The 144,179-nt window shown below is 38.5% G+C and overlaps 5 protein-coding genes across 8 annotated transcripts in view; 3 read left to right on the forward strand and 2 right to left on the reverse strand.

Annotated features, from left to right (window-relative positions):
• LOC135474019 (dentin sialophosphoprotein-like) overlaps positions 1–9,417 on the forward strand; it is an 11,517-nt gene extending 2,100 nt beyond the window's left edge. Inside the window, exons 1-2 of the mRNA XM_064754000.1 lie at positions 1–1,693; positions 6,729–9,417. The exon at positions 1–1,693 is cut by the window's left edge and continues 2,100 nt beyond it. Of these exons, the coding sequence (XP_064610070.1) occupies positions 1–1,693; positions 6,729–7,741 (2,706 nt within the window). The 3' untranslated portion in view covers positions 7,742–9,417. The remainder of the gene's footprint in view (positions 1,694–6,728) is intronic.
• Positions 9,418–38,794: 29,377 nt separating this feature from the next.
• Positions 38,795–44,381, forward strand: LOC135474020 (uncharacterized). Its single transcript, XM_064754001.1, has 2 exons — positions 38,795–39,532; positions 41,978–44,381. Exons 1-2 carry the CDS (start codon positions 38,836–38,838, stop codon positions 43,027–43,029), a joined length of 1,749 nt encoding a protein of 582 aa, XP_064610071.1. The 5' UTR covers positions 38,795–38,835; the 3' UTR covers positions 43,030–44,381.
• Positions 44,382–52,973: 8,592 nt separating this feature from the next.
• On the forward strand, positions 52,974–87,439 carry LOC135472672 (E3 ubiquitin-protein ligase TRIM33-like). Of its 4 annotated transcripts, none has more exons than XM_064752281.1 (3): positions 52,974–53,142; positions 79,927–80,019; positions 85,478–87,439. In XM_064752281.1, exons 1-3 carry the CDS (start codon positions 53,022–53,024, stop codon positions 86,584–86,586), a joined length of 1,323 nt encoding a protein of 440 aa, XP_064608351.1. In that variant the 5' UTR covers positions 52,974–53,021; the 3' UTR covers positions 86,587–87,439. The 4 variants fall into 4 exon arrangements, with proteins under 4 accessions (XP_064608351.1, XP_064608353.1, XP_064608355.1 ...); XM_064752283.1 differs by lacking the exon at positions 52,974–53,142 and adding an exon at positions 65,810–65,953; XM_064752285.1 differs by lacking the exons at positions 52,974–53,142; positions 79,927–80,019 and adding an exon at positions 84,620–84,801.
• Positions 87,440–96,883: 9,444 nt separating this feature from the next.
• On the reverse strand, positions 96,884–129,265 carry LOC135472477 (RNA polymerase II elongation factor ELL-like). Its single transcript, XM_064751996.1, has 12 exons — positions 129,134–129,265; positions 117,001–117,048; positions 108,880–109,007; positions 107,888–108,016; positions 104,664–105,110; positions 101,978–102,048; positions 101,075–101,237; positions 100,532–100,616; positions 99,685–99,856; positions 99,186–99,234; positions 98,414–98,585; positions 96,884–97,499 (listed from the first exon to the last, which is right to left on the reverse strand). Exons 1-12 carry the CDS (start codon positions 129,263–129,265, stop codon positions 97,347–97,349), a joined length of 1,749 nt encoding a protein of 582 aa, XP_064608066.1. The 3' UTR covers positions 96,884–97,346.
• A 13,483-nt stretch (positions 129,266–142,748) lies between these two features.
• Positions 142,749–144,179, reverse strand: part of LOC135472957 (peptidyl-prolyl cis-trans isomerase B-like) — a 5,799-nt gene continuing 4,368 nt past the window's right edge. Inside the window, exon 5 of the mRNA XM_064752702.1 lies at positions 142,749–144,179. This exon is cut by the window's right edge and continues 403 nt beyond it. The gene's annotated coding sequence lies outside the window, so the exon portion shown is untranslated.

The raw sequence follows: 144,179 nt of genomic DNA on the forward strand, positions 1-144,179 counted from the left end.
CGACGCGGTGTAAGCTCAAGGGACACAGCCGAATTGCCCGCAGGTGTAGACATTACAACCGGCTCGAGCGACCTGACAGGTCAGCCCTACAGCGGTGGAAATGTAAATAGAGAAAATAACACGACCTCTTCCGCCGGGTCTAGTCAGCCAAATATAACAGGCTTCAGTGGTCTAGAGAGAAAATCACAGCACTCTGGAGAGAAGCGGGTCAGCGGAGACGGAACTGACGTTAGGAGTCCCAGTCAAGACACCTCATGTGTAGGTGAAAAAAGCTCGCTTAGTACAAATGAAAGGCTTGACACTGTCTCAACAGCAGAGCGACCCGGGCCAACCACACAACTGCCGAGAAATAGTTCAGGCAGTGACTCACAACACCAGGACGACGGAGCGTTAGACAGCATCGAGAACACAAGAGGTTTTTCTGATCGAGGGAGCATGTCGAACAACCAGATAAGCGAGAGACGAGGTGGAATTTATTACAATGAGAACGTCTCCCGGAGAAATGTCACCGGTCTTCTCGCCTCCGATCAGGAGGATCGCAGGAGGGCTTTGGCCCTTTCGCAAACAGAGACTAGGCGCAGTGGTGAAATGCTTCAAACTAACGACCGATCTGAAGTGAGGCAAACACACGCAGGTCAGACCGCAACGAGGAGAGCGGCCGGAGTAGAAGTGTCTAAGGACGGGGACAGAAGTCGATCGAGAGACGTAACGGACACCATAGACAGGAACCGTATAGACACCGAATACAGAACTGAGACCCCCAGCGGAGATGTCCAGGTATCCAAGGTGAGAGAGGACAGACATACCCACAGCCACCAGGATAGACAATTACAGGCAGAAATAAAAAAGGACGGTAGGGAAGTCAGACAGTCCTCCTCATCCAAATCCGAGTCGGCTCAAGTGTCACGTGTGACAGAGTCTGGCGATTCCAGAGTCTCACAGCGGCAGGAGAGACACTTCAAGAGTTCCAAGGTGACCAGGAGCAGCAGGACTTCCGGTTCCGGTTTCTCCAGAGACGGATCACTGCAAAAGGCCATTGGATTTGGATCTGACGACTCTGACGACGATTGGCCGCGCGGTGGACGAAGTCGTGACTTTGGAGACGGTTCGGCGGTGTCCACCGGTGGGGAAGTTGACCGGTACACCGGACGAGAGTCTGACTCCGATACTGAGCTAAAGGACGACGAACCTTACAGAGAAACCATTGTCCATGAGAACAAAGCGGCCGAAGTGTTGACCAATTCCGTGTCTCGAACCGACAGAGAAGGAACCATAACTCTTGCCGAGGAACGCCAGCGAGGACTGCTGGATCGTGGAGTGACTAGGAATATTTCTGAGAGTGGCAATATTTCCACCCAACGCGTGCTACAGCGCCAACAGGTTCAGTCCGCAAGGAGGACGGCATCGTCCAGCTACTCGCGGTCAAGTGGAAGTGGAGGTGGGGATTCTGGGACTGTGTCTGCCGAAGACGAAGCCGTGATTCTTGCGGCATTGATAGGGAGACTCGAAGAGAAGGAGGTTGCCCCGTTCAGCGCCAGTGATCACCTGTCTCGACAGACCTCCACGATGGGATCGGAGAGTGGGGCCATTGTGCCTATGGTGAGGAATACGGAGGATGTAGAAGGGGAGGAAAATGCCCAGAGTGCGGAGGAGCAGTCCAGAGCAATCGCACGTGCCAAGCTTGAATTCCAAGGTAAGAGGCGACATTTGTTATTAAACATAATACAACGTCAAACCAAAGCTTTCTAAAACGAGATAATACACTGTCAAATTAAAGCGTTCTAAAACGACAAAATACATGCTGTCAAACTGAGGCGTTCTATGAGGACACAGTGTGTCGTGTCTTTCGTGACAAATTCCAACTGGATAGATCTATATAGACAATATTCATTTATTCAGAACAAACTTCATTAGGGCACCACATTATACAGACTTTTAAGAGTTATACATATTTATACACAATGTCTTCGTATTCATGCCTAATATATTCCTGGTGAATATACATGTAGTGATGGGTTGAACAGTTTGTACGAAGACAGATCAATGCTAAAGCATTAGCATTAAACCCCTCTGGAGTTAAGACTACACTTCTTCCCTAGACTGAAATAGGACAATCTTTATTTGAGAACACCATACTTTAATTAAATACATATGATATGTGTAGTATGTCAAAGCACTGACTAATAACAAAAAATAATATATTTCTAAAATTTGTGTAGGGGCATTTAGTATTATAATGATGTTAAAGTGTGTAAAAACGAATTATGCGCTGTAACCAATGCACTGATAGTTGGTATTGTGTCTCACAAATATATCTGAACATATATCCTTATTCTATGTTGTCGCCATAAGATTCATACATTCAGCTCCATTAATTAAAGTTTCAAAAAGCCCATAGTTGTATAAGTAATTAAGTAAATTAAGGTGCAAGCAATGCTAATGTAGGAAATTTATTGTAAGGAAGAAGTGCACTGGTGTTTTTGCGAACAAACTATTCACATTAATGCATGTATCAAACATGGAAACGCCCAAGATCCGATCATTGAGGACATGTTTAGTAATTCCAGCGATAATTTGCCCAGGGGCACACAGCTTGAGTATATTCCACCCTAGGCAACATATGTATACAATAATTATAATTAACAGGACATGAACGACAAGCGGAAATAACTGTCACTATTGGGAGAACAACAAAAAAAACACAGATCACGTTCTGATACAGAAAAATACAGTACTATCTGCTACATGTACGTTCATTATTTTATAAGTGATATATAATTAATGTGAAGTGGGTTTGTCATAAAATCTGGATGGCCGTAGACACTGGTAAAACGATCCTGTATTTTCGCTGGCCTCCATTTATTGGTGTCGGAAATGACATCAATTCGATTTTTCGTGTAGGGGTGCACTTATGGAATAAGAAAAAGAAAATATTATGTTTTTGTAGTTATTAACTGAATTAAAATGCCAGTTATAGATACAGAAGGTATCTTGTGATGAAAAAGTCGAATAATAAAGGATAATCTTTCACTTTTTAAGTAAACAAAAGCCTATAACTGTGTGTTTCAAAGATTGAAAAAGCTGGTCCCAGGATCACGAAGCTGTGTTAGACCTATCAAACCTTGTTCTAACCTCAAAGCGATTTACCTTGCTAAAAATGGGACTTATCTTAGGAAGTTTTATTTTGATACTCAGAGTTGTCTTAGACTTTTATGACGAAATTGAAAATTAATCTTTAAGTTCAAGTATAAGTTCAGGAATAATACCACAAAGTAAGATTAAGACTGACCTACGTGTAAGACAGCTTCTTGACCTTTGCTCAGAAGAAGTTCAAGTAAACTGCTACATCAGAAACAAGATTTTATGTACTTGACAGTATTTTCTCAAAGGCTTATCATTTATTGGGATGGAGGGGACAAAACTGAAACTCGATAAGCGCACAGTCAACAAAGATGTTATCATATCACTTGTCACGACAATTAATTACAGTGGATTGAAATGGTAAATACATAAAACTGAACTCCTGAAAACGACAGTAGAAACAAACAGTTTGCAGTACATGTAATTTGATAGCTCATGAATGCATCTACATAGTGAAGAGTATTTTATTAGCTAATCTGTCCAGCATTATGAAGAATTTTCATGAAGTTGTATCATATCAATATATACCCAAAACACTGTTGATTTTGTTTGTTGTTTTTGCAAAGTTGCTACTTGTGTATTTGAAACACAAGTCTCGAATTATAAACTTGCAATTGATCAGTATAGACGTGGAAAGGAAAGCACGCACACACTGCGTTATAGTTTACTAATATGGAGGAAACAATTTAAGAAATGAAATAAATTTATTTATCACGGTAAAGGCGTAAAACGTGAGTGAAACAACAAAAGACAAACAAATGTAGTACACGTGTCGTCATAACAACCACATGTTGAGGACAAATGTTGACACGTCTGTAGGCTAGAGTTTGATGACAGTATAGTTACATGTACACTTTCGGAGTGAAATGATCGATATCTGTAAATTTCTGTAGTTGTTCTCTAACAAAATGCCACTCTGTGTTATTGTTTTTTTATAAAGTTTTCAGATTACACTTCGACAATATGCAGCGTTAAAGTTGGTTGAGTATCGGCATTCCACAAAATAGTAGGTGCACACAAATAATGCAATAGCGCAATAAAATACACAACACTGATAGGCCAGCAGCATTACTGCACTCAAAAACACTTCACGTGCCCTGATGGGTACATCTATTTGTACGTCTATTTCTTTTACATGAGATATAAGCAAACCCTTTATACTAGAATGGGACTATCAATATGTACTTCCATATCATTGTAAACATTTATAAAATGTTTCATTCTTTTCACGATATAAAAAAAGTATTGAGGAAAAAAGTATTACAGGGTCTCATAAACCACAGACAGTGCGTATTTAGTACACAAATGGCCACGTTAATCACTGCAACAGGGATAAATTAATGTTCAGATTTGCTACAGTGATTTGTAGACGGCCGTTTCCATGACTATGATACCTAGATAATGTCAATCACAATGAGGTTATATTTCCCCTCTGTCTACCCTATTGTTCAGCTTCTAACATATGGAGCATCGATTTTTCTCCCGATTTTAGTATACATTGTCAACGAGATAGATATATTGGGTTCATTAACATTGAAGTGTCACTCAGTACTTGTGGGGGTTTAGCGTCGTGGTGTGGCTGCCAGATCACGTGATACATGGGCGGACTTTTTTTTTGTTGTTGTACGAAATGCTTCCTTGTCTATCTTTATTAAGTAATCCGTGTGGGTATTTTGCGATGATCATCATGTGAAGGCAACGTGAACAGTGTAAGTTATGGCGACTAAATGACGGGGTCAGCCTGACACGACAATTTAACACCCACACACCCTCAACATTACACAATGGAATAGACCATCCCTGTGGTGACAATGCTACATTGGGAAAAGCTGAAGCCAATCCTGAATTATTATACCCTCTCTCTCTCTCTCTCTCTCTCTCTCTCTCTCTCTCTATATATATATATATATATATATATATATATATATATATAATTTCGGGTGATATATGACACATATCGACTGTCAAAAGTCTTAACCACACACTGAGAACGGAAGTGGATCGTCAAATGCATTAGCTAAAGTGCAGAGAGAGGGTCAGAAGGGACAACAGCAACGGGATATACGCAGCTAAAAAGCCTTTTGTTATATAGCTGCATATGTTTACCACGATGTGTAATCATGTATTGTGGGTTGTTTAGCAAACAGTGGTAAATCTGGCGAGCAAGTGCTATATTATCAAGTCACAAGAAGATACAACCTTGTCCATAACCCATTCAAGTTTAGATTAATCACTACCCGCTTGGTTCGTTTCAATTCACACACAATTAGAAGACACTGCGTATAATTTCACGGTTATAAAAATAATAGAATCGTATGCAGAACAACTCTAAATGACAAATAATTCAAAATGCAACCTAAAAAAAAAAGAATACATAATGTAAAGTATTTAGCATTATAATTTGTCAACGTGTGAGTATCCGTGTCCTGTGTTTTGGGATAATTCAACACAGAAAGGTCACAGTTTTGTGTTAAGTAGCAAAGGTTATGTGAAAATATAAAACAAAATTGGCTGTTTCATGTGACAGTAGGACACTGGTACATTGTCTGATGAGGTAACCTGATGCTTGTGTGTCACAGATATAGGATACGCATTTGCAAGGTACACAGCTTCTTTATAATCTTGTGTTGTATTGTTGCCTAAGACGGATGTTTTCCCAGGCGTGAAGGGATTCTTGTCTGTGGACTCTCCACAGAACTCATATCGACTGACAGTTGCAGACTTTTACTGTGCATATCAACTAACACAGAAATGTCTTTGTTGTTCTTTAAAGAGAGCTGGAGAGGAAAGGTTCTACTGAAGTATCGTTTTTTTCACAGCACGAGGCCTTCAGTGCCGGTCTGTTATTTACGTAGATTCAGTTTGGTGCATGCCTGAGATTTTACCTCCAACTGTTATGTGTAACTCGCTGTAACTGGGAGTTATTCAGCCATGAAATAAATAATATAAATGGGTGAAAACTGGTGGTTTTCTTTGAAAACCAACTCTTTTAAGGTGATAGCTGGACCGCTTTACGCAGTAGATACTTATTCAAATCACCGATAGGCAGGAGTTGCTGAAACTCCGCATGTAAAGGTAAAGGTAATACCCGATACGCTGGTATAGGCTGAGATATATAGGTATGTTGCACGTAAGATTGCATAATGATCTTAAATGGGAAGTAAATTATTTTGCATAGGTCTGAATATTGCTTGTGATTAGGCTTCGAGATTTACAGCTAATTAGGTTCTGTTAGAGGGCGTTGTTGTTGTTCTCTTTGCTGAGGATGATCTTCTTGACCGCGGCTGCAGTTTTGAAATGCGCATACGTCGAAGTGTTTTATGCTTCCTTGTACACGCTGGCTTTTCACCTGTCCACAAAATGAGATAGAGAGAGATATGAAAACGCCAACCATGTCCCAATATTTTTGTACACACCAAACAGGACATCGGTTTCATTCTGAAATTGATCCAGCCTTCGTATCGAGGAAACAAACATTCATCAAAGATTGAATCAAAGTTTTGATTAGGTTATTTCGCATTTTATGTCATTGCGACCTTAACATTTGTCTGTTTAACGATTAACGTTGTTTGTTTTGTCTACCTCAGCTCGCCAGGCTAAAGTAAGACGCCCCGTGGCCCGTAAGAGGACGATCATCGTGGACGAAGAAATGATGGAAGAGATGTTCCTGAGATGCATTATCTGCCGAGATCGCTACGATACCGACGAGAAAACGCCCAAGCTTCTACCGTGCCATCACACGTTTTGTCTGGAATGTCTGAAGGAAATGTTCCGTGTGGAATCGGAGCATAGGCAGACGCTGACCACGGCATACCGTGACAATGCCCCCAGCTTCGTTACCATCCACTGCCCTACATGCCGAGCCTCTCACATGATTACAGATAAGGACTTTAAGAGTTACAAATCAGACCACAAGCTTCTGGAACTGCTTGAGATTTCAGCCTGTCCCAGCAAAGGTAGTCTTGGTTACTGTAAAAGTCATAAAACCCAAATCACTGACCATTTCTGTGAGACTTGTCTCCAGGCTGTCTGCAGCGATTGCAAAGTGTTGGACCATCGTGAACAAGATGGTCACGTGGTACACTCACGCGCTGAGGCGTTGAGGATCTACGCCAATCAGGCGTTGATCACGTGCTGTAATGCCGACAGCGAAGACCGGAAGCTGGCAGATATGGAGCGAAATCTGTCAGGCGCCTTAGATGTCATCAACACAAAACTGTCCAACGCTGAGGAAAAGATCAGGCAGACGTTCGACAAGTTCAAGGTGGCCATCAACAACAGGCAAGATCAACTGCTGGAAAAGATCGAGACGGAAATGGGGAACCGGAGAGAGGAATTTTCAAACGATTTGTCTGAGATCACGAAACGCATGGAGACAATTGAGAAGACGCAGACCACCACGAAACAAGCCCAAGAGGACGAAGACGTCGAGCAGATGTTCACAGCTCACCAGAATGCGCGCGAGATGTTCAAGAACACCTTCGAACCAATCAAACATCCTAAATCAAATATTAAATCGTCATTTCATTACGATAAGCGTGACCGCGCAAACATCATGAACACGGTGTCGGACCACGGCATGATTACATTCATGAGCTAATGCGAGCTTGTCATTAATCGATCAAATTGCAAATCGTAAGGAGAGTTCTATTGTTTCATGAGTATAAAAGATACCAAAATTTAATTAGTAAAGTATGCAATTTAAACTACACAATAAATGTCAAACGTGGACTCTAAACAATGTATGTCTGCCACTTTGTTATGCATTTTATGAACACTTTGTTACCATAGCTACAGAGAATGAGGACAGAAAGGTCATGTTCATATTTTGTCGTCGTGTTTTAGTATTTTTTTTATATTTTACTGGAGGATAAATTTCATTCTCAGTGAAGAATATTTTTGAAGTTAACAGTTTCTTAATGCTTTTTCTTGTTTTCATATTAAAATTATGACATTAAGAGAAGGGGAGAAGCGTATTTAGTGCTCTATGTGTGATGTGAAATAATAAAAAATGAGCTAAGAAAGATCTAATTTTTGTTTCCATTTTATGTAAAATAAGGTTTTTCACAGGATAGGGCTCTATGGAGAAAAATCGTGCCATATTTGGGTATGTGACTGAGAGTAACAAAAGTGCCGGAAGGATAAATCCCGTGAGAGTAAACATTCCTTTCTTTTGGCGATGGTGCGGTGCTGGCGATCAACACGGCCATTAAAGGCGTGACTGTCATATCGTTGTCACTACAAATCAACGTTTTTCAATGCGCAGATTTTCAAATAACCTTCATACAATGACAAAAAGTGTTTTCAGTATGACTTTTAGTAATTACTGACCGGCCCATCAGGGTTAAACGCCTCTCCTGTAAACACAGATTCCTAGAATTCCATCAGACGTGTACTAATGTATTTGTATTTACAAGCATCACTCAAAAGTGTATCCAAGTGATCAAAATGTATATTTTGTATTTTGACTGTTCCTTCAACGGCATATCATAAATGTATTCGTCACGTTTCCTCTGTTCAGTATTTTAAATGTGTTTTCTTTCTCTTGTCAGAGAAAACTGTATTTGAATAAAATGTTTTGAGAATTGAATGAATCATGTTTCAGATACCAAAACATCATGACTTTGTATTTTCATTTGCTATTTCAATGAACTTTTTGTACTGTATGAATACAGATTTTTGTTCTTTTCCATACTTATAATTTTGTAAATACATATATCATTCCGGACTAAGATTAACCTCAAAGGAGAGAAACAGGCAATAAGTAAGACCATATCCGTATACGTTTGGAAAGACTAATTTATTAAGTGCGATCTAGCGTAAAACAAGTGATACTCAAAAGTAAACAATTCGCCAGAAAAGTTGCTTTTAAATTTTATATCCAAATTAAGTAAATGTTGTCATACATCCTCTAGAATATAAAAATATGTCTGTCATTTTGAGGTCAGATTTTAACATGTCTGTGACAGTTCACTTGTATAGTCGATAACAATCCTGACATGCAAAGATATGTTTTGTAAAATCTATGTGTTGAAGTTTTGAAATTATGCCATAAAATCAAAGCTATGTGTAACCATTGTGAAGTTGTATATTCTATGTACCTGACAATTTCAGAAAGTCAAAGGACGTTGTTAATTATGTCAAAACATGTTAAGTTCATTGTACAACTGACATCGTTTGAAAAGAGATTTACATTTAGATGTCATTATTGTTTTGTTCATCTCGTATTATTAGGTTTTATGTGTATATGAAAATTATTAATAAAAAAAGTCTTACCACCATGTTGTTCTCCATATCTGACAGAATTACTGGCATGCAGTTGATTGTTGTAGTGACCAGGTAAGTTATAAGTTTGAGCTGTAAACAATCGGTTTATTTACATGATTGTCGTTTAACATCGCTTTCGGTTGTATTTCAGTCGTATGATGATGGTGGAGGGAGTCGTCGCTGAGTGGTCAATGTGCTAGTCTTTCAGTCACTAGTTCACAGGAGCCATTTGAATTGATGCTGACTAGTGTCGTCTTGTCTGAAGTCCGTTGGAATCCACTTACCTTCTCCCAGTATTAATGCATATGTCGGTGGTTTAGTCCAGAACTTCCTGTTTCCTCCGCCATTGCAATTGGCCGCCCTCGTGCAAGTAAAAAATAATGAGTATGGCGTTTAATATCAATGACATAAGTTAAGAAATATCAAGATCTCGTGTCCTCTTGCAGCTGACCGATCGCTATGCTGTCTCACGGAACGACCAGGCATGGCAATTCACTCTATCACAACATACTGAGACCGTCTGTCAGATCGGTATTCCACCTATCCTTTCATGCTGTGTGTCAAATCAGAGAAACATCAAAATTGAAAGTTCGATTTGGAAGTTGGCCCAACTGAAATGACACAGTGGTAATGTCTCAACATCTGAATGACAGCAGTGGTAGTGTCTCAGCATTTGAGTGACATAGTGGTAGTGTCTCAACATCTGAATGACACAGTGGTAGTGTCTCAACATCTGAATGACAGCAGTGGTAGTGTCTCAACATCTGAATGACACAGTGGTAGTGTCTCAACATTTGAATGAAACAGTAGCAGTGTCACAACATTTGAATGACATAGTGGTAGTGTCTTAGCATCTGAATGACACAGTGATAGTGTCTCAACATTTGAATGACATAGTGGTAGTGTCTCAACATCTGAATGAGAGCAGTGGTAGTGTCTCAACATTTGAATGACACCAGTGGTAGTGTCTCAAAATCTGAATGACATAGTGTTAGTGTCTTAGCATCTGAATGACACAGTGATAGTGTCTCAACATTTGAATGACATAGTGGTAGTGTCTCAACATCTCAATGACATCAGTGTTAGTGTCTCAACATTTGAATGACACCAGTGGTAGTGTCTCAACATCTGAATGACACAGTGTTAGTGTCTCATCATCTGAATGGCACAGTGGTAGTATCTGAACATCTGAATGACATAGTGTTAGTGTCTCAACATCTGAATGACAAACTGGTAGTGTCAACAACTGAATGACAAACTGGTTATGTCAGCATCTGAATGACATAGTGTTAGTGTCTCAATATCTGAATGACGTTGTTGTGTCAACAATGGAATAGCAAACCGGGTGTGTCAACAACAGAATGACATAGTCGTAATGTCAACATCTGAATGACGAACTCATAGGTCATTAATTAAATGACACAGTGAGAGCATGTCAACAAATGAATGACATAATGGTGTGTCAACAACTGAATGAAACAACATCTGAATAATACAGTGGTAGTGTTAACAACTGAAAGACATAATGGTAGTGTCAACATCTGAATGACACAATGGTAGTGTCAACAAGTGAATGATAAACTAGTAGTGTCAACATCTGAATGACATAGTGGCAGGGTCAACAACAACTAAATTACATGATGTAGTGTCAAGACTTGAATGGCATAATGGTAGTACCTCAACATCTGAATGACATAGTGGTACTGTCAACAACTGAATGGTAGTTATAGTGTTAACTTCTGAATAACATAGTAGCATTGTCTCACGACCTGAATGACTGAATTTGAATAGTGGTAGTGTCAACAACTGAATAACATATTGGTAATGTCAACACGTGAATGACATAATGCTAGTGTCAACAGTGAATGACAAGGTGATAGTGCCAACAAGTGAATTACGTCAACAACTGTATGACAATTGTAGTGTCAACAACTGAATGATATAGTGGTAGTGTCCACACCTGAATGACAAACTGGTAGTGTCAACAGTTGACTAGCACAGCGGTAGTGTCCACAAGTGAATGACATAGTTGTTGTGTCTCAACATCTAAATGACATAGTTGCATTGTCAACATCTAATTGACATAGTTGCATTGTCAACATCTGAATGACATAGTGGTGTGTCAGCAACTAAATGACATAATGGTGTGTCAACATCTGAATCACATAGTGGCAGTGATTCACAGTGGAAATACACAGGTCTCTATCAACTGACTGACTTCCTGGTATTTTTACTTAATCCTGGTTAATCAATGTATTAAATGATTTAACATTTAACTTAGCTTTTAAATACATTTCCAAAGATATCAAAGCATGCGATTTCAGCAGACTCTGGGTTTCAGTTAACCAGCAAATCATTCAACGACGTAGCACAATCTAGAAGGTTTAATCCAATTGAAAATATTTGATCTGTATGGTCAACATCTTGTAAAGACTGTATGGGCTCAGACAAAATGGTCGATCAAGAAAAACAAAATTCCCAGATCACATTTCCGGCGTAGAGTTTTGCTGACCGAGAGTCTTCATTCACTATGGCTATATGGGTCACCAGTGTTTAAACCATTGGCGTCGGTAAATAATGGTGCGTGTTGTGTCGAACTGTTCCTGAAAGCATTACCGTGGGATAAGTTATTTAAAAACTACCGGGGGTTGCCGTTCTGGTTAAACAGTCACCAGGAGAGGATACTCTGAATGAAACCTTCTAGACGCATCCAGCCTCGAACTGGAATGTATACTATTGATTTATTGAAAGCTACAGGTAGAAGCCACTGTAACAACATATACGGAAGGGTAAACATTTTTCACATTAGACTTTAGTCACAGGCGTGAGCGTCTTCGAACTTTCCCGAGACATTTTTCATCCATGACGAAGGGAATACGACTTTAGTTGTAAACAAACAGTGCTATATCCGGTGTGACTGGACTACTTTTTGGTCAGCCTAAATAATGCACCTGGATGAGGGACGAGGTTTCGAATACGTACACTGCTCACTTGTTTTCCAAACGTTTATTGTGGTGATCGTGTACTCTAAACTTACATCGACTTGCAACGCTGTGAGTTTATACTAAACGTCCAGTTTGTCAGGTATCTAAAACCTGCGGTGAAGGAGGTACCCTTAGATATCATTCTAGGCCATGCATTTATCAAAATTACCATACAGTTCATTAGCGGGAAATGATATCCAAAAGACTACTAAAAGTAAACATCCTGAAAGAAGAAAAAACAATTTTCAATGATGTAAAAACTGGCGTGTAATAAATGTCAAATAAGCCACATTTAGAAACAGCCGCACTTTGCCAGGTGCCAACCCACAGGTGAAGCAGAGCCGCAACTGAATCAAGCAAAGCTGGATATTTACACACGATTTGATAGGTCGACGGCTGACAGAAGCCCTTCCACAAAACCACGTAAATTGAATATTCGTAATTATTCCCGTAAATAGCACCAGGCTTCACTTACATAAAGGTTAAGAAGCTCAATTAGACTCATCAACAATCGACAGGTACAAACCATGGCCAATTACACTATGCAAAAAAAAACTGCAATTAATGACCGATATTTTAGCAAAATTTTGCTCTCACCCAATTCATTTTAGCTGGATAAACAACGATGTTTGTCAAAAATGTATTTTTTTTTGACGATGGCAAACTCTAACTCTTATTTTATCAAGACGACAGAAACTATGTATACCTGAGCATCATATACCTAGTTACAGTTTGGCAGAATCGAAATATTTCCTGTTCAGGATTCCATAAAAGAGAATGTACAGTAGTGTATGAATATATGTCATGTCGAAGACTATTCAGTTATGAATAGTAAACGTGTAATAATTCATACTATAAGAGGATTCCATCAGCATAAACGAATGCTTTCTTTACACTAAAAAGCTTCCCAATACTGAGTATGTTTTCAAAGTGAAAATGTTATGAATATATCCTATATTCATTTCTTCACCTACCGATACTTCTAAAGTAGCTTCAAAGTGTAAGTATAAATAAAAGTGGGTCACACGAGACTGGAGATTTATTTACTAACCACATATGTTCAGCTATATACTGTGAATTTTTGAACTGTGGACATGTTTACCGTCGACCTAGATTTCAACCAAATAAAATTAGGCTGTCTTTATTTTGGTTGTTTCCATAGAAACGGGTTATTAAATATTCAGATAGCCTGTCAGGTGTTGAGGTTAAAGAGGTCATTGTATGTATTTGTGAAAAATATGTTTCGTAAGTCGGTACCTCTGGGAGTACTGGAGGAGAATTCTGGTAATAAACTGTTACCTTATTCTCCGCCATTTTGCGACTAGCGCCGATGATCCAGTTCGTAGAGCGTCCGATTCGGAGGTGGAATATCCAGGTTCAATCCTGGGTCGGGTCACACCTAAGATCTTAGAAATTAGGAAATTGTAGCTTCCACGCTCGACGTTTAGCATTAAGGGGAAGTGCAAGGACTGGTTGACCTGTATCAGTATAATGGCTCGGATGGGGCAGCTTACTTGCCTTCGGTAAGTCGTCTCAATAAAACAGCACTAGATAAAAGGTGGAAATCCGTCCTGCAACAAGGAGTCACATTACATGCACTGTATGGATTCTTTCGTCGTCATATGACTGAAAAATTGTTAAGTACGACGTTAGCAAGCACTCACTCTCAGTATGTGATTTTGCACTATGCGTGCCAAGGTTTCCACTTTCTTTCTCTTAGTGCATGAAGGCATGTGTTCATTGGGAAGACAGGTGCATGACACTCTGGTTTTGCATTCAGATAGCGTCTCAATACCAGCATTATCCCCAATATTTTCTCAAGAATTTGTATGAATAGTATTTGAACGAATAACAGATGTACCATGCGATTGGTTAGGGTTTGTTTTTCACTTTTGCTATCTAGTTATATGGACATGCTGCTGAATATTTTCAAGCTTGTCAATCTAACAAATAAAAACAGTTTTGTGCACCCAGTGTAGGCTCTCTTCTTTGATGTTAACAGTTCCTCCCCCATGACGTTGTGTGTGAGTGATGACGTTATCTCCTAGGAAAAGGTGGTTCGAATTGAGTTTACTCTGGGTTCAAAGCTGTTGCTCTAAGAACAAGTACAATCCAGAAACAAAAACTCTCATGAAGAAACAAGGAATAAGAACAAGGAATGCTTAAGAACGATTAATATCCACTGCCAACAGGATTAGAACCGTTTTAGGCATAAGTCTGTTAAAAATAGCATTACGATAACAGAAAACAGACACACATAAACAACAAACAGTTTACAGTACAACAAGAACAGATTTCATGAAAAACTTGTAATCAGAGACAAGGTATCCAGCTAGCATTAGTGTTACTGAATAATATGTTAATGTTACACGTATTCAATATTATCAAAAAAAAACAACAACAACAACAAATAATTGTGATAAAATAAATGTATATATCCAGCATGTTGGCTTGTCATTGAACAATTCAATACTAATGCGAATGATTCTGTGACTCGGTTTTCTTTTAGCCATGGAACGATTCAGTATTAACGCTCGACTGTCTTTATATTGACTATATAGTAGGCTAGTCTTATTCCCCGACCGGTCACTGCATTATAAAGCTATTCACATGGTAAGACGATGTGACCTGGTCCGTGTCTGATCCAGACTGCAGGCGAGTCAGTCAACCGTGCAAGATTGATTTGGGTATGGATAAAAAAAATTCTGCCAGAATATGAAACGAAACACAATAGCAATTCTAACGTGACCTAATATTCAAGGTTAACCTAACCAAGACACAGATGCTGTTTTGTCCTCCCCATAACAGATACAACAAAGGGCCATTGTATTGATAGCGAAATGAATTTGAATAATCGCTTGTCCTTCAGTTAATTGCATGACGATGAATAACGATCAACAGCAAAATTACACTCTTTATCTAGGAATTAAAACGTTATTAGCTTGTCTTTGTGAAAATATGGTGTGTGTTCATACTTCATGAATTTTGTACCTGTTAATCTTCAAATATGTCCGAACACCTGTTCATCTTTCTGTCTGTTTCCGTGGAAACAGGTCTGTCTGAGTGCCTGTCTGTCTGTGTGTCCGCCTGTTTGTATATCTGTCTCCCTGACTAATATATTGCACTGATTGTGTTTTTTGTGTACACTATTTCCCGTCTTGCGTGCATTTCCGTTTAGACTGCCTGTCTGTCTGCCCTGTTGTATGTTGCAGTGTTTGTTTATCTGAATCCCTGAGATCCACTGAGTAACTTCACGTAGTAAAGTGCCCAGGTCACTCCAAGAAAGACCTTAAAATGCATAGTTGGCAAATATCAATATTTCGACCTTTATTTGGTCATCATCGGGATTATTTACTTGTTTATCTCTTCACTCAATCTTCCCCCCTATAAAGGACAGAAATTAAAGGATCCGTTTGCTGTGTTTCAGAGAGATACTTACCTTTCTACACTAATTTGATACACAATCCAGTGCTTAAAAACCGAAGTGTAAGTTGTGTATGGTTTAAAAGGAGTTTGTCCGTGATTCCTTTGATTGACGTAGACTCACAAACAATCCTTTGAAAAACGAGATAATAGGTGAGAAATGCACAGAAGAGCTGCCAAACCCAGTCTACTTGAAAACAGACTGCACGTTCACACAACTTCAGAAGCACAGACTCAGTGAAGGTTAGGACTTTTTTAGTTTTGCCGCGCTTACTTTGTTCTCCGCTTTGTTAACCCTGCCATTATAAATGCTGGCGGATGTAACAATAGAAGAGATTAGCAATCTTCAGTCTATTTTCAAGGGAAGAAAAAAAAAGTCGACGATAAATGTCAATGTGACGTAACCGTCTGTTAAATGTGGCCGGCATTTTCTGCGTTTTATGCATACACCGGGTTTCAACAACAAAGTAGTATTAAGAACGTGAAGCCCTACAACTCTAATGGGGACCAAAGTAGGGCAAGTTCATCCTCATACGGTATTTCATATTGAAGTACACCAAAACTAATGACGTCAGTGGAACTTTCTACCCTAGCCTTATCAGCAAAAGCATCTGTTCTAAATACAACAGTTACCATTTTACATGCCCCCCCCCCCCCCACAAGAAAAAAGGTGCTACAGCGTCCAACTCGTAATAGAGTGACACAATATGGCTCATCTCAGATTTTAAAATTGTTAATCTTGCTCTTCTGTGTTATAGGATGTATTGGAAATTAATATTGCAATTTAGCATCATGGGTTACGACGGGAATATGGATGTCAAACTTGACACTTAGATTTGCATGACTCTGAACATAAAGAAAAATGTAGGCCGAGCACCAATTGGTCCAGTGTCAGTTCACTGGTACTCTCTGGAAAGCCATGCTTGCTGATTTCCTGCATGGGTTCAATTGAGTGAGTGAGTGAGTGTTTGGGGATTAACGTCATGCTCAACAATATTTCAGTCATATGACGACAAAGGAATCGTTAGAGTGAATGTAATGTACCTTCTTGTTGCAGGACGGATTTCCACCGCTCTTTTATCTAGTGCTGCTTCATTGAGACGACTTACCGAAGGCAAGTAAGCTGCCCCGCCCGAGCCATTATACTGATACGGGTCAACCAGTCGTTGCACTCTTCTAGTCATGCCCATTTTCCTCTTTTAAAGTCTTAGGTGTGACTCGACCCAGGATTGATCTACCGTTCCCGATGCGGACGCTCTACCAACTGTGCTATCCGCGCCGGTCGGTTTCAAGTGAAACATCACGATAGCAAATACACGGGCTTGGGAACGGTTTGATTCAAGGGGATACTTAGTGAAAAAACCTAAACAATAATGTAACAAAAGATTAAATGTAATGAAAAATTTACGGCATGCTGAGAGCGATGTTTAACATCAATCAAACACACAAACAAAAGAGAAAAATCATAAAAAATATGTTAAGTGTTGATCTCAGAAAAACTTAAATATCTTTTCATACAGAATTGTTTCTTTAGAAGTTTTCAAATTTCTCGCTCATGATAATTTTCAGTATGTTACACTGTGGGTACAGTCAGGTGCATCCCAACAATGCTGCACAATTCGGAGAGTAATACCTCGTATCAACAATAAAATGATTGCTTACAGGTACTGTGGCTCTTCACAATTAGCACTTGTCCACTCTTGCAAGGGAGTCATGTTGTGAAGTAATAATTCGTGACTGTGACTGGCAAGCGTCCAAATGTATTGTAGGTTACTCGGTATTTACTTTACACTGTACAAAAGAGACCGAGACATGGAAAACTTGCCCGTCTTATTCTAGACCAGTGACGTCTAATAAACTGGAATTAACATTACTCCATTTCTTTTTACTTCATTCTACTTTAAGCATAAGGCTAAGGGTGTGTAAATTGCTGCTATTTATGCTTTTACATGAATAGTTGGACTAAAACCCCGACTGAGGTAAATTGACAAGAAGCCGTGACTCGCCGGTTATGAGTGACCATTTGCCAGCTATCACACTGTTGTCGCTGCTCTGGTCTTCCTCTCTATGCTGTATGTCTTTAATTATGTTATGTCTAGGTCAGAGTATCCCGAGAGATATTGGTATGATCTTGTATCACATCCAAAACTATCAAAAACGCCAGGACCCAGTTTTACCAACAGTTTGTACATGTAAGATAGTTGCACATAGGACATTGGTACAGTAATACTGACGTACAAAATATCGTACGATAATTATATGATAAAACAATGTCGTACGTCGCTTTGTGAAACCCTACCCTGTTCTGTTGTACCAGGCTTTATTTGGAGAAGCATTCGAAGTATGTCTCCGTCACTTTACAAGATTTTCACGTGACCTTACATGGAAATCCCCTTTCATAGATACATGTATAGTACGTTCTGATTTCTTTCCCATATGAGATCAGATGTTTGAGTCTGAAACTAAGCGCGTTTTTCCAAGTCACATTGTTGACCAAAACACCTGTCGAATGTCCTCGATCATAATCAATATAAGATAAACATGCTAGTATGAAAATGATTAGAATTCCAGTTTGAACCCATTGTCAGTGGTTTCCTACATCTTGGTATAACGCATACGTGTTCTTAATTTCATGTTATAGGCGTGTACATGGATAAACCAACATTCCAATACATCAAAAGAATAACAATCCAAAGCTTAAATTCTTCCGAAAACTTGGTCAATCCGCCCATAAACTACGTTTGATATTCATAATGTCGTATTGGCTTTTTTCAATACGTTCAGTGAAAAATTTTCACAATACAATTAACTAGCGAGGAATGAACTGAGGAAAACCTGCTGCGAATGGAAAACGTTGGCTCTATCAGTAAATGATCGATGGTCGACATTGTGAAGACTCACTAAGGAGTTGAGTTTGGGTGTTTTGTAAAGGGTGCCAGGGATGCGTGTAAGTCCATGAACCGCCTGAATTTACACGCAAAGTATGTTGTTTTCAAAAATGCAATCAAAGTACAGCAGAACTTTTATAACATGCCAGTGATATTCTATTTCATCAACCCCAATTGTTATACAGGTATCAGGAACACTGCGTTTTATAAAGGCAACCAAAGTATTTTGAAGGGAGTGAGTTGAAAGGTTGCTATGGCATTCTGGCTGGGTAAAAAATGTTAAGTGAAATGACTACCAGATCACAAAATGGATTCAAGTTGAGTGGGCACAGATGTAATCAGCAATATTCATCTGCCACGCATTTGATCTCAAAGACTCACATTTGGTTGACGGCCATATGTATAGATTAAGAGGCTTCTGGTCTATATATACAAACGCTCGCGAATTCAAACCATGTCACATTTTAATACAAATGCCATCCGGATAAGCCTACACAACCAAAGAATTTCGTTGACATAAGGCTAAGTAATTCACCGGCACGCTGGGTCTTGCTCGTACCTTTGCTCTAAGCTGTCAGAAAGTCGTCACGTGACTCTTATTTTAGCCCACACCCTCCCTTGGGGTCCGCTTACACCAGACGTGTGGGTGGGTATTGAATTCTACACAGGCGCCTCATGCCAACAGAAATATGACAATTTTTAGCAAATTCGATATCAGGTCTTCCCACTATCCTAAAACGCGCATGTGCGAAACTGCGTTTGTAATGTCCAACGGGCTTTGTATTCATGAAAACTGTTACAAATGAGATGATGATTTGAAGAAACAATACAACTGTTTAATTTCCTTGAGTGCATACTTCATTGTCAATATCACGAGAATAACGATGGGAAGAGAGAATAAATGTCATACACTGTAATTTAGCGTATGTGTGAGAAGTCGGTTATGTGTCAGACAAAGGCCATGGACGGATCACTCGTAATGTGCAACATAATACGAAATGAAATGTCACCGACACCATCACAATTTTATGTAATAATTTTACGTGGTGAATTTTGTACTTGCAGTAAAAAATAACACTCATATCAAGATTTGTATAGATGGTATGTGAGCAAACACATGTTCCCGCACGATTCAGTTATACTGTGACTAGCCTCAGTTCTTAATTACGCATTAATTAACAATATATTTGAGCATTGAAGCGCATAGAAAATATTTTTACCTGTAGCAGGACAGCTAAGCTTACAGGTGTGCGACAGGTGAACTGAATGACGATGGAACGGTTACCAACTACGATATTATTTTCGTCTGAAACAGAAGGAGGGCTATTAGTGCACTTGCCTGCCTCCACCTGTGAATCACCCGTGTTTACAGAGCCCTGTACGTGTTAATTTCGTGTTTGGTGTTTACGACTTGGTTCGTGTATCAAACTTGCCCGGATTTCTATGGAGGTGACTTAAAATCTTTGGTGTCAGAGTTAGAAGGTCGTGGAATAAGCGGGGATAGGTGCATGGGCAGGCCCTCGGTTTATTAACCCTTTTCAGACGATCAACACAAGTCTTACTTCGTTCCGCCAGGCTAGTCGTCAAAGGGGCATGTAGACCTAGAGTATACAATAGTCACCTCTCCAGGACAATGGTGATACACACTATATGTGCTTGACAGAATTTCTACCTCATTACCATACAAAACCGCTAGATAAGGGTGACCAGGGCTAAGGAATACCAGACTAGAGATGCACACATGCAGGCCTGCATGTGTTAAGCTATAGTGTGCAGGAGCACTTTTCCGAGACACCAGCTGTGACTGGCGTGTTTTGACGAGGACCTGGATTTTCGAGATCAGGTGAATTTACTTGTGCCATGGCACAAAGATCAAAGTGATTTTTCCAGCGCAGGGGTATAGGTTTCCTCAGCACCCGTCACGCTTCGTTAGATGACTTAAGATTTCATTTTTACACCTAAAGTCTGACGCCCAACGTGACACAAACCTCTTCGTAGTTCGCCAGGTATAGGCGGACTGACCTATCTAATAAGCGGTTTGTTATAACACAGGCGTTGTACAATTCACAACGAGCAGAACGGATATTGATTCGCCGGTACACGACTGGCAGCGCACCGTTGCTTCCCGAAGAAGCTTTATGCGTCTATGTATCAGGCATGTGAACTCGGTGTCCTGGTCTCTGTGTTATCATAAGTATACGAACGTGTCATAAATATTAACCAGTTCTTCTGTCAGTAGCAGAAAACGGCCGGTGAGAGATTGTATTTACCTGGGTCATAGTCAACACAGTCGACCGGAATTTAAAAAAAACAAAAACAGGGCCGTTCCGGCAGTTGGAGAACGGGAGTGCCGTGTGGCAGGGACATTACATCTGACTGATTCTCCGGGTGAACACAGGTGGTTTACCGTTTCACATATTCCAGATAATTTGCGGCTCATTTTCATCGCATTTCTATGGATACGAGGATCCGAAACAGCATCCCTTGAACTGACAGGCAGAGATAATCCTTACCGGCTTCCTCGGGTTATTTTCCTGGGTACGGTTATTTACAGGTTAGTGTTTTTCTGATCATAATTTACCCCTTTGAGCTTTTATACACTTTATGTTAATGCGACGGATCGATGTAAATGTAACGGATTGATGTAAATGTAACGGATTGATGTAAATGTAACGGATTGATCTAAATGTAACGGATTGATGTAAATGTGACATATTGATTTAAATGTGACAGATTGATGTAAATGTAACGGGCTGATGTAGATGTGGCTGACTAATGTGTGTCGTCCACACACCAGGTGTAACATGTCAACCTCATCACTTACTATTTCCCTGGGATTGAAAACTTGGCGGGCCAACCAATTAAGTGAAGAGTGTCAGCATTGTCTCCACCAAAATACACCGCAACTAAGATCATCTCATTTAAAACTTGTATGTTTTAACAGATTTCAAAGTCGAGTTCATTTGAGTTTTCCTGATCTCGAAATTTTAAATTTTGTGCGTTTGGATATTGCATGATGCCTATTGCAATGCGTGATGATTAAGGTAACACGTCAACGCTGTATACAAACTGATGTGAGCCATCGTTTCAACACCAACAACAACAACACCAAAAAACACTTTTAAAAGTTTAACGGACAATTTAAGTTATTTAAGGACAAAGAATTCATTGCCTACGGGCACATTTTTGAACATGGTTTTGCTTTTAACTCATGTATTCGACGCTATCAATGGTTTTGCAGGTTTAGCATATTATTTTGTCCGTGGTGAGCTTAGTCTATTGAAACCCTCTAAGGCGTATTTTCCGGTATTCGTATTGCATGACAACAAATTATTTCACGGTAATTTGTTTACGGATGAAAAATGAAGTTAAAATCTTGGTTTTATGTTTCTTCTTTCGTGTGTTCAACCGAGGTGCTATATGTAATTCAGTTATGTACTCTTTTTGTGTTGGTATTTGAAAGATTGAATCCAGGCGTGTTAGAAAAGTTTTCCTTTGAAGGCAGAGAAATTAGCCTCGTACCTCTTTACAAGTGAAAGGAAGTGCAATAAAGATCTCAGGCACACTATAGCCCAGGGACCAACAAATATTGGGCAGGCCTCTACTTTATCTTATCACCAATGAATATCTATTAGCTTACTACAAGATTTACAACAGTGTACGTCTCACAGACATATAGGTGTCGACCGGCCAGACGATTTTATTGCCAACAATATTATATCCCTATGCCTTTATGTAGTGTCATTGAAGCAGTTTATTTTGATCCATTCGTCCTGTCAAGATAGTGAACCACATTATAGGGTATAGGAAGGGTTCATTGTTAGGGTTTGCTACTCTATCGACCAGTTTTAATTTTGTCAAGTATTGAATGTCGAAAGTTTTGGAGCTACCTGTCATTATTCACGCTCAGAACGTTCAGTTGGTGACAGTTTTGCTTGACACTTCAATGAATCACGCACCAAACTTCAAACTCACCATCATTTACGGCGAATGTCCATGGTGTATCGAAGTCTCACCCGATCACAAAGAAAGACAAGGACAAAGTCTATAAAGGAATGGAACCTGATCCACCTCCATCGTTTTACTTGTACATAAGAATGGGTTTTCTTGGCAAAGATTTGCGCATCTGTTTGTAGTGAGTGGTTGAAATGTTGTAACGTAAGGCTATGCTGAGAGACTTCATGTAACAGTCACGAATGAAGCGGACAAAACTATTTAGTTTCCCATGGTATCATACAGGCAATTATAAAGACATGAACATCCTGGCTTGCATACTTTCTACAACATGATTCTGTGGTAAGTTTTTAATTCATTTTGCTCTCCTTTGCTATAAACACTTCACGAACACGAAAGGAATATATATAACTATGATGTCTTTTGATTTCTCATAAAGTATGAGTGCCCGTCTAAGTCTATGCTTGTTCGTAATATTAGTAAATTTTATCATTGTCCTCGTATTCAGGCTTCCTTGTTATTTTTCTTACACCATAATCATTTCAGTTACAAACAACGAGAAGTATGCCAGCAACATGGATTTCCGTGGAAAACACCTGTTAATTACGTTATAATCACAACAGTGGCCTAGTAGCCGTGATCATTAAAACTTGTTCTTCACAAGTTCTACCAGCTTTCAAATATCTTTAAAAGAGGGTTCCGTCAATCAGTCACATTCCCATCATAGAATTTCTCTGTATCGAACACATGACATTTATCCCACCTGCACAAATTATCACATGACAGAGTGCAATTATGGCTGCGTCAATTTCCCTTAAAATGAAATGTCCCTAAAGCCATTTCTGATGCATTGAATTACTCAATTAACATCCTAAACACTTTGAAAATAGGTCAGACCAAAGCTTAGGGGTGTTTATGGGTGTCCTTTTGTTTTCGTGTCCAAAAAACACTCTGACTTAATTGGCCAGCACAAGAATACGCCATCTTGCGTTAAACGCCCGATACATTCATGTCCTAGATTTCTTTTTATACCTGAGAAAATGCAGCGATTAGTGTGCTAATGCAGGTAGGAAATAATGTTTCACTGTAGTCTATATACAGGTAAGTACTACCTGGCTGAGGTAAGACCCTGATTGCGCAATCCGCTTATTACAAGCAGATAAATCGGATCCGTTTTAGTGAGGTGTGGCGGGCGTGTCTCGGCAGGTTAGACTACTGTAACTTTAATACACGAATCAAACATCTCCATTCTGAGGTCAAGAAGCGTGGAGGTGGGGGGGGGGGGGGGGGGGTAAAAATTGAACAGAAGTGGATATAACCCATTTTGTCAAGGCATTTGCTCTCATTCGTTGACCTGTCCATATACGATATGTTTCCACAGCTTGTAGAAAATGAATCAAAATTAAAAAAAAGTGTCTTTTTTCATAAACCTAAACCTGCGGACTTCGGTGGAACAGATTATCTCTGTGTTTTTACATACCATATCAGTATTTGTCTATTATTTTCGTCCACAAGTAAAGCCTTTTGAATCTCCAGGGCATAAGCACAAGGTTAAGTATATTGTTATTTAAAGTCATTTAGATAGACTGATATAGACGATGGATTTAACTGTCAAGCTTTGATTACTTTCAGGGATAAATGACCTCGCGATCCATGTACTTAAGCCAGTACTATCTTAACCAAGCGAAACGAAAGACGTACACTTAACCAAACATTATTTTAAACTGCAGACTAAGCAGGGTAATTTACCATTCAGCCATTTTTTCAGCCAGTGCTGAAAAAAAGAACAATTGACAATTGCATTCACCAAAAGTTGTTTTCGTACAAATCAATAACAGTTCAGGTAATCATTCGTAAAGCAGTTGTCATGGAGCTGTGAAGCTGTGGCCTTAATATCTGTATATGCATACAATTCGGCAGTGGTATCGAATGTGGACGAAACAGATGCTCAGTTCACCGTCAGTGAACGTATGCTGCTCGTATGTTCCTCAGCAAAACATACCTATGGCACAAAAAATTAATTTAATTTCGGATTAGATCTTTTTTGACGTCCCAGAGCCGATGACCTATACTAGTGAAAGCTCTCATCTGACACTGAGATATGTCACTAACCTCTGAAGCGTCGAGTCAAGAGCTAATTTAACAAACATAATTCATGCTAATAAACCTTGTTATGAAAATAGAGAGCTGCATCAAACCGGTTACAGGTAGATCTACACTATACATAACGGGACTTTAAGACGTAATGGCATTTAAATTCGTGTATACGGGTTTTTACTCATCCTAACCTGTGGAAGGATAAGCCATTTAGCGGCTTAGCTTGTAGACATTGCTAATGTCCCTGAATGGATCTGTGCATAACAGTTATGAGCTTAGGCGAAGCTTGCGAACCCGCTGTGTCAATATTACACACTACTCAGCCAAAGCTCTTATATAATTTATATACACGTCAGCTCGGTTTATTACCTGGTCCAGCTACAGACATACCCTATATTCACACAAGGCCCATATGCCTTCCAGCTATTCCAGCATATCTGACGCACCTGACAAATGATGTTGTCACGGACGTGTATATATGAGGCCGTTATTTTTATTTTTTCACGATGTGTTTTCAATTCACCAATGACACGTTGATGTACACAATGTAGTTATAAAACTTCGGTCCGTGTTTTGGGACAATCCGTTTTGAAGACAAATCATGTAAGCAATTGATTACGAAAATTAAAGGATTAGCATAATTGCACAACTGAACTTTAACATCTTACATATCTCAGAAGGCATAGGCTGAGTAGTTATCAGTACTTTATATCTTTGGGAGAAATTTACATATGCTCATATTCAGTGCAGCATGGAGACTAGGTTGAGCTTTTTGTATTATTACACATAAAGAATGAACCAAAACATATACCTACATAGGACATTGTCCACACGTATTAATGCTATCTTCCATCTTTTTTTTGAAAGAAATGAAGTTATCTGACACGTGCACAATAAGTTTCAGACATAGGAAATAGCATCACGAAGAACGTGGGGCACTTGAGTTATATTTAATTGGTGTGCTGAACACCGCTACAACAAGCTAGCTCCTTGGTCTGAAGGGGATATGAATGCCTTCTGCCAGGTACATCCAGACCTGCTCGCAGAAACCGTTTACCGTACTTCGTACTCTTCGTAAAGTGATGTATTCTGTAATGGCGATTTGTGTGTGCATTTCTTACGTATGCAGGACACCATGCAGAGAAAGGATATTGGCTCTCTGAAGCATTTACAGATACTGTCGAATCTCCAGAATAATAATGGCTTCCGAAAGATCGTTTATGACAAGAGATGTGCTCATTAACTTTGCATCCCATGACATCATAATATAAGACACGATGAATATTTGAACCGCCACCAGCTTATCTCCTTCTCAAAATCTAGCCTTTGTTTCACAGGAACATTGTTTCGGTCATAATTCTCTTTCAGCCACGAGTTAAGCAACAATATATTGTTATGTGTGAAATATATATTGGAATAGATCCTGCTACAGAGTTTATATTCTGCCTAGTTCAGTTAATTCTTTTTCTGTGATTTTTTTTTTTTTATTTATTTATTTATTTATTTATTTATTTTTTGTATTCTTAGACGTATATTTCACGGTTTAGTTTATCTATTGCTAATATTCCAGTGCATACCCCGTGTGACAATTAAAGCTTTACGACTGGTTTTAAAAGCGGCTGCTATAGAAACAGTTGCTTTAAACCCAGAAAGGGCTGCCCAATGTCTATTTAAAGGATAAGGACACACTGGCAGTAACGCAGAACCTTGGACCCTTTCTTTTGCTATATACGTCTATTCTTTAAAACAGTAATATCAAGTATGGGACATAGCCAGTACCACTGCAGTTTTATCATAACCCACATTTTGAGCCTCATACTATGACCTTTTGGGATCATTACTGGTAACTGTACGTTGCTCCAATAGCAAGGACGTATAACACTATAACGTTGTTAGTATATAGTGAATAGGCGCCTATGAACAAGGTTGATGGGCGATGTCTATTCATGTGTATCAAAAATACACCTGAAAACATGGTGTAATTTAAGCCTTTGAACATGACATGTGACTTTAAACTTAGACGAGCTGTATTTCAGCAGAGGTTATTTTTGCCCCCCTGAAGTTGAGGAACACAGATAGGTACGCTAGATAAACTCTGCTGAGTATCGGTTATCCATAGGAGATGCTCTTGTCACGCGCTGAGTTGTCTTTACCTCCTGAAAATCCTGTTTCAACTTGGGTACTGATGGGGAATATCAAATGTTTTGACGACATAAATCATGTAATTTGGTCCATTAAACTAAAGATCACGGGGAATTTGATACAGTGCAGGCCGAAAGAGTGATACTGATTGACGGCACAATATTTGCCCTGGCATTCTACTGCAAGCGGCTTATACTATTCTTAATCAATACGAGATTTTAATCAACAATATAATCCAACAGTCAGCTACAAATTATATTAAAAGCAGAATTGAAATTTGCATTTTAATGAACTTTAATAAAATCTTGTCTAACCAGCTGTTTCTTTGATTTGGGATGTGTAAAGTTTCAGATAGCTGGACGATTAGTGAGGTGGAAATATAAATTTAGTTCATGTTTCTGGCTCCGAGGAAAGTTTCATTTTGAAATGTTTTATCTGAAATCATTCGGTGTCATGGTATCTTCTGCTTATAAGTTGATTACTAATTAAAAAAGATCATTTACACATTTCTCAGTTATTGTACACTGTTTTTGATGGGATCTTTACTTGAGTAAGTCATTGAAGTTGTATATATGAGGTGGACATGGTTCTATGATTTTTTTTAACAAAATGTCCCATTTTATGAAATAAAAACCGCTCTTGTACACTTTCCACGCATGTAGGAAACGTGTATTCAGTACATGATTTGCGTCAAGCAAGCCTGAAATGCAAAAAAAGACTTACATGAGACACAAAAAGTCACACATTTGTATAAATATCACACAGAGCACTTAAGTGGTTGCTACCTTTGATTCATCAAATCGTGTACCGTAGTTGCTATTAACGTGTTTCTTTGGTCTTTTACATGACTATGAAACTGTATTACCTCTCTCCATGCATGGCTTGTCGCGCGATATGTTACGTGATTATATGTATTATCTGCATATTAAGGCAACTATAAAACATGCATGCAAGGTAGGCATACTACGGCCTTTAAATGAATGTAAATTCAGTCGTTCGACTGTTGCATATATATATAGGTTTACTCTATTAAGAGTTCTGCGTATATTACGGCTAAGAACACTAAGATGAAGAACAGTTTAGCCATTCTTTTGACAGCGTAAGCGTTCTAGATAAAGAAACAGTTACCTCTCCATCCGCATGGATAAAATATATTTCTCAGTTGCTCATCGAGCCTTGCTTGATGTACAGTGAATACAGCTTTTTTGAAAATGCGTCATTAAATATATAAAGGTCTTGGATTTATTTTTGCCGGATTTAAGAAAACAATCGTATACTATATATAAAGATGATTGCAACCACCATGGTACACATGTCTAGCATGACACCAAATATACTGTTCGACTTTAGGTCACATGCTTACGTAAAACAGAGCCCGTAGAGAACCTTTATGATTTATATATTTTTTTTGTTTTCATTACTACATTGAGTAAAACAACATATTCAGTAAAAGAAAAAACGTTGAACCTAAAGATGTCTGTAGCAGATAATAGCTGTCAATCCAAAAATACGTCTCCGTCACTACTAGATGATCTAGGAACATGACGCTGAAGGCTTTTTATATCTTCTTATCAAGATGGGACAGTGATTGCATCTCAGTTATAAGTAAATCTCGTACATTTACAGTGACGAGGAGTTGAGTTGGAAAATGTCGTTAATCAAATGAAGGTGTTCCTTCGGGTGTTTTCAAGGAGAAATGACTTCCTCGACATTCCCAATATATAGTCAGTTTCAGTTCTTCGACGAAGTCAGACATACATTAATGCTTTAGCGTAAAATAACAGTTTAATATAATCATGAGGTAAACATCGCTATATACCTTTTTCTGTAAGCTCCAGGTTTGAATGCTTAGCCCCTATTGTTGAGAGAACACCTAGGGCTAACTTGATAATCACGGAACACTTTTGTTGAAAAGACACACAGTTAGACTTTGCTCTCTAGCTTACTCACTTTGTATATTTAATGAATATTTTGATACATCTGTAAAGTTTCTGGTAACTCGACATTTATTCACGCGGAACTGATTATTACTTCAGCCTACTATTTTCAACCTTCTATGCAACCTTCCAAATGTTTTTGTTCGGTGTTCTTGGTATCTTAAGCTTATTAGGTGACATTTGTGGGATTAGTAATTAAAATAAAGTTATTTTCCTTTACTCGTCTAACACTTATTTTCCTCCAGATTAACCATGATGATGTGAATACATGTGTATACTATTTGCTGAATGGACATTAAAAATACCCTTCCTTTCACACGGGAAATGTTGTTTACTCACAACAACAAGGACATGTATGGTGGGTTAACCCTTCCACTTGCAAATTGATGTTTACTTAAAGAATTCGCATAATACCGTTTGGTAAAAAAAATCCAAGTTCTCTTGCACTTTTTCAGAGAAGCCTCAGACGACAATGGACGGTCACATCACTCTAAAGTCAGGACTTTGACTCGTATGCACAATGAAGACATGTTACACTTTCATGTGAACTTGTCGACACGAAAGTCAGCCTCTGTCAATGGAAATTTAAAATTATAATTTTTTACTTGATTTAAATTTCAAAACCTGTTTTTTGTAATTGTCAGGTATAGAAGGTGAGTTATGAAGGTGGGTTCAGTCAGTGTGAAATAACAAAGGATATTTTCTATCATGTTGATCGTGACCTGTCCAACAAAAGCTGCAAAACTTGCTGTAAACAAGAAGCCGTGAGCTTCTCATATATGATACTTTTTGGGAACTACTCTATGCAAGAATAAAAGAACATTTCGAAAACTTTGTTATGAATTTAGAACACAGATAAACCCATTCGTCTGCTGAAGGAAACAGCCTACCCCAGAAGAAAAAATAAACAAAATGATCGGTTGTTCATAATTTATGTAGGCCGTCTCTATTATTTGCTCTGAAATTTGCCATCTATATTGTCCGATATCTATATTGCGTCTTATAGATTTGACATAGACATATTCTTTGACACTGACCAAATCGATGAACACAAAAACAAAATGACAGAATTTATTCATTTACTTATGTATTTAGTTCGTGTTAAGGCCATGGTCATGATTTTTTAACGCACTCTTTGGGACTCGGGTTTATTAATAAATGAATCCCAATGCCTATAATACACCACAATCGTTAATGTAAGAAATACACTCACTTAAGGCTGCAGTCGAGTCAGTTGGATTCGAACCCACGACCTTTTCGGCCTAGGTTCGATCGTCATCGGAATTAACCAAAGAGAGTGCCACGAGTAATGTGAAGAACCCAGTGGGCTGACACTTTGCATCGTTAAAGAAACAAAATGATTATTTTTATATCGTTCTTCAAACATTCGGATATGATTACATTCTACAAGACCTTTTCAGTAGTATTTTATTCATCAACATAATTTGAATTTTCTTTAAAACACTGATCTTCACGTATATGTAATTCTACTCATTAGAATTAAGAGTCGTAACCTTCGCTATGGCCATCCCATTTTTTGTGTGTATCTTGGACATGATGAAATAGTAATGCAGTGGTTCAGACAGGTAAATAATATTGGATTATTATAATATCCGCATAGCATTGCAGTATAACTCTTCGTTCTAAGCCGACCAGCTCTAGTTTAGGACAAGAAGCATACTAAATGGGAAAATTGGTCATATTTTAGTTTGCAGATTTCAAAATACAAGCGTTTCCAGACGTCACATACGCCTATGCATTAGAGCATGCGCAAGGACAGGTTGTTAGGGCTGTCAAAATGGAGGCATACTAACATGTCTAAATGTTGTAACCATTTCTCCACGGCGTCCAGAAGGTAGCTAATGTAGGTGAAAATGTAACATCAAAATTACCGTGGAATCAATAACTCCTACAGCTGCAGGCATGCAAGGCGTGTTTCATATGCTGCTCTAATTTATATAACCCTGCTAAGTAGATCTGTCTCTCATTTTCATTTCGTGCCATGCTTCGTTTCAAGGTTAAACATGCTGTGGTTGAGAGGAACATTGATTAGTTCAGCGCTCTCCTGCAACAGGAGGTAAATATTGTAGATCACGCTTGGTGTCAACAAGACAGAATATCGATCAGAACTTTGCTGTACCTGTGCACTGTACCTTTCAACAGCTTTGTCCATGTTGCTCTTACCTGGTAGGATGCGTGTAAATTTGCTACACAGACCTGCGGAGCTATAACAGGCCTAAGTGAGTGCATATGTTACCCACATTGGTCCTGAACTGCGACAAGCACGGTGTTATGTTATGAATAATGCATTGTGTTTGCCCCCAGGGTTTGCAACAGCGGCTGTGTTTATTGCAAGAGGAAACCGGTTATCAGTGTGCCCAAAATACCACGGCCCTAGAACAGTGTTGAAATTACTGCTTAATATGTTCACGCGTCACAACAACAACGACGTCACCTCATACGGTTGGCTCATATGTTACCTTATAAAATCATTTTGCTTCATAAATATAGGATATGGAATAAAAGAAGACCTGACCGAATGATTTAAGTGAAGTACATGTATTAGATGAGTTAATGGCTGAAATGGCATCGCACTGGAGCCTGCAAGCCTAGGGAATAAAAAATTGATGCTTATCTTAATAACGTGACTCAAAACGCCGCCATTTTGTTTTCATGTCTGTCGTACTTGGCATGGAAATCACTGAATATTTAGTGCTCTACACAGCCAGCCAGGGAAGACTTATATCAATGATTTGATACCACTGAATAGGCCTACATGTTCCAAGTCTGATGTAACGAATTCAAAGTAGGCTAAGGCAAGTTTATTGAGCATAATGCCCTTTGCACTGTGGACACAGTGATAACTGTTGACCATACATGTATATTAAAGAAACGAGATATATGCCAGTGTGTAAATTTGAAAAATTTTGGTTTGACATACGGCAGCAATGATTCTGCTGACTAAATTTTGCTTTAGGACTGCACAGTTATGGCGTCCCAAATTGCCCAGTCAACAGTAATGGGAGATAACTCTGCATACAGTTTTTTATCCAAGCGTACTGAGTACCGGTACGTGTGAGGGGTGTGACGAGTTTCACAACTCACAGTGTAAATACACGAACTTTACGAGCTACACGTGGTCTACATTTAGCCCAACCCACGAGTACGCCAATATATAGCCTGAGCTTTCTGTCGTTACAGACATCCTGTGGTTAACAAGAGACCTATTGTTGTGCTAAAAACAAACCACAGCGCACGGGTACACATATATGTGTGATATTCAAGGTTAACATATTGTGTAGATTTGAAACAAACCCCCTTGACGAACCAATCGTAAACCTTGTAGATATTTGTGAAACACAGTTATATTAGCTCTAATGAACATAAACTTATATTTAGTGACTAGATTCGCACTTTAGAGGACGAGACCTCTAAACAATGAAAGCAGGCATCACTAAGTAGACCACTTAAAACTATGCATAGATATACTTTCATTTATTTTTTTAGATTTTTTTGGAAAGAATTAAAGACGCTAAAAGATTTGACTTCTAATGTGGGCTTTATGGACTATACTATCAGCGTTTAGGAGCTCTGACGTCACATGAAGTTTATCCAAATCTAATCATCACACTGAATGTTGGAATAACTCGATTTACTCATGAGTGAAAGATTACTGAAATAATGTTCCCAAAAATTCCTTCCTTCTGGTAAACATCAGGAAAAAAGGTGATGTGACGTCAGAGTTCCTGGATACTGCCACTACGGCTAATGAAGCCCACCATAGTTTTCAAATATTTGAATGCCTTTCAACACTCTCAAAACATCTGAAAAAATAAATGAAAGTATTTTTACGCATAGTTTTCAGTTGGTTTGATGATAAACCTCACTTCCCTCGTGTTAAACCTGCGCAGCCTATGTAAGAAGTATTCTTGTATATACGAGAAATCAAGTTTATTTTAAGGCATAGAACATAGGCATGTAGGGGTATTTGTCGTGATATACTTATATGTCTAACGATGGTATCATATGCAATATTGTAATAATTTACAGTTATGCGTTTAATATTAGACATCAGGTACGATCTAGGAGCCTTGTATTCGGAAAGAGCATACAGGAGGACACCCAGTTCCACCCCAGGTGGTAATGAGAGTGCTGAATAGTACAACTGAAACATTGGCACGAACTGGTAGAAGAAAACCCTGAATACGGCACCAAATACAACTCAATTGCCCTCTGCTTTGGTCTGTGTGTATTGTTTTAATCACTTTGGTGAGAGGCAAACTCGTTTAGTTGTTGCAGTATACAATGTATTTAATTCCACGTCCATCTAGTCTATTTCGAGTTGAGAAACCATTGTATTTGCACGGACATGTTGGACAGCAGTATTCTTTCGGACGTTTTCTGGCCTTCCAATATGTTCTCACGGAAGCCGACTAACCGTTGACCAGTCAGACCCTGGGTTCAAATCCAGCTCTCGTTCTTTTAGTTGAAGCCTTTTCGCTCAAAATGTAAGGAGGTATTGTATTCTTTTCTTTACTCTCCTAAGTTTCCTTTACCCATAAACTTCACCGCCATCTTGAACATGAAATATTCAAGACGTCGGTGTGAAACACACAAATAAATCGCATTCTTTGCGATTAGATGTACATGTAATTTGTTATTTTGCCGCTCCAAATGATATTTTTTATTTATACCATTAGCAGGGTATGTAATAAACAGATATCATGGGCTTTTACGATCTATAGAAACTTTTTGTCTGTCGGATTGTGGCTTTGACGTTTTTCTTGTGTGGTACAGCTACTCTCTGGAAAATACAAAGAAGGGTAATCGTGTTGTCTTTCATGCTGAGAATTAAAGGCGACGCGTAGGAATTCTGGGTTGGGTTTTCTCTTACCTATCACGTTTACCTGTCACACTTTCTCGTCCCTCACCTATCCCCTCACGTGACCCACTCACTTCTGACACACCGAAAACGACAACTGATATATAACCATTGTCCGTCGTCACAAAAGTCTATTGAGGACTGAAAGCCCTAAACAAATATCTGTCCAGTATCTCCGGTACAAGTGCAAGAAATCACTCGAGTGTTCAATTTTCACATGGAAATTCATGTCCGTATGAAACATTAATGTGGGCTGATCCCATATGAATATAACCGTATAGGTCACGGCGACTACACTTTGCTCGCTGAACCTTAGTATGGTAGATTGTTAACCAATAAATCTTCAAATGCGTCGGACACCACGATACAAATTTCTTTTTTATTATTACGTTCCGCCTAAAAATATACCGCTTAGGGCTTTATATCGCTTTGAGATTTATATTAGGTTTTTATTCAGTAATAGTCTATCTGTGTCATCACTGGCCATTTTCACAAATTTTGTGTTTTGACATTGCATTAATTGTGATGTAGCCTTCTTTATTGTTTGAAGCTGCTGTTTGCTATTAATATTTCAGTCGCATAAAATTAATAGTTTTCACAGAAGTGTTTCCGATTTAACCATGGAATATCTGGTATCCATAGAAACATCAACAATGTCTTTACAGTGCAAAAGCTTCAACGAGCAGATTAAGTTAAAGGTGTGTGCTTAACATTTATACAGGCATAATTAGCTACTATCAACAGATGTATGCTTACCACCCAAGTATGATTATTTGGTAGTCTTGGCGTGAAAACGTGAGGGTACAGAATATGAATATGAACACGACGGTCTGAACATAACGGATTTGTGTATAAACATGACGCTCCTGATGTCTGAACATGGACTGTTTGGTGTATAAACACCACGATCTGACGCCTGAACAGAACGGTTTGATGTATGAACACGACGGTCTTACGTCCGAACATGACGGTTTGGTGTATGAACACGACGTCTGAACATAACGGTTTGTTATGTATGAACACGAAGGTCTGACATCTGAACATGACGGTTTGGTGTATAAACATGAAGGTTTGGCGTCTAAACATGAGGTTTGGTGTATGAACACGACGGTCTGAACATAATCGTTTTGTGTATGAACACGACGGTCTGACGTCTGAGCATGGCGGTTTGGTGTATGGACACGAGGGTCTGAACATAACGGTTTTGTATACGAACACGACGATGTGACGTCTGAACCTGACGGCTTGGTATGAACACGACGATGTGACGTCTGAACCTGACGGCTTGGTGTATGAACACGACGGTCTGACGTCAGAACATGACGGTTTGGTGCATGAACAGGTAGTCTGACATCTGAACATGACGGTTTGATGTATGAATGCTTACCACCCAAGTATGATTATTTGGTAGTCTCGGCGTGAAAACGTGAGGGTACAGTATATGAATATGAACACGACGGTCAGAACATGACGGTTTGGTGTATTAACACGGACGGTCTGACGTCTGAACATGACCGTTTGGGTGTATAAACACGACGATCTGACGCCTGAACAGGACGGTTTGGTGTATGAACACGACGATCTAAACATGACGGTTTGGTGTATTAACACGACGGTTTGACGTCCGAACATGACGGTTTGGTGTATGAACACGACGGTCTGAACATAAAGGGTTTAAGTATGAACACGGACGGCCTGACATCTGAACATAATGGTTTTATGTATAAACATGACGGTCTGACGTCTGAACATGACGTTTGGTGTTTGAACACGACGGTCTGAACATAATCGTTTTGTGTATGAACAAGACGGTCTGACGTCTTGAACATGACGGTTGGTGTATGACACGAGGGTCTGAACATAACCGTTTTGTGTATGAACACGAACGGTCTGACGGCTTGGTGTATGAAACACGACGGTTCTGACATCAGAACAGGACGGTTTAGTACATGAACAGGGTAGTCTGAGATCTGAACAAGACGGCTTGGTGTATGAACACGACGGTCTGACATCTGAACACGAAGGTCTGAGGTCTGAACATGACGGCTTTGTGTTTGAACACGACGGTCTGAACATGACGGTCTGACGTCAGAACATGACAGTTTGGTGCATGAACACGACGGTCTGAACATGACGGTCTGACGTCTGAACATGACGGTTTGGTGTATGAACACGACGGTCCTGACGTCTGAACATGACGGTTTAGTGCATGAACACGACAGTCTGACGTCTGAACGTGACCTGTCTTACGTACTTCCATAACAACGTGGCATCTTAAGTTTAAAGCTCGTATCCCATTACTAAAATAAAGCAAATATTATGAACGAGAAAGAATGAAACTTACGTAGCAAAGTTTTTATGTATCTCTCATTTAATTCAACATCGTTTCATTAAATCTCCCCGCAAACAAAGTAGAGGTATAAATATATACACGTGAGGCAGACACTGAGCATATGTGAGGTGAATATCCGTTCAGCAGTCTCTTCCACGCAATATTCCCTGACTGGAAATAGTGCAGATCAAACTGAATATATCACTATCATGTGACAGTAATTTGACATCCGGATGTCATGGTCACTTATAAGCGCAGACGTGTTCTCTATTGCATACAGAAGCTGTGATACGTTCAACCTTGTGCAAGGCAAATACTGTACAACTGTGCAGTGCAATTCAATGAGTAAGCCCAATATTATCATATATGCATTAAGATATGTTTTAACGTGTTGGCAATTAATGTAAATGAACAAAAAACAATGTTTATGCGCCTATCGATATGGAATACGTTAACCTGTTAAAAGGACGGACCCGCCATATTAATGTCCATTGTTACAACCCCTGTAGTGTTGACTTGCTCGTCTCAAATGTTCCGTGCTCCTCACACACATCATGACCTTTCCCTATCCTTACCTCATTACCCCATATCCGCTCGACAACTGAATGGGAAACGCGTAGGCAGGTGTAGCTCTAGTCGATTATTTGTTTAAACTCACTCATCTAGTGTGGTACTTTTATACAATTGTTAAGTACGACGTTAAACCCCAGGCACTCACCAACTTTATACAAAATCCTTTAGCACAAGGGTCTAATTTAACATAAATTGGTTGAAGTGAGGAAAAAAAATATGTACTGAAATTTTCTTTCAGGGGCTTCACTTTGCTAACTTTTAAAATTTTACATTTATATTCAATGAAGGCAGTTAATTATTTAACACTTCATTATATTAATAGTGAAATGTGTGATTTTGTTTACTGCTACATTATCAGCACAATGCTGGTCGAGGTCATATAAGTAAAATATTCTTGAGTGCGGCTTAAAACAACAATTAAATAAATAAATAAAACCGGGTTAGTCACATCAGTGTGATTATTACTTTTCATTGCAAAAACAGACTGAAATTTTCATTTATCAAGTTTTTATGCATATTTATTGTTGGTCACCTCAGAAGAATATTTTCATATATACTACCGCCATAAGGTTTATGTGGGAGATAACCGAATTATTATAAACAGAAATAGATAGGAATAGCCTGTTTTATACTCATTACTCTAATATGACGTTAATAGCTTTGACACAGACTGAGTGCGAGAATGTGGGTGCATTACATTACAAATGTATCAAGCGTGTTAATCAGGTGCCTATATCTTGTATAATGTATTCGTCTTAGTCATCATACAATATTGCATAACATATTAAATAAAAACTTTAATTAAATTTTACTTTTCTTTTATTTTATCAGTTCTCTGTGACAAAAGAAAATCCTACTGCCTAGATGATATAAACAGCGACAAATTATTCAAAATGTCTACTCAGATTGAAACGTTTCGCATGCTGCAAGATGTTCAAGACGTACATAACTGGCTGTTTGACAGAAACAGGAGTCTAGGTGCTTGGAAATGATGACACCGGCAGAGTTAAGTCCATTATTGGCGGCGTTTTTCGCGGAAGCCAAGAAATCCGACGGCTCGGACTACGATGTGTGTGGAGCATTTAGTGCTTTTGCGAAACAGCATAGATACTTATCTCCAGAGGCGGCACTACAGCACTACACTTTCGGATCCTGCGTTTGAAGGCACACAGGCGGCACTTGAAGCACGTGGCGGCGGAAAGAGACCTGAAATAGATTTGAAACGACTTTCTGTTGAGGACGAAGAAGCGATGTGGGCGAAGAAGTATTTTGGTAATCATGACGGCGAGGCTCTGAACTGTACCCTGCTGTATTATTTTACAAAATTCTTTGATTTAAAAACTAAAAACGAGCACAAAGAGTTATGTTTTTGGAGATGTAGTTTTGCGGTCCGGAGAAGGCAACATCCGGTTTCTAGAATTTGATCCTCGCCTAAACACGTGGGACGAATGAGGAAGGTTCAAACCAGCGAGCTTCTGCGCTGACGCTCAAACTACAAGACACATTGAACCTAAACTGGTTTTTTCCAAGGTGGCCCGCCAGAAAGGGATCCCGTCCTACTTTCGAGTCCCTCATTCAACACAGACCTTTCCGAACGCGCCCGGCCGCACTCGCCTATGTACTTACAACCTGTGCTGATTCAGTCTAGCTCAGCGCGGGAGTGGTTCGAGGAGAAACAGCTCAATACAAAATCCCTCAACCGTATTGTCAGGTGTATATCTCGAGGCGGTAAAGTCAGTCACAAGCGAACGGAAGACTGTCAAAGTTCAGTGACAGAGGCCGAGCCGCCATTGGCAGACGAGGACGAGAACGAGGCTGCGCGAGAGCCTGAAATAGTTACGGTTGAGGACGGAGGACAGGTTTCGGCTCACGAAGAACACGTTCACTCGGATGAGGTTAACGGTACTGAAAACGATTTTGGATACGACGACGAAGTAAATTCAATCATGAATTCGAACACCGGGACCCTCGTTCCCGCTGATGGGAGAAGTACGGACCTACAAAACCTATCACCAGGCAGTAGACTGGAGTTTACAGGTAACTTCGGGCAGGACTCGCGGGACTACGGCAGAGGTAGAGACTACAGCTCGGCCAGAGCTCCGGCTCCGATCTACCCTTCAGCCTGCTGGATGTATTACGTGACGATCTGACCACGCTTCGCGCCCCAAGTGATTCAGGTAGAACCTTGTCACCTCTCCTTCATACACCCCACCCAATGGACACGGGACTCGGTACCCTGGGGCCGGGAATAGCCCCCAGATCCTACGGCCAGGAGCCCTTTAACTCTCGTCTCAGCGGTCGATCGCGGTTACAGGGGCGACTTCAGGCTATCCGGAACGGCCCCCCGGAGCCTCGGTCAGCCCGAGACAGCTGGCGGTACCGCGGAGGGGCTGAGGACATTAGGACCTCTCGCGCCATGATGGCGTATCAGCCCCGCTCTGTACGCTGGTCCTCACAGGAGGACCTCTACAGCGACCCGTACGAGGGACGAATGAGTCCCCGACCCGCCTTAGGGTACGGGCGGGATGGACCGGATCGTTACTCCCCAGACTCAGTGAGCAGGAGGGATGATTACGTACACAATACCCAGAGGCGAATAGATGAGGCGATTGCCCGACGGGAGCGACCAAGTCGTCTCAGGCCGGATCGCATTGGTGGCAGACGCTACCAAACACAACCTATAGACTTTAACTACTCTTCTTACACGAGCCAGGATCGTTACGGGACGAACTCTGACATTTCCGCTCCGTCCACGATGTCTTATGCCAGACAGGCTCGCCAGAGGGCTGAAGAGAGAGAGGCAGTTGCCCTACAGCCGACCAAAAGTGTGTCCCCACCCCCAAACCGCCCGACCACATCTAACAACGAAGAGGGAGGAGAGACAGAGAATATGGAAACAGAGCAGCAGAAAGGTGAGTGGATTTAACGTGTAACACTATGAAATTGTCAATGACCTTTTCATTTGAACTGAAAATATGTCAATTTGTAAGCAAATAACGATGACAAAAATATTAGATAATATCTAGTAATACATATAACTTGAGATTAAGATGGTCCGTCTATATCTTAATCCCAGATGTATCTAGATTTGGCTATTATGAGGGTACTCCAAGTACCGAAGGTTAAAATGCTTTTTCCAACCAGAATTTTATGATATAAACACTGTGTGCTTTGTCTAAGAATTGGCAATTTAAACGTAGGTTGTTGTGTGCCAACATTTCATAACGTGACATTAACATGCAGTGTAATAAGAGCATACTGTGACAGTGTTTTTAGCAATATATGAATTACAATCATTGTGCCCCAGGATATGACAATTGCCCAAGGGTTGACTTAGAAACCCTAACATTGTATGTCATAAAACTCTGTCACTTTTGATATTAATATCAAGCGCTACATATGATACTACTGCAATATTTACACGAAAGGACGTGTTGTTACATTTTGGTCTCTTCAACCCTTCTCTGCCCCTCCCCTTAGATTAAGATAGTAATACTTGAACGCTATAAACATATATCTGCCATGCCTGAATTCTAAAGCAACATTGTGTGTGTTAAAGTTGAATATCCAGTTTACTCTCTGTGATAATGAACAAGGCCGTCTGTAATTTTAACAGTTATCTATTTTGTATGATTATAATTTCACTAGAACCGCGTGACGTGCGTTTGGGATCTTTCACCTCTGGTCACCCCAGCAATACCCTTAACATTCCGGCCCAATGTGAGACCAATTTCAAATTATCAGCACCGTGACCTAAATTGATCAAGTTTGATTATCGACTCGAATCAAAAATAGAATCTTCCGGAGATCTGAACTGTCGATGCTGCATTACTAATACAACAGGTTTAGTCACATCGGTTTGACATCCATGTGAAAATATGGTCACAAAGGCAGCTGTTGCTAATATAGCTGTTAAGGGACTTTCGTTTCGCTTGAGTAGTTCAGTTTATTTTTTGAAACCAACAACTGAGACGTGTGTGTACAGCTGATCGAGCAAGATTTAGCTTGTCCTTGACTGGATTCATTAGGTGGAAATAGACCTGGGCCAAGAAAGTTTTACTTGTATCTAGCCACTAAGTGCTTCTTGCACACTTTTTCATAGTTCAGTGACTCGATGGCATGAACGATTACAGCCAAGTACATAAGTGGCCGGAAGAAAAAACTATATGATGGCTATTAGCATACTAGTCTATAAGTCAAACAATGGCTAAATCAAATATTCAACAGGTCATGTTGAGTGTCATTTGTGCACTTTCAGACGTGTGGATGTTTCGCTTTCCAAGAAATACTAAAATTACAAGGAAACCAGACCGACGTGCATATCTGGAAAACAATAAAAGAGCGTATTTGGTTTGGCCGCATGAAACAGTGTTCATCAAGTCATAATTTAGTTCAAAATAAAGTTGTTCTGAAGTTAGTGTTGTATTTGAAGCGTGTAAGCTTGAAACTTAAAAGATCTTGTATATGATATTGGCCTGTTGTATATAATGGTATATGCATACCCATGTTTGTAAGTCAACAGCATATAATTCCCTGGGCTAGGTTTTAAATATCACCCCTGTTCACTTGACTCCTGGGTACCCAGGCTACGTAAGTTACCTAGACGCTTATGAAATACACGCAGGACAGGTGAAAGCCAGTTTGAAACTTTTTTCAAGTGTATACTTGTGATGTTGCTTTGACGATTGTATGACTCATGCACTGGTCTCAGCCTGCAGTTATTCAAACCTTACAAAAACTCACGCATTTTTGCCTTATTTTCCGCATTTACGGCCTTAAACTGAGACGACTTCTGGGGCTAAGACTCTATATTAGGCTTTCTCGTCTCCTGCTCTATGTGCGTGTTACCAATGTTAACCTTTCACGTAGAGAGCCGAGACAAACCACTGCTAATTTAAACAAGCCCAGAACTGCAATGCATCCTCTCAAAATGTCAGAAGGGAGAGAATCCCGTAGGAGTGTCGTAGGTTTGTTTGACCTCCTGCTCAAGGGCTCTTTGTCACATCGCCACAGTTTTATTTGTTAATGACGGTCGAGAGCAAACTTCATCACTAGTGTACAACTTTTACAAGAATATGTGTTTTCCAGCCATAAAACGATCTGAAACAGTAAAGTACAGACAAGATGATATTATTTGCAGTATACCTTGTTGGTATTGGTGTTCGGCGAGAGTAGATGTTTGTTTCATGTAAATTTAGATGTGAAAACGCAAATAATGAAGTGCATGTCAAAAAGCAAGAACTGTAAACATCATACAGTAGAGTAATTCAACCCATGTGGAATTCCAAAGACGCCATTGGTTTATTAAGGTGTTGTTATAATTCATTACATTTACCACTTCCTTGTTTCCCTTTCAGAACAGAGAAAAGCAATCCGAGCCAAGATGATGGCGGGGCAGGTACCCCAGGCACCCAAGAGTCCCGCTGCCAAGAAGAAACTTATCCTGGACGAAACAAAACTGGAAGAAATGTTCTTGAAGTGTCTGATCTGTGGAGATATTTTCAACAATACAGACCGATCACCAAAGTTACTACCATGCCATCACACGTTTTGTCTGGCTTGTCTTCTGGAAATGTTTCGGGTGGAGATTGAGCAGCGACAAGCCATGGTAAGCGTCTACCACAACCGCCTGCCCTCCGCCGTCAGAATTGGATGTCCAACGTGCCGAGATTCCAGAATAATTTCCCAAGAAGAACTAAAGAAAATGCCGAACGATCGCACTGTCCTGTCTTTATTAGACCTTGTCTTTCATTCGGAATCTTGTGTGGTGAATTATTGCTCCAGGCATCAAACACAGCCACTGAACTTCTTCTGTGAGACGTGCATTCAGCCCGTGTGCTGCGATTGTACCGTTCTGGATCACATGCAATCTGACAACCACGTGGTCATGAATATAGAGGGCGCTCTACAAAAATACAAGCCACTGATCGAAGAGTGCTTATCGAAATTAGCAAGTCACGCTTCAGAATTAATGGAGTCGAAAACAATCTTGGAAGGTGCTATCCATACTTTGGATACCAACCGTACAGAAGTTATTAATAAACTAAAGGAGACATTCCAGCAATTCCGCACAGCTGCTGATGATCGCGAAGAAGAACTCGCAGAAATATCACTTCGAGAAATTGGGCGAAAAAAGGATGACCTGACTAAGTGTCTGGAATTGGTGCAGAAGCGACGAGAGCAGATTAAAACGACGAAAGATGTTCTTAAAAATGCACAAGATGACGAAAACGTGGAACAGGTATACACTACCCATAAAAAGCTGAAAGAAATCCTTGCAGACCAAGTGACAATCCCTGACAAGCTCCAAGGAGAGTTTTCAGCAACTCTTGACTTCGATGATACTGAACAGACAAATGTGATATTCAAGTTGTCTGAATTTGGAGAAGTTTTATTCGAACACTCGTAGGAATAACTGTATGGTGGCCTTTGAGGGAATCATTAAAAAATTTCATATTTGTATATGTGTGTGTGTAACCGAGGCTATGTCTGCAAATAGTAATCTAAGGCGAACTGTCCCTAGAAGCAAATTATGTCTTATATTCTAAGTTTCCAGCACTCGCAATATAGATACATCCATTTCATGTAATAACAGTGTATTCCCGTTGCCAAACCAACATAACTGGTAATATTTATTCCATCCATACAACTAGAAATCATAGTAACTTCTCATCGTTCCAAGAATTTACACCATATCTGTGATTCATATTATTTTTGGCCTACCTTGATATTTTCACGTCCTTGTCCGGAAAGCGAGAATCACAGGGTTCAACTGGAGAACACGTTTATCCCACAAAATCCCATGGATCCAGTAATTACATGTATTTAGCTTTCCATTTCGATAATGTCGCCAAAAGTGTGCGGTCTTGTATAACTCGTGTGTAAAACAGAAACTGCTTCTACCTGCTTGTTATAGTTATGTTGGAGAGGATATTTCATTCCCATGAAACTTTCCGTTACTACCCTTCCTGGACAGTGTGGTTGGAAAGGCTTAGACGCCTACACATTCTCAGTGCCAGAAGTCTGGCACGGATGTTTGTGAACCACTTAGAGATGTCTTTTCGTGGACTAACACGATTGTTCCTACCCAGGGCGGGAAACGACAAGTTTTCGATCCGGTCATTCTTAAAAATTACCATTTTCAAGAAATGTTTGATCTTACAAAAGCTTGAGAAAGTGAAAGTAAGTGACATCTGGCGCTTGCTGTATTCAATATTAGTTTTGCTTCTCCTCCCAACCTAATAGCGACCCGCGCTTTTTTATAACTGCCATCTTTACATCATTAATTATAGGACCTTTAAATATATATCAGAATTTGAGACTTTCGTTCGAAGACAAATTAGTTATGATATTAATAAATGCTGCAATGGTTAAACATCAGTAGTTGACGTATAGTTTTAGAGAAGCTGAATGTTTGAAGACGACTTAGACATGTTGTTAATGAGATATTTTAAACATTTTGAAGATCGAAGTATCGTTTTAGGTCTGTTCGCAGAACATCTTCATGTTAGCTTGACTAGTGCAAGGAAATGGTAATATCATAGTGTTGTTCAAAGATCAAGACAATGATCCGAATTGTTAGTCTCACCAAATGGCATATGTAACGTCTTCATCCAGTGTTAACCTCCTTATACAGTGTTAATTGTTTACTACAAACCATGTTTCTCCAAAGAGTGCTGTACTTTTTATGGACGAAAATGCCGATAGAATAAGAGCAACTTGTTTTTTTTTAATAATAAAAATAATTTATCTTTCCTGAAACTCGTCTTATATACTGCTTTGTTAATCCAATAAATTAATTAAGGTTACATGCTGTTTCAATGATGATGGTTTTATCTAACAACGCCACTGTTTGTTTCTTGACAGCTCAACAACTGTGTGGCTTAACAGTGCTATAAGTACAAGTACTGTGCGACTTAATGATATGAATGCAAAGATAGTGTGGCATAACAATGGTGTAAATGCAAAGATAGTGTGGCTTAACAATGGTGCAAATGCAAAGATAATGTAGCTGGTTCAAGGTTGGTGGTTTATCTTAAAAAATCCACTGTTTCACGAAAGGTCAACGACTGTGTGGCTTAAGCATGATATATATATGCAAAGATGGTGAACAATGATATAAGTGCAAAGATGGTGTGGCTTAACAATGGTATAAGTGCAAAGATGGTGTGGCTTAACAATGATATAAGTGCAAAGATGGTGTGGCTTAACAATGATTCCATTGCAAAGATGGTGAACAATGATATAAGTGCAAAGATGGTGAACAATGATATAGATGGTGATGCTTAACAATGGTAATAGTGCAAAGATGGTGTGGCTTAACAATGATAATAGTGCAAAGATGGCTTTATGGCATAACTAGGGTGCGTGTGTTTCTTGCATGAATAGTTAGAATAAAATATGTGTCAAATGACAAGAGGCCGGGTTTCACCGGTGACGTGTGACCATTTGCCAGCTATCACACTGTTGTCGTTCCTCTGGTCTTACTATCTATGCAGTACGTCTTTAATTATATTTATAACAATGAAGTAGGGGGAACGATAGAGTGGCTTAACAGTAATCAGTGATATGAGTCCATTTATCGTGTGACTAAACACTGATCAGTAAAAGTGTAAGGTTAGTCTGGCTTGCTATATTGATAATTGGCTAAATAATAAAACTAATAAAAGGATTGGGTGGCTACTGTCTGAAATGAGTCAGAGAGTAACCTCGAAAGACAACGATCTGTAAGTCTGTAAGTGGAAAATTGATTATAACACCAGAGAACAGATTAAATCATCGCAATGGAATTCAGTTAGATCTCATTAACTGGTTATCTCTGTCGAAGTCTTCGCTATCACTGCCTTCGTCACATACGTGGACGTTTTTCTGTACGAGTTGCACACATGTACAGCTTTAATTGTGAACATGTGTTTTAATCACTGCAAAGCAAACTATTCCAAGTGTCAATTTATTCACTCTCATCTAGGTACATATGACACGATGAATTTTGGTTTTCTCTGCAAATTAATGACACCAAGAATTTTGCTTTCCTCATCAAATGTTCTGTCCTGAAGCAGAAGAGCCCGTTTTCGAACCTGTGTATCTGGAACACTGGAAGTTTCCTCCTCTCCAGTGTATATTGGATCAACTTTACATTGAGTCTAAACGTCGAATTCTCTCTTCTGATAGTCACCTCTCAGACGGTTAGTTCCCATTTTCAAATGTTGTTCGCTATAACTTGTAAGCCACATCTTCGCATCCAGTGATCTTTAACCGCAGTTAAATTGGATTCCAGTCATTTAGGTGTAAGACTTTATGTAAGGAAAGTAGTAATCTACAATGAAAGGTACTTTGGTTCGTCTCGATTTATTCAAGCGCCTCACACTCGTAAAGATTACCACCATGTTTATGTATACAAACTCTCCTAAACATGTTTAGAATACATTAAAGATATAAAAAGATAAGAATATTTTGACTTACACTTTCTGAAGTTAGATAATAATCACCAGTTGAGTCGCATCTTTTTGGTATTAAAATCTATTCGAGGGTTTATAAGTGAACGATTGTGTAATGTATGAAAACATAGGTCACAAATCAACCAACCCCTGGTAAAAAGAGGTTTACATTAATTTACATATGAACGAAGGTTTTGTATCGTTTATACTAAGTGACCTTTTGACTGTGCTTTGCTATCGTACCCATGTTTTGTACTTAGCAATAACCATTAGTCACTTATAAAGATTTCATTAATAACTCATAAAGTTCTTTCTTTGGTTGTCACGTAGAGTCAGCTGTGGTTGACAAATGACTGAAAGAAGACTCACCTGTGAACATTCAAGAAGGTTCTAATGAGGTGTAGTATGGTGCAAATCGTCTATTAGTAAACAACTCTGTTAAAGATCACAACAACTTTTAAGACATACCAGTAAAGATTTATAAGGAAGCAAACCCTTTTGGCTGATTGAATCAGCGCATGTGGGCGAATTTTAAGGTATAATTGCCCGGAAGAGCAAAGTACCTTCGCGAACAATCTTCATGATTACCTGGTGACCAGATGAATGAAAAATACTGTAGGCTCATGATAATAGGATCAAAATGAGAGATTAAAACTGACTAGCTGAATTCTCTTTATTAAATAATTCATAAGTTTGAGTGATAATTATTAACAAATAAAGAAGAGAATAATTTTTCGTTATTGTTTGTCTTGCTGGTTTGGGGAAATATCTCTAGCCTTCCGGATAATTCTTTAAACCACAGAGTGAACTAAAACATCTGACGGTTTATCTACCCTACGTGTAGACCTACATTCCCATGTGGATGTAACACGTAATCAGTTACTTGTCACGTAAGGTGTCTCTTTCTAGAAACACTTCATGGCGTTGCATTGTGACAATTTGCCATACCCAATAATTTCTCGATGGAAATCGGATATTTGGTTGATTGATTAATTGACTGATTCACTGAACGATAGAACAATAGAACTGTTGACTGACAAATGGTTGCAGAAATGATAGGAAGGTTCATCAAACAGTTGAATGATAGAATTACACATTGATCAAATGAAAGACAAATTACATGGTATATGATCATCTGATTCTTGCTTCTTTAAATTGAAAAATTAGTTTTAGTTTAGTTTGAAGGAACGAACGATTGATTGACATGTTGACTGGCTGAACGGAACATTGATTGAATGGGTGATTAAATGATCGAATGAAATATTGATTGAATGCTTCGTCGGTTAAATGATTGACTAAATGGTCAATCGATTGGATAGTTGATTGAATGATTAAACCCTCGGCCTGTTGAATGGTTGATTGATTTGAACAGTAAATTTTTAAACCCTTGGATGATTGAATGGTTGATCGACCAGTTGGTAGGCTCATTGAAAGGTACATTGCTCGAATGATTGATTGCTGTAATGGAAGATTGATTGTGTATCCTTGATCATCTGACTTGATTAAATTAATTGTAGATTGCTTGAAATATTTAACAGGTCCAGTTTTTGACTGACTGGTTGATTGGCTGACTAATCCTGATTGCACTCTCGGTACCAGCCGGTTTACTTTACGAGAACATTTGGCTGATATTTTCAAGCACTGAAATATATATATTCAGGCGACCCGGAAGGGTCTGGATAAAAAGGGTCCAAACTAGTAACGTCTAATTAACTGCATTTTTGTTTTACCTTGTTTTGCTTAAGCCACGGTGCTAGAAGGCATGCAAGTTGATATTTTCATAAGCATTTGCATGAACAGTTACAATAAAACCGTACCTGAGGTAAACGCGTGTGAACATTTGCCAACTGTACTACACTGTCGTCAATGCTCTAAAATGCTGTCTTATGCTAAAGTATGCCACAGATGCTTTATAGACAGCTCGACACAAACGATTCCGTATAGAAAACTGGGGAGCGGTAAGTTGCATCCACAATTTAATATTGCACAAAATTTAATTAGAAAATCAAAATATAACAAATCAGAATAATGAGACAGCAATAGAAATATGGGAACTCACGGAATACGGAAAGATGTAGTGAATTAATACGATGATGTAGTAATAATGATGCGTATTGTTTTAAAGGAGTTATTCTGCGATGCCATGTGCCGAAGGAAAGGAATACCATGTAGGTATTGTAACAAATACCATGTAGGTGTCGTAAAAAATACCATGTACGTGTGGTAACAAATACCATGTAGGTGTCGTAACAAACACCAAGTACGTGTCGTAACAAATACCATTACGTGGGAAGGTCTGCCAGCAACCTGCGGATGGTCGTGGGTTTCCGCCGGGCTCTGCCCGGTTTCCACCCACCATAATGCTGGCCGCCGTCGTATAAGTGAAATATTCTTGAGTACGGCGTAAAACACCAATCAAAAAAAAAAAAATAACAAATACCAAGTACGTGTCGTAACAAATACCATCTACGTGTCGTAACAAATACTGTTATACCAATCGTCATTCATCCAAAATTATGAAACTCACTGTCGCTTTAATGGAACAGTCCATACATCAAAAGGAGCAATTTCTTTCAACACTTATACACCCCTTACAATGTACCTTTACCTTTGGTTAAGCAGATTATAAACTTATAAGTCAGAGCGCCAGAGATGATGGATACTACGTCCACTCGTAAGAGAAAAAAACGACGAATACATTAATGTTTCTGGATACCAAATTGGATCAATTAATGCACTAAATGTTATATTACTATCATTTCTGGTACAAGTGAACAATGTTCATTCGAATTTCAGGAAGGATGTAAATTGTCTTTTCTCTGTGTAAGCGTCTAATGATAACGATATCATTAAAACAGATCATATATTTTTATCTTAACCTATAAGCCATTAACACTGATTCATTTGTTCCTGTTCCAAATTTGTACATTATACCTCTAAGTATACATAAGGCTCAACCCGCGATTAAGCCGTAAATATTTCAGAGCTGGTTGCGTATATCTCTTTCTAAGGTGTAGAGAGTGGTCCCCCTTGATTTCCATCTCATTAACTTTTGCTACAACGATGGTATTTATAGCAAGAGAAAAAAATAATGATGATGACACCTTGAAGATAAAAATAACACAATACCATAGATGTTACAGGTGTAACTTGTCATTCAACCATGTCAAGGTTTTGGCAAAAACTACATGTGTATAATAAACAGCCAGTGTTGTAGCATATACATATTTCCAAATACTCTCACTCGTTCAATCTTTCTATAGAGCATGGCACAATAGGCCTGCATCAGATAATTATCATTACAACAGAGACACCCGCCATAGCAAAACAAATCACAAATTGCGGAACAATCACAAAACATGTACAATAAATTACTATATATCTGGTCGTTTTAAACCAATACAAAAGTTCCAACATAGACAGTAAATCACGGTAACGACGACGGAAAGTTGGCGAAGGGTCTCAGGTAACCGGTTAAATACGGCCCTTGGTCAGTTTTACCTCAGGTAGGGTTTAATTCGAACTGTTCACATAAATGCTTAAATCATTTCTGACGCCCCTAGCATGATTGCTTAAGCAGAATTAGGGACAAAGGATGACCTGCTGATGCAGGCATCTCCGCGGCCTGGTACCTTTCTAGTAATTCTAGACCAGCGACATCTAATCTATTGCTTTCGACACTACTGCATATTTTTGTACATAAGTCGGCTTAAGCCACGGTGCTAGTGGTTGTGTAAGCTGCTACTGTTTAAACATTTACTTAAACAGAATAAAACCGGAACTGGTCGTGGGTTCCCCCGGGCTCTCCCCGGTTTCCACCCACCATAATGCTGGCCACCGTCGCATAAGTGAAATATTCTTGAGTACGGCGTAAAACACCAATCAAATAAATAAATAAATAAATAAACCGGAAGTTAGCTAAACTGACAAGAGACCGTCTTTCGCCGATTACGTGTGACCATTTGCCAACTATCAGTGTTCTCCATTCAAGATAGTTTTTTCTTCTGTATTAGTTTAGTTTTGTTTTCTTCCTTTTAAAATAATCCAAACAACAATGCGAGGGATCAGGCGTCAGGGGTGTTTTGTACAGCAGCAGATGCATATATAAACATGTAGAGCGATTTCTGCAACGTGCACATAACAACACGCATCCAATATTACAGCAGGTATACATGTTCAAGTATATTATTGAAACAAAACATGAAAAATCAACATTCATCATATTTCAGCGTATTTCACCGGTTACGCGTGACCATTTGCCAGCTATCACACTGTCCTGGCTGCTCTGGTTTTACTCTCTATGCTGTACGTTCTTAATTGTACTATATTAAACACATTTTTCAAATATGTATGGTTTTAAAAATGTAGCCTATCGTTTAGTCAAGCACTAAGTATGATCGAGGCTGCAAAGGTACATCAGAATGCCTAATAAATGGTTCTGATCGTTATTGTTTAGAAGGTCTAATAAAATTGCAGTTTAGTATGTGAACATTAGCACGTCCCATTCAAAGACATAAATATGCAAGAAAGATGTGATCACAACAGATAGGGTGAAGAAAATTATGCTTTGTACGCCAGTGTGTCACCTAATGATGTCGAAAGATCATCAAGAAATAGCAGTATAATTAAAGCCGTACAGTATAGAGGGTAAAACCCGAGCAGCGACGATTGTGCGATAGCTGGCAAATGGTCACAAGTAACTGGTGAAATACGGCCTCTTCTTAATTTACTCCAGATAGAGTTTCATTCCGACTGTTCATCTAAATGCTTAAAAAGAAGCAAATTACACACCCCTATCACCATGGTTTAAGTAGAATTAGGTAAAAAATATGTCCAATGATGTTAATTGCAATATATTAGACGTCACTGGTCTAGAATTACTCAAAATGCCGTATTGTCATCACATTTAACACGTAATCACATTAAAACAATGTATAGGGCTCATACCTCCGGGATGCTCAGTCCACCAGCAGAATCCTGGTTTATGCAGGAATACAATGCAACTAAAGACATACGGCATAGAGAGTAAAACCAGAGCAGCGACGATAGTGTGACAGATGGCAAATTTTTACACTTGACCGGTGAAATATGACCTCTTGTCAGTTTATCCCAGTGAGGGTTTTATTCTAGCTGTTCATGTAAATGTTTAAAATGACCGATGTAGCAACGTTCTCCATTTGGGATATGTCAGTGTTTACAATGATGATCATCTCCAAAAGCTTGAAGGTAAAGCTGATATATAAAAATGAAGTAAGCTTCAGTAGAAAGATTGCTGGAAATTGCGTGCAAAAATACGCATGCTTATTTTATTATTTATTCTTTATATTTATTTATTTATTACTCATAATATTTTCTGTTGGGTTTTATGGGCCACGTTCATAATGCATGTCTCCTGAACATAAAAAAATTTTTAAAATGTTGTGTGACGTCACTAACGACATACGGTGCAATATGGTGCATAAAGCCCAATTTACAAACCACAGATTTGAGTGTATTTCATTCAGAGAAAAAAATTCTAAAAAATGTAAATGTATTGTCAGATACAGCTCTATGAATCTATTGAACGATGCTTTCTCCATTTTTAATTTTTTCTCTAGCTTTAAAATAGTTCTCGGTTTTAACTATTAACTATTAAAGATAATTTTCTTGTCGTTTGTGGAAACGCAATTCTAAAATATCTGATTATAAGAAATTGGGACATACGAGATAACTCTATAGAGGCTGGACACAGACATAAAAGATATCCAAACTCCAAAATGGTTCAGGACTTCCTGTCGGAAAAATATCTGGGATGGGACAAGATTTCTTCAAATAAGTGCTCCACTGGTACATTCAGGAACAGCGAAATATACCTATACGTTCAAGTGAGGCACGCAAGTTCATCTCGCAAAATTTGATGAATGAACGATTATAGTTACACACTATGATGCTTTTACCTATCTCTTCTCTGGTTAATAACTGTGATGATTACAATCGCTTTTTGGTCTTTTCAGTGTCTAAAATAATACTGCAGATGTGATACAGAATTGAAGAAAAAGATAACAGCTGAAGGTGTGGTTTTGATTGCACCTACCTTTCATCCGTGAATTCCCAGTAAATGGTGCTGTGCGTCGTCTCTAGGGGCGATAAAAAATCAAAAATACAGTTCCAGAAGCATTGGGATTTTTTTGTTTTGAGATGTGAGCTATTATAACTGTATTGGCCGAGTACTGGTAGCATAAATAATCTTATACAAAAGGAAAGAACAGAACATCAAAAACAAAAAAAAAAAGAAACGTTACTGTAGATAATTACATTCATTTTATCCGATGTATACATGCAATTGTGGATCTTGATAAGATATAATGCGTGCTCGAGTCGTTTTTACAAGCTTGGGAACATATCAGAACAACGTGGAAACTACAACGTGATAAAAGACTCGCCGCGCTTATATCTCGAATCAGATAGAAAGCAGAAAAGTGGATCCTCGACATAATACAAAATGGCACACGAAGAAAGATGGCAAAAGTACTGTCAGAGATCTCACCCTGTTACTTTGGCAGACAAAAAATTGATTATTGTTGAAGTTGAGGATTTCGTGAACAACCCAAGTAGCCAACGCTCTCGAGTCAGGAACTTTAAGGTTGTTCAAGTTTCAACAGAGGGTTCTGATAGAAGCCAATCGAATAAGAATGGAAAAGGCAAGAAAGGATCGGATATTGAAAGTGGAATGTTTTCTGACAATGTCCGTTGCCTGATTTCACAAATCCGTGACCAGGTTCGCTACATCCAGAGTCAGGGAGCAACAGCGAATTCGTCCCTTGATTGCCATGGTGACACCGTCACCAGGAACGCGTTTCTGGTTGGTCGCGCTTGTAAGGAGGATGTCGATGAAAACGAGGCTCCCGCTTACACGACAAGAAGTAGTTTACACTCATCATCTCCATACAATAAGCCGTCACCTGTCTGCCCTGGGCCAGGTGAGATGGCTGCGAATAACTCTGACAGCCCATTTTTTAGGTTCTCCCCGAGAAGCAGCAGTTTTAACTGTGGTCGGGACATCTTCGGGAGGCCGAGCAGAACCACAAGTTCGAGGCACGCTGAAGGTAAGGGTTGTTCACCTGGTTAGCTCTTCATTTACTTTCATGTGTACGTTACACCCAGGTGCACATAAGATAACAGATAACCTATTACTTAACAACTCATATATACAAACTGAGTAGCACCGTTACTGTGTGTTTTATAGAATGCACTGTAGTGGGCACTACAATCTCATTAACATACGGGTATCGGCACTTAACTCAGAAGTTAGTTGTATCGCAAAGAACAAAGGTACAGTATCTTTCGTTAGATCTGGCAATCCAGACCTATAAACAATGGGCATCTCACAAGTACAGGAAAAGGGATGTGTGAAAGCCAAGACATCTTCCCAAAAGCACCTTCAACCCAGAATTAGTCCTATTCATTTAGCTGGTTAAGAAGTTACATAAGGTCAAATGAGACGTACAATTTATACATCTCACCGTCGTTTTTCTATATTTAATGTGCAGATCTAAGCTTCTTTGTCACCACGACTGTGTATTCAGTTGTGGGTTTACAAACGCATTCCTTTATAACATGACAACCAAATAATTTTTTTTCTTCAGAGCAAACAAAGACAGCACACATTGACAGCTAGATTTAGATTGCACTAATTTTACGTTTGAAAAAATCTGATGTAATGTGATTTTGAAAAAATGTGCTGTGTACCTCATCAAAGTTAAGTTATTATCTTTTCAGCTTTAATATAAAGGCTTTGTCATTTACGGCGATGTCTGTATGAATACATTGCTAACGTCGACACTCCATTGGACATCTTGATTATCGTGCATGATAATTCGAATTAATGGATGTAGACCTTTGTTTAAGCTATTCGAGAACACACCTGTCCCATCTAGTTTCTTTAGTATACAGCAGGGCCGTGTTAACACGGCTATATGGTACTACTATACTGTGAATTATATTCATCACGTGGCTAAGAGCCCTAAGATAACCACCACCTGATAAGATTATAACATTATCTGGCATACTTATAACACGTGTCACCAAATAGTGCCTGTTCCGTCATATTAAAATATAACATAAAAAAACTGACATAGAGGTGTTTTTTATGGCCACATTCCTTTCATTGGCGCTGTCCTTCAAGGTTTTATTCTAGGTGACAGCTATCAAATCTTACTAAGATAGATATGCTTTGAAAATACGTTTTGTAATTGACTATAATTAGTGCTTGTCTTAAATATGTTGATACGTATTTTATGTGCAGTGGTGTCGATCACACTTTGCTTACACTGATGCCGCAGTCTCACAACAAAGACTTTCTTCTATCATATATACTGGTGGTCTTTCACGAACAACTTCCTTTTAACAGCTATGTAAATGGCTCTTCAACAAGGAACACGTACATATCCGCCTCGTGTACATGTACAACTTTTTACTGAATGAGCTAAAGTTAGATAAAGAAAGGGAGTATATATTTGAACAACCAGGTGCTACGCTTCAGGGAGTGACAAGCAGTTGCTTTTCGAAATAGGAGAAATACAGGTTTCTCCAATATGCTTGACAGTTGCTATACGTCTCTTATGACGACTAGTAGCACGTGGGTTGCATTGGTGGAACAGGGTATTAGAAGGTTTACCAAATACAAGGTAAAAAGACTACAGCGTGGAAAGCATAACCAGAGCAACAACGACAATGTGAGAGCTGAAGTGAATTGTCACACGTAACTGGTGAAATACGGCTTCTCGTCAATGTACCTCAGTTGGGGTTTATTTCTAACCGTTCACCTAAATGCGTTTATGGTAGCAACTTAAACTGCCCCGAGCACCGTGGCTAAAAGCAAAATTGGGCAACTCATGCTTAACGGGCTTTGCTTCAATTGCTGTAAACACATGACCTCATGAAGGACATCACGCCGAAATTGTTGGTTTATGTTGGAGTATACCGTAAACACACATACATGTATAAACAGTAATACTCATTTAGTGTAAACAAAGGATCTATTAAGCAGCATTATTTATGGATCAAGTTAATACCAAGGGTTCTCATGCATACTAAATTATTAGGTCAATGTACTATGGTAGTCAGCGAAAACTATGGTAACTAGCCTACATGTACCAGATAGACATCAAGTAGGCTCAGTAAGCTCGAAAACAGAACTCTTTCACCTGTTTGATGAAAAGGACTCTTGGTTGCATTATCTAAATTACAGGAAACCTTAATTTTGAAAGACGGCTGTCGTTATGTCCCTTCTAAGGTAACACTAAGTACAGGGCCCAGTTTCACAGAGATGTCGCACATGTACGATAATCGCACATTTAGGCCAATGGTACTGTAACACAGGCGTACAAAATACCGTACGACAAATGTACGATAAAAAAAAAATGTCCTACGCGGCTTTGAGAAACTGGGTTCAGGTGGACGAAAAATGATACAGTGAAGTTACCACCAGCCCTTTCAAAGTACAAGTATTTTGCAATACGGTGCACAAAACTACAACACCGCTGACTTCCTGAGGCCGTTGTATGGATCTATAGGTGTGTCATATACCTCTCACGCAGTCGAATACGTAACTTTCCAGCTCACCCACAGGTGCGCCGTCATAGAGCTTAGGTGTTACAAAGGTTTCAGTATCGTTACGGACAGCTGATTCGCAATGCAAACATGTTTACAAATTTCACGCTCCTGTAACTGTCACATTTAAATTTTAACCAATACAAATTCGTTGTTCATCTATAATGCTGTATAGTCAATGTGACACGGTAAATAATACAAGCAGGTTGATGTTAAAATACCTGCATGTAACGGGTATCAGCATAATAAAGACATTAAAAGAACGGTTATCACTTAATTGTCAAATTATACAAAACCGTAGATGAATAATCAGGCTCTGTTTGTATATAGCGTTGTATTATGTTACGTTCTGCCAGGATGTGTTGCCATGTGTTACAGAACATTCTCATTCTGGTGATGCTAATGTTGCAAATTTTTTTCTATGTTCTCACACTATGCTTCTTTTTGTTACAAAGTGTTCTTTTTCGTTGCATCTTGTTCTATATTTTTGCATTCGCTGCTCTGTGCTTCTGTCTGATGCATTATGTTTTTAATTTTGAAGTAACCCACCCCTTAACGAAAAGGGTACCAGGTTCGAATCCAGCTGTCAGAACCGTTTCGAAGGGCAGTGGTTTTACCGGTTTCTGTTGCTGATTTATATGTAATTTGTGATTGTTACTTAGCACCCAGGCGAAGTTTTATTGTCTGGGTTGGTTTTCGGATAGAATTACGCTTACTGACAGAACTCCTTAAAACTCCCAGTAGGTGTATGACATGAGTAAATTGTGTTGTGATTTCACAGAGCAGACACCAGGTTTATCAAGTGCAGATATCTTGCCTAATCAGTGATCGTGTCTGTCAATACGTCTCTATAATTTTATTCAAGGGCTGCATAGGTGTTCTGAACCTGTCTATAAGACAGAGAATAGATCTATTGTTGGAGAATAAGTTCGTTCAGCACATTAATAAGCTGTAGATGACACGGAGCTATTCATGTGTACAGATGTATAAGTATCTGGTTCTACCAGAGTTAATTTTGCGCTCCTCTTATCATCTGCCAAACTTCTCAACTCTTACAATATAATAAAAGATTTACAGCATAGAGAGTAAAGCCAGAGCGGTTCAAAAGTCTTATAGCATAGAGAGTAAAACTAGAGCACTACAAAAGACATACAGCATAGAGAGTAAAACCAGAGAAGTATAATAGACTTACAGCACATAGAGTAAAACCAGAGCAGCATAAAAGACTTACAGCATAGAGAGCAAAACCAGTGCAGGAACGACAGTGTCACTGGCAAATGGTTACATGAAACAGGTGAAATCCGGTCTCCATTTGCAACTGGCCTCAGTTAGGTTTTTATTTATGTAAATGTCTAAACAGTAGCAAGTTACACACCCCATCTTTTCTTTTTAATTCATTACATTAATAACCGGTAAGATGAGATAGAGCAAAACTGCTATGGCCTATTTCCATATTTCCATCATATTTCTATCAATCATGACAAAGATTATATCCAATTTTGAAGCACTGTGCAGGAAAGCTGAACCATTTTTATAACTATTTTGATTGTAGGTCAATGTATAAAATGTCTGCTCTTTGAACAATCGAAAACAGTGCTTGACTTGTTTCTCAAGTACACGGAAAGCTTTCTCCCCACGGCACTTTACAGTTACAACATGTAGTAAACCAAGCAGTACTGTCCAAGACCGTTGAGTACCGTGAGATAACGGCATTGCAAATTTCAGTTTTCCAGGCGCGATTTGCCTTGTCTTTACCCTGTTTGCTCAATGGGAAACACGTAAAACTACTTCCTATCTTTAATTTAACAAAGATATGTATATCTAGTCTTTTGTTTTGGTGTGTGTTTGCCCATAGCAGTAGGGTAGTATTAGATTAGATAGATTAGGTAGATTAAGATAGACCTAGTATTAAGATAGACGTCTATCACAGCCCCACCACAAGCACTGCATTGTAACAGCAATGAAGACTCCCATTAGCTCATCAAGCTGACCACTTTCCCATAGGTGAGGAATATTCATGCGTTTGACATAAAACCTCACGCTATTCTTCAGTAACCATCAGCACTCTCCTGAAACCTTTAGTGCTCTTCTGTAATCTTCAGTAATGTTCAGCACTCTTCTGTAATCATCAGCAATATTCAGTACTCTTCAGTAATGTTCAGCACTCTTCTGTAACCTTTAGTATTCTTCTGTAATCTTCAGTAATGTTCGGCACTCTTCTGTAACCTTTAGTACTCTTCTGTAATCTTCAGTAATGTTCAGCACTCTCCTGTAACCTTTAGTACTCTTCTGTAATCTTCAGTAATGTTCAGCACTCTCCTGTAACCTTTAGTACTCTCCTGTAACCTTTAGTACTCTTCTGTAATCTTCAGTAATGTTCAGTACTCTTCAGTAATCATCAGCAATATTCAGTACTCTTCAGTAATGTTCAGCACTCTTCTGTAACCTTTAGTACTCTTCTGTAATCTTCAGTAATGTTCAGCACTCTCCTGTAACCTTTAGTGCTCTTCTGCAATCTTCAGCAATGTTCAGCACTCTCCTGTAACCTTTAGTACTCTCCTGTAACCTTTAGTACTCTTCTGTAATCTTCAGTAATGTTCAGTACTCTTCAGTAATCATCAGCAATATTCAGTACTCTTCAGTAATGTTCAGCACTCTTCTGTAACTTTTAGTACTCTTCTGTAATCTTCAGTAATGTTTGGCACTCTTCTGTAACCTTTAGTACTCTTCTGTAATCTTCAGTAATGTTCAGCACTCTCCTGTAGCCTTTAGTGCTCTTCTGTAATCTTCAGTAATGTTCAGCACTCTCCTGTAACCTTTAGTACTCTCCTGTAACCTTTAGTACTCTTCTGTAATCTTCAGTAATGTTCAGTACTCTTCAGTAATCATCAGCAATATTCAGTGCTCTTCAGTAATCATCATCGAACGATGCCTCCACCCCTCAACCCCCCCACCCCCACCCCCACATCCTTCTTGTCTTGTTTTCCACTGGTGTCCCATGTTGTTTGCTTGTGAGTTAATGTTAGAGTTAGGTTTTGTTTGGAACCACGACATTTGGACGAGGTAAAAGCAAGCGATAAAGTCCAGAGGGAATTTGAGATCAGTGTAATGCGATCTTTAAGTAAATGCCTGCTTTATTTTACGGTAAGCGCTAATTCAACAAACTGTTGCATGGATGAGCCATACACGAATGTCGGATTCGAACCAATGGTTGCAACAAACTACACCACATATGAGATCAAACACAATGACACAAATGTTTTGCTTATCAATATCTGTGTTATGTTATTGATAGAACAAGCGGAATTTTACGGTTGAAACGTCTATGTTGTCACGTTTGACAGTCCAACAAAAACAAAGGGTGAACGAAGCAAAACCTTGTTCTGTTTGTAGAAAAATGGCAATAGGTCAAACAAAACCGTTGCATTATGCTAATGTCATATTTGTGTTGCTAAACACAGTTTTATAAATAAAATCCAGGACGGGTTCAAAAAATGCAACAGAAATGTCTTTCACACTTATCTTCGTGTGTATGGCTTGAGTGGAATGACTCAGTGAGGAAGAGAAAAATGTTTGCATCAAATGAACCTTGTCGTTTCTTAGACTATAGCATCGTAACTAAGGTACGCAGATACGCTGACAAGAATTAAGAACGGTGGTATGTGCGCATGTGCAAAGATACACCGTCCGCCCAGAAAGGACACTCACCGAAAATCACCTGCATTTGCAGGAGGGAAATGTGTCCTGTGTATGGTATTAATGAAGGTATAACAAGTTTGCTTTTCCTTGTTTTTATGATATGCCTCGATGTGAACGCTACAGGCTATAACCTATTTCAAACTGCTAAACCCTCCCAGCTCTGGTTGAGAGCTTTATTTCACACGAATGTGCAAATAATTAATCTTTTCACGGCACAATTCGCTTCCTTTAAAATGTGAGCATGTAATTCTTAATTACATTTTAGTTTCAAGGTGATGAAATAAAATTTGCATTTACTTAAACTGAACATTATTTAACCCCAGTCATGGAGCCATGATAAATTCTGATAGATGACGAAAATAAATTATTTTGTCTGGGCGATGATATCCGTTTATTGCTGCAATTATATTCCTCAATTACCGAGCCCCAAAGAAAAATAAAACACTTTATTTTTCGATTCAATTATTTTATATTGAGCTCACCAAGCTCCAGGCGTTCAGCTTCCTATCTACTGAATCATATGGGTGTTTTGTGAACATAAACATACTTTTACAAAACTGGAAACATTATGGAATGTTTAGAGAGAAAAAGGGCTGTGTAATTATGAGTCAATTTTTAGACCTTAATTAACTGCTGGTTGTGAATCAATGATCATGCATATCTTTTTGGTGCAACCGACATTTATTTATTCTTTTAGTTTGTCTTGAAACCACGCTTCGCTGGGCACATTTTCTGTCTGTGATACCATTTTGAGAAAGTGTTTCATTCCACACCGTGCCTCTCTACAACTAAAGCACAGGTAAATAAAATTCCTACATTTACATTTGGGCTACGTCTGGGATTGTTTCGTCAATGCGGAAAGGAGTTGAATGTTGATATCTTAAAACAGTAATGTTATTAAGTTACAACGTTTAGTGTGAATGTTTCTCGACATGGTATATCTACGCATTTAAAGACATATACAAAGATACGGAGTGCAACAGGCCGTCACGTATTAAGCTGTCAGAGCTATCATTACGGCTTTGTGTCCAGACCTTTGAAACAGGCAAACAAGGGACGCTACTCTGGACGGCCAATTCAAACCAAGGTCAACAACTTTTTTCCTGTGTTTGCGCAGATGCGAGAAATCTATTTTTCATCGTGCAAAGGCACTTTATCCTAAAGCATTTCTCATATTCCAGACCTTTTGTTTTAAGGTTTTATAGCCTTAATCGTCATAGAAGTGCAATCAAGCGCTCAATTGTGTAAAATTAACTCGTATATTATAAACAGTTTGAAAGACAGACATCTCGTGTTCTCGCTTTAACCGTTTTGCTTTGAATGTGATTTTTTTTTCTGATATGAAGCAAATCAGCCTCAAGGTTCATTAAACTGTAAACAGGCTTTGTTGTAAAGCTGAAGGTTATTGATACCAAGGCTACAGCCCAAATTGTTCATTAGGCCTAGTTTTAATTGTAAGTTCTTTTTTTCTTCTTATTATGGGTTTTTATGCCGTTTGCACAAAGAGTGTTTTACACAGATATTTATATAGCATGCTATCTGGACTTTATCTTCAGAAAAGCTCTACACATAGTGGTAAATGTGCAAGGTACCTGTGGCACGTATTTATATTATGTTACATCTACACGATGCACATATGAACATTAGCAATCAAAACGCAACTGAGATACGTATTTTATTATCGGCTTATATACTGTATGGTACACGATTTGAATACTGATCTCACCCATTCGCCTAGAACTTTCCTTGAGTTTTTTCAATATCATTGAAAACTGTTTCTCCCTGCATTATTCCGTCCCATTTTCGTAACTTTCTTAATTCTTTTGTAGTTTGTGTTAAACGACGTTTTGCGGAACATTAGGCACCAACTTACCTGATCTGTCATTTATACGGAGATGTTAGACTTGCTAAATGATAAAAAAAAATACCAGCTTGTTATGCCAGCTTCTTCAGGAAGACATTTGCATGCCTTGATTTCAAGACATTTCTTATTTGTTTCGAGATTTGCGTTACTGGTGTAATAGGACATAGCCCGGTATTGACTTTAGGCCAGAATGAAGTGTCATTTGCTTTGTTTTAGGATGGGACTGGTATTATTCTTAAACCTAGCTTAACCTTAGTACACTTTTAACTGGCCCCTGCAGTTTTGACTTTTGATTGAGAATGCACATTTTTAGATTGAATGCAAATATTGAATTCAATACCTAGATTGTATTCCGTCTTTGAGGCGGACGCTCTAACCATTAGGCCACCGAACTGATACCGTATTATTGGAGGTTTGCTATATCGCACTCAATTCCTGATTTTCGAAGAATATTAGTATTACATGGTCACAGATTGCAACCAGATGTAAAGTAAATATCTCATGAATTACTGTCAGTGAATATGCCCTACGCATGATGCCGTTGGTCTCTAACATTTTCGTGGAAACGGATGCACCAGCTGCTTCTGGTGTGAACACAAGCCATGGAGTAGGCCTACATGTGATTGTAAGCTATACACAACATGTTATTAGAAGAATTCAACAAACAATAAGAACATAAAGCAAATGAAACGAAAAATATTTTGACACTGATTCCATTTGAAGTCCATCCCATTTGTAAAATTATCATGTTCCACGGAATATTTACTCTGCGTACTTGATGAATCTGTTGTAACAGTAAATACGGAAAACAAAAGTGAAACCCCACAAGCTGAAACACATACGCAATCGCTCGGCAGTTACAAAGCAGTACGAAATGTTTATCTGTTATATATTCAGAGTGCGAATTACTAAATGTACAAAAACATCTTTTTGTTCTATGTATATGCGTTTCAAAGTCATTATTTAAGTCCATGCCAATTTCAAGTTCAAACAATACTGCTGTATGTTTCCTATATGACAGTAGAGACCTTACACTTTGTGCAATATCAATAGGCTTATACATGACAGCTAACCACTAATATAACCACTGTGGTCTATAGTAGGTATATCATTGTGGTCTGTAGTAGGTATATCACTGTGGTTTGTTGTAGGTATATCACTGTGGTCTATAGTAGGTATATCACTGTGGTCTATAGCAGGTATATCACTATGGTCTGTAGTAGGTATATCACTGGGGTCTATAGTAGGTATATCACTGTGGTCTGTAGTAGGTATAACACTATGGTCTGTAGTAGGTATATCACTGTGGTCTGTACTAGGTATATCACTGTGGTCTCTAGTAGGTATATCACTGGGGTCTGTAGTAGGTATATCACTGTGGTCTATAGTAGGTATATCACTGTGTGGTCTGTAGTAGGTATATCACTGGGGTCTGTAGTAGGTATATCACTGTGGTCTGTTGTAGGTATATCACATCCCCCTGAGCGCTGAGTAGCTTGCCCAAGGGGGATGTTTCACAACATACTTATATTAGCAAACAGTTTTGTGGCATTAATGTTTAGATGTATGATGTTTTCCATCTACCTTAAAAGCCTTATAAAGCTAGGATAGTTGACCGCGTTTCTGACTATCCGTGAATGACTTACTATTGTGAACTAAATATACCAGGCTACTAAAACAGATTCGTTATTGTGTGTAGTGGTTGGATGTTCCCCATAAATGTCCGAAAGTGGGTCAGGTATGGCTACAGTTGAACTGGCCTGAACTGACCATTCGCTAAAGCATGCGTTAAACACACAAAATGAACGGTTTTTTTTGGAGAGTATAGTGTGACAGTAATGACCGAAAAGAAATCGGTCACAAGATTTTTTTGTAATAAACTTAACTTGTAGAAAATAGAGTTTAAAAAAATCGTGGTCAGATTGTGCACCCTACAATTAAGTAGGAATAACAATTCCCAAAAAGTAGGTTGTACTTACTGTAATGCTGCAAAGCCTTATACCCTACATAAAATCACAAGTTTTCGTGGATCTGGGATCAAACTCCAATCTAGTCGATAGAAAAAGGCTTTTTCTTGCTGCTACCCCGCTAGGTGCTCAGCACTGGGAAGTTACACCGAAGAAACAGGAGTGGTTGGCGCCGTTTCAGTATGATGTGACTGGCTGGAGTGTCACGTCTGGTGTCTTCGGCATTATACTTCGGTGGCGGCAGCACTTTGGCGGTATGGACTCGCTGTACAACAAGAGTACACAGTACATACATGTGCACGCATCTAATGACACTACGTCGTCCTGTGACTGAAAAATTATAAAGTATGATGTAAAAATCTGATCATACATACAGACAGCCATTCTAAACAGTAAATCTGACTCATTTCCGCTCTAGAGGTCAGTATCTGCATCGAGTTTACTAAAATGGCCTCGTTGAATACGTGAACAGTTGCAGTCAAAGTGCAACAGAGGTGCATACTTTTATAAGCTATCCTAGAACATACATCTCATCTTTCATCTTTCGAAATTGGTACTAATGGACTTGGAACATCCATTATACCCTATGAATCATGTACAAAATGTCTGTCACGTCACCTTGATTTTCGCTTTGAAATGTAGCGTGGATTTTCGGCTTGAAATATCGACCGTGTTCCCTATGATATGAGATATTACCATCAAGAACCACTACCCTGCAATCCAAATGGAATGGCCTTTTTAAAGAAAATGTAATCATATATGCATGGCGTTTTGGGGTTTATCCTATTTCCACCAATATAGTCATGCTTTTTATCAGAAGTTCTGCATGACGATACTTGAAGATCGCCTTCACTTACCAGGTTAATTGATGTCCAGGTAATAATGAAGGATGGTTAAGAAAAAACTGCATGGCCCTGAGGTTTTAATTCACTTCCGGTGAGAAGTGTACACAAATAGAAATTTTTTTTAAAATGCATAGATTTCTTTAGAAGAATCACATAATACCGGAAATGCTGCTATACCTAGATGTAGATCATTCATATTAATGAAGCTTTGGCACATTGTGGGTGTTTCAAATTACACGTCATAATCTTGCGCTTTTGTAGTTGCAACAGCTTTCAAGCAACAGCCGTCAAGCAAAAGCTGATTTTGTTGCCAGTCACGTCCACATGTGTGATCTAGTGAAGGTGTTTTGAGACGGTTGTTTGAACTGCGCTACATGTACACCGTTTGAGGAAGCTTTCGTGTAGCACGTTTTAAGAAGTCTACGTGAAAAACATTGAAACCGACAATGTTTTAGGATTAATTTTGGGCTGTACATTATTATCCTAGCAATATCAATGGTTATAAGGATCAAAAGTACGCTGATGCTCTCGCGTTTAGTCTGGTATAGCTTTTCTATTTTATTATACGTAGCTTATTATACGGAGTAATACCCTAATTGTTCCACACAGCTTGAAAAATTATTTGTCTGTTTATTAGAGACTGAAATCCCAGTATAAATAAAGATGTGGACTGACATATTCAATACACAGTCTAGAAGAGCAAAGACATTTTGTTATTAGCATCAGTTCGTGTTTTTCTTTAGGTTCTACATAAGCGCATCCATGCATGCTAAACATCATCAGGGCAGCTAACCACAAAGGTACGACGAATAAATTAAATCGTCGGAATTTCATTTCTTCTAAAATAAAACTTGTATTTAATATGAAAAACCCAACTATATAGACATAACCACAACGCTTATTCATTACACTGTCCTGACGTCATCCACTTTACTGATAAGATCTTAACCAAGAGCGAAAATAGAGATTCTTGTCACCTATTTGCTTCCGCAGTCATTTAAGGAAGAACAAAGGAAAAGAAAACATGTTTATTAATAAACTCTCACTCAGGTGTTCTGGGCGTCAGAAAACAAAATGGCGTCGACTAACATTCTCAAAGAACACATGCTTCAGAGAGAATCTTTGAATGAGGGATCTCTCAGAAATTCTCCAAGCCTTTTTTGCGCTAGTGAATGTACAAAAGGCAGAAATGTTAAAGTTGATGGTCTTTTCTTTGCCAATTTTTGTGGCAAAACGGGTATCGCCAACCTGCTTTGTCACCCACTCCATCATCAGCGTGATAGACTGAGTAGTTCCAGGCCTGATACAGTTATTAAAAACTTACAGACACCTTTTTATTCCCAACCAGCAGTGTATTTTCAGCGATGAACTTAGGGATGTGCTTTCATTTCAATTTACCTTAGGTAAAGTCAAGTCAACAAAAACTACCCACTACATAATAAAATTAAATCTAGCTCATGTTTACTGAAAACTCTTCTCTCTTCTGCCTCCTTTGTTACTTTATCTCAATAGCTTAAACCTTGTACGTTTCAAAATGCTAATAAAAGCTGTAAGGTGAGCGCCAGCGCGGCGAGATGACACGGCTACTCATAAAACCATCATCATGAACCAGGTCACATCACGGAGGCTTTGTCCTCAGCCCTTGTAACGGTTGGCGGTCGATCATTTAAATGCACATCACGCATGCGCGTTGCAGCCCATCGATGACAGAGTGACTGCAGGTACTGTACAGCCACAATAAGTATAACGCTATTGGGCCAGAGGTAGTTCCGGTTGCCTTCATTTGTGTGTATCCGTCAACTGTCCGTGTGCTAACTGCACTACATGCCCCTGCAGGCGATAGTGCTAGACGTCTGAGTGCTCCTTACGATTGTTGATGAAGACATACCTTGGATCTCGAATTGTATCGGCCCTCGTGCAGTGGTTATAGGTAAGTGTGTAGTGTCGAGTGTAAAACAGTTGTACCAGTACCACATGGGTTTTTTTAATTGAGGTGGTGTACGTATGGCGTTCTTAACTGTATGTCTATATATTCCTGTCCTCGTAATAAGTTGACAAATTGACGTAAGATATGCCATAGGCAGTCTCACTGGCTCAGCTAGTTTTATACTGCATATTGTGGGTCTTCGGATCTATACTTAATGCCAGCTCAAGGTACATGTATACTCATGTGTATACATAACATGTTGTTGATAAGGATCTATAAGGTCTGTAAGCGTGTATGTATCTTTGTGTCGGGTGTGTTGACATGCTATACACCAGTGTGTTCATGGTCTTCATGACTTGCTTGACATTTCCAGCCGTCGAACTCTGTCGTGGAGGTTGATTCTACAACGTAATCTTACCGTGTTATTTGTAACATGTGGGAAGGTATATACACATTGATGTATTAAACACACATGTTTCCTGTCCAGGCTGTATACACACCCCATTTCCAACATTCAGTGCTGCAGCCAAGCACTCGTCTTGAAGATTAGCTTTAGTCATTTTGTAGTTCGTGAGTTCGCATCCAACTAAGTCATGCTCTTTTGTCTTAGTTATCATCCAGAAATCTTCGATGTAAAATTGGTAATACCCTAATTCTTCTAAAATTTGGGACAGATATTAGTAATGTTGAAAGTAGAATATTACATTTCTATTACGATCACATATTTACTGGCTAAAATGAGTTGACCAGGTGTCCAAAAATAGAAGAAAAGGTTAAACAGCAGTTTTCCTGACCACCTCATATAGTTTAAAATATATTTAGCTAATCAGGATAGCTGCATTTATGTCAAACTTAGAAGATTTAACCTGAGCGGTTAGTGCAATGTGACTTGCTAGGGTGTCGTCTTTTCCAGAACCCGCAAGTCTTCTTGGACAAGTATCGTTTGTTGGTTATGAATGTCCTTCCTAAAAAGAACGCAATAGCTGCATTTTATTTTTTAGAATTTATATAAAGCTCTTTAATTAAATGTAAACTAATTAAACCTATTAAACTGTAAACTGCAGTTATGTAATGGCATTGTAGATGAGGGAATACCAGAAAGGCGGTGCTCACTGGAAAAACGGTGGTAACACTGGGCCTGAAGTCAATTTATTACGAAAATTATCATTATAAATTTAAATATTATCCGGCACCGAGCAGTGTCAATAAAAAGTCGTGTAAAAGCCTTTACAAATTAAGTTGTTATTAAGTCATCAGGGCATGCAATACATATATCGTATCAACGGAAGTCAGATAGGCTTTGTTTTAATTTACATCTTCCTCAGACATCGTCTGAATTTTGTTTGCTTTCATGCATCATTATAAATCGCATTGTGTATCAGGCACACAAACCTGAACAGAATATTATTTAAGACGCTTTCATTTTTATTTTGCATGAAACCATTTAATATGGAGAATGTATGAACAAGTAAACCACAAGTATCTGGGATGTATTAGTCATTCTACATTGAAAGCATTTTATGCTTACTTGGCATGCGTGACTTAATGACTCGTGTAGAATAAAGGATTGAAAATGTACATCTCAACTTCTCAAGAGTCAACTCATTATTCCTCAAAATGCAGAACTGAGTCTGGAAATAGCCTGTGTATTATCGGATTTGAGTGATAGCTTGAACTGGTTTCATTACAAAGAAACGTGTATATTTGACATTGGAACTGCTCCAGGCTACAGCTTCAGATATAGTCAAATTATGCACCCCTGTCAGCGGAAATGGCTTCTTTATATACATTTGAATTAATCTAAACGTCAAACCACTCATCATCACAAAACACGGACAATCCACATTTAATGAGAAACTGCAAGAAATGTAATCACTGAACGACCATGGTTTGGAGAGGGAAAGGAAACCATCTGCACCAGCAGTCCAGTTAGAATAAACGTTTACAAGCAAACTATGACCTGTGACAGACAGTAGAAAGTGTATGTGGTAAATATAAGATAACGACCTCCACAATTCAACAGTATTATTCTACAATATCTGTTTATTGTGCTACATCAAAAACACAATCTAAAATAAATGTGGGACACCGGAACATCGCCCATCTTGCGCCTGTTGAGGCAGGGACTACAAGGACTAATCGTTCGCTAACTTTGGAAGTTTTTGTTTCCCTGAATGCCAGAGAGGTGGTCCATGGATCTGTCTGATACAGAATGACATGTTAATCATATAATATGTAGTAGATGTCGCAAGAAGATACATGTAGATCATTTTCACGTATTTTCTGAGTGAATAGAGTGAAAATGTTATGTACCAGTATCAAAAGGACAACATTGACTAAGAAAGCACTGTAGAATTGAAAAGGAAACACCAAATATTTGTGTTGAGACCAGGAAGTTGAAAGACACAAAATTGCAGCTGCAGAAGGGTTTTCTTTCATGTATAAACATACGCGTTCGCTGGCGACTCCGGAAAAACGTGTGACAAAGGGCATATATATATACACATCACATGTCTTGGTTGCTAGAAAGTGGATGTACCCTTTTTTGCAGGTGGCTAGGTTTAGCGTGTATCTCATACAGACGATTTGTTCTTCAGTCCTTTCTGCTGTTAACTTTATTCTCATGTTTTTTTTCGGAGAAAAAGAGATGCCATTTATGACACTGTTGATGTTCGCATTGGAGTTGGCAACCGGGTGGTCGTTTGTACCATTTTGTCCAGTTAAAAATCTCAAACCTAATTATGGCATCTAGTCTATCGATTATTGACTTGAAGCATGGTTGATGATTAGTGTTCAAATGTATGTTATGGCGCCTAGATTCAGATGCACATGGGATTTGTTTTCATACTGATACATTTACATTTCACTATACCACGTCCAAAATCCGTTTTGAGTCTTAATTCAACATGCTTTTGCATTATTTCGCTATTCACTCCAAACCTTTACAGTAGATTTTTCAGCTTGAAAGATTGGCTGGTATTGTTTTGGCCGCTGCTCCACTCGTTTTGGATTCACAAGGGCTAAGAGTTGTGTGTGATATACTTTCAGCTTCTAACAGTTGATCATAAAGTAACTACGTACATGAGTGGAAGACTAGTAACACCATGTGCTAGTGCATAAGCTATGATGTAGCTGCAGCGGCCGTTTTGATGTGTGATGCATTTTGATATAAACAATTGAAATACGTCATTGTCAGTAGGCTTGACAGTGTACACTGATATGACTGTCTCACATACTTTGACACGCTGGCACATCCCCAAGCAATTGTACTAACACCTTGATTTTGTTCTGTTTCTCTCCATCTTTAATAAGTTGCTAAATAACGAGTTGATAAGACTAGGTGAGGTGCATTTAAAACGTTCGATCTGTCTAGCCTAAGGTAGCCTGACGAGAAGTCTATTAGTCATTCATGTCTTTGCTATGATGTTTGTGGGCAAACTGTTAACATAACACTCATACACTGGAAGAGAACATTGGTCAGTTTAGCTTTAACCTGAGTTGCGAGTGTGCGGGGAAAGATACCTAATTACTGATACCCTCACTGGGGAAAACTGACTTGAAGGACGTTCACCAGCAGCATGATGCATGCAGGGGAATCAACTGAGAAGCATTTCTTGTCAGCTAAAAGCGATACCTAACAACACTATTCATTTCAGCATTAGCAGTGGTGATAAACGAAATACAGCTAATGTTAAATTTCTATCGATTTCTTTTTACAACCTTATATAAGGCGTTTGTTCCATTTCAGAATTATACAACACTTCTACTGAATTGATGTTATATGCCTATTAGCCTATATTGCTATTCAAGCGTTCTATTTCAAGTGTACACCCATTATTGAAATGTCGGCAGGGACATACGGTAGCGTTCGCAAACATAAAGGGCTTGCTATGTGATGGACCAACTTCTAAGTGTTATAAAGATCAAAAAAGACGACATGCCATATTAGCTGTCATACAGACGATAGTGAAGTGGGCGTGTCAGCCTAGGGGCTGCGTCCTCACCTTTTACGCCTGTGTATTTTGAATTGATTCTTGCAAAATATTCGACGTAGAACACTGAAGAGTTCCACACGAGCTGATATACGGAAGGTACCTCAAGTGATTATTTCATTACAAATAGTTTGAAAAAATATTTGACGGAGGTGAGTTGTATAGAGCAGGAGACTATTTCGCCCTTTCGTGCTCTTGTTAGAAGGATCGACGGCCACAATTGTCTACACGCCCGGCTCCTGACATGAACACTCTTGAATTATAATGGAAAACGTGGGTGCTGTGTTTGTTTAAGAAACGCCACAGCCTAAGAACCCCGGTTACTTTAGATCCGCCTTAGAAAGCTATAGTCTATATACACCTGAACACGGGAAAACTTTCACCGCTTAATTTCCATGCTCATCCCATTTTGGCCTCGGCTCGTATCAACACGTGGAAGAAAATGTGGCTAAACCTGTCTAGTGTGGGGCTCATGTGTGCAAATTAAAACCGCGCGAATTCCTGGTTTATTGTCTACGATATTACCTGGTTACGTACGAACTGTCTGGTAGAAACTGCAGTATACAGTAGCTCGTGCAGACAGTACGAAAGTGTTGCACAGGGAAAAATAGCGCGCAAAGAAAAGTGTTGCACAAAGAAAGTGGCGCGCATTGGAAATGGCCGCAATCTTTGGTGATAAAGGTATGAAATACCCACAGGGGTAGAAAGTCTGAAAAAACAACGGACTTTTTTTTATCAGAGACGTCTGATAAATCTCAAGTAATATCATTGCATTTTGTGTAATTAAAGAATTTACTTGAAGCCAGAATAAAACCGTATAACTGAGGTGGGGCAGGGAGCCTACCACCAATGCGGTCGCCGTGAGTTCAAGTCAAGTACATGCAGTTTCCTCTCACCACATTGCTTGGCGAGGTCGTATAATTGAAATATTCTTGAGTACTACATAAAACACAAATAAAATAAATAAATATAACTGGTATTAATTGACAAGAGGCCATATTTCACTGGCTACATGCGATCGTTTGCCACTATCACACTGTCGTTGCTGCTCTGCTCTTACTCTCTTTTACTATGCTGTAAGTCTTTTATATTTTGTAGTTAACTAGACTCATCATGTCCGATTTTTTTGTAAATGTTGTGCATTCGTATCAACATGAGATACATAGGTTTAACGACAATATCAAAGATATAATATTAAGAATATGTCACTTATGCTGCATTTTGTTCAGTTTCCAGGTTCGAGCAGAGAATGTTCGAAATTATCCCGTCCTCACTATCTCATGGACATACACAATTTGAGCTTTAAATATGAGAAAAAAGTTGTCAGTTTCTCGTCAAAGGCTGATCCGAGCACTCGGGTTTCTTCCAAAAATAAAATTGACAGCCGCCACAGAAGCGAAGTAGTCTTGAGCACGATGCAATAAAATAAATCAAAGGCACTCCGTGAAAGTAAAGCATAGCCAGAGCCAACTGTACATATCCGCACACTACATTCCTACCTCCCCAGATCGCATGATGAGCACAAAGGGTCAATACTCTGCGAGGCTAAAGAAAATATGTATTTGTGTCCTATCTCGCTATGGCGAAGAATCGTTAAACCAAGCTCCTTGATCCGGAACGAGATCCAGATAACAACAAAAATGTAATGGACAGATTGGTGGACAAAATATTGCCCTAACGGTGCATGTAGCTTTTCCAGAAAGTTGACAATCGGGCAAACAGGCAAATAAACAACATCGAACACATATAGACCTCCGTCCTTGTTGAACGTAATAATTCCCCCTGCAACGTTCAGGATTGTTGATGGACTGCTGCAGACAGAGCTTGGAAAGTACCATGGCTCTCGTCGTCAAGGTGTATGATGTCATTTCTTCATCTCGTAAATGTGGGGTAGCATTATTACTAATGTGTGTCATCGACTCGATATGACCCAACATTCCATTCCACAGTCATGAAGCATGTCGGTTAACAAATTGCGATCTTATTGTTGTTTGTATTTAAAGTAATACATTGTATAAGGTTCAGCCGTGGCGAGGAGAGTATACGGAACCATTACACTACTATCAAGGCCATCATTAAAGATATGTTTGTTGGATAAATGGGATTTTCATACAAACGGTTTATTTTTATTCAAATTTCTTTAAACTTTCTGTTCTTTTCATGTGTTAAACAAAGGATTATTGACTGAACTACTCTTGAGTTTTTGATAGAATCGCGTTACGTTTAACAAAGATTTCTTTAAGGATGACCTAATGACTGTGTGAGATGGGCTAGCCTATGTCACCAAAACTTCATTTCGTTTCCAAGCAGCTCGTTCTTCAGATCATGATAATGTCCCGAAACACGCCCAAATGGTTACGAAAGTAAAACATTTCTTCTTTGTGTACAACTCTGTCATTTCACACGAATGTTTTTCCTCATTATGGTAAGTAAAATGCACGAATCCTGAGAAAAAGGTACAAACACAAATCCGCTGAATGGAATTTGACTTTTCGCTGACATTGTCTGAATTATTCCGCATAGAATTATGTGACGTGGTTTATAAACGTCGGCATAGGTTCGAAATTCATTAGACACAAGTGACGTGTTCATTTATCACTACAAAGAATCTGAACTTTATATTAGAAGACCCGAGGACATCATAAAACATTTTGGCAGCCCAGTCTGTTTCCATTAGTGACATAAGAAAGCAAACACCGACTCAACTGGCTCGTGAGAAAACTCCATACGTGTAGTTACCCTCTAAGCTTCTCGGGAGGGCAATGATCTCAGAGCCAATAACACAGGTATCATCTCCGTCTATAAAATGTAGTCTTGTTTGCCGCTTTCCTTTGTTCGTCATTTTCTTTGTTGACTTCTATAATTATTTTTGGTTTTATTGGTGCAGCGATACCGAGTCACGCCTTTTCTCGTAGGATTAGCTTTTGTAGCCGTGAAAACACCGTATGTGTTAAGTTTGCAAAAACATGGCTTTATGCCCCCTTTGTTTATTTATTTCTTATTTGACCATTTATTTATTTATTTATTTATTTATTGACATTCACAACATTGCAAACAAGATTTATGCAGGTATAGTACGGCGGCCATATAACCGCAGTGAGAACAGCGCTTTATTCAAATAAGCCAGTGAAGGCCCCCTGCCACCTTTCTAGGCGGCTCACAGATATTACAACGTGTTTAGCAAATGTTATCTACTGAATATAAAATCTGCAGAAGGGCCTTGTGTTTTCTCTACCCTCTATACTCAATGCCCAGGTATTAGTTTTCAAGTCTCCCAGTCAACAGCTGTTTAAGTACGAGTCAGCTAGTTAATCGTTGCAAGTCGATATGGTGTCATATTTACATGTGTACATAGACGGAATTGCCAGCTCTGAGGCAATATCACGCATCACGTGATGTAGCATTCGTTACCGCCCTGCCATCTGCGACAGCCTATATTTAGTCTTTGGAATGTTCATCCTACGGGAACAGTCTGTGATATGAATACCAACCATTTTGCCTGATTTGAAATGACCGCTGTGCGCCTGTACAACTGTGGTATTGTGATATGCTCTTCAAAATGGCTTCTATGTGTGCTTACAGGGGGCTATGTTTCAGGACCTTGCGCTAGAACGGTCTCTCAGTTCGAATTATCAGGACGGGTTGCATGTTGGCATTTCAAGCTAACTGCAACATGTGTTGTCACGCCTATGCCTGAAGGGAATTATGAACCCAGGGTATCAGAGAAAGGCAAAAGTTCTCACTGCGATCGGTTGCATATGCATCGGCCTATGTAAATGTTAACGCATTAAGTCATGCAAACTGCATCGTGGCCGAAATAATAGGTGCGATAACAAACTGAAAGATTGCAAGTATGAAGATATTTATAAATTTCACTCAGCACCTAATATTACGACAAAAGGTGAACGTTTGACCAATAGCAATGCATGCATGATACCAAATTGTATTTGCCTACATTTTATATGTATCGACACATTTGATCAATAATTTTTTAAATTTTGAACTTTCTGTCATTATTTGTTACCATACAATCAATACGATAAATATAGGTAATCAAGTAACACTGAAGATCGATACATGTAAGTCATCACACCGTGGGGCCTCCGTGGCTCAGGTGGTTAGCGCGCTAGCGCAGCGTAAAATGAGCCAGGAGTCTCTCACCAATGCGGCCGCTGTGAGTTCAAGTCCAGCTCATGCTGGCTTCCTCTCCGGCCATACATGGGAAGAGCTATCAGCAACATGCGGATGGTAATGGGTTTCCCCCGGGCTGTGCCCGGTTTCCACCCACAATAATGCTGGCCGCCGTCGTATAAGTGAAATATTCTTGAGTTCTTTATCAAATAAATAAATAATAAATAAATGTACATGCATACGTAGGTCTATATCATTTAGCTTAGTTTACTGACTTCATATCCCGTATACCAATTTCAAACATTCCTCAAATAAAGCCAACAAAAATCCACAAGACTGACAGTTGTGCAAAAACAAGTCAATCCCTCGTATAGACCATTTCTGTATTGAAGTATTTTTGTATATACTACCTATTGTTCTGCAGAGGAGATGATTGACGTAAACCGGCTGGGAATAGCTGGAACATCAGGCTGTTGTTTAGAGAGTTGTCAGCGCAACAGATGGCAACATTTCCACATTTCACGGGACTTTCTGTCATGTTAATATTCTTTGTGTCTCTGAAATCAGAAAACATTGGAGGCAAATAGACTCGGGTTTAGTTTAGGATAATACTGCGTAGTTCTGACACACAAAATACAGAGTAAAACCAACAAAATGAGGGACAAATGCTTCACTGTAAACATGCCCTTATGTATTTATGTATTCTCCAGCCATTAAGACACAATATACAGAAAAGAGTAATGCCATTCTTTCCTCACATCTGTAGTTTAACGGTTACAATGTATTTATTGAGGGAATTGAATTAGTAAGTTTTCTAGAACCCAATGCCATTGTGTATAACGCAATAACATATGTTACTACTATGACGATGGTAGTGCTCGTAGTGCAGTACGTGCAGATAACTAACATGAAGATGACATTCCTTCTCTAGCCGTTGTTTTAAGCTGTAGTTATATCATCCAGACAAATTAGTGCAATGTTGAAGTCCGGTAGCATTAAGCACTACTAAGTGAATTTGTGACATATTTATGGCCATCAGCTTCTAGGTTCGCATGAACGGCAGACAAATTGTTGTCAGTAGACCTATTTATTTACGTCTTCATATCACGTGGCATGAAACCTACAAAAGTGGTTTGAGAATGAATAGGAGCCAGGAAGACTGACCGAAATAGATTTTAAACACCATGGACAGCTTTCGGTCCATTCATAAAAGTTAGTCATTTGTCAGATATGACGAACGAAATACTTTTCTTGTCTAGTATTATTTTCCATTTTATCGTCTGAGTTGCCTTGCTGGTAATTTTTGTTCCTGGCATTTTCATGTCTGAATACAGGACTTTAGCCGTTTTCCTCTTCTTTTAACTAAGAAGTAATTCTTTTTGTCTTGGATTGCCGTATAAATTGGTCAGGCGGGGGTGTTCCCGTGGCAGTAAATTCGCACTGCGGTAAAAACCACTGAATTAAATCATTTGGGTAGACACATTTATCATTCTGTCATTGTTTCTGGGGACAGCTCCGGTGTGGTGACACTAACAGCTTTGTGCTCTATGACAATCCTTAACATTTCTAATTTTCAGATGAACATTTATCTCAGCATTCCTCAAACTTAATGGCTCATTTCTCTACATGAGTTCAGTGCTACACTTCTTCAACCAAGCTTGAGTCTTTCGGGTTTGAGGCCACTAATGAAGGACCAAAACCGTAAATAAACTTAAATTAGAACTGATCTTGATCTGTCTCACACCTTAGAGCCTTGGCCAATGAGGTCGCATGTTCGAGTCCAGCTCTCGCAGTTTCGGCTGCAGCCTTAATTCGAGAGGTTTGTCAGGTAGAGGGCGAAATTTGGTGGTTTCCTCCGCTGTCATGTAAATGAAAAATTCTTGAGCACAACTAAAATACACACATATAGTAGAGTGTCTGTGCTGGTCCTCTTTCGAGACCGACTTCTCCCAAGGCTACTTTTATGTGCCAAACGTCACTGTAGACAGGCGCCAGAAAGGCGGAATTATACAGGATTTAAAGATTACCAGGTTACAGAAAGACTTGCTGGATGTCAATTACATAAGAAATGAAATTATATGTATCACTTGCTGAAATGTAAACGAATGCTTTTCACATCAATAGCACAGTTGCAGGTTTACAGTTGTATATGTACTACAAATTTTTCATAGACTTTCACAGAATTATACCAAGATGAACATATGCGCACCTCTGGTAGACATAGTTTTGTTACCAAGGCGCCTCTCTATGGAGAATTATTCCGCGGGTAACGCTGAAGGTTCCGATGAACGGATATTTATCGTAGTTGGGTAGCAATATCCGAAGGGTCCTGCACAGCTGGATCATACATGTTGTGTGATGATTTCAACCAGCGTCACACGTTATTACTGCAAAAAATCGGCGTGTCAAGGTTATTGTATCAAACGCCTTCACTGTTTCTAAAGTACACTGAATTTTATTCTTTTGTAAGTAAATATGGACAGAGCGTCCAAAATCTCATACACAAGTCTCATATCATATACAGACATTTTATATCATATCTGAGATATATGTGGGCATGAAAAAATTGGCCGTACTTTGACACTCAATATCTCCGAAACCCTCTTACGTCAGCTTCTAAAGATTTACACACTCAAAGGCCATTATGTCCTAAGTATACAGACCAAATTTTCATCCTTTAAGATTTCTGTTCATGGGACCAAAATCAAAAGTCTAAACTTTTTAGACTTTTCTAGAGTCTAAAACGCATGTTCCGGACATTTCAAAATGATGTTCTACCTTGTTTTACTTTTAAAGGCGATCAATTGGTCCTCCATTTTCTCGGTAGACGGCGCGCAAACGTTTCTTCCATGAACTGATTGAGTCCCCAAGTATTTTTTTTTAAGTAAGAGTATTTTTTCCAGCAGTCCTTGATGCGTGCTTTAGTTCATCCTCAGTAAAAGTTTCCGTGCGACCCTCATGGGTCCCTGACAGGTGATGCAATGTGGGTCACCGGAACGTGCGTTTTTGAGGCTATGTTTTCATTTTAACCCTGTGTACAAGCTATGACCTTGAAAATTGGTCAGTGTATTGACAAAATCATGCCATTTAAATGTTTAAAGTTTGAAAGGGTTTGGACAAAGGATAATGGAGTAATGCAGCATCAAAGTACGGCCCATTTTTATGCCCACCCGACATTTGAATGGCTAAAGTTTGAAAGGGTTTGGACAAAGGATAATGGAGCAATGCAGCATCAAATTACGGCTCATTTTTTTTATGCCCACCCGATATTTCACAACTTATGAACTAGCATGTTACGTGATTTAGATATTGATTTCATTCATTCGTCTGGAATATTCCTTACGTCTATCCAACATAAATGAAAACTATTGACTGCTCCTCTTTGCATGATTCCGTCCAAATTTCGTACTTTATATACATTCTTAGTTCCTTGCTGGTTCATGTTGAGCGTTGTTTTGGAAATTGGCCTTGTGATTATTGACTTGGAACGTCCCTTTTGGTTGAAGACTGGTATATGAATGTCTATTTCAACTAATAGATCTAGAGTATGCGAATCTCTCCAAATCACCTGCACCATTACAGTGAGAGTATGATTTGTACTTGTTCGTTGTATATATTTATATATATATATATTCATTATTCTTTAGAAACACTGAGGTTAACAACCTGGTGAATGCATTTTGTCCGTTTCTCACTCAGTTTCTTATTCATTTACTACTCAGATATCAATGGGATGGGGATATCTGGTACAATGCGAGGAGACCGTGGGAGCATATACTGATATCTGGCTGTTATTGTTTGTGTTCATCGTTTACTGGGCAAACTGTGTAATCTTCCCCCTGTTCATGCTTGAGCCCATAATGTTGTTAGCTTACATCGTCATTCGCTCGAACCACACACAAGCACACAAACCGGTTCTCAGCGCCCTTGTAAGTCATTATAGATATATGCCTACAGGTTGACATAACAAGGTTACGTGCACACAAAAGCTGAGCTTGTAGTTTGTCATTGTGAACTTCATCTATTCATTGCTAGCATTTTCGCCCCACCGCGGTAAGTTCTTCCGGAGAAAAGCTCAGCCGAATATGGTGAGATATTTTTTGTGTTTAATTTCTTATAGATTATGTTGTCGGTCTCATTTATGAATAGTCTGATTATGTTGAAAATGGCAAAAGTTCAGTGCATATGAACTGGAAAGATGGCGTAGGAGGTTGTTAAACCTTTGAGTAAGATAGGCGTCTGTCTTAATGGAAGGTGAGAGTGAAAATCCGCGCTCATCGCATACCCATTCTACAACACATGCAATGATCTTTCAGTGAAGTAAAATTGCTCTGGTAGAGATCGTAACAACGATGTTAAATTAACTGACGAATTTATTTACTTGCTTCGTGTATACGCCTTGCCACTTCTCCAGAATATTTCGCTGGTATGGATTTTTCGCTCGGAAAAAAAATGGTCTCATCACATAGGACAAGAATCTGGCGGATAAAACTCTTCACTTGCACAGCATTCAAACCAGTGGTATAGTTTTGGACCACGCGACCACTTTGGTCAAGGGCTAGTCGTCTCAACTGATGCCTGGTCTCTAGTGATGGGGAACTTTTCCCGCCTAATGTGACCTGGGCCTAAGCTTTGTGTTCATTCGTGCATTTCCGGAGAGTCCGCCCAGTCGCCATTGCGCGGGAAAAGATGTACCCTTATGTATAGCTTTTCCAGGAAAATACCAGTTTGGTCAGACTTTCAGTTAAAACTGATCACGTAGTAAATGGTGTCTAAGCCTGAGAATGTGACCTATGACTTCTAGGTTTATATTGCTATAGTAACAGATTAAGCATTGCCTGTTAAGAAGAATTTGAATGTTGTTTCACGCCGTGGTTAAGAATATTTATTTTATACAAAAACAGAAATTACCGCCCTGACGTAAAGCCACGGTATAGCATTTTTTGTATATAATATGTATATATGCTTTTAAAAACAATAAGATGTTTAAGCCCCCAAAAAATAGATAGATTTCATTAATGTCGGCAAGGAACGACTGTAAAACGAACACACATGTCTAATTAAAACCCCGCGTGATTCACCAGTCGCACAGGTTAAAGATGAATGGAAAGTGGTGAAAAGAAAGGATATGTTTTTGTTTATGTTTCTCGATAACCTAGTGTTGGGAAGTTTGAAACGCCTGTCTGGTCGTAGCTATATTTATCCAGGCACACGTTCTGAATACATACAAGTACTCCTGAACAGAATGATAAATGTGACGCAATAACTACCTATCCTCAAAGAAGAGAAACAAAGACAAGCTAACCACATCACATACCACAGATAAAAACGCATGTACATCATATAGATTTGCCTCCCTAGGAGCACCTGTTTATTTATGTAACTGGCTAAATTTGTTTTGATGTATTTTGTACCCTTAGTGCACGAATAAATAAAAATTTTAGCAGGTTTTAAAATGTCGATAAGGCAATAGTTAAGATAAGGTTAAATAAATTTGATCTAAGTTTGTTCAAACTAGCTGAAAGCTTTTCCCTAACACCATACTTTTTCTGAGTGACAAATCATTCGAAAACAAAGGAGGAGGAATAAAGGTAAACTTTATTTCAACTCATTTTTTTCCTTTTTGAGGAAATCCACGTGGCTGAATTCCAAAGATAATTTCCGAGGAAAAAAATCTATTAGTAAAGAAACATTTTTCTCCACTGTCAACAGTTGTAGTTATGTAGGTGATGCTAATGATAAATATATGAGCAGGCTTGCTCTACTGAGTTAGTGTGTCAGTGTGACAATCAGGCCTTTGTCGTGTGTGTCTGACAACCCGAATCACTGTCTGTCTTTTCTCCTCATATTCAGGAAGGCTTAGCGACGTTCATCAACGCAGAAGGGACAACATGCATTCCGTGTGCTTCGCCGACGATACTCCCACCCCACGGAGCTCAACAGACGGTAAGCCCCTCTACCCCATGAGATTACATTCAAGTGAAACTATTTAAATTTATGTTAAATTTGAAGTTGCAAAATCTGTTTTTGTCATGACCGTTGTATGCTTGTTCAGGAAGTTCTACAAAACACCAACTCTTATTATCAATTCATCGATTTACAATTTTCTTAGTATATATAGTAGAAACTGGGCATAGGATAAAATTCTGCTCCCGAAATTTCTGTTATCGTTATTTGTATTTTGCATGTTTTATTTGGGTTTGTGCTCTGTGCCATATCTCAAGATAATATGCGTTGTAATTTACCATTGTCAACTTCTCGCCGAGAACTTTATTAATGTAAATGGAGTCAGCGATAGCTAGACTGGAACTCGTGACAGCACTGGACAAGTGCTAGTGGTGACCAGTGGTGTCGTTGGCTAATGTTATTGTTATGTAGAGTTATCATACAAAAAGATGCTGTAGCCTTATAAGGAATGGTGCATTAAAGGACTGATTGTATGAGTGCCCGAGTGATATTAATGAGATGGTCGATTTACTAATAGTGACCCAGAAGCTGAAATATATGTGTATGAAGCAAAATGCCTATGGTGTGACCTACCACTCTGGAATACATCTTCCGTGATATTAAAATGAAAAGTGACAACGTTGGGATGACCACTTTCCACGTCTGCTGATGGACAAAGCTGCAATCATGAACGAATCTTAGTCTTTCAGACCGAGGCTCTGTACCAATGACCTCGTGTTCCACAATGGAAGATTTTCTGCACCGTTCTTATTATTTCGCACTTGAAATGCTTGTTTCCCATCCGGCTTAATCTGGGTACAACATCCAAAAATATCTTAGATGTTCCTTCCACATCAATGACCATGTTGCTTGGTTAAGAATTGTCACCATGTAACCACTCTCTTGTCTCTGTGTGTAATTCAGTTGAGTTTCTATTTCCAGAATTATATTTGAAACAGGAGTTAATTTGACTCTTGATGTAATTATTATAATCTTGCGCCTAAAGCTATACGGACCAAAGCTGGATTGTCCATTGCTCATTGCTATCGCATCTGTGATGTTTTGTGATTCAGATTCCGATCATTGTATCACATGGTAGGTTTAAGATTGGTATGCATAGAATACAAGGCGTCATTTTAAATATACATGCATATATGCACCTAACCTCGAAACTAAGATAACCACATTGCGTCATGCACACAAGAACGCTTTATGTAATGGCTATTTATCTATTTATTCATTTGATTGGTGTTTCACGCCGTATTCAAGAATATTTCATTCCAACATTATGGTGGAAGGAAACCGCGCAGCCCGGGGGAAACCTACGACCATCCGCAGGTTGCTGCTTGACCTTCCCACGTACGGCCGGAGAGAAGGCTAGCATGAGCTGGACTTGAACTCACAGCGACCGCATTGGTGAAAGGCTTCTGGGTTATGTAATACTTTTCCGCGCTTCTAGCTGGATGGCACATCAGTGGTTTCCATACCCAAATATCACAGTATATGTACATTTTATTCAATGTAACGAAATATATTACGTGTACCTTTTAAATTGTCACTGTGTGATTGTTATGTACCGGTATTGGCTAAACCAGTACTTCTGAGCACTTCTGAGTTAAAAGAGACCAAGGACCTGTCCGGATTTGACCCCGAATCAACATGGTGCTAGTGATTGTGTTATTGATATGAAGAAAAGAAAATACAAACATAGAAAATAAGCCACGAGTCTTAGAACTTTTAGCTGCATTTCATCAGTATGTAAACAAAGTTCATCCAAAGTTCATTAATTTGCTCTGGCGAACAAGACACCACACCGCTTGTCAGAATGTTTTAATAGACGAGTCTATAAGAAAGGTTAGATGGAGGTAACATCTGATATGCAGGCCTGGTCCGCACATCTTAGTTCTTCCCTTTCATGCTATTTATGGATGACACAATCTAGAAATTTCTAAATTCGAGGTGTTGTCCAAGAATTGAACTTTTTGTGGGCGTGTGACTTTTTGAGAATACCTGTATTTCCACTTACGTACTGTGAACAAAACTCAAAATACTTCCATTGTGTATTCAAACAAACTTGCTTTTTGTACACTAGAACGTACATCGAATTGCGCTTCCAAGGTGAGAAAAGAGTACTCATTTTTTTTTCAAACTTGTTCCCAGACTGAGAAGTTGAATTAATATATTGAATGTTGGACTTGTTTCTGTTATTCCATGAAGTGAAACATTGATATCATTTCAACATCATGATGGTCTAATGGGGACTTGTAAAGTTCAACACATACACCAACAAGGTGTTGCAAAACTGGAATTCATGGATCAGAATCGATTGGGTCACATTAAATACCTCACAACTTTTGTCCCAGCTTCGGTTGTCATGGGAACTCTTCGCGCACTGCTGACCTAGTGACCGCCGCATTCAGTATGTCTATTCCTATATAAAAGTGTACTTTTGCGCTGAGTTTGGACGAGATTTAATGACTTCATATATTCAGACAAAGGCTTCTATTGTGATTTGGCCAAAAAAGCGCAGTCTTAAACGGTTAATGGGTGAAAGTTGTAATGAATATTGGCGCATTAATGTTCCAACTGGCGCAAATTACGAGATTTTTGACAAGAAAAATGTAGACAAACCACCGGAGAAAGTCAGACAATTTATTATGGTAGCGCCGGTGATAAATCTGGTGGACCCGACACTTGGGGCAGATCCATGATAGCCCGAATCAATTACACGGAGAAGAAGTATATCACGCCTTTTAGGTCGTAAATCTTGTGTACAAGTTTAAACGTTACACATGTTTCATCGCGAAGGACTTTGGGCTTATTTAAAAGAAAAGACAACAGATGATTGATAAAATATACACAAAGAAATAGTCTGACTTTTCCTAAGCTTGACCGAGTCGTTTAAGTTCATGATAAACAACAAATGCACACCAGATTCAGAGAGTGGCATGACGTGTGACTTATTATTATTAGCCCATCAGGACGCCTTGCAGTAAGCAGTACTCCGAGCAGGAAGTACGTGGAATGGCTGCCTCTCCCTCATACTGTGATAACACCATGAATGCATGCCACTGAACTCTTGCCATATATTCATTTACAAAATGAAGACTCGTCTTATCATGCATGTACGTCGTAGGAAGATATAATTTTCAATTATGAATATGAATATCAATTTTTTTTCCTCTCTGATACGTATCAGTACAATGGCTCGGGCGGGCGACTTACTTGCCTTCGGTAAGTCGTTTCAGTGAAGCAGCACTAAATAAAAGAGCGGTAGAAATCCGTCCTGCAACAAGGAGGCACATTACACGTACATGCACCCTAAAGATTCCTTCGTCGTCATATGACTGAAAAATTGTTGAGTACGACGTTAAACCCCAAGCACTCACTCCTCTCTGATATTAGATTATATGGGTCTTATATACTAATTGTCATTCTCCACAGTAATTTTCTATTTTTCCTTTCTGTAACGAAAGGGTTCTTACATGTAGAGACTGCTCTCCAGAAATATGCACGTCAAGCCCCTAACTAATGAAGTAGCGTTTGTTCAAATCCATCCTTCTCTTGTGCTCGGTTTTATATCTGCCGATATATAGTTTCTCCCCACCTCTGGCCGGTTTTGTCAATCCACCTTTAAACCTGTTCTTAAAACTCAAGTGAAAAGTGCCCGACTGAATGCGACATAAAAAAACACAGCCAAATGAACAAATGAATACTTAAAGGCATAAGTTTGGTAAACGTTATAATTCAACATTTTCATGTGACAGTCACGCCAAAACTTATAGCCAATCACATCAAGAATACAATCTGTTCAGGACGGCTCATGAAATAATGTAAACCATAAAACTGACACATGTTCTATTTTGGTATACCCCATGCATCAGTTACCCTTTATTAACTTAAAAGAAGATCTCCGTATTTTATATTCCGCCTCTCATCTTTGATCTTGAATGGTAAAAGACATCCCTTCGAAGTTTTTTCAGTACGGCCTTTGCAAAGTAACTTGTTGAAAAATATAGAGGTATACAACTCAAATGGGCAGAAATCAAATGGGTTGACAATAGTTTATAAGATTAAATTGGGCGAATCAGCATTAGATTTCACCGCAGCACCAAATTCTGGACTCCGAAATTAGCAAGGAACACTTTGGCCAAGTGAAGTATTATTCTAAGATATATATGGAAAATATTAGAAGAGCCTTGTGCTTTCTCCTTGATCTTACACATATTAGACGGGCATGATTATGTAAAAATGTTGGTCTTTCTTCTAACGAAGAAAAGTTTCAACAATCCTGTTGTATAGAATAAAATACAAAGCCTGCTTGTGTATGTTTTGATCGACCGGATCGAGTTTATTCCGCAGATGGTAACCCATATGAGCGTGTAAGCCCGTTTCATTCTTATACACTTATACACACACATACATATATACATATATGTCAGAGCTGGTTGATATGTGTCATCAAATTACAGTTTACACATTCGCTTTAGTAAATGTTCACGCATTGCCATTTAACCACAACTGGCTGAAATGTCAAACTCTAGACAGCTCTAATGTTCCACACTGTAGCTTTGTTCGGCCTCTCCAGCTTCCAGAAATTACCGCCTGGAGGATTTGTCCTCGGATGCCATGTGGTACCAACTGTAGATACCGTGGTCAGGTTTGCCTACACCAAGACGGTGTATGCACAGATTGTGCTCAGTGTTTGTCAAATTCATCTGTTCATAGATACAAACACAGTCCCAACCTACAATGGCTATGTCTGCTTACAGAGAAGGCACTGTGAATAGTTTCTTCTTGAAGGTTTCATGCATGAGGACAGCACTCAAAACATAGGGATGGTTTCACCATTGCGAGGGAATATCCGCTGAAACTTGAAGATGACTCTCCTGTCATGAGACGGATTTACATGCATGCAAACGTGAAACTTTGTTCAAAGGTCTATTCGAATCGAGTTTTATTGTTTTGTGGAGGCCCATAATTTGTAGCTGGTTGATCAATGGTTTATTGCTCTGTTACTTCAAAGGAGTATACCTTAGTACATAGTTTTATCGCTCGGATGAGCTATCCGTGTATACAGCTGGTATCTAAGTGTGTTATCTTAGTGGAGTTGAATTTGAAACATTATAATTTGGAAGTTGCTGTTATTTATTTGCCTCCTTTATTGGATTGGAGTTCTACGCCGTACTCAAAAATATTTCACTTCAACGACGTCGGTCTGCATTATAGTGGGAGGGAACCGGTCAAAATCCGGGGAAATCGCGACCATTCAAGGATTGCTGGAGTTATTTTTGTTACGTACAAGTCTTTGCAATTTAGCTAAGACACATTGTAGAAAGTGTTTTTGCTAAATGGAGCATGTCTTTTGTGTATGGTCAATCTATGAGCCTATATACAGAATTTTCTTCGTTATGTTCGACAAAGGTGCTTAAATTATTTCATGTTTTTTTCTTTGCAGATGATATGGCTATGAAGAGGAAGGAGGCTCCATCTCCTCCCCCAACTCTCAGGCACAGCTCTTTACACTCTAGCAGACATAGCCTTGTTCTTGACGAGGAAACCTTCGAAGAAGCATTTCTCAGATGTGCCATATGCCGGGATAGGTACGAAAGCGCTGAAAAAGTTCCCAAACTGCTGCCTTGCCATCATACCTTCTGCTTGCCCTGTCTCACGCAAATGGTGCGCACGGAAGGCGAACACCGACAGAGTTACTCCCCCTTGTTTCGACAGCTCCAGAACCCCGTCACCATCCACTGCCCGTCTTGCCGATCAGGGTTCCTGGCCACGGAAGAGAACCTGAAGCAGTTGGCGACGGACTACCGCGTGGTGCAGCTTATGGACTTCTTGAAGCGAACCAACCGCTTCAAGGTGAACCTCTGTTCCAAGCACCACCTTCAGGCCCTGAACTTCTTTTGCGAGACGTGCATCGTCCCTGTGTGCCGAGACTGCACCGTCATTGACCACAAGGAGTACAAAGGGCACATCGTCATGGACATGGAAGAAGCCCTGAAGAAGTACGTCCCGACCATCGACACGACCATCGACGCTTTGGAACACGAGGTCGCCACGATGCAGGATCGACGGCTCATCCTGGAGAACGCCACGAAGGAGCTGGAAGAGTCGCGCCATACTCTCTTCCTCAACGTCGAACAGAGTTTCGCCACTCTTCGCACGTGCATGGAGGAACGCGAAAAGGAAATCCTGGAACTTTGCGATCTCGTAGTGGACAAGGAAAAAGAGAAGATCGCAGACAAGCTCAACTTGATATCGGAGAGAGAAGACAAACTCCTAGCCAAGGGCAAACATCTCCGCGAAAGCAAAGGCGCCGACGACGTGGAGCAAATGTTCCGGGGGCAACAAGACGTCAGGAAGTTCCTTAGTACCCCAACGGTCGGTCTGTCGTCGCGTGACCCAGCTGAAGAAGGTCTTCAGACGACATTCAAGTTCCACAATCTGGAATTGAACAATATTATACTTCGTCTCAATAATTTCGGGGACATTACAGCCAAAACAGAAGTGAACAGTAGACGAGGCGGGACCAGAGGTGAACGTTTTAAAAGCGTTTAACGTATGGGGCTCTGTACATCAAAGGCGGGTATATCACTACACATTAATTATAAACTATGTATACGAAATAGCTACGTGAATTCATGAAGTCAACTTACAGATTTAATGAACAACAACTACAGTTGCGCAGAAGTATATACGACAGCAGTTTTGAATTTCGACCTCAGTAACGTGCTAAATATCTCTTTTAATCCGCCAAGAGACGAGATAACGGTTTTCAGTGTTGCTCCACATATACACTTTGGAGGTTTCATGGATGCCAGGTTCCACACTTTACTTTCGGAAACAACTGAGAATTGTCCATGATACCCTTGAGTCACCCACCAAAGTTCATTGTTGAAGGAGCAGAACCTTGATAGACATTTTTGGTAAATTTGTAAAGTGCTTCAATCCTTGCGGTGCTCAACACATAACCGTGAACACAAGGCCAAAAGTGTTTGGCCGGGGCACTGTTTCAGAATCCAGAACTTGATTATGGAAGATGTGAATTGTTTGCGGGGTTTTCTCTTTCTCGAACCAGAAAAACACTGTATAGAAACCTCCGAGGAAGAAAAAGGTTGTTTCGTCTTCCCAACGATGCTGATAACAGTTTTAATGTATTTATTTGGCTATCACAGTAACATGATGATGAACAATTATGCATTTATAACCACTTTGTTGTCAAGAAGGCCTGATCTATGCACATACTTATTGTGAATTTGTGTGTTATTTAATGTAAATTTCAAACAAGGTAGTATAGTGGATATAAATATATTTCAGTTTATGTATATAGGTTGATTTTTCTTTGTTGGTGGACATGGTCTTTGCAACGTGTGCGTGAGCAATTTTTCTGAAATATATCCAGAACTACGAATATTAAGCTTATGTACATTAAATTCTTGTTTGCATGCAGTACGAATCGGTTTGCTGCATTCGGCCAGTCGAATGGAAAAAAAGGAAAACTATTTAATATGATTTGTACCCTAAAAATAACCAATGACTGCTTTCTAATTTTGCATTTTAAATTCTACAAGTACTAGAAGTCGCTAGATCAATTAAGGGGAGATAATTCTTTCTCTCATGTCAAACTAACCGTCCGCTTAGTTAAGTGTTGTATTCATCACTTCGGCAAAGCTTAGCTTTATCTTTATATTGTGGATCTCCTTATTTATTGTTTTCAATGGCGCAATAAGCTAAACTACACAATTTAAATTACCACAGGTAAATGTTGGTGGCTTGAAGGGTGATTTACGGTACATGTTCGTGATCTAAGATCCTGTATAACGTGTTAACGAGTATAATATTATTTAGGTTTGTTTGATGATACTGGTTCCAGTATGATTGAACTTTACATACACGCCAAATTTGCAACAGAAATGAGGAGTATATGCGTGCCATGGAAGCCAGGTGCAAAGGGGGACGTGTCGCTCATTTAATAGCTGTCAGTCTGAGCCTGGAGAGAGATTTTCTGAATTAAATGTTTTGCCATTTTGCTTTACCCGTGTTGGTATACAAATCAAGCATTTGTTTTCTTCAGTTTAACTATAAAACGGGGAACGAAAGCAGAAGAAAAACATTTGGTAAGCTTGTGCATTCTGATAACGCCAAACTGTTCATACATCTTTTATACCTTTTGTAGCACTTTTCCTTCTGCTGAAACCATTCCATTTTCTTTAAATTTCATACTTGCCCTTGATTTTTTATTTACACATTTTCAAATGTGGTAAGAATAAAGTGAGATCGATCCCCTTATGAGGGTCAAGTACTGACAAGACGACCATGCAAGACAAGAGCCTAAATTATGACATTCTCGTCATCAGGTCAATTCAAGCCCATCAAATTTACAACGATTCAATTCTTCTGTGATAATAATCAGTATTTTTAACCCTTTCGGCCACACCGGTTGCATTTCATCAGTCATAAATCTGTTTGTTTTCACTACTACTTGTATATACGGCATGTTTCCAAGAATTCTTATCCTAATCTCTACTCACAGGAAAAGACACCGGCTGCACATGGGACTAGTATATAAATGTGTGACCGTCACTAGAGCAAAGCCAGATTCGCTGAGCATTTTTTGGTTTGACTTCTAAACCACTTCGACGGTCCACTGTTGACACTTGAGGGTAACTATCGTCACTTCATTTATGCAAAAATTACCCTATTTGTGGTGAAAAATATATGTTGTGAACTTCTCATTTCTCTCTTCTTGTTTTTTTTCTGGCTCAGATAGTTAAAGCCTTGGCTCGGTACGACTACCATCCTCTCGACCACCTGGATCGAGTCACATTTAAGACGTTAAAAGAGGAAGTTGTAACTCCCTCGCTTGGCGTTCAGCATGAAGGGAATGGTGCAACGACTGATTGACCCTTATCAGTATAATGGCTAGGGCGTGGCGGCTTATTTGCCTTCGGTAAGGCGTCTCAGTGAAGCAGCACTATATAAAAGAGCGGTGGAAATCCGTCCTGCAAGAAGAAGGCACATTACATGCACTCTAAGGGTTCCTTCATCGTTATATGACTGAAAAATTGTTGAGCACGACGTTAAACCCCTAGCACTCACTCACTCCTCTCTTCCAAAGGGGCCGCGTGTTCGAATCCAGCTTTCGGTGTTTCGGCCACGGTTTTAAGTCAGGAAATTTGTTAAGTACGGTCTGTGGTGTGCTATGTACAAGAGATACACGTGAATATGATCAATTATCTCTTTATAATATCTTATTATTTGATTGTTGTTTACACTATATTAATTCTGCACCGTATACAAGTGATATAAGATTTTACCTACATAATGCAAAGATTTCATGTACGGGATGGTGGCCTGTTAAACTTGGCGAGGAAACCGGGGTGCCTAGAGTAAGTTTGAATTTAAAGCCCATTTGCCTCTATCTAGATTTGGATTAAAGTATTTTTTAAGAAGTCTTAGTTTAGTCGCAGGTCTAAAAGTTACATTTCTTGGTACATCTATCTTGTTCTAGAAATCCACGAGGACATGGAAAGTCGTACCCTTGCGTAGCAACGTGTTAGTTATGATAATTCGGAACTGTGTCATGTCTATTCGTGGTGATCGTGCATGACGGAGTCTTGCAGAGCTGTCTGTTGTTAAATCGTAATCATTCGTCGCAGAAGTATATTTAAATGTTACGACTTCCTACGACTGGACATATCAGGACATAAAGAAGATTTGTGCAGACATGTAGCTTATTACATTTCAATCAGGAGCAATTCTGAATGACCAATGTTCCACAGGTGTAACAACCACACTGGCCAGAAGCCATTACATCAGAGACATAAAGTCAGTAGGACAGGTCTAACAAATGATCAGACAGCCGCCAAGGATTGTCTAAATACGATCAAGACTCTGTCAAGCCTACAAAGTTACAGGACACTCGAAAGAATTGCTAAGACATGTGTCACGAATAACGCTGATGTGTCACATGTCCGAATATCGCAAGAATTGATACAATATGAGCCGACGTGGCAACGACACAGACAAGAGGTCGCCACAACTGTTACAGTATTGCTGACGTCATCCGTGCCACGTGGCTTGTTGTCCGCTGTATCCGACGCGTCGTTATAATTGACTCTTTCTGCTTTCAATATATCTATATATCTATATAAAGATACCATCACACCCCTAGCCCCATCCGAGCAACTGTCATTGTAATCAAACATTTAGTCAGCATCCAAAGAGCCAGAAGTACAGAGGAATGATCGTAATTGGTTTCCCCCTGCCTCTGCCCGTTTCCTCCCACCATAATGCTGTCCGCCGTCGTGTAAGTGAAACATTCTTGAATGCGGCGTATAAGACCAATCAAATAAATAAATATGACCAATCCGAAAAACAATACCGCGGGCTCTTGTAAGAATCTCCTGTTGCCAGGCATCTGAGGGTATGCAGGCCCAATGCAGGGCCTCCAATGTATTGTACTTCCCTAGAAGGTGCTCTTCCAATGTCTTTGGATCAACACATAGGATATTTGTATACGACCTATGCGTCCAAACAAGACATTCGTCAACCAATATGGACGTTCCAGGTCAATAATCGCAAAGGCCAATTCCCTAAACGACATATAACAGAAACTGCAAAGGACCAAGAAAGTATGTAAAGTACGGAAATAGGACGCAGTCGTGCAAAGAGAAGCAGTCAGCAATTTTCAGTCATGCTGGAAAGGCGGAATGTGTGTGTTCTAGGTGATGACCTATCTCCTTCCAACAAGTCGGCCAACAACCCTTCATGCTGACCGTAAACAGGCCTTTCCAAGAGCAACTCATACTGACCTTGGCCTTGACGGGCTCTTAAGACGTGACAACAGTGCAGCTGCACCCAATAGCATTTTCTAGCAACGGTATCTCTTGGAGGATGGCCATCAAGTATTTACAGATGTCAGCCAACCTGTATTTATACTCAAACTTCACGTCAAGAAAACTAGGGGTCACGTCGTGACCATGTTAAGAGGTGGGTTAGCTTTATCGTAGATACGTCGTCCAACGGAATCCAGCAAAACTCAGTGATGCTAGTCTATGCACTAACAATATTAAAGATTGTAGCATGGAGGCTAGGTGGGTTGATGGGTAGAGGAAACAAGCTTTGGATAAACCACCACTTTAAACTCTCCCGTAAATAGGTTCCTACTGTGAATGACAAGCAAACGCATGGGCAGTTAAATTGCATGATCGGATTTATTCATTACACTGTAACAATGAACAAGGCATGGAGTTCAGCCGAATCTTATCAGCCAGTTATAATCAATAAGGTTAAGATCTGACGACAAACCGTGTCACATTATCATAGTATTTTCTACCATTTATCAGCATGGAATTATCATAGGAAGTAGAAAATAAAATAGGCACATCGTAGTGGAAGAAAAAACGTCATACAATTAACAGCATTGCATATGTATACAAGGGGAGAGATATATGACCGAGATCCTTGAAAAAAAAATCACGATACGTTCCTAGGATCTTAATTTACCTCTTCGTCTATATACAGATATCAGATCCAGCTATACGATTAGTTTTCTGTTTTGAGATCAAAAACTAACTGGTATTGTGATTATGTACTCTTAATACCAACAATGTGTCTGCTTATATAGGCGATCCAAACACCACCACTGGCCATATTTTTAACACTGGCAATTCTATGGGATCTTTGCCAGCAGTCATAACACGAGTTTAAATTACATCAAGGAAACAACTGTATCGAAGAATATAGATGTTTAGGGAAATGAAAGAAGTTGTGCTTCGTCAGTTGTGTGAAGGCAGACATACATATGAATATGGTCTGTATGAAAATTTTGATTTTACAATCGGTGAAATTAAAAATATCGTTTGTTACATTTCACGCTGAGCTTCAAAAGGTAATTCCACCGGATATTGGAGTTTCCCAATACAATTATGCTCCCCATTCAGTCCAAGGATAACAAAAGTTTGCCTCCAAGTCCGTGGACCAACACAAGCAACTGCTCCCATCCAGCAAGCGCCAATGTATCACATTTCTGTTGCATGCGTCAGTTTAAACAGTTCAAGAAAATAGACACCAATATTGTACTATTATATTGTAAGAAACTAATTTCTTACATAGGGTGTCCAGGTATCCTTTCGGGAGATGCATACAAAAATAACATTCGTATTTTCTCTGAAGCAGCAGAGACAAAAACATCCATACAATATTCCTCGGTATCTTCTAGTCTTGTACCGCTTGGGAACATTATTGGTAAATACACTCAAGACTAATGATGCGCGAGGGAGAAGGATAGCGGAAAAGGGGGAGGAGGCAAAAAGTAGCCTTGCATAAAGGATATCACACAAACACTTGAAAGCCGTAGGCAAGTCTGCAAGCTATAGCTAGTGCCCTCCACCATACTTATTGCAATAGATTCCCTAAAACACCAATGGCTCTCGGGACACGTACAATAAAGATCTACATGTAACAGTGTCTGTTATACAAATGTTGAGCTTTTGGTAGACATTCTTGTCAATAGTGTTCTCTTACTACAGGTACCATCTTGCAACTCGTCCACAGCAGTTTTTGTATCAGACCGTGTACTATGTAAACATAAAAAGTAACTTCATTCATGAATCTGAAGTACATGCTTTCGTCCTCACCTGGAGAATTCGGTTTGCGTGTTCCCAAGTCTTTAAGCACCAACCCACGCAAACATTAGGTGCTCCAAATTACCACTATACACCGCACGCTTTTAGCACCAAGGTTTTTTCGTTCCAAAATGGTACCCAAATTGCACTGTGACACAGTTGTTATTATCCTTATACTTGACACGGTGAAAAAATACTGTTTGATATTGTCCCGTAAGTCATGGTCATGAGTATTAGTACAAGCACCTGTACTCGGACAGCAGGTAAATTACCAAGTAATACTCAATTTCTATCACCACGTGACTAGGGCCAAGACTCGCAACCCACAAATAATGACATGCTATTAAAAATAGTTCATAGTGGTCAACATTTCCTAAGCAATGAGCACTGTGGGTAGAATAAATATGGAAGCAGGGGTGCAGAGATTTTTACAACTGATCACATGTAAAATGAAAAACCAAAGGATATGCATACATATAGAGACGCATAGCTTCAGAAAAAAAGCACCAGATACGAGTTCTAAAAAGGGAGAGAACCCCAACTGACTGACACGACTTTGCCAGTCTCTATACATAGTAAACAGATACACAGACATATGTACAAACATATGTACAGTCCTACCGCCAGCATTGATGGAAAAGTGTGGCACTTGTGAAAATTATGTACAATAAAATTAACAAATTAGACTTGTAACAAACCAAAGTCAAAAGGTACCTCATTTGTACAGAGAAATGGAAGCAGAAAGAAATTCACATAAATCAGGTATCATTGCAAAAAAACATATGCAAAATAGAACCTTCTGCAAAATATTTCAGTATGGAACTGTCTCACATGTATTTAAATCAAGTCAACACTGTGGAAGGAAAAAGCTTATCACATCTGGCCTGAGGAAGTTTGCTGTTTCCAAACTAAACCTTTCCATATGATAAACACCCAACAAAACAACAGGCCCATGTTTTTTTTCTTTCTCACCTGTAATGTGCAAATGTTTTCTAACCATTGAAACAGATAAAACATCAGAGAAGGTTTAATAATTGGCATAATAAATGGTAATATAACAACCGCAGATCTTCATTCACAATGCTAAAACCCTATAAAGAGAAACAAAACCAGAGGAAAGCCTCCAATCAGATCAAGCCACTCTGCCACATGACCCTGTGATTGACCAACCAGAAATAATACACGGTAGGTAAAAAAAGGTTTTGATTTCAAACAATGATAACAAAAATTCTGGAACCAATTGGTGAAACTGATTTGATTACCGAGTTGCAAGCTTCGCATAAACATCCGGTGAGGAGATAAATTTTGTAAAAAATATGCACACTGTATTATTACCAACAATCTAGACTCCCCTGTGATAATGTCAGATGAAATCGGATGTAACTGAAGAATTATTTAATATTCTTCTAAACATTTACAAGATGACCTTTACTTGAAAAATGAGTATTGTTAGGATAAGTGTTGATTTCACTCAGTTTGTGACAAACAATTTAAGTACATTAACTACCAGCAAGATTCATGAGCCATGTATTCAAATTTTTTGCCCAAATGATTAAGAGTTTATTTTTTTCATACTCCATTTTCTAAAAACTCTTGCAAACCAAACTTATAAAATAAGACTTTCCAAATGAATTCTTGATAATGTTCTTTACATCACTGTAGAGCCAACAGTGGCTTGAACAAGTAAACTAATGGAACGTAACTTTCTAGTTTCAGATTTCACACGGAAAAAGAAAAACATCCGAAAGTTAAGTACATATGTAATACCTTAAGTATAGCCTGAAGTAGAATTCAGTAATTCCTAGCTTCAGAGCAAGGATTCCTTGCATTTTACCACAACATGAACATACATTCACATTGATTATTACAATTTTTAGAGTAAATCAAACAGGCTAAATGGATTTAAATCAAAGGCTTTGATTCGATTATGTAAGTTTTATGTAATTCCATTTCTGGAAAGGCAAAGAAAGACAAAAATTCAAAACAATGATTTTTTGATATCATTTCAAGGGAGACAACTTCACCATCTTTGTGATGGAAGACTCAAAACTGAAATCGTGTAGATGGGTACAGCATAAGGCACATCAAGTCATTTTTAAATTAACAGAAATGAAAACGTCCCTACCAGTGACTTTACCAGTAGAAGTTATTCTCTGACTGGGACGTAATTTCTGAAGGTGAAATTGCTTGTACATGAATATTTGCATTGTTATGAAAAGGAGAGTCATCTTACAGACAACATATGTATTAGGTATATTTGGATATTTCTTTCACAGTGTTGAAATGCTTCTCAACCACTAAAACCTGTCAGAAATTCAGTACATGCATGATTAAACTGTCTTTACTTTGACACTTTCTAAAGCTCAACATCCTTTACTCTGCCTGGGGTGAATTTCTAACCAAACTTAATAAATCGATTTCTCATAAATACCCATGCCCGCGTCAAAATGCCAAATAGCAGCTGAATACCCAAAAAAAACAACAAACAAACAGAGAGTAACTTATGAAACCGATATCTGAACTTTCAGCATACAAGAAATTAGTGGAATATACGTACATAGGAAAAGATAGGAAAAAAGCATGACTCGAAAAAATGGCAAAAGCTGGGTGAAAAATACATGTTACATTATTTCAAAAGTCGTCGTCGTTTGGACATTGTACATTAGCTAAAACATCAGCTGTGGTCACTCTGTGCCAAGTCTAATTACATATCATTCCCCTCTGCTGATAAATGTCTGTAATTTTTAGAAAAATGCCTGCTTAGACATCTTCATTTACATTTAGTTTACATCTGTCGATAAAAACAAAACTTTCCAGAAAAATTATTAGCATTTGTGACTTAAGACTTGCATGAAAAATCAATTTTGGGGTTGATATTCACATTTGTTGTACTGTCTTCATCACCCTGCCTAAAATCAAGAGTTTATTAATGAAAGGAAGCCAAATGTATGCATAGTTACAAAATTGTAAATTATTTTCATACCACTTCTTTCATAAACACTGCCAGCAAATTTTTCTTAAAAGTATCACACTAACCTGGACTCATTTTATGCTATAGAGTGTAAATTAAAAGATAAAATAGTTTGTAGCTTTTGAAACGATAGACGTAAAAAGAGAAAGAGAAAAAAAAGACAGAAAAGTGTAAAGAAGCACCTGGTTAACTTAGGCCAACTACTGATTGTATGTGTGCCCTCAATGAACCAAAAAATAAAAGAGGACAGGAATGAGATTACCTAAGGTATTATAGGAAACAAACATTATTCAAATTAGTACTTAAGTAATGCCTATCACCATTCTTTAAAAAGACCACAATCTACATTTACCTTTAACAGTCTTTTTGAATAGATAATTACCTACAACAACATATAACATGAATTACTTGTTTCACAGTTGCATAAATCCTTAATAATTATCCTTTTTATTGATTTTTTTTTTAATGTCAAACTTTTGCTATTTTTTTCATTTTCTAGTGTAACTTTTGTATATGAACAGACAGGAGTTTGTTTCGCAAGACAGGCTTAGTTCTGTTTTTAAATACAGACATCAACAATTTGTTACTTGTGACAAAGCATGTTTAAAGCCAATTCACAAAAAAATTCAAAGTAGGCTGCTTACACCATTGCAAAGCCTCTTCCAGCAGCACTACCATGTGTACAAAGTATGGCAAAAAGGAATGAGAATATCATATTCACAAGGTTGGCATTTAATGCAGGGTTTTGCCCATTCAAGCAATGCATAAAATTTCTCTTGAAGAAGAACATCAAATACAACACATTCAAAACAGCTTTGAAATACACATATTTCCTGATAAAAACCATCATACTTATACATTACCAAAAAAAAAAAAAATTAAATAAAAAAGGTAAGGTTTAAAAAAAATCAACAATGACCTGATAAATGCATTGACATTTCACATGACATACATGCAGAATTTCTTATCTCCACCCTAACTACTTGCACATGGATGATGATAATAACAGCTTGCAGAATCCCCACGAGATAAACTGCATGTTAGGAGACAGGAAAATTGGAATAGCGGATTTTGGCAACAGCCCACCAAGGTATCACAAGTTCTGATTCGACACAGCATGACATTCTCATAAATTATGACTTTATCAACAACATTTCCAAATAATTTAACAGAACCATATATATAAATGTATCTATATGTAAATATATATGGCATAATGCATTTCCCACCCCCCCCACCCCCCCCAAGAGGTTTTCACTGATGTAAGGCATGGAATGACATGTGACTACAGATCATATGTGGAGGGGAGAGGATGTTCACAAACCAATCCTAGCCATCATGTAAATTCAGACTTGTTTTGTAACCTATATGACTTATAATAAATAATCCTATCACATAAGTCTGGACTTCCATTATGAAATACGTAAATGTTCATGTAGTCTTACAGGGCGTAATACAGAATCTATTTTGTACATTACCATAAACCAGCTAGTGAATTTGGTCCTTGGAGTTTTTCCAGAGAAAAATGGATTCAATTTTATCACACTCCTCACACAGTTTACAATATCAGCAGCTGGAAATTGGATCTCTCACAACGGCGAGCAGAACCAGCATGGCGCATGCAACATGACCACATAAAAAGCACATGATTTCAACTTGATGACACCATCGTAAATACTTCTGGAAAAGAGAGTAAGAGGCAGGGTGATTTACGGCTGTTATGCAGCCAGCTGTGCCTGATCATATTCTACAATAAGCTGTTTTATATGGCCCAGTTTCTTGTGCAGGTAGTCAAATCTCTTCTTCTGTTCCACATACTTCTGATCACTCTTACGACTCCTGTACTCTTTTAATATCATGTTCTTAAGATTCTGGAAATCAAGGAAGATTCATTTCTGTGATTATTTACAGTCTTTAAAGAGTTAACAGCACCATGCTACACAGAAAATAACAGCTACTTTCACAATTCAAATTACTCAAAGTTTTTCTTTTTTTTTTTTTTAAATGACAATGTTATCCCTGTAGCTCTATAAGACACCACAATTTACAACAAAGTTAGGAAAAAGTGTGTCAGGGTCTTTAGTCACTTTTCTAATGTTATCAGAATTCCATGAAAACCTGGAAAAAAACTTTGAGTTTACTGATCAGTTAAACATTAATATCACCCTGACACCAGAAAGCAGTTGAGAGGGTCCAGTTACACACTGCCTGTAAAACCCTGCTAACCCTCCGAGCCACATGTCCCAATGCAGATGTTGATCCCATATATTTAAATACGCCAATTAACTGTACTTTACTACCTTTCAAAAAATTTTGAAACAATACTGTGGCCAAGAACATGAGTTTCTCAGAAACAAGCTGAAGTTTGGATTATAGGGGCCGCTTTCAAAAAAACTTTGTAAGTCACATTTCTTAGAAATTTTTTTTCATAAAAGACGTTATATGGCCACATCATAAATGAAAAAAGTTACTACAAACTGATTTGCGAAGTTTTCTGAAAGTTGCCCTATATTAACATTTACCACACGCAGATATGTGACATACGGCCTTTTGACACTACTGACTGTTCTTACAGAAAATCAAAAGTGACTCGACACAGAGAAAAAATTTCAAGAACATCTGAAGCCATGCCTCAACACTTTGTGAGGAAGGTCAAAAGTTGAAAAAAAGCCAAACAGCCATGCTTCTAAAACAAATCTAATGACTTATTCAAGATTTCAGATCAAAAGTTTGCCACCATTGTCTCTTCCCACAGAGAAATTTGATATTCTGTGGCTCTGCTTACCTCATGCTCATCTGTGCCCTGCTCAGTCCTTTTCATCTTCTCTTCCAAAGATGCAAAGGTCTTCGTCACCTTGTCAATATTGCTGTGTAACACCATATACTCCTCGTACTCCCTGTTAAAATCTTGCTTGTATTTCTGCCGTTGGTCTTTGTCAGATATTCTCTTGTACTTGCTGCTCAGAACAAAAAAACAGGAAAAGAAAGTGCAAAAATTAGTTCAAAAAGTTACATGATGTTAAACATCTTCTCTACAGAGTGGATACACAACTGTTCATCATTAAGATTTCCCATTTGAGAAAGAAATGCTCAAGGTGCCATTTAATTACCAGATTTACCATTCCTTCAATAGTGTGATCAACAAGATGAGCTGCCTCAACCTGTCCAGTAATAAAGTGGTTAGTTAAATGATATCATACAGTTTAAACTGTATGTATACAGGTAAAACAAGACAGTAAATGATTGAATTACAAATCAGAGACAAAAACACTTCCTTTATTTCATTTATGTTTATGCTATACTCAAGAATATTTCATACATAGGACAGCTGCCAGCATCAAGGTGGGAGGAAAGGAAAGTGATGACCATCCTCAACTTGCTGGCAGACCTCCCCAATTACCACAGGGGAGGAAGCCAGAATGAGCTGGACTTGAACTCACGGCAATGACATTAATAAGAGGCTCTGGGTCACTGTCCTGTGCTAGCAAGCTAACCCTTGACCACAGAGGCCCGTTCCTAAAAACTTTTAACCAAACAATCCCACATGAATTGCTTACATTTGATACTCTGGAGTTTCTGACGTAGAATGGGCCACAACATTGCACTCTGCAATCAAACAGAAAAACAGGGGAACATTACATAACAGAGTTGAGGCAAATCCATTCATGATACTGTGAGGCAAACAAAGCAAATTCACATTTTAATCAACACTCATCCTACACCCACTGAGTAGTGTTTGTTTGTTTGTTTGATTGCTTTCAACACTATTTCAGTCACAACATGTTTCTCTCCATGTAAATAGACTAAAATAACGTCTCACTGGATTGCAATGCATGCTGAAGACACCAGACACACTTCACTTACAATAAAATGACAACAGACTGACCTCTTCCTCTTATTCTGTAGTACAAATAGTACTAATAAATAATACTAGCAATGCAGCCATGATGCAAACATTTAAGTATCCAGTCTTTCAATGCAACATGTAAATATTTCAAAGTGTGAAAGGGAGGTAATGTGGGAGGACTTCTGCTCCTGCAGAGTTATTGCCCTTACCTTCAGCCCTGGATTTGATAGAGAGACTAGATTCAGGCGAAGTGGTGGATGTTGGGGACTGTTTTTCTGGCTGATGGCTCCTGTAGATATCTTTATTCTCCTTCCTCACATAATGTGAGATCCTCTGTTTCTTGGAGGGCTGAGGATTGGAGTAATTCTCACTTGGCCGTTTCTACAGGAGGAAAGCAAAGAATATTCACATGACTGTTAAGCATTCAAAAGATTAGCACCCAGATGTTGTGTTGACAAAGTCTAGTTTTTCTTGTTTTTTTTTTGTTTTTCTTGAAATGAAATGAAGAGAATGCTTCAAAATGCTTCAGAAGTCCTGTGGAAGCTAGGATCCCTCCGAAAATATAGTTTGCAGTTTGCACACTTTACAGATTTCAAATATGCAGGCTTTCTCCAGTTCCAAAATTTATACTTTACAGACTTCTTTAAATAAACATTTCAAAACACTTAAAGACATGTAAATGACTTTAATACTTGAACTTCCACATACTCACAGCAGTAAATCACCCAATTTCAAACAAAAAAATTTCTCAAGAGAATCTCAGCTATGGTACAGTAGCACAGGTTGGCTCTGCAGTCTGTTTATAGATAAGCACACATTGTGCATACCAAATTGGTTCTTAACTTCAAGGCTTTTCTAGGCCTGGCAAAGTTCCTTTTGATTTTCACGGTTTTCAAAACCCTTCCCAACACTGGAAAAAGAATCAACACTACTGCCTTTCTTGAGATGGCGACCCTAGTAAGTCCGGTGATTTAATCGGTGTCAAAAAGGCTGAATATCCTCGGGAACTGGACTCATAGCACCTCACGACCCAGAGCTACTTAGCAATGTGTGTACCTGAGAATTGGAGGGACTCTCAGGGTTGCTGTTGGCAGGCGAGGAGGCCGGTGATACGGACGCATTCCGCACGTCGGCCACTTTTCTGTGGAGAAACAAATGCAAATCTTTCTGATTTCTATTTTCATCCAGCATTTTGTCTTCGGTATTTACAAACAAGTTTGAAGAACTAGTAATAAACAAAGCTTATGGAAATAGCAATGATTGAGGAAGTTTGTAATGAACACAAATAGAAAGAATAGTTATGGCTTAACACCACAAAGCTACATGTATGCTCAACAGAGGATCTGTGTCCACATAGTTGCTGATTTTTCAATTACCAAGGAGCACAACTACATCCAAATGCCTTTAAAGCAAGATTAAAGAATTACAGTATATTTTGAGGGTTTAAAATGACCTTGTAAACAAATTAAATGTTTCTAAGAATTTATAATTTTCATGCTGACGTCAAAATAAAAATCACAATTTTGATGTATTCCCTGATAATGACGGCTGTAGTCAAAATTCATTACGTGAGCTGCTCACTGCTGTTGCTGTAATTACCTTTTGACTAGCATCCGATCAGCTTCGGAATAAAAAGGCCAGTCGACCTTGACTTCTGAAAAAGCATGTCTGGAGAGGGTAAACCTGTTGTCCTTGGCACTAAACGTGGCTACTTGTTGTAATATTGTACTCAGGGACTTCTTGTCTTTCTCCTTAACACCATCTGAAGAAAAAGCCAATGGGGTGGTCAACGTCTAGTCTATAAATGTTATACTTGTAAATGTACATGTATATCCTTAGCAATAAATTACCCTAAATGGCCTAAAATTTCGCCCACATAAGGGCATTTAAAGATTTTTTTTTTTTTTTTTTTTTGATTGGTGTTTTACGCCGTACTCAAGAATATTTCACTTATACGACGGCGGCCAGCATTATGGTGGGTGGAAACCGGGCAGAGCCCGGCGGAAACCCACGACCATCCGCAGGTTGCTGGCAGACCTTCCCACGTACGGCCGTAGAGGCATTTAAAGAGGCAAATAAATGTCACGAAATATTATGTGTGGTGCTGAAACTTTTCAAATTTCCAGTAGAATATCATCCCATGTTCCGAGCAAACTTCAAAACACCTTTCCAAACTGAACAGAACTCTCAAAATCAGGAAAAATGGGCAAGTTAGTTATGGGCAAAATTTATGGTCGTTTAGGGTAACTACATGTGTACACACCATTGCCTCATTGCAATGGGCTAATACTGCTAGATATGAAAGGTTTAGTTAGTTGTATCCTGGACACATCTATTCATATCAACATGCAGGATTAAATTTTTTCCTTCTTTTTGGTGCCACAATAGTTCTGCTAGCCTTCAGCATTCACCCTATTGATATCCTTATCTCATGCTAATTCTTTGATTTAATTTTATAAATATTTTTTCAGTTGGTAGTTTTACACCTTGCTTTCTACTCACCTTTGCTTAACCTAAGTAATAACTCTGGCTTCTTGTAAGGGCGAACAGCTAATAAATGAATAATTCTATCTCTGAAAAATAAAAACAAAAAAAAAATGAAAAATGCATCTCCACAGAGACAAAATGTTCATGTATTGTAACAGTTCAAATTCAGTTCAAGACGAGATACACGTACATTAATTACCCACAAGGATGTATGTTATGGGAGTCAAATGAATATGAAACTATTAACTACAAATACATGTATGTGCCTAATCAAACATACAATTGTACCAGCATAGGCTACCATTCTTTATTTACTTGATTAGTGTTTTGTGCCACACTAAAGAATATTTCACTTGTATGACGACAACCAACATTACAGTTGTGAGTAGGCTACTACTAAGCTGGGCACTGTATGCATAAAACCTGAACCTTTAAGAAAAATTAGGGTCAGGCAGTGGGAATTCATTTTCTTTCTTATTCTATCCAAAACAGCTCAATTATTAGGAATTGCATGAAACAAACTCTCTGAAGTCAAAAGGCGTCTATTTAAACAATAAAAATATCAGCAGACATCTGGGTGGTATAACTAAATAAGGCTATGGTGTAAACACATTAACAAATGTGGGACAAGTACATCTTTTTTAAGACATATTAATGAGCTGTTGTTAACCTCTGCCTTTGGCATCATCTGTTATTTGACATAATAATTTATCCTAGATATCATCCTGGATGAAAAACATAAACACTGGGCTTTTTTTCATGACATATATAACAAAAAGGCAATGGCATGAGTCTTTACTCCATAGATTTCCCATTACTTTGCTTTTACAACCACCTCAACACTGCTGCATGCATTATGCATTAAAAAAATGGCAAGTTAATAAACATAAATCCACCAACACTGCGTTGCTTTTACGTACACATTTGCATGTATCGATCTTCTTACCCATTAAATTATATATGACAGTCTGAGAAAATGCTTAGCACCTTTAAATACACAAAATCTGGTTCTTGGCTAATAAAAATTACTGTATGAGTCTTAGATAAAAAAGTACATTTTATGTGTTTATGCTTGCACATAACCCCCCAATACAACAAAAAGGGTAATTTGCAACCTGAGCCTGTCTTCATACAGAGATCTTAACTAAAGCTTATCTGAACTATGACTTGAGCAACCATAGTAAAAAACATTACCAGTGCATCATGTAGTTAAATAAACACCTCATAAAACATGTCATTCCATTTAAACATAAACTATCTAGACATTAAATTATCTCCATGTTTACACCTCCAAGAGCCAGGGCAGTTCTAGTTTAGCTTTCCAATCTACAAGACCTTGGGGTTAGTGGACATCTTAGTACTGCTTTCTTAAAATCAAAGAACTCTACCAAAATAAATGAACAAAGCCTGTTTTGCTACTATGCTATGTGCAGGTGCATTTGTATGCAACAGTCTTTTGGCCCTTCATGGGATCAGCACCCCCTACCCACACCCCCACCCACTTTCAAGGACCTTGATGTTCAATGCACTGTAGGATATAAAAAGCCATCAAAAATATCATGGGAAATGTCTACTTGGAGTTGCATCTTAAGTATCAAAATTGACCTTTCTTAGTTATTTACTTTGATGTACCTGTGTCTGCAATTGAAAGGCGAGGAAAAAATCTTACATGTATGACACAAGCCATTGACACCATTCAGCCAAGTGTTGCTAGTTCCCAATCACATGCTCTCAGTGTCTTGTTGATTGTGTCAAACAAATTTGCCACAGCAACTTTTTCATATAGACCTTCATTTCATTTTCATGCTTGACACAAGTTACAGGTATTGTAAAACGGTTCTGGGACTTCGTCATCATATGGCACATTCAGCCAAGTGTTGCTTGTTCCCAATCACATGCTCTCAGTGTCTTGTTGACAAATTAAATTCAATACCAGAAAAGTGGTTGCAAGGTACCAAGACGCTCTCTTGCTTGAGGTTCGCTTTACTCAGCTGTTGTAACACTGTGTCAAACAAATTTGCCATAGCGACTCTTTAATATAGACCTTCATTTCATTTTCACGCTTGACGCAAGTTACAGGTATTGTAAAACGGTTCTGGGACTTTGTCATCATATGACACATTCAGCCAAGTATTGCTAGTTCCCAATCACATGCTCTCAGTGTCTTGTTGACAAATTAAATTCAATACCAGAAAAGTGGTTGCCAGGTACCAAGACGCTCTCTTGCTTGAGGTTCGCTTTACTCAGCTGTTGTAACACTGTGTCAAACAAATTTGCCATAGCGACTTTTTAATATAGACCTTCATTTCATTTTCATGCTTGACACAAGTTACAGGTATTGTAAAACGGTTCTGGGACTTCGTCATCATTCGGCACATAGAGCTACCTTCACGTCCCCATCTGCACACAAGTAACAGCGTTGTAAAAACAGTCATCATTTTACTGCATATGGCTAAATATATGAACCTATCTAAAATTTTGGTGTATTTGCACTTAACATGGAACATAACTCAGACAATTAATGTTGTTTTGAAGCCTTAACACAATGATGTATCTTTGCCAATGTTAAATGTAATAAACTGATACCACAATGCTGCAAGTAAGTTGTTTAACCCAATATGTCCTACAAACAGATAAGGAAGTCACTCTTAAATCTACATCAAGGAAAGGTGCTATCCTAGCTTAGGTCAACAGCACCCACCTATATGGGTAGTTCATCACAGGTGAGGGCGATTGGGCAGGGCGTTGCCCCAGAGGACTGGAGGAATGGTTGTGTGACCTTGGCATTGAAGACCCCATGAGTGTGCCGGCATTTCCCGATGAGGGTGGCACACTGGAATGCGAGTTTGACGATGATGACATGGAAGAGGGCAGGCCTTGGTTGGAAGAATGAGAGTTGACCAGTGGGCGGCTGGCATGGTTTGACGTACTGTTGCTGATGTTCTGATTGGACGAGAGGGGTTTCACACTCCTGTTTATTGCACTAAAATGGCTTCCACTGCTGTGGCTGTATTTATGGCCAACACTGCTATGCTGTCCACTGCTCGCAGACTTTGAGCCATGAGTAGGCACGTGTAAAGAGCCATCCCGTATCACCTTTTTGCTTCTGTGACTGATTTTTTGCCCACTAATTTTGATCACCTTGGTACTGAAGCAGAATAAAACATTAGACAGGTTAAAAGGGTAACATTGCACTTAGTTTGTTCTTCAGTCTCGGATCTAAAACTACAAAACCATGTTACACGTCGTGGGTAATGCAAACTTAAGCCATCATGCATGCATATGTGATTTCTAAATTCTTAGTGTACCAGAATGTGCAAGAATGGTATATGTAAATGTTTCATAAACAGTGCCGTAACGGACACAGGCTACTGCTCTTCACCTACCAAAAAAACATTTTGGACACCAAAAAACGTGTGGGACTAGGATAAAAGAGTTGGTGGGAGAAGAAACATTTGTGTATTTATTTGAATGGCATTTTACAAAGCATTTAAGAGTATTTCACTTACCCTAAATGAACTAAAATTTCACCCACAATAATGCAATTTTAGAGGTAGATTAACATCCTAAATTTATTTTTGGTGCTAAAACTTAAATTTTCCCAGTAGGATATCATGCTAACAAATCTGAAAGCATTTTTCTATAATCAATTGAACTCTTATAATCAGTAAAAATGAGCACATTAGTAAAGGACAAAATTTCCTGTCATTTATAGGATGTAAGTTGTTAAGTTTATGGATGATAAGAACCAGGCAAAGCTCAAAGTAAACAACAATCCTTTGAAATTTGATTTAAATGCTTACATGTATTTTTGGACTAAACAACTGACATCACCTCAAGATAAATCAATGTTTTTACACTTTGAACCACTTGGTCACTTATTTCAAACATTTGACTTAATTTAAAAAATGCTTTGTTGAATGGACCCGAGGTCAAACATCTAACAGTAATGCCATATACACAGGATCCATATCCAATGGGACAAGTAGTCCACCCTTCAACTTTCTTCTCTCTGTTTACAGACTGCACCTGACAGGATTTCCGAAAAAACTGAATTTGCCAGAAATTATCCAATTACCTGATACACTTTATATTAAATTTAACAGACAAGGTAGCTTGAAATATTTCCTTATAGGTAGCAGAAGCAGACAGGTACTATGATATGACTACATGTATATTAATCACGTAAACAGAATTACACTTGGGGGCAAAGGAAAGGACATTAATATCTAGATACCTACTGTAATAAAAGTATTACTGTGTTCCAGGTAGAAATGCTTTGATGTTGTCAGTTAATACTTGTGTTGTTTGCTCTCAGGTATAATGTATGTCCTAACATAGTTTTCACAATGACAAGATAATTTTTTGCAGTATTCTCCCTTAACTCAAATACAAACACCAATACTGTAATTCTTCAACCTTTTCACACATTTGCAAGGTGCTTATTCAAGCATATTCCGAAGACATTATTCTGTGTAGATTGACAAAATTATACTTTTTGGTAAGCCCTGAAAATGGCCAACCCAACCTATGTAGTTTTGTCTCCACAATCAACTTTAAAATGTGTACAATCTGGACTTAAAGTTGCTCTTTCATAAGCAAAAAGGTTCAAGAATTAAGGTACATGTGTACAGTGTCACATGTACATGTAAGCACTGACAATGTTCGTTTCACTAATTTTTTCAGAGGTAAATCATTCCAAGGACAGTTCATTATTCAACGTGTTTTTAATAGGTACTTGGCCAATAGATGCTTCTTTTGGATATTTTGTCATATGTTTACTGTTTTGCAAAATCTATGTCTCGCTAACAGCGATGTCAGCGCATCTGATCCATGGGTAGTCAGTACAACAAAAATAAGAGACATGTGTATATCTGCATATTCATCTGTCAAATGTATGCATGACATTTTATCTGGAAACCTACAAATATGTCAAAATGCAATTTCAAGGATGAGTGATTTTAACAAGTGTCACTAGACAGGTATACCCTCAAATTTAATTTACAAATTTAATGTGGTAAATTTGGGCGAGTACAAAGCTCATCTTAAAATCTTCATTAAGGTATTAACATATATATCTGCAAGTACATTAAAGGGATAAGGGATTAAAGGATAATGAATATTTACTATGTTAAATCTGAATTTTGCACCAAATGATGTCAAGAAAATTAACTGTAAGATATGTGCATACGGTATAGTTATTAAATTGCTTCACAGCACATAGACATATAAATGTGTCAATATAGCCCTTCAGGCCTGATGCAAAGGGAAGAGTCTACTCTGTGTGTGTGTGGTGGGGGTGGGTGGGTGGGAGAACAGAGGTCATGGAAGAGGCGGGGTGGGGTGGAGTAGTGTAGGGGGGATATAACACTTGTTACTTTAAGTTTAGCACAATGTCACAGATACACTTGAGTATATTAACAAATTGAGGATTTGCCGATTTCATAACTTACAATGCATAATGATATAGATGATTCATTAGCATAAATCTGATAATTTTATGTCCACTTATAGGACAATCCTCACCATGACCTCTATCTCAGATCCATTCGAATATGCAAATAGAGAGCATTTACTACTTATTTAGTCACACCTTCATAAAAAAATTCACATTACTTCTTCAGAAAACGTCATAAAGTTTGCCGCTCGCCAGCTATAGGAAAACTAATTGATTAGAACGGCAGCCCAATAATCTGAGCTCTATAGCATATTTCATGTTACTTGTACAAGGTCATTCTGTTCACCTCAAGTCCCAGGAAAAATAACAGAAGTATCTGACAAAATGATACTAAGACAGTGTTAGTAGATAAAAGTTGTAAGCTTACAAATCATTTATTGTTCTAACATGTGTACCACATAAAAGTGATTATGTAAAGCATGTTGAGAAGGTGTCTTCAGTTCAGGTAACACCTAGCCTTTACATACCAGACTTTCTTACTCTCCTCTTCAGCTTGGGTCATGCGCTGGCGAGTGGTTTTGTAGACATCGTCTGTGGCATGTACCACAACCTTGTGAGACATGCTGCCAAGCAGATCCATGGTGGCTCGGCCAAACCTGGGCCAAGAGGAAAAAAACACACGGAAAATGCTACAGTGAGGGTGGGCTGTGATGTAGAAGCAATCAGTGTAAAACGTGATGAAGACTTTGAGATAAAAGCTTTACAAACCCATCTTAAATCAGAGTAGAGGTGTAAAGCAGGGAAGGAATACGTGTGTCACAACACATACAGGCCTGCAAGTGTTATGAAGTACTCTATATCAAATCATTACACAAACTCCCAGCATGACAAACTTCTGTACTGTCTAACACTGTACATCTGTGTCTACTGAATATAGTATTACACAGAACAAACTGTAAGCAAATAACAGGGTTCAAACAGTTTAATGATTTCCATTTTTCCGGATTTTCCAGGCCACAATTCACGTTCTCCAGGATAACTGATATAAATATTCTTCAGCTATATGGGCTTAAATCAATGGATGATGATCTTATTACTGAAAACCACTGCTTTTGTCAGGCTTTTCAACGTTCCCAATGCCCTGTATGACCCCTGAATGCAGAGTATTCAACACAAAACAGGGGTAAATTCTAGCAAACTTTTTCATCAAATGTACAAATTCACGCAGCCAGTGAACTACATGTACTTGGTTCTGAAGCATGTCTCAACACCAGAGTTGGCCCCTATTTGAATCAGGACTTTCAAATTTTTATCACTTTCCACTGTCTCTCCTACATGTACATCACTTTCATTGGAGCAGAGTGCCTTAAATACATGTGGACACCTCCGATTATAAACCGGTGTTCATCACTACACCTTATCCTAAACTGAAAGCTTCTCCTGAGCAGTAACTGATCTTTACATGCAACAAAGTACATTTCCTGGTCACACCTATGGATCTAAGATTTGTCAGGTTTACCTGGAATTGTTCTGTTGCACACATTCCAGGCTGCCATTGAGATCCCCCTGGAAAGCTGAGAGTGTGAAGTGGAATGATCGCATCCCTTCAGGATCATCAGAGGACTTCTTGGCCGGAATTTTGATATGCTGAGGAAAAAGAATGACATTTCTCACTGAATGGGCTTATTTAAATAATGACTTGGATCAAGTATACTCACTACATGTAGCATGGACACTTATGGCCACTGAAAAACACAAAGCATTCACTAAACATGCAATACATATGCATGAATGTACAGTATGCATACAGATGGTGATTTCTACTCTGTTTTCTTCAAAAGAGTAAATTTTCTGCATCCTGCACCCATACAGGTATCATACAATAACATGATAGTGCTGCATCATCTCAGCACCCAGAACAAAAACAGAATTCACTGAAGCATATATGATTATGTATGTTATCACATTTAAGCTGCAATTAACCTGGCAATTTATACCCAGATCAGAGTAAAACAAGACACATTTTCATTTATTTATTTATTTGATTGGTGTTTTACGCCGTACCCAAGAATATTTTACTTATACGACGGCAGCCAGCATTATGGTGGGTGGAAACCGGGCACAGCCCGGGGGAAGCCCACGACCATCCACAGGTTGCTGGCAGACCTACCTACATACGGCCAGAGACGAAGCCAGCATGAGCTGGACTTGAACTTACAGCGACCGCATTGGTGAGAGGCTCCTGGGTCATAACACTGCACTAGCATGCTAACCAACTGACACATTTTTAACATGAATTTAGTGCCAATATATCCATCACTAAAATTCCATCTGGTTCCATCTTCATAGGGGTTTTCAGTGATAAGTCACTCTGTCCATCTGTTCATTTGTCTGTTTGATGGTCAGTCTGATGAATCCTATGTTTTAACACTAGCCATTCCCTTAAAACAGGTCCTGAGTGCAACATGACACGAAATCTTGCTTGTTCAACTTTTCACAAAGCGCTACTTATTTGACCTTTAAATTAACTTGCTAATCCATTTGTCTGCTTCTGACACAATCAGTCCAAAGTTAACAGAATTACATCATGCTAAACTGTGGTACTGCTCAGGGTCATCATATGTTTCATACACCTTCAATGCTCTATTTCACTTTTGAGTTATGAACCACCTCACATGCAACTATGGAACATCAAGATCTCAGCACCCAGTTTCATTGGTATAGCAGGGGGAAATGACAGATTATCTCTGCTGGATTTTAAACAAGATCAATATCCAGAACTATGAATGAATGAATGGTGAGAGACAAGGCTTTGGGCCAGCAAAGAGGCCTTGTTGACAAACATGTCTGGGAATGTGGGGTTAGTGGATGTTGACATGTCACATATTGACACTTTGTTGAGAAGCCTTAGACTGGACTTCACCCTTCACTCTCAGCACTGGCCCGAGCCAGAGCCAAAACAACTTGCTCAACCATCATGATCAACACACAATTCTTCAACCAGATATTCCAATGGCACATGTAGTTTCAAACCATTTTTTTTTTTTCAAACTCATGGCTTCAACTTTAATACTATCATACACCAATAGTTATTAGTGTAAATAACAATACGTGTATGTACATGTATGCTTGGGGTTTTACGTGGTACTTCACAATTTTTCAGTCATATGACGACGAGGACTCATTAGGTGTGTGTGCCTATACTGTCTCTTCTTGTAGCAGGACGAGTCCATGCTTCGAAAGAGCTGCAGCCACTGAAGCATCATGCCAAATACACCAGAAATGACATCCCCAGCTGTCACATTATACTCTTGGGTCTCCCGACTTCGAGGCTGGCTAATATCTGTACAAGTATGCATGTCTAATAATATAAGATATATGTACATGTACATATGACAAAAATTAGCATATACATGTACATGTATAAGTTGCTGATGAAGTGCAAAGGATAATAATAATAAGAGAAACTTCCAGTCCTCTTTATGAGACAAAACCAGATTGGTTGGGTTGACCAACTTTGGGACTTCACAAAAAGTATAATTTTAATATGGGTCTATGCAGAATAATATTCTCAGAATATGCTTGAGAAAACACCTTGAAAACATGCAAAAAAGGTTGGAGAATTACAGTACACATAGAACTACCACAGAACCTTTTTCAGTGCAATATTTTTCGATGTCACTAAAGACGCAAACTTCATGAAATTGTCTGTGTAAACTACTTCTGTTTAAGTGTTTAAAAATATTGGTTGCAGATGTAGTTGAAAAATTTTAAGAACTAAGGTAGTAAAATATCATAATGACAATCTACACGTATTTACTGAATGATGTTTCAAATTAATTTGTTTCTGAACTAAAATTCAGTTGTTAAAGACACCTGTCTTTAGATAAATCTGAGATAAATTATTGTTTGAGTGCAAGCAAAATGATCACATCTCATTATTGTAAATTCCATAGATCTTGTCAAGAGCCACAACTGGATCTGACAGGTTTGACATCTGCCCACCCAATCAGTCAGATATATATATACATGTACATGTCAGGTAACATCCCATAAACAATGCAATGAGTTTTGCCCTGAGTGCAGGTAAACAAGCCTGGATGACCAACCCTTGGATCTTAACCTTCAGCTAACCCCTCACCTTCCCTGACCCATTTCTTTTACCCTAGGACAACCGAGTACAAAATCTTTCTAGCGGTAAACATTGCCTGGAGTAGTAGAGATGTCAGGTAGCAATGAATTCCTGGCTAAGATGTTTTGTCACTAGCTGGGCTGAGATCCTGGTATATCGTGTACGTCAACACAAACCTGACTAATCACAGGTTACGGAGGAAGTGTTGTAAATGTGGGGGTTAGATCTACACGTAGATATATTTATGTGCATGTACACATGTAGGCAAACCTATCCTTTGTAAACAATGTATCTCTGCTACATGTGATCTGAAAGCAACGTACACTCGGGACACGTACTAGTTATGTTATGACTTAATACTTTCCTTCTAATGAATGAAAACAGAGGGAACTAGTTTTTCTATATCCTGGACATAATTCCTAGCCATGAAAATCAAAACTGTTTATCTATTTACTGACCCAGATGAAAATATTCTGCAAGTGTATAAAACAATATCTGAACTTATCTATAATACATTTTTAACACCATACCCCACTTTAAGAACAATGCATGTTGACTGTTCGGTGGTCTACATGTGCTTTTAAAGATCTGGTAAATGAACTAATATTTTGCTCAAAAAAGTGAATTTTCACAGGCAAATAAATGTAATAAAACATAACTTTTGGTGCTAAAAGTCACATTTTTCCTTCCAAACAAAACCCTGATACATGTTTCTAAGATCACTAGAATCCTCAGAAGCCGGCTAAATGTGCAGCTTAGTCATGGGCCAAACTGTAAGCCACTTACTGTAATACAGGTGTTTTTATATGCCACATCACCCTCAAATCAATCCAGCAGGATTTTCTGAAGGTTCAGTAATACGCCACTGATGTGACAAATATTGTAATAAGACGTATTAAAAAACGGATATTTCACAAAACACCGCAGACGGATGGGCTTGGTACATGTGACTAGTTACTCAACTATTCCATCTGCTACTGTGCATCCAAATAATGTGATATTTAGTCTATTTACACAAAGAACACAAGTGCATGTAGCACTCCAACTGCTTCCTGATGGGAATCTTGTGGGGGTGAAGTTCTAACATTGCCATGGAAGCTTTCTTGTGAGCTTCACTGAGTTCTTTGTTGCTTTTAAGTGTGGCAGGGCATACATGTACCACCTTCTTAATGGACAATCTTTTCAGCTAAAACCGTTTACATTCGCACCACAAAAGCTTCCGTTCTTACCTCACCTATGTTTACCTGTAGTGGATTACCTATGTACACGCAGAATGTATATATGTGGATAGATATCATCAGTGTGTATTTACACCTGAGACATCCACTTCCCTCTGAATACAAAGCTGTCAAATTTTCTGTTCTCTACAGATCAAACTTCTTCCCAGTCTACAAAATTGCCTAGCAGTAATGGACAAGAAACTGATTTCTTGTTTAATGGACACCTGTGAATCATCACATCTGCACCACATACTTGTAAGCCTTTAACCTCAATCTGTCAACCATTAGATTTCAGTTTCACTTTTCCTATAAGTTTGTTCTATTACTGGTACATGTAGTAAATGTATTTTTGAGAGTTCTGTCTTATCTGTAAACTTCATTTAAACAGCTAAATGTACATGAACCTGACAATTATTATCACCATCGAGGTAACCTTTACTGCTTTACAGGGTATACTCAAGTCAATGCTTGAAAGGGAATGGTTGGGGTGGGGGTGGGTGGGGTATCTTAGTCTAATTCCCGTGTCTTTTTAATAAGGGCCAAATTTCTTCAAACAGAACTGTTCTGAGCACTCAGTAGATATTGTGATAGTTTGTTTATTTGTGTAAATTATGCAATATCTACTCCATCCAAAATCAAAAAAGGTGATTTAATACCTGGCAGTTCAGTTTGGGTCTTGTTTACCAGAGATAAGTGGGTATATTTTAGCCTGTAGGCAACCTTATAACAGTTAGATGCCAACACACTTTTCCCTCTGACAAACACACCCAGTAGCTTCAGGTATTTCACAGAATTATGACAACAAGGGCAGCACGCACCTAACAATCACACATCCACATATACCTGAAACACGCTCCCTATAAAAACAAATACTTACAAATGTATGGATAATGCCATGCCACAGTAGGCTTGCTTTCAATGTACTGTACTGTATATCACTATAATAATAATAATGGTTGTGACACTGTACAGTATAGGCATTCGTGGATGAATCAAGCCTGCAGCCTTCCATGAGGTCTGCCATCCCACTCCCCCACATTCAAACACCTGAAATGAATTTACGCTTGCTACTCTACATGTACATGTAATTGTATGCCTGGCATGGCGATTGAGCGAGTGCTTGGGGTGACCACGACGACGAAGGAATCCTTAGAGTACATGTAATGTGCCTCCTTGTTGCAGGACAGATTTCCACCACTCTTTTATCTAGTGTTGCTTCACTGACACACCTTATCGAAGGCAGGTAAGGCGCCCCGCCCGACCCTGATACAGGTCTCGATCCAGGATTGACCCTGGATCTACCGCTCCTGAAGCGGATGTTCTACCACCGGTGCTATCGGGGACGGTACCTGGCATGGGTCAACTCCAGTTGAATGCAAGATAAAACAAGCTGTATCCAATAAATGCATTCATTCTTGAAACTCTTTTAACTGCATTTAGAGATGTAGTGAAAACACAAGCAACACAAGACATTGTGAAAATATTTCGCCCTGCAGTGACCGACATTATAAATAATACATGTCTCATCACCAGTAAAACAAAACAAAGTAACCATATAACATACATACACGCAGACAACACTATCAGAGGTAAGGACATCCTTCTTATGTTCAAATTGCCTACAGCTACAGACCTATAACACTGTATAGATAGATGTACATGAAGTATACCTGAACCATACACAGGCAAAGAGAGCTCCTTGTCAGTTGTTAATATGATATGTGTGCTATATAAATACGCACTCTCAAAAGCACACAGAAGCCTAAAAAAACGATACCTTTGATGTCAACACTTTAAACGCTATTCTCATAAGAAATTAATCAAACTTCACAAAGAAAAATAACTCAAGACAAGTGAAACTAAACTAAGGTTGACAAATTAATCAGAATCGAGCATGGAAAAATGCTAAATTTTGGGGGGAAATGTAGTGTTACATTTCTGTATATATAGGAGTGATGTTACTATGCACCAACACACTCATCACATTCTGTACGATTAATAGGACATGATTTAAGTGAGACAGGCTAGAAATATCATCGGTACAGTTAATATTGTGCTGCAAATGATAGGTACCCTAGGTAAGAGCTCAGTGATATCACCAGATGGCAAATGGAAGGTGCGGGCGATCATTTGATTAACTATATGTACAGCCACATGTATATGTAAGTCCAAATCTAAAACTGTATACCAGAGAAATGTCACAATAAGTATCAACAGATTTTTTCACATTACATATTATCTTACGTGCAAGTGCGTGCGTGTGTTCATAAATTTTTTTGGGAAATCTCATCACCAGAAATAACTGGATTTAGATGTGTAGACCTGAACCTGTTGGTGAATCTGTGCCTTCTACCACACCTTCAATGAACCACTCTCGGACCAACTGTGTTGTCTCATACAAACATTTAAGTCAATTGAGACAGGACGACGTAGCATCATAAGAATTGTTCAAGATGGATCACCTGTGTAATTTTATTAGATGCACTTCATTACAATCCCAATATAGTACAATACACCACATTCATTTTTTAAAAAATACATGTACCTGTACAAGAATATATAAAATTACCCATACAAACAAATAAACCACTCATCTGTCTACGTTCTCTATGAGGTATGTACATGTATCTTCTAACAGACTCTAAATTAAAGACTTCAAAATCATGTAAACCAATAGATATATATATATATATATATATATATATATATATATATATAAGTTGTATTCTCTCGTTTCCTGGGCATTTACATTTTTTGAATTGCTACCTGATCAAAATCTGAGTTATTTCCTCAAACTAAATGTATTTTTTCTCTCATTAAGCATGAATGCCTAAATCATATACACATGTAGATATTTCAGCTCCATCTATTCAACGATCACATAAAATGAAACCGGTGTGTAAAACATCTGTGTACATGTAAAAATTGTATCTACTTCAGTTTTAGCTGATTTGTGTTTTATGTTGAACTTAAGGCTTTCAGTGTATGTACATGAACTTAAATTTAGATGACAGTTGTCTAGTTTGTTGGTGAGAAAAAAAAATCTAAGCAGTAGAAAACCGCAAAAACTGTCCTTGTCATGCAACTGTCAAACTTCCCGACAAGGCTGCAGCTGACCAGTAAGAGCTGGATATGATCTCAAGGATTATTGGTAAAACTTAGGACGTGGGAGCCACTGGGCTCAGCAGACATACATGTACAATGTACACGTAGATTTGTGGATTATAGATTTATATGTACATACATGTACATGTATGTACATTCTATGCAGTTTTAGTACATGGAAAACGATGAATGAATAGAAATGTCCCATGTGCATGTACGTGCTGGTTCTGGAGTTACAAACATCGTTCCTTCCAGGCAATTCTAGTCAAAGTAACAACGGGGAATTTAAAAAAGTAAAAAAATGAAATTTTCTCTCTCTATACAGATATACATGTAGATAAAATACATGTATAGTCAGAAGTTTATTTCCTCATTAAGGATATTAATCAGGGTGTCAATATGATATACTCCACATCCTGTACACCAGTGAGTGTCATTCTAATCAGTTTAGAGCAAAGTAGGACACATTAAATGAAGGGCCACCCTAATAAGTAAATGCACATGTACATGTATGTGCACTACTGGTATACCCATGAAGTGTACCACAACAACTACATGTAGTTCTGCATGAGTTATTCTCATCTCCTTCAAAACCAACATTGACAGCCTCAAGGTAAGTTGTGTATAGGTGTAAATAAACTGAACAATTCTGCATTCTCTATTAAATTACAGCGACCACAATGTATGTATATGTACATATGCTTTGAGTTTAACCTCGTACTTAATTTTTCAGTGATGTGACGACATTAGGTGTGTGAACATATACTGTGTCCTCTTGCGGCAGGGGCAGTCCATGCCGCCAAAGTGCTGACACCCCACCAGGTCACATTATACTCACACAGGGCCAACTACATGAAATCATGTTTCCTTTCTCTAACCCCTCAGTGCCGAACGAAGCAGCAGCAAGGACCATTTTTAAAGTCTTTGGCATGGCTTGACCTAAATTTGATGGCAGATGCCCTAACCATTTATTAGGCCACCGAATGAAATTATGTACATGTACATGTGTGCATAGATTTAGCCGGAATTTGAAATCAGGACATCTCATTTCCTCTGGCTAACTCCACGTGTGCATGTGACTTATTAAAACAGCTACTTGTAGTCATGAACGTGTACTTTGTTGTAATTTAAAGAATCTTTGAAGTGCACATAATATAACTGTAAAACAAGACAAATGACATACCCCTTGACTTCCCTGGAACTGTATGGTTGGTCTTCGACTGGTTCCATCCTGTTTAAAATAAAAGAACAGAAATTTGTTGTGAAAAGTACACAAATGTAACCATATCAATTACAATTGATCAATTTGTTAAAGTGATATTACAGCTTTCTTTATACAGTAATATTACAGCTTTCTTTACACAGTGATATTGCAGTTTTCTTCATAAAGTGATGTTACAGTTTTCTTTATAAAGTGATATTACAGCTCGCTTTACAAAACGATATTACAGCCTTCTTTATACAGTGATATTACAGTTTTCTTTATGAAGTGATATTACAGTTTCCTCATAACCTGATAACATACTTTCTTCATAAAGTGATATTACAGCTTTCTTTATAAAGTGATTTTACAGCTTTCTTTATAAAGTGACATTGCTGCATTTTTCACCAATGACAAAATAAAAATAATTTGATGTATTCAGGCTTGAACCCAGAGTGTTACATTTTTAGAAGTTTTTAAAGATCGCATTTGTGAGAGGCAGCTGGGTCAATGTGCTACAGAGGCCACTAATTAATTAACATATTCATGTGTAAATGGTGTACTTGTATGGGTACATGAGATAGATTTACTGTCTGACTAGAAATAAAAACCAGTGTGCTGTAAACTGAAAGTTCTGCATAATTTTTCTGATGTGAACAAAATAAAGAAAACAAAGAGTATATATATATATTTGTTCCATAAAACAGTTTGAAAAAATATACAGAACACATGTACTCAATCCTTAACGTTTCAGGGTGCTCCTGTCAAATCAGCAATTATATTTTGTTTTGACATTTTGAGAACATGACACACATGATCATTACAAGTATCACTTATCTTTGTTAAACAGAACAAAAATTAGGTAAAAATAGGACTACCACCTCAAGCACTTCTGATTTAAAAAATAAAAACAAAAAAAAGACAATTTTTATAAGCTAGAAGCCTCCCCTAGCTTCTAGATAACCAAGAATGCTATCTGCCTGAATCATACAAGCATGACGAGTTGGCAATAGCAAAAAGGCCAAAAGAGGCAGGACAGGTCCATGTACGGTACAAAGGTACAAAAACATGTTTTTGTATGTCATTAATATCTTATTTGTCAAGCCACATATACTAAACTACATCCAGAAATACCAAAACTTCAAATGAAGTCAAGAACAAAGACAGCTAGAGTTTGAAGCTCTTCTCATTTGCATGTTCCAGCACATGCCTCCACTCTCAGCCACTGTCTAGACTGCAAGATTACAGACAGATTCTAACCATACCATTACATTTACATGTATATTCATAACAATTACACAAACAGACAAAACAGAAATGCCTCCGCAGGTACATGTTACACTGTAAGTTCATACAATAGTTCAATGAACTGTTCACCACTGTACATGAAAGCTGCATGTGATAAAAAGGATATGTAAATCCATGCAGGAGTAAAATGTTTGCTAATTCACAAGTTTTAAAGAGCTCACACTAATGATGACTTCAAACAGATGACATTCACAAGATTCTTAATTTAAGACACACATTCAAGGATTCATAGATGCCAGAAACTCAAAACTGAGTTTTTTTCTGGTCCAAATTGAGTATATTTATATGTTAAACACCGTATCTATAACCCGGTATTGAGTTTAATTCTGCTTTAGTGACCAGTAATTTGGTGAGCATGAAAGTATATATGATATACCGATATATTTCAAATTTACAAATTTCATTTGAGGTTCATATCTGAACATTTTATTGTTGATACATACATATACTTTTACAAGTATATTGTCCTGATCAGAGATATACATTGTAAAATAAAACTGTATAATAAAACAGTTATAAACCATAGTGGAGCATGTTCAGTAGTTGGTCGTTATATTAAAGGAAAGAAAGGAACTAACAAACATTATATCAAAAGTAAACATGTGCAAAAAAAAAGGAAAAGGGGTCTAAAAAATGACCTAAATTTTGCTCGCATCTGTGCATTTTTAGAGGCAAATAAATGTGACAAAACATTATTTGTGGTGCTGAAACTTACAATTTTCCAGTAGGATATCACCACATGTTCCAAGAAAACCTTAAAACACCTTTCTAGAATCAATAGAACTCTTAGAATCAGGAAAAATGAGCAAGTTAGTATTGTAGGAAATTTATGATCATTTCAGTCAACTTTACGTGTTATTACTTATTTGATAGTTGTCTAACATCATACATGTATTTTGAAGTAATCACTTAACCAATGGCAGCCATTTTCAAATGTTGAGAAAACTATCGGAGACCAACAGTTCCAATGAACTTCATGTAAGGCCGCACAATTGAGCACTGGGATTAAACCAATATCTTGGCCGTACCATTTAAGCAACTGTAAGGCAAGAACCACAAATCACTTCTATTTCTGACATGGAAAATCAGTGCAGTATTCATATATAATTTCTCTTGATATATTAGACACACTGTACATGATCAGTACATGTATGACAGTTTCTCTCTACAAACAAAATAAGTCCATAAAACATCTAACTTAGAAATCCCACAGATCAATATACAGAGGCACAAATAAATGTAACTGTCATTTATTAGGCACAACAAACATGTACTTGTACCTGTACCTGTAACAGTTTGAATAGTACATATATTTGAGTCATCGATCACAAATGTACAATTATCTGATCTAGACTAAATAAAAGGCAGTTGGTAACTAATTGTCTATACATGTACATGTACCTGCAGCTAGATGCATTAGCCTGGTTAAATATATACAATGTACATGTACACCTAACAGACAACCCAATCAGCCAGGTCTTAACAATCAAAGCTGATATATAAGATATATATACCTACCTACGTATATTTTAGGTGTGTCAACAGGAGATGACCAGTTTTGGCTAGTCCACTCATCAGGTCAAACTGACATACACAGTTTTATGTATCGGTATGATATGTAAAAACCAGTGGTATTCAAGCACTCTTTATTATATAAATCAGTGTAGGAATTACGATCTAAGCCAGCTACAGAAGACTCATTTATTAGGAAAAGTGAATAATCTTCTTAATGACAACATGTACATGTATTAATACATCTTGAAACGTACAGTCTTTCAGATCCTCAATGTCAAACAAATTCTTATGAGCTTGCAAGTGTTGTATGAAACACAGACAAAATAACAGAAATGGGACATATTTACAAGTACCACCATAGTACATTGGTTGTGGTGATAAACTTCAGGGATTCAAAGACTATTAAGTACTATATGTATTTAAACCACGCTACTGAGATGAATTCTCCATAAATATGATGACGCATGAACCTTGTCGAGCCAACGTGAGGAAAGGTTTAAAATATTGACAACTGGGAAATTATTAATTATGCTGTATCTACATCTACTGGGCTATCGTACATGTATATCATATATTCCTCCTTAGATTTTCTAAAAAATTACTCAACTAAAATCAGGAACTTTTGTCACATTAATATACTCAATCAAAATACATTTTGTAAATTCTTCATAAAAATTAAAAAATTACCATCAAAATGCAATTAACTTTTTCTCATGGCATTTCTAAATATTTCTAAATATGAATAACAGGTGCTCCAAATTTTCAGAAATTGACAAAGCCCTGATATACAATATCATTAATTAATTTGGGTTATCTATTGTTGCTGAGTGCTCTGTTAGTGTAGATGCATGTTAGAATTAAGACATTTTTCCAGCCTCTATAAAAAAAAAAAATAATAATAATGCAGAGAATACAAATGACAGCCATTTACTGCAACTTTCAAGAAGACACGCTGCAGGATATGAATAAATGTTTCCCCCTTTGTAAAACAGGAGCCTTTTCTCTTTTATAAAAGAGGTTGATATTACATTGTAAACACATCCATTAAAAACATACAACAATCATGTATATATATTTCTGTATCCATTTTAAATAAAAGTTTAAAAATAAATGTAAAAGTTTTAGAAATTAAGATTCAGGTTTGATAGTAAGATAAATTTATAGCTGTTTTTCTGTGAGCTGGCTTACTCACATGTTTTACTCTTTTTCTTCATTCCATCCTACTTGCTTTTTCACAGAAACATACCTGTTTGTCTCCTTGGATTTTTTTCACAATACTTATGCACGTGTATGACTTGCATCTAAAACGTGACATTCATACAGAAATCGAAACTCCCTAGTTTCATAAACCTACATCAAGATCACAACAAACTGAAACTTAAAATTCAAATTAAATAAGAAATCCGGATACTCACTAAACTTCAAGTATTTACAAACAAAAAGATTCTAAAACTGACCTATTTAACTACAGATTACAAAGTAATAGTATGACAATAGTAAACATGAGCTTGGAATTTTTTTTACATTTTTTTTTGGCCCTGTTACAGAATATCATAGTATTCTATCTGTATATTTTGATACCACTGTGACATAATCAATTTGCTACATACACCTTCTACACTTTAGGTTTAATAAAGCACTGAGTGAGTGGTCAGACTGAAATCTGGCTGCATATCTATTACAGATTACACCATACCAACCTACATGCTCCCAAATTCCTCAAGCATTGTGCATGTTAATACACGTTTTTCATTTGGATTTCGAAACAAAAGTACATACATGTAGATTGGACTGGGCAATTTTAGGGCCTCACAAAAAGTATAATTTTATCTGTCTACAACAGAATAATACCTTGAGAATATGCTTGAATAAACACCTTGCTAACATGAAAAGATTGATGAATTACAATACATGGATTACAGCTTAATATTTCAGTTTAAACAGCTTTACATTCATAAAAGTTAAACAAACCAGGTCTAAATTTTTGGATTGTCTCCTTAAATATATTTCTGTTGTACATGTACATTTCACTATAAACCCAAAACAAAGTAGAAAAAAAAGACATTCTGTATTGTTATATGTAGGTATATATGTGTTGGTAAACTTCAAAGAGCCAACACCTTACCTGTTGTTTGTCAATCAATGCACAAAGTAACTAAGAAATAGAATGATGCAGCAAGTTTTAAAATGACACATTGAGAGGTGAATTGGGGCTTCGACACACAGCACATGTGCGCATGTATTCCCAATCACAAGATCAAGGCAACTGGTAGTAGGATTAAAACATCTACAGTAGAAGGTAAATGGCTTAATTGTGAACTGAGGAGGAGGGCAATGGGAGGGGGGATGTCTTAACATAATAACAAATCCAACTGTAGGATTAATCAAAATTACCAGCACTTAAATTAACTTTACCTGTATTAACTTATTATCTGTACTGGTTAATCTAAGTGTTATAAATCCCATTTGTTGCACAGCATGACTGTTACATAGGTAAGCCACTGGACTAACATTCTAATAACACTCGTACATGTATGTCCCTCAATCAAAACTTCTCATGCAATGGACCCTACATCTTGTCCGTGGCTATGTTATTCATTTTGCTTAATTCTAAGAGGTTTATTTATCTAAAAAAAAAAAAAAAGGTGTTTTGAGGTTTATTTGGAAGGTATGATGATATCCTACGCACAAATATAAGTTTCTTATTTCATTTATGCTTTAAGCCATATTCAAGAATATTTCACCTAAAGAATAACGAGGTTGCTGTCAGACTTTCCCATGTGCGACCAGAGAGACAGCCATCAAGAGCTGGATTTGCACTCACTGCGACCACACGTTAGGCTCCAATATAAGTTTCAGCACAAAAAAAAATTGTGTGTACATGTATAACTTGTATTTGTCTCTAGCACACACAAATTTTTTTCTTAAATACAGCACATGTAAATAATGTCAATAGCTACATCTACCCTGCCACAACATTTCAGAGCATGTCCCAACATCTACATACTAAACATGTCCGAGTACTTGCACATTTACATCACTACATTTAAAGTATTACACACTATCTGCAGTGATGTTTTATCTCAATGATACTAACTGAAAGCATTTTTCAGTGGCATTTAGAGTTTTGCTTCCTGAAAATTCAACAAATTTCTGATGAAAAAACAGCATTATAATTTTTTGTTTGGTTTTGTTGATTTCTTGTAGAATTGCCCCACTGCAATGCAGTAACAACTCAGATCACTGAACAATCTGATGTGTTGTATGTTATGCATAATACATTACTACATTATGTAAAATTTCAAATCTTTCAGAAAATCTGCAGTCCACATGTAATAAATTCATATCAGAGATACTACGACTACAAGTTCACGAACGGCAACAAAGTGGCTTATCAGTTTTGGAGAAGATGAAGGGCGTGATTCTGCATTCTTCCCCATTATCATCAAGCAATTAATTCTGTCCCAGCAGATAAGTGTATTAAGTCCAATGTCAGTGATCGAGGTTATTATGTAGCGAGAGGGATTGGGGGAGCCCATCAGGATTGGGGGGAGGGGTATTTTCAGGCCTAATTCTGTGTGAGCGGCCAGGTAACAGTCTCACCTGATCAATAATAATTAACAGCTGTCAGCAGACTGTCAACAAGGTTAACTCCATTAATCATATGTAGCTGCATATCTTAGCAGACACGTGTTTACACCTGTAGTCTATTTTATCTAAACAAAGCACAGGTCTGCATGTACATGTATTTTTGAATCTATACTCCATATAGTGAAAACCTTCACAGTTTTGATAATGATCTGAACAGAAACATACCGACAGCATGTGCATGTCTAATAAGGTACAGGTATTTTAACAGCCTTGGTGCTAAGCCAGTCTGAACTCCTGGCATCTAAACAACCGTTGGCACACACTTCATCTGTGCCTTCCTTTGTTAGGCCAGAAAAAGCTCTCCATACTTTTCATGTACAAAAACTTTGAAGATGTACTGTAATTCTTCAACCTTTTCGAATCTTTGCAAGGTGATTATTCAAGCACATTCAGAAAGCATTATTCTCTGTAGAATGCTTAAATTATATGTTTTGAGAAGCGGTGAAACTGGCCAACCCAGCCCATGTTGTTCTGTCTCCAGCATCAAATTGAAAAAGAGCATAACTCACACTCAAAGTTGCTCTTTCATATGCGAAAAGGTTCTGGAATTCATAGGGTTCAACGTATTGTATATGCATAGCATTTGTTACACAATGTACACTGACTCTACATACATAATATACATTTAGATTTTGTAACTGTTGCATAATAAATGTGCATGTACCTATATTTATTAATCTATTTATTTGATTGGTGTTTTATACCGTACTCAAGAGTATTTCACTTATACCATGGTGACCAGCATTATGATGGGAAGAGCCCAGGGGAAACCCACGACCATCTGCAGGTTGCTGACAGGGCAAGCCAGCAAGAGCTGGACTTGAACTCACAGCGACTGCATTTGTGAGAGGCTCCTGGGTAATTGCTCTGTGCTGGCGTGCTCCCTCTCGGCCTCGAAGGCCCTGCATGTACCTATACTCTACATCTAAATGTACGTATTAGAGGTACAGCTTTAGTATTACTGAGCATCGGCTAAAATAACCTTCTGTGAACAGGTCAATCTGGTGTAGTCATGTTCCTATTAAACTGATGTTAACTTCAAAGTTCACAGCTTAAAAATAAATACCTGTAACTCACTGATGTCAAATTATTTGTGTGTGTTACTGTAGACATCTACTTGTGTAGACACAAATACATCCCTTGCAATATCTTCCTGTGATATTATGACACCCTTAGCTCAGAAGACTGACACAGAAATCCTAATACAGTACCTTACACCATAAGCTTCCCCTACTGTCGCTTACTGCCATCTGCATCCTTTTCTAGATAAAACTTTTAAAAACCATTCATATCCCCTTTGTTTTTTTATTCTCACAGCAATGGCCACCAGTGATTCTAAATGCATTACACGTACATACTTAATACGGTAATGCAACTGAAACTATTCTGGGGTCAAATATGCACTTTCACAAGGACATAAAGGCCTTAATATGACACTTTTGATGATAACATTTTATGCTTTTCTAATGAGACATTAATAGAATGTCAGAAAAAAAACGTCATTTGGTCCTACATGTACATGTATATTGTGGATCAATCAATTAATCAGAATCATTCAAAATGTTCCCCACTACAAAACTCTAAAGTAAACTGAAATGAAATGCAGCAATTTTCAATAAACCTAATCAAATTTGAGTGTACAAGACAAAGAAGGTTGTAACAGGTTACTTTTTTTTAACTTTAGGCAGTTGTATTTGAGCATCCATGTATATGTAACTGTCATGACTATGTAGATGATGAACATACCTGGCTGACCGGAGTCAAAATTTCTCTACACAGCCCACAGGTTTTTATTTCCTAAGGATGATTATTGCAGTCTCAATCAAGACTTCCAATGAATTCTTACATGTACATGTTGGAAAATAAATCAAACATGCATCTATAAATTTAAACGTAAGTTTTGTACAATATCAAGTGTTGATACAATAAAAGCGGGAAAGGGGAGTGATAAATGCAAATGAGTGGCGCTAGGGGTAAACTGGTAGTTCCATACCCAGATTCAGTGTTCAACAGTAGCTTGTAACCCTATCCTCTGATTGACAAGCCTGAGGGAAAACTAAGTAACATTAAATAATTCATGGACAAAGGGGTGCATCAGAGGGTAAAGACTAATTTACATGTGTTTAGCATTGAAGCATCTGCTAACAATGGGTATGTGAGTTTTCAGCCTCCTCCGTTATTTCCTTCTAGATGGTAATGACCGGCAACTATTTAGGGAGTTCAGCTCTGCCATGAATACAATTACATGTAGATGTGCACACACACACATACACTACATGTGATTAACTAGCACAAATGAACCCACGGCTACACGTCGATGTATGATTTAATAGTTCCGACTTAGATGGAATAAAATAATTGTCCAGTTAACACACAGCCAGCTAATTCTTCTAATTAATTTACCAGAGACAATCCTTATTCTAGCTACATGAATACTGTGCATGTATAGCTCATTAATGTCGTTGGCATATCATCAGCTCATGTTGCCAAAATACTTCATCGTTGCTCAGTAATTCTGCTTCAGGTACAACGGTACTGTCATACATGTGCATGTGGCTCCTCATGTGACAAAACTTGCACAAAACTTGAATGTGATGTGTAATGTTTGGAATCTAAGTTTCACTGTACATTTGCCACATTCTAAAATCTTTGGACAGGAAGAAAATCTTCAATAAATGCATCACAAAACAGCTGTATAAAAACTGCTTACCACTTAATGCAACACTGATAGTATTTCCGCCATAGTATTATGGCGAGCAGCATGAAAAAAATAAAACACACAAAAAACTACAGAACTCAGACTACTGACCAAGGTCAGCTTTTCATTGTTTTTTTTTCTTTGTTTCAACAGTGAAAGGATCCCCCAAGAAGTAGAAGAAACGTATCAATCCCAATTTCTGTTAAACACTTAAGTTTGCGAATACTCATGTATAAAGACATATGATGACATATAATCCATGAAAAAAAATCACAGATACTGTAATATACATACAAGTGATCCAGCACATGAATGTAAATATGCAACATAAGAGTTAAGAGAAAATTTTCAAAATTCCACAGAAAGATACATGGCAAGATGGAAGCAAACCTGAAAAGGTGTAACTGTTATTTACAACTCCTGTTGAATCTCTGGAAAAGATCTATGAAATCTAAAGAATTCTCATCTGGCAGGTTCAAGAGCCCAGATGAATTACATGTAGGGAGATGACAAATGTTGCTGTGTTTCGCCCATGAATAACTTGGCAAAGAACAAGAACATTCCAATCTGACATTTCTCTCATGATTCGTACAGGTTCTCTCAACCTCACCACAGACAATCTCACAGGTTAGGCAAGCGAGGAGAAGGGGAAAAAAAAAAAGAGCAAAGAGAAACCTGAAAATCTATTGCACCCTGCTGCTGAATTTTTGCAACAAGTGGCAATGTCAGGATTATGGATACAGTGATCAAGTCCATGTGTTGGCTAGGAGCAGGTCATGAGAAAGGCCGAACTGCAGATGCCTTGGCCTAATCCCCTGAGTAAAGCCTCACAGCAAAAACTGCAGTCTACAACAATCCTCACCAAACTATGTTACGTAACACATACTGACTGGGAGCCTACAGCCATGGTTTTATTACTACCACAGTTTCTCTTAAGACAGGAGTCAGCCACTTGTGTCACTTACATGCAGTTTACATTTCAAATACACATGTAATACATGTAAATAAAGGCCATCTGCAGTACAGTTAAACAGCCATCCACATAAAATGTGGCAGCCCTTCACAGTAGCTCTGTGCCAATCAGCCATGACCAGTGCTCTCAACACACCACAGGGTCCTGTATTATACAAACTGACCAGCTTAAAACAGCATGAAGCAGCTGCAGTTGTACTGTTTGTCCCAATGATCAAGGCCAGAATGCTGTCTCTTCACAAAACACTCAGACTAGACACTGTGGATAATGTACATGTATATGCATGGGCTAAGTAAAGCTCCATTTACAGACTTGATAATACAACATACCTAGTTGGCTGCCCTACTTTTGGCTGCTGGCCAACCTGTATTTATAGTATCGGGACTGCTCCTTGAGAGAAAAATAAGTACTAGTCACTTCTGACATCAGCTGGACACTTACCACTAATATTAATAATTATCTTCACATACATGTGCACGTACATACCCATAAAATCTAATACACACATGATGTACAAATTATTTCCATGAAATTAGCTGTAATGATCTAAGGCTGGTGGTTCAAAAGTATATTGAAAGTCCTGGCTTTCAGAGTGTTAATAATAACAATCTCACCTTTAATGTACATAGTCTGAACTATGACTAATTTTAGGCTTATAACCTCAAACAATGTTGAATAGCTTGCTGAAGAATTTTCTGCCATAATATTAATGTATTACAGAATACCAGCTCTACACCAGATCGTGATGACAATCACATAGCATGTGTATTATAACCCTAATGCTTAGATCATTAATCATGTACCGGCATCTTAACATAACTGGGTTAAAGAACTTGTTCTATTTAATCTGTACACAAAACATGTCCGCCACAGTTAAAAAAAAACCCTTGCATTTATCACCACTTGCAAAACCATTTAAATCAAGTAAAGTGAACTGAAAACAATGCCAGGTCACCTCAAAGTAAGAAAACAGCTTCATTTTAATTTTTGTCACCCGGTATCACACCCAGTCCATCTGCTTAAGTTGTGTCTCAGGCCAAACTATTTCAATACTCTGTAAACACCTTATTAATTATCTGACTACTTTCACTCAGTCATAAATGAAGTGAAAAACAAGCTTGTGATTAGAATGTCACAACATATGGACACCCAAACTCAACCAACAATAATATCAACGAACAAATATCGATCATCAAAGGCCCAATTCACTTAGAAGACAACAAATGTTAACAATTTGTCATACGAATTGTGAATCAAAAATGTAGAAATTCTACAGTCCTGGAAGAAGACGTGTCATACCACCAGACAAGTAAAGTGTACAGATGTTTGGTATCTTAGGATGTGAACAGTGAGTTTATATCGAGCTGTAGGCCTAATTTATATACATTATAAACTGGTGGAAGATATGTATAATATGATCACTACTGATGCTTCACATCGCACAAGACTCATGTTTAATGTGATCCCTAAATGATGTATCCACCCTTCCAAAAATCACAACAAAATTAAAACATATTCTTAAAAGGAATATAGTACCAAAAACAGCATATCCTTCACAGATGGAAATATATTCACAGCGAAGAATTAATAGCAAGGTTTTCATTGATGTTAGAAAAGACTTTAGCTAAACTACGTTGTTCGGATTGAGTTGACGTGTTTTAAGTCTTGTGCTTGGCTATACCTGCCATCGAGGGAAAACATATGGTGGGCATTTGAAGTGGAAATATCAATGTTTGAGAAAAAAAATAACACATAACTAACGCTCAACGTCCAAGTCCGATGTCACTATAGCCAGTTTGTTCTGGAAAGGATTTTTAGGATAGTACAAACCCCCGAAAAGTCATCTTAAAGGGCCAGAAATGTACACACTTGTTACGTTCAAACTGCGAAGCTTGCATTTTTTGCCCGACTTCTGACCTGTTTTCAAGCTCGAATTAACGCTGACTTTTCAACAAATATGAGTAGCTTACCTTAATTTTACCAAATTCTTCAAAAGCTTTTAACGAAGAATCTGTTAGCTTTAACTGGATGACACTTTTCGAGCCAGAAGCGGCGTTTCGTGAAGAGAGCCCATAATTCTGGCCTTCTACCAGAGCCGCCATGTTGGGTCTGGCGAACGGTCGCCGTTCAACCTTAGGCCAAGGTGAACTTCCTGTGCATGTTGAGCTGAGCCAATGACAGCGTTATGATCCTATGTATATCGGTGTCTATGGTTATCGGGAATGGGGTTTGACAGGTCGTGAGTGCGCCGGACCGGATCGGCGGTTACCGAAAGCGGCAAACGCATAATAAAGAAAATCACTGACTGTCTGAAAGTGAAAAGTCCTAAGTAATAAACACAACTGAAGGCATACATGTATATAGGGGACTAACATATATTTTGCATGTACGTGTATATATCTATGTATATTTTCTATGTTATGACGCTCACTTTTTACAGTCAAGCTTATCATCCAGTTCGGACCCTTTCTTTGACTCAGTCGGTGTGACTGGTATAAGAACTAGGTCGCGAGTTCGAATCCAGATCATTCCGGTTTGGCTGTGTCCCTAAACCAAGAGGTTTTCCAGGAAGGTATGGGCGAAACACTTAAAAGTGAATCAAGTTCATTACTACGGAGTTTAACAGGCACCAAATATACATATATAGCCACCTATATACATTGGCCTGAATTTCACAGTCGGAGAAAGTTTGAATATAGTACATTAATTAAAACCTTTGTTAAAGCCCGTGTAATAATGTTGGTTTTGTAACATCCATATCCTTATGCATCACGTGATATAGATCATTGTAAGCGTACAAAATTTTGAGGAAAAAAGCAATAATGCTAATAATAGAAAAGGGCTCATATAGAGGCCCTTACATATATACATGTACTTTATATTTTGGCCTGATTATATATGATGTTAAAATGAGACGAAAAATAAGTAAAGAAATGCTATGCGGGTTACACACATAGCATATGAATAGTAGATTAATTATCTCTGTTGTCATTTAATTATGTGTATGGGCTCCACGTCCACGGTGTCTAACTGAACCCAACATATGAGGGATACATGTATGGTAGACTTATAATTATTCCTCATGAAATTATATTTATAAAACAAGCGATTGCCAATGAAGCGTGACTTTCTGGACAACTAGCTTTGTTATCCTCTCTCCACGATACGGTCTGCTTAGTTCGGAAAACAGCTTAACCACCACTATGATCGGTATAAGCTAGTCTGGTCTATTTAGGTGACTGAGAGGTTACAGGCTTAAATGTCGCGACCTCGGACAGAGTATAGCTCTACACAGATTAATTGTGAATAACAGTGCATGACTATACACATATATAGGCAAATGCATTCAAGACGGCCTTTTTGTAGTGAAAGCATTTTTGACAAGTGTCGTACGTATAGGCCAACAGTTCGTATATGCAGGGCTAATTTATTACGTCCACGCAGCGTTTGCAAATAAGCCACGACAGTCGCCATCTTCGCACCACGTGTTTGTTTCATTGATCCTGCATTCTGCCTATTTAGTACGACTTGGGAAAGCTTCTCAAATCAGGTGTTTATTCCGATATATCTCAGTGCAAACTTAAGTTATAATAATGTTTGGGGTTTACTACTAAAAACTATTTACTTCAATGAGCTTAATTCGTATGCAACATTTATAGATAACTGTGGCAATTTTTTTTCCCAGTATTATGTTTATTTTAATATTTTTAACAAAAAAGGAAGAAGTATTTTTGGCATCATATATGAATAAATAAATAAATAAATAAATATCGTCTGTCCATGTGAGTACATAAACAGATCCTCCAAACGAGAAAACTGAATGGTCTCTTACGTGCAAGTTCTTTTGCTCTTTTAAATCTGATATGATATATACAGCTTTAACAATGTTAAATACAACATTTTGGTAATGGTGAAGGATGGAAATAATTTTCTGAACCGACACAATTTTCTAAGCGTTAGCAATGTATGATGTCCTTTACAGCAAGCTTAAACATTTTATAATCTGAGACTGTCCAATGTCACATTAACGCATCTGGGTAATTTGCAATAAATGTTAAAAATCTTGTGATCTAAAATTATGTTGAACAACTTAATTTTGCTGAAGATCACAACGCGGTGTAACATTTTAAAATGTTGGCACTCACATCTTGCAACATGTAACACGCTGCGTCAGTTGAACACATTGGAAATGCTAACAATTCAGCCTTTGTGGCTTTAGAGATTGTCTTCAGAAATTATTATCTCTGCATGCGGGCCTATAAGGTGTAATCTGATTTTAATGTTTTTGCAACACGTATGAATAATTTTTCACTTATACAACCACGGGTATAGGTAAAGTTATGCATGACTGTATAGTGCCCGAAGTACCTAAACCATCGCCCTCGAAAAAAACGGACAAGGTTATATAAAGAGCCTTGATATTCAAGTTTAAAAGAACATGAGTACGACTTCACACGTAGATAATTAAAAAGAAAAGATAAAAGCTGATCCAGATTCAAGAATGTATACATAGACCTAGGTATGTAGGCTATATGGTCAACAGAATCGCACATACAAAACGGAAAGACGACCTGCCAGAGATGCACGTGAATGGGATGATGCACCCATCGTATATAGCTTATATCTGTAACTGGTCCATATACACATGTCAGTAATTCGACTTCGTTTAAGAGCTTTTTTTGAATATGCACAAGAAGTGTAATGCCATAGGATTCAGGCGAATACATATCTATGATATATAGCTAGCACTAAATACCAATCAACACTAATTGGCCTTTTTTTTTTCAAGACAACCGTCTCTTCTTGAAATCTTCACCTTGCAGTAAATATAGGTGTGAGCACCATCTTTCAAGTTTACCGTAAGCTTTATACGTTGCTGCTAAGTTATTACAGATGAATAAGTTATTCTAGCTAGATGTGTAAACATGTAATTTAATGTGTTGATTTGCCTATTATATTTCCAGCAGAAAGTCGTTCTCAGTTTGACAGGACTACTGCTAAAGGGGTGTAACCCTGGCGTCTTTTTACGTTTATCTGTTAACAGGGTTGTCGTTCTTTAAACGCATTGCCCATGAAGCCTCATGGTGTCCTCTGCTATGTAATAAAATATTTATCATGGTTTATACCATTGCAAGAAAAACTAATGATGTGTAACTGCTATAAATGCTATACCTTATACTTTGAATGATTGATCAGACAGTCCTATAGTTTCAGAAAGTTCCAAAAATGTTTTGTAAAGCTAGGGTGCCCCGTATAGGGAGACAATTAAAGGCTTGTTTTATGCCCTTAGTTTGGACTGGACAAATATAACAGTGTCGGGTTTGGATCTCCAGATGAACAGATGAATGGAATGTTCAAGGTCCATTATCAGTAGCTTAAAGATAATGGGACCGGCTTAAAACAGGACATGCATAATTAGGTTCAAACCCTGCCTTGGACAGGGATTTTGCTTATTTTTCCGCTTTTGTTTGACATGGTGCCTTGGTAAAGTTTAACTTGTTTTCCAGCAATTTCGTCTCATACACGACTCATTATTGGAGTGAAAACTGACGTCTATTAACTCCTCCGGAAGGCATCTTATCCTCCAGCTCCCAGCAAATCTCAGTGCAGTATTTGCCCTATTTAATGGCATATTTTCAGCAAGGCGATAATACTAAACAAACGATGCTAATGTTCCCAAAGGACGTAGAATATAAATATCGAGTTTACCTAGGTTTTTATCAATGCTGGATAGGAATTCCCCTTGCGATTTTTGTGATGTTACAGCTTCCCGTTCAGATTGCATCTACATTTTAGCAAAGAAATTTTCAATATTTTCAAGTTAAGGGCTCCGTAAATCTGTTTGTATCTACTTTAATTGGTCGTAAAAGGCTTTTAGAAAATCGGGGCTTCCGGGGTCTGGACGGGCCCTGGATCCTCGCCTATAATTGACTGGGATAGTCGTTCCGCTTGCCTCTGTACGACCTCATCACCTCTCCACCTCGTTGCATGCAGACCTGATTACCTCGGGTTAACCTATGATAAAAATTGTTCAGGTTATCCGCTTGCGCTATTAGAGTAAATATTTCGCAACTCACATAGTGCGAATCGGCACTCCAACGGAAACTAAGTAAAAACATGTAAAGTATGGAAGCCATCCGAAAACTAATTCGAGCCAAAATGTGCAGGACAGACCCTCCTCATCACAACCTTAAGGATGGATATTTTTCTCTCTTTAAAACAGGTTCAAACTCGCGTACAGCTATGTAGGGTCAAAGAGCTCCCGGGACCTTGACCTCGGCGGCTTCCTACGTACCAGCACGATGTACCGGTATATATATATATATATATAATATATATATATATATATATATATATATATATATATATATGGCCAACGATACGTCTACTAAATGACATACGTGTGCATAAACTGTATGGTTTAAATATGACTCAGTTGTGTTGACTTCATTAGCTTGCTGGATTCAACGTTTTAAGGTCGTCAGAGCTTTACTTAACACAACACACAGGTATATATACAAATACACAAGAGGTGTACAGTTGTTGACAGTGTTCACTTATTTGTTTATTTATTTATTTGATTGGTGCTTTACACCGTACCGATACTCAGGAATATTTTACTTAAATGACGGTGGGTCAGTATTACGATGGTAGAGCCAGGTGAAAACCCCAGGTGGCTGGAAGACCTTCCCACGTACGGCCGCAGAGCCAACATGAGCTGGGATTGAACTCACGGTGACCGCATTGGTGAGAGGCTCCTGTTTCATTATACCGCGCCGGCGTGCAAATCCTCTCGGCCATGGAGCCCCAATTGTCCAGTTATAAAGGTATTACAACATAGTACACAGGCTTGTACATATAGAAAATGTTTCCACGTGACATGTACAGGTATTTAAACGACATATTCGCTCTGGGTAGCGTATTCAGCCAATCACAGTCTTCAGTTTCCAATTACTTATTCCTGTAGAAAAACTTTTCACATGTAGACCTGCTGGGCGGGGCCTGGAAGGCATTTTGCTCGCTTTCACTTCACTCCGCCCCGTCATAATCGTGAAGATGTTACATATTGAACTCTATTCAATACAAGGAAATATTGTGAATGGTCCATTTTTGAGAGATATACATACGGCAGAGTTTAAACGACGAAAACGATAAACCTGGATATTGACAAAATGTCCGAATCGACTATAGAACAACTTCATCAGTACATTAAAGTTCTGCATTCCGGTGTCGTCATTTGGCTGTTGACTTCTACAACAATTAAAGCACTGTTGTCTGTATGCATGGCTTTGGTATCGTGGCCATGCACTCAGCGGAGTACCGATAAATGGGGCATGTCACAAAGGCGAGTGGCATCACTATATACTCTGGATGTAAACTATCTAGCCGGGGTCTTGTCATCTCCCAGGCGACATTGATTTGTCTCGAAGTCAAAGTGTAGTTTTATTCAACATAATTTGTGTTCGGTGCAATGACAATGAACAGCACATATGCGACTTACACACATTGCCGCAAATCAAGCACAGGTCAGAATAAGAGCTGGAACGTGTTTTACGAAACATTTTCAGTGCGAGGAGATGCGTCACCATGGTAATTGCGATTGGCGGTGTGTTGCGAAAGCTTTGTAAAACGGGCCCCTGGTAAGCAGGTAAAATTATCTTTTTCCAGTGTGTGATTCAGATGTAAGGGCCCTCACTCGCCCTATCGCTTGGCATCATGAAGACTCTGTGATATCGTGTTCGAATCCTGTATGTCCCCGCTGGCTAGGGTGTCGTTTTGTACGGCTTTTGTTTGCCTATATAGGAGCAGTGATGTACGTTTCTGTACAAACCTAACGCTATGACTGCACTATTCTAGAAATAGCGTAGATATATAAACATGCACAAGAATGATTCATGTGTAATACGAGAAATATCTTTAATCATATTTATACATCGTTTACTACCAACTATGGAAAATTTATTTAAGCTATTTCTGGCTGTATGTCACCTGGAAATATAATTGTGAATTCTAAATACAATTTATAAATCTATAAATATAGATATAGAGGACATGGGGCTTTGCAAGCTAAGTGAGTTCGAATAAGCAAAAAGCTTGTATTAATCTCACTATACCAGTGAAAAGATAGTATCATTTTCACTATGTATGAATCAATAATCTTACTTCGAATAGAAAGCCAATTCGTATCTCACTACAAACAATAAAATGGAATTCACCGCTAATAAAAAAAAAGAATGTCACCATTAAAAAGCAAACACGAATTTCACTGGCAATGGAAGTAAAAACGGATCTCACTTCCAACAAAACACCAACACGAATCTAACCTCCAATAAAAGTCAAAACTAATATCTCCTATGATAAAAAGCCAAAACCAGCTTATATTTCCTCACAAGGCCAACACGAATCTAACTACAAGTGTCATTATAATAATCCAAATGCCAATTTCATCACACACAACATGCCAACGCGAATCTCCATGGAAGTAAAAAGCCAGCACGAAACCCTCTGCTAATGAAAAATCAATCTATCGCAATTCCCCCCCCCCCGAAAAAAGAGCAATGTGAACGTAATACCAGTGAAATGCCATACGAATCTTTAATTCTAGCAGCGATACCAAAAACTCACCTATATAACGAAAACTTTTCTATATGGTTATATGCGTAGCGTATAGCTGTTCTGAAGATTTATACAGAATTTATGTCTGTTTTATACACAGGCCCTGCATGTGAACATGTTAATGGCGTATATATGAAGTCGTTATAAGACATGGTAAAACAAATCACCTATGATCGGAAACAGTTTGTTATATCACGACTCCATGTTTTTCTGCACTGACAAAAACCCTCCTTTAATACTTTACTAAAAAACACAGATATACCTACAAGAAAATTAATCCCATAAAACACAGTGGAAAGCGTCCTGTTTACCCAAGACATTGTTGCGTCAGAAAAGACGCTTTGATGGAGAAGGAACAGAAGTCCAGTGTGGCATACAGAGCAGACGAAACTTATTGTGAGAACAATGCAGTTTATCATACATGTCACATACTCAGGGCGAGCTCTTAAAGATGGTACCACCGCCCGGCTGACCGACTCAATCCGACGTCGATGAACCATAGCTAGATACAGAGTACGGGCTAATATTCCACACATACCAATCGTAGCAGGAGCCGCGATTGCGCAATCCACAAAATAAAATGCGGAATTGGGTATAGAGCTAAACGTGCAATCGTCTGGATTGTCTGACGGTGTTTCGCTCCCAGACACAAAGCCTAGTAAACAGCCTAGAATAATAACAATGTCCATGGTCCAAATTCCGACCAGAAAAATGCAGATGGTTTTTCTTGAAAAAGATGTCTGGATGAAAGGTTTTTCCACTACCAGTAATGACAAGATGCCGTGGCACAGGTTTGCTAAGTAATTGACCGATATAGCGATCAGCTGGAATGTTTCAGTAGCCAGACAGGCTACACGATCGTCTCTAAACACTGAGAAAAATGGACGAAACGCTTGCAGGTAGAGAGCTATTGAACAGGCCATCCCAGATATGCAGGTGTTTGTTGCAGTAACTTTAAGCGGTTCGCTCAGTTTTGAGTACAGTATTGCACCAGTCAAACCTGGATACTGTATCATCAGAAGAGTGGCGATGACTCCGGCAATGACAGTCAGAGCGTAATCCCTACCAGTGGGGAACGTCGAGCCGTCACTTCCCTCATATGTTTCGTTCCACAGGGTAATGTTTAAGTCTCGATAATCGAATGAGGTAGCAAATTCCATGGCGCTGGCGACCATACAGGTACTATAAACGGATAATCTTGAATGGAAGTCTATAAAGGTTCAAAGATCACTAAATCTACACTCAAGCACGTATATTATGTACTGCACTAAGAACATTACTGTCGTCGGCTTTGTCTTCTGCAAAGTGTAGCAAGTGTAGCGCCTAGAGTATTGCCTTCGACACCCATTCCAATCTTACACACTATGTACTTCGTTTTCCCAGTGTGTGTAGTGTTCCTGTAGAAAGCTTATCTGTTTCACTTCTTAGGCGCGTCGTCACCAGAGGGTATTTTTGCAATCAGTTCTGCATATATCAAACTTCCTAAAAATCGTGACCGTTTCTTGTCAAACAACGACACTGTCCTATCCCCAGCAACTGTGGGATGAAATAATCATATCGCTATAGAGACAGAATAATCCATATTTATACAATCCTGTTAATGGTCGATGTACAGAGGTTTTTATCTCAGTCACAGCGATTGGAGGTGAGAGAGTACGCTCACGCTTAATCGTTGGTAAACACACAATAAATGAATGTTAAGTTATCTTGTATACACCAACCGTCCGTTCAAACATGAACCTCTTTAACTTAGTAGTATAACCATATGTCCACCATTTGAATTTACAGCCTTCAAGCAATGGCAGTACATTGGCAGTGTAATAAGGGGAGGAAGGTGTATTGTGTACACCAATAAACTTTATCATCATACCAGTAAATTTATGGTCGTATGTAGTCGTGATGGTGTCGTAATATCGTGGTGTTCGTGAACATCCGTATATGCAAATATGTTGTGGAAATGTCCACGATTGTAGATGTTTTACGTGAATGCACATGACATAACACGACACCGAGACAAAGACTATATACACCAGCCACGATGACTCGTGTCGTCACCCTCGTAGACATTTTTCGGGCGAGTTTTAAGTTTGGACACGACACAAAGGAGCTGATAACAGCGGACTTTAAAAAACCAGGAACCCATTCCACAGAGAAATTTCTGACTTAAGTCAAATCTGAAATACAATCCTAATATTTTTCGTCTTCAGAAAATAAAAAGTTTGTCCACCTTATCAATGTTATCTTCAGACAAATACGATCCATTTTTCAATGTTCTGTTCCAAAAGCTAAGCTTTGTGGAGAAGTTTAGAATTTTGAATTAAGTCAGAAATGGCTTTGTTATATAGGCTCCTGGTCCCATGATCACAATGCTGTAACAGACTCGTGGCAGATCGTGGTAATTCGTGATACTTCTTAATTGCTACAGTCATGGCAAGTCGTGACATCTCGTTCCAGTGTCGTGTTTTTTCTTACCAGTGTCATGGCTGTTTGTGTTGGTATATCGTACCAATATCTTGGCAAGCAGTTCTGCCGTCGGACAGATTTCGTGACACATTTGTAGTCGTGACGGAATTTTGCGTGAGACATAAACTGGCGGAGTAAATATTCTATGACTGAATATTGCAAATCAGTATAAAAACAGTTTATATCTTGTCCTAAAGTTATTTTGAATAATCGCATACTGATTCCTAACAAATTAAGTTTAAGGCATGTTTGCCAAAAATATTTTGACGGACACACGCCTACTGTTTATGGATATTTTAGTTTCAGCAACTTAAAGGAACCGTAAAGCGGAGAATCAGCCCCAGAGATGTACGATAAAAAGGTACAAATTTCAAAATCCCTTTACAGTTCTGTAAATTTCAAAGTCAGAAGTATAAAACTTGGTCGAATCACCCGTAAAAGTTATATGGCCATAAAAGAAATGGTTGCTTAGTAATAACCCGCCAAGCATTCTCGATCAAAAATGAACGAAAAGAATGGATACTTGTTCAGTTGTGGTATTACGTAACGTCTCTCAACTATAGCCTAATTATGCGTGAACCCGTGTTGAGAGCACGGGCGTGGTCCTCTAGCTATGTCATTAACTGCGAGTTCGTTAATTTTTTCATAAAGTTACATTTGTGGTGCAGTGATTTTCTCCACTCTACGGTGTCCGATGCAGAAAGAAGATATTTCAATGCGACCAGAGCAGTCTTCCATTTTTCAACTTTATGACTTATACTTTGCTTCAAGTGCATGTTTGGAGCTTTATATTTGTTTACTTATTTATTTGCTTGGTGTTTTACGCCGTACTTAAGAATATTTCACATATACGACGGTGGCCAGCATTATGGTGTGAGGAATCCCGGCAGAGCCGGGGGGAAACCCACGACCATCCGCAGGTTGCTGCCAGATCTTCAGCAACCTGGACTTGAACTCACAGCGACCGCATTGGTGAGAGGCTTCTGGGCCATTACGCTGTGCTAGCGCGCTAACTCACTGAGCCACGGAGGCCCATAAAGCTTTATAAACCGCATGCTTGCCATATAACAAGGAAAAGAAGAGTAAAACAGAACTGAAAACGAAGTAGCCTCACGAGTGTGTCAGCAGATGTCACTCACAGCTATCGTCAGTTTCTCTTCTTGAGGTGCACACTTTCTTGCAATGGGACCGATTCCCCGCCTTACCATACCAAGTCCTTTTGTTTATTTACTTATTTATTTATTTGATTGGTGTTTTACGCCGTACTCAAGAATATTTCACTTATACGACGGCGGCCAGCATTTTGGTGGGCGGAAACCGGACAGAGACCGGGGGAAACCCACGACCATCCGCAGGTTGCTGACAGACCTTCTCACTTATGGCTGGAGAATAAGCCAGCATGAGCTGGACTTGAACTCACAGCGACCGCATTAGTGATAGGCTCAAGGGTCATTACGCTGCGCTGGCGCGCTAACCAGCTGAGCCACCAAGTCCTTTTGTACCTTTGACATGCTGTACTTTCAAGCGTATATATAGCTACATGTTTATATACACATATACAAGTAGATTTAAAATGGTTAATTATATTGTTACCTGTATAGAGGTCTGCACACATGTCAAAGATAAAAAGATTGCCTCTAAAAGCAATGCGGGATCGTTTCATTTCTACTGTAAGGCAATCAGCACCGATTCTGCTCTCCTTGAAAAAAACAAAGAGCATTTTTAACCATCAAACTTAAGCTTAAATGGACTTAAATGAATGGAGATAGAGTGCAATCTGTATTGAGTCCATTTTATATGGTTATATGTAGGCCTAATGGCGATGTCATTCCTAGGATTTTAGCCGACGGCACACATATCCTAATTTAGCGAAAATGGAAGATTCCATTAACGTTTAATCTCACAGGTAAACATAATGCAGATGTAATCGACTAATGGGTATTTTGTACCTGTACGATCGAAGCCGGCCCATAAAAATAGATCAACAGATCTTGGCATTAGAACTCCTCGATCTAGTATATATATGCATATAAAGACACAAGTAACGTGATAAATGACATATTGTGTTTAACTCAGTGTCAGTTCCATTATTACTTCAGGTTACAGATCTATGTTTAAGTTTCGCGCTGCTTTGTTAATTTTTAAGTACATATGTTATATTCAATAATTTGACATTTTCCAGATTAGCTTTGAATTCAAACGTGGTGTAACTAGTCGTAACTCACTCATTGGTTTACGTATGCATTTTGCCCTCCAACTTTACATACATGTGTATACCAAAGACTTTTGGTAAAAATGGTACACCATGGTCGCTTGGTGCTCAGCACTGAGAGGTTAAAGCTGGGATTAGGCCTAAGATAGCCGTCTATCTTAATCTCAGGTGAAAGCAAGAAAACAGGACAGGATGACCCTAGTCCTCAGTATAATGTGACTGCGAAGGGTGGCATGTCTGGTGTTTTCGGCATGATCCTTCGCTCATTGGCGGCGACACTTTGGCGACATGGACTCACCTACCACAAGAAGACACAGTATATATATATATATGCGCACGCACCTATTACCTCCTCGTTATGGAAGCTGACAGAAGCCGTCTTGCTTCCTCGCTATTTCTAATACAGGGCGAGGCAGCGATGCGAGGTAACGAAGTAGGGCGGTAGCGATGCGAGACAGCGAGGTAGCCATATTAGACAGCTAAGTAGATTAACTTTGCACAGAGCGCGATAGCGAGGCAGCGGGCAGTTATCATCACTTTCGTGAGGCATACACCGCGTGTAAGTTGGGTTATTGAGACACCTGGGCGGATGTCATGTCGACGGAAAACAACACACTTAACTGCCAGGCCCTGGATCTGTTACACAATAGTCCCACCTAGATCAGTTCTTCTGTTTAACTAAGACGTGAAGAGTGGGTGGACTGGCGGATGTGGCGCTGGAACAGAACTTCTGTTCGGGTATATATAGTGATCGACATTTTTCTTCCATCGTTCTCCGTCCCATTAATTTTGACTACGAAAAATATTTCCATATTGATTGGTGGTACGAGTCTGAAATTTGATATATTCTTTATTTAAATAAAAGACATGGTTCTCATAAAATCGAAAAATGGTAGCCTACTCCAGTCACACCGAAATATTTTTTCTTTAGTTAGACACTGTGGAGTGGGGGATATCACCCATCCGCAAATGCAACTTTCTGAAAAATTCTTGAGCACGCAGTTATGCACCATTTAATTAGATAAATATAGCACAAATGTAACTTTCAGCTTTATACTTCTGCTCCGCATAACGTGTTAATGTTAGTTAGATGACCACGTGTGCTCTCAACCAGGATTCACGAATGATTTCGTTACAAATTTAATTGCCACACGTTACGTAACACCATCTCAACAATTATCTATTCTTATTCATTATAACATTTATTGAATTCAAAACGGCCTATTTCTTTATTCACTCAAAAGTATGTTTCCAAACAGAAAAGACCAACGAAGATTCGAACTCTTCTTTGAGGTGCAGCCTGTTCTCCACGAATTGGTTAATTCACTGTACTATGATGTATGCCCAAGAAACTGGCAAAAAAAAGACTTTAAACTTGCCAAAATTGACCACTTTATAAAGTTTATGTTTTACATATGAATACAAACGAAACTTTTTTCACAGCATGTAGAAATACACAAGAAAGATTCAGTAAGGATATGTTTCTGCTTAACGTTGATCTTCAGACTGTAAATCAAAGACAGTGCATTTAAACGAAAAATTGGTGTTTTTGATCGAGAGTGCAATTTAATCAGGTGATTACAAAACAACCATCTTTTTCATGGACATACAACTTGTATGGGTGCTTCGACCAGACTGTACACTTCCGATTTTGAAATTTATACAATTGTGCTGGGATTTTGAAATTTGCACTTTCTTATCGTACTTCTCCAGCTTACCCTACCAGGTCCTTCATTTATTTACTCAATTGTTGCTTTGCGCTGTATTGAAGAAAATTTCACTCACACGACGGCAGCCAATATGATGGTGAACGGAAACCTGACAGAGCCTTCTTGTGTACCTGACAGGCCTTCTTGTGTACGACCGGGGTGGAAGCCGGTCAGAACTAGTCTTGAACTCAATGTAACGGCATTGGAGGGATGTTTCTTGAGTTATTGTATCGCATTAGCGCGCAAACCTCCTCGGTCGCTGAAATTTGAGTGACGGTCATGTTGAGTGACGCAATACAAGGTGCATGAGCCCATCTCAAGAACCCAACTTTTACACGGAGTATGCCTCAGCTTGACACTAAAGTCAGTATAACAACTGCTCATCTTTTTATTAGAAAGGCGGAGGTAGCGAGATGTCTTCTATTGGCTCCTCTGTGGCCGAGGGACATGTAGTTAGTGTGCCAGCAAGTCGCCTCTCACCACTGCGGTCGCTGTTAGCTCAAGTTCAGCTCATGCTGGCGTCCTCACTGGCCATAGGTGTGAAAATCTTCCAGCAATACATACAATATAAACACTCAGCCTCCATTTGTTACATGCCATGAAAAGCTTAAATTGCATGCCATATCGAGCATAACAAAGACCTCAAAAACTGTACATTTTATTTTATGAAACAATGTGTTCAAGGCAACAATACATGTACAGGTCCACCATATAGTTTGGAAAACTAAGAACCCATACGGCCCATAAACTGTGAATCATACAAGAATGATTAGGGTATCATGAGAAAACCGCATGTCAAAATACATTTATTACTACCCTGTAACACTTATTTCTAGATGGCAAAATTGTTCATAAAACTATGATTAAAATGCCCGGCATTAACATTTAAAAAAAACGACCTATTAAGAAGAAAAAAGTCTCCATTTATGCCATACAAATCTAGCCATTTGTTTGCAACACAAAATGCCTTGTTGCACATATACTTTGTACAGGTTTAAAATGCTAAATTAGTCTGGCTAATGATACAATATTTCATAATTTGAAGATTACTTGAACCATGAATTTGAGTCGTACGGTTGTAAATTCACACAAAGCTTATCAATTTTGTAAGTATATATAGTCAAGCTATTCCATGATGACAACAAATGAAATATCCAATTTAACTTCCAATTTTTTCTTATGACACAAGTGCTTTATTTTTTTAGAAGTGATGTACCACTTGAACCTGAAGCTGGTAGTTCATATCTCGAGAATGTAATATGGATAATCATGATGCACCATTCTTGAACATAGAACCACCTTGATAATAGTGATTTATAAGAAAGGTGCTATCATCATTCAAGCAAATCACCCAGGTGACACATGAATGAGGTAGGAAATTGTGACAACCCAATAATACCACAAGTGAGAAAATACACTAATCAAAGGTAAAATGCGCTTGACAGCACTCTATGTGGCTGCAGGATAAATTATTGCAGTGAAAATTATCACAGCTTACAATTATTTCATTGATGACATTTGAACAAAAATACAGGATCTTCTCTGGGAGAGTGAATTTTACCAAAAACATGCATTTATCACAGTAGGAAATTACATGAACATTTGAGGCATAAACAAGCACCTTTCTGAATTACAAAAACTTTTATCACATATCTGCGTCTTTAGAATTTATTACCTAAAACATCACCAGGACGTGAAAGTTAAAACAATATTACTTGTATACTGAATCAGTTAGAAGCAAAATCTGTACGAAGAAAATGTAAGAACAACAAATGTATGCTGTTGTTACCTTGGCGACTATTTTACATGTTCCTAATTCTTCTAATTTTTGGGACAGATATTAGTACTGTTGAAAGTACAATATTACATTTCTTTACCAGCCTTTTGGAAAAGTAAAGATATGAGTAAGTTCTTCATTAGATGGTCTAACCATGTGAGAAAAAAGGAACTCAATATTCCTGCTACAATTACATATATATTGGCTAAGATGAGCAGACCAGGCGTCCCAAAAATTAG

The sequence above is a fragment of the Liolophura sinensis genome, chromosome 8, assembly GCF_032854445.1.
Source record: "Liolophura sinensis isolate JHLJ2023 chromosome 8, CUHK_Ljap_v2, whole genome shotgun sequence".
Taxonomy (NCBI): Eukaryota; Metazoa; Mollusca; class Polyplacophora; order Chitonida; family Chitonidae; genus Liolophura; species Liolophura sinensis.

Bases quoted from the DNA above. Each gene is read 5' to 3' on its own strand.
- LOC135474020 (XM_064754001.1), top strand. From the start codon at position 38,836: ATGGACACGGGACTCGGTACCCTGGGGCCGGGAATAGCCCCCAGATCC. The intron at 39,533-41,977 runs GTGAGTGGATTT...TTTCCCTTTCAG, and splicing joins GGAAACAGAGCAGCAGAAAG to AACAGAGAAAAGCAATCCGA.
- LOC135472672 (XM_064752281.1), top strand. From the start codon at position 53,022: ATGGCTGCGAATAACTCTGACAGCCCATTTTTTAGGTTCTCCCCGAGA. The intron at 53,143-79,926 runs GTAAGGGTTGTT...CCTCATATTCAG, and splicing joins AAGTTCGAGGCACGCTGAAG to GAAGGCTTAGCGACGTTCAT. The intron at 80,020-85,477 runs GTAAGCCCCTCT...TTTTCTTTGCAG, and splicing joins CCCACGGAGCTCAACAGACG to ATGATATGGCTATGAAGAGG.
- LOC135472477 (XM_064751996.1), bottom strand. From the start codon at position 129,265: ATGGCGGCTCTGGTAGAAGGCCAGAATTATGGGCTCTCTTCACGAAAC. The intron at 109,008-117,000 runs GTATGTCATTTG...CTTTTTCCTCAG, and splicing joins AGTTCCAGGGAAGTCAAGGG to CATATCAAAATTCCGGCCAA. The intron at 108,017-108,879 runs GTAAACCTGACA...CTCTTGGCCCAG, and splicing joins GTGCAACAGAACAATTCCAG to GTTTGGCCGAGCCACCATGG.